The sequence below is a fragment of the Pseudochaenichthys georgianus genome, chromosome 9 (genome assembly GCF_902827115.2).
Source record: "Pseudochaenichthys georgianus chromosome 9, fPseGeo1.2, whole genome shotgun sequence".
NCBI classification, from domain to species: domain Eukaryota; kingdom Metazoa; phylum Chordata; class Actinopteri; order Perciformes; family Channichthyidae; genus Pseudochaenichthys; species Pseudochaenichthys georgianus.
Window position 1 is genome coordinate 33,556,734 of NC_047511.1, and position 121,896 is coordinate 33,678,629.

General features: G+C 40.4%; 11 protein-coding genes and 1 long non-coding RNA gene across 21 annotated transcripts in view; 5 read left to right on the forward strand and 7 right to left on the reverse strand.

Moving 5' to 3' along the window:
- ggt1a (gamma-glutamyltransferase 1a) overlaps positions 1-510 on the reverse strand; it is a 13,679-nt gene extending 13,169 nt beyond the window's left edge. Inside the window, exon 1 of the mRNA XM_071204397.1 lies at positions 1-510. This exon is cut by the window's left edge and continues 304 nt beyond it. The gene's annotated coding sequence lies outside the window, so the exon portion shown is untranslated.
- Positions 511-6,779: 6,269 nt separating this feature from the next.
- Positions 6,780-19,927, forward strand: lrrc75ba (leucine rich repeat containing 75Ba). The gene is made up of 4 exons (XM_034090403.1): positions 6,780-7,386; positions 10,057-10,185; positions 11,017-11,129; positions 17,683-19,927. The coding sequence occupies exons 1-4, from the start codon at positions 7,102-7,104 to the stop codon at positions 18,266-18,268; spliced, it is 1,113 nt and encodes a 370-aa protein (XP_033946294.1). The 5' UTR covers positions 6,780-7,101; the 3' UTR covers positions 18,269-19,927.
- Positions 19,928-21,687: 1,760 nt separating this feature from the next.
- On the reverse strand, positions 21,688-37,189 carry ggt5a (gamma-glutamyltransferase 5a). 2 transcript variants are annotated; one of them, XM_034091431.2, is made up of 12 exons: positions 36,951-37,189; positions 36,673-36,800; positions 35,569-35,664; positions 29,623-29,809; positions 29,371-29,531; positions 29,012-29,158; positions 28,667-28,800; positions 27,722-27,906; positions 25,043-25,134; positions 24,367-24,473; positions 24,085-24,195; positions 21,688-23,104 (listed from the first exon to the last, which is right to left on the reverse strand). In XM_034091431.2, the coding sequence occupies exons 1-12, from the start codon at positions 37,115-37,117 to the stop codon at positions 22,958-22,960; spliced, it is 1,662 nt and encodes a 553-aa protein (XP_033947322.1). In that variant the 5' UTR covers positions 37,118-37,189; the 3' UTR covers positions 21,688-22,957. The 2 variants fall into 2 exon arrangements, with proteins under 2 accessions (XP_033947322.1, XP_033947323.1); XM_034091432.2 differs by lacking the exon at positions 25,043-25,134 and having other exon boundaries at positions 23,018-23,104.
- A 23,826-nt stretch (positions 37,190-61,015) lies between these two features.
- On the forward strand, positions 61,016-66,973 carry asphd2 (aspartate beta-hydroxylase domain containing 2). 2 transcript variants are annotated; one of them, XM_034091211.1, is made up of 5 exons: positions 61,016-61,128; positions 61,261-61,337; positions 62,389-63,593; positions 64,405-64,518; positions 64,701-66,973. In XM_034091211.1, the coding sequence occupies exons 3-5, from the start codon at positions 62,729-62,731 to the stop codon at positions 64,829-64,831; spliced, it is 1,110 nt and encodes a 369-aa protein (XP_033947102.1). In that variant the 5' UTR covers positions 61,016-61,128; positions 61,261-61,337; positions 62,389-62,728; the 3' UTR covers positions 64,832-66,973. The 2 variants fall into 2 exon arrangements, with proteins under 2 accessions (XP_033947102.1, XP_033947101.1); XM_034091210.1 differs by having other exon boundaries at positions 61,016-61,337.
- Positions 66,974-69,667: 2,694 nt separating this feature from the next.
- Positions 69,668-77,697, forward strand: cabp1a (calcium binding protein 1a). Of its 3 annotated transcripts, XM_034091404.1 has the most exons (8): positions 69,668-70,539; positions 73,442-73,627; positions 75,056-75,086; positions 75,271-75,414; positions 75,502-75,611; positions 75,693-75,767; positions 75,876-75,948; positions 76,651-77,697. In XM_034091404.1, exons 1-8 carry the CDS (start codon positions 69,838-69,840, stop codon positions 76,674-76,676), a joined length of 1,347 nt encoding a protein of 448 aa, XP_033947295.1. In that variant the 5' UTR covers positions 69,668-69,837; the 3' UTR covers positions 76,677-77,697. The 3 variants fall into 3 exon arrangements, with proteins under 3 accessions (XP_033947295.1, XP_033947296.1, XP_033947297.1); XM_034091405.1 differs by lacking the exon at positions 73,442-73,627 and having other exon boundaries at positions 69,668-70,572; XM_034091406.1 differs by lacking the exon at positions 73,442-73,627.
- An 863-nt stretch (positions 77,698-78,560) lies between these two features.
- LOC117452998 (uncharacterized) lies at positions 78,561-81,380 on the reverse strand. 2 transcript variants are annotated; one of them, XR_004552812.1, is made up of 4 exons: positions 81,134-81,380; positions 80,985-81,056; positions 80,843-80,908; positions 78,561-78,812 (listed from the first exon to the last, which is right to left on the reverse strand). It is a non-coding gene; the product is annotated as an uncharacterized lncRNA (long non-coding RNA). The 2 variants fall into 2 exon arrangements; XR_004552813.1 differs by lacking the exon at positions 80,843-80,908.
- A 1,353-nt stretch (positions 81,381-82,733) lies between these two features.
- Positions 82,734-89,200, forward strand: mlec (malectin). Its single transcript, XM_034090724.2, has 6 exons — positions 82,734-82,948; positions 83,373-83,593; positions 84,085-84,263; positions 85,011-85,187; positions 88,277-88,334; positions 88,893-89,200. Exons 2-6 carry the CDS (start codon positions 83,392-83,394, stop codon positions 89,135-89,137), a joined length of 861 nt encoding a protein of 286 aa, XP_033946615.1. The 5' UTR covers positions 82,734-82,948; positions 83,373-83,391; the 3' UTR covers positions 89,138-89,200.
- Positions 89,201-92,982: 3,782 nt separating this feature from the next.
- Positions 92,983-95,833, reverse strand: LOC117452704 (uncharacterized). The gene is made up of 3 exons (XM_034091430.2): positions 94,919-95,833; positions 93,897-94,041; positions 92,983-93,514 (listed from the first exon to the last, which is right to left on the reverse strand). Exons 1-3 carry the CDS (start codon positions 95,328-95,330, stop codon positions 93,169-93,171), a joined length of 903 nt encoding a protein of 300 aa, XP_033947321.1. The 5' UTR covers positions 95,331-95,833; the 3' UTR covers positions 92,983-93,168.
- A 93-nt stretch (positions 95,834-95,926) lies between these two features.
- On the reverse strand, positions 95,927-103,953 carry hps4 (HPS4 biogenesis of lysosomal organelles complex 3 subunit 2). 2 transcript variants are annotated; one of them, XM_034091429.2, is made up of 13 exons: positions 103,714-103,953; positions 102,814-102,925; positions 101,794-101,884; positions 101,553-101,696; positions 101,353-101,460; positions 100,781-100,897; positions 100,308-100,402; positions 100,148-100,220; positions 99,676-99,794; positions 98,701-99,346; positions 97,985-98,111; positions 97,589-97,700; positions 95,927-96,802 (listed from the first exon to the last, which is right to left on the reverse strand). In XM_034091429.2, exons 2-13 carry the CDS (start codon positions 102,843-102,845, stop codon positions 96,631-96,633), a joined length of 1,836 nt encoding a protein of 611 aa, XP_033947320.1. In that variant the 5' UTR covers positions 102,846-102,925; positions 103,714-103,953; the 3' UTR covers positions 95,927-96,630. The 2 variants fall into 2 exon arrangements, with proteins under 2 accessions (XP_033947320.1, XP_033947319.1); XM_034091428.2 differs by lacking the exon at positions 103,714-103,953 and adding an exon at positions 103,031-103,178.
- Positions 103,954-104,770: 817 nt separating this feature from the next.
- LOC117452923 (uncharacterized) lies at positions 104,771-108,262 on the reverse strand. 2 transcript variants are annotated; one of them, XM_034091740.2, is made up of 8 exons: positions 108,074-108,124; positions 107,838-107,971; positions 107,561-107,732; positions 107,252-107,322; positions 106,576-106,749; positions 106,398-106,495; positions 105,765-105,836; positions 104,771-105,670 (listed from the first exon to the last, which is right to left on the reverse strand). In XM_034091740.2, exons 2-8 carry the CDS (start codon positions 107,851-107,853, stop codon positions 105,527-105,529), a joined length of 747 nt encoding a protein of 248 aa, XP_033947631.1. In that variant the 5' UTR covers positions 107,854-107,971; positions 108,074-108,124; the 3' UTR covers positions 104,771-105,526. The 2 variants fall into 2 exon arrangements, with proteins under 2 accessions (XP_033947631.1, XP_033947630.1); XM_034091739.2 differs by having other exon boundaries at positions 107,838-108,262.
- An 897-nt stretch (positions 108,263-109,159) lies between these two features.
- Positions 109,160-111,577, reverse strand: cox6a1 (cytochrome c oxidase subunit 6A1). Its single transcript, XM_034091052.1, has 3 exons — positions 111,443-111,577; positions 110,194-110,342; positions 109,160-109,459 (listed from the first exon to the last, which is right to left on the reverse strand). Exons 1-3 carry the CDS (start codon positions 111,537-111,539, stop codon positions 109,373-109,375), a joined length of 333 nt encoding a protein of 110 aa, XP_033946943.1. The 5' UTR covers positions 111,540-111,577; the 3' UTR covers positions 109,160-109,372.
- Positions 111,578-112,984: 1,407 nt separating this feature from the next.
- Positions 112,985-121,597, forward strand: asgrl1 (asialoglycoprotein receptor-like 1). Of its 3 annotated transcripts, XM_034091630.2 has the most exons (7): positions 112,985-113,061; positions 113,580-113,660; positions 118,736-118,822; positions 119,274-119,324; positions 119,388-119,527; positions 120,555-120,659; positions 121,508-121,597. In XM_034091630.2, the coding sequence occupies exons 2-7, from the start codon at positions 113,582-113,584 to the stop codon at positions 121,517-121,519; spliced, it is 474 nt and encodes a 157-aa protein (XP_033947521.1). In that variant the 5' UTR covers positions 112,985-113,061; positions 113,580-113,581; the 3' UTR covers positions 121,520-121,597. The 3 variants fall into 3 exon arrangements, with proteins under 3 accessions (XP_033947521.1, XP_033947520.1, XP_033947522.1); XM_034091629.2 differs by having other exon boundaries at positions 119,274-119,527; XM_034091631.2 differs by lacking the exon at positions 119,274-119,324.
- The last annotated feature ends 299 nt before the right edge of the window (positions 121,598-121,896 follow it).

Genomic DNA, 121,896 nt, shown 5'->3' on the forward strand with positions numbered 1-121,896 from the left:
GGACCACCACTTGTAGATTTATGACCCGGTACACAGCCCTCCTGTTCCTTGGAATCCTTGTAGCTGCTAACTAGCTGTGAGTTAGCATACCCTTTTCCATTATTTTGCAACACTGGTAAAGTGGTGTCATTCCCACAACATAGTCCATTCACTTCCACGTTAACTTCCAGCCGTTGCATTTTCATTTCCAGCACGGCCATCTTCTGTAGAAGTTTGTGGAAGTCATCTGTAGAGAACGGAGGCATTTTTCTACCAACTAGCTTAAGCTAAATAGCATGCAGTAGCCTACCAGGCTTTAGCTGTTGCTAGGCCACGCTACTGTAAGACTGGGGTCGCCGTAAAAATGTTGAAATATGGCTGAAAACCTCCGTCTATTTACGAAGAAGAACTGTCCCAGTGATAGGTTAATGTCCAGGAGCCGCTGCTCGAAGTTTTCAGAGAATAAGAATAGGAAAATCAGCATAAAAAGTAAGCAGAGGCAGGAGCAAGCAGAAAAGCGTCTGCACTGTAAGAAAGATAAGCAGAAGTAGGATTCAAACCAGTTTAAAGGTGGATTCAGTAGGATTCAAACCAGTGTAAAAGTGTTCCAGAAGGTCCCACCCGGTTTTCCAGTCTGTCTAGTAATGTGTTGTGGTCAACAGTGTCAAACGCAGTGCTAAGATTTAATAATACTATCACTGAGATTCTGCCACTGTCAGTGTTTAAGTGGATGTCATAGAAGACCTTAGGAAGAGCAGTCTCAGTGCTGTGGTGCGGTCTACGATTTGTGTATCCCGCATGTGATTTTCTCCAAAAATGTAATGGGTTCTTCTTTAGCCAATGCTACACCCTTTCACCATGATAAAAGACAATTAGGCCAGTACTGCTGACAACCAGTCAGGCAAACCAAATCAAAAAACATAAAGCCCAAAAAACAACAATCATATTTTTTTGTCAGAAAGGGAGAACCGGAGGTGGACTTACCTTCGCTGGAGACTATTGGTGAAAAAGAAGGGAGAAGAAAGAGTTGGCTAACTAAGTGTGTGTCAACGGTAATGACAGGGTGTTTACCATGACCAGCTTCACTCATTGGTGATGATGTGAACATGATGTGTCATCTGAGATCACGTGTCACAATACACAAGCATGTGCTTTATTTGCACATTTTTATGAAATGTATAGACAGAAAAACATGCAGATAGAAAGTTATAGAGGACCTGGAGAGAAAGTATGGAGGAAGATTGGGTATTGGAGGGTAAAGGCCATGAAAGCTTTCTTCAGTAACGTATACATGTACATGGGTACACAAGCAATGACGCGATAAGGTATTGTGTGTTTTAGGGTATAAGGGGTTACATTGATGATAATACAAAAAACAAACAGATGTCACCCTTTTTCAAATTAAAGATGCCTCCCTTTCCTCACTTTGAAGTGAAAATCTTGAGTTTTTCTTCCACTCGCCTATAACTTCCATTTCACTCTGATATCTATCTGGCAGGCTACGCCAAAATTAAGGTGAGAGTGATTCATTTACAGATGCCGGCAGCCTTCATTCCGACTCAGGGCTGTGTGTGATTGGCTCAGCCGGTGTTGCCATGCTCAGTGGCCGTGTCACAGTCTATTTGGCTTATTCTGCAGGCGTCCTCTGAGCGATTGAGATGCCTGAGCCTTCTCCCGGCAGCGCAGGTCCAAGCTAACTGGCAGAGACAGGAGCTTCTCAATAGCACATACCCTTCTGTGCTGCCTCAGCTAATCCATTGTGCACTCCTGTGGCCCACTCCTAAAAAGCACTGTCAAAGGAGCCTGTGGGCTGCTGCTGTGTACAAATCTAATCACTACTATCCTGTTCTGGATCTTCCAGGTTCAGAGCCGTCTCAAGGAGGAGAGTTTATCTAATGGACAGACCTGACTCATAGCGGAAGACAGCAATTATATATCTGTCTATTGCAGATCACAAAAGCCTTCCTTCAGCCTTTGAGCGCACGTCACTGCAAGAGGGTTGCTTTATGAAATTTCAGCTGCAGTTCATAGGTTTGTCCCTCAGCTAGAGGTTTAATTTTTACTTTGCTATGAGGGATGCAGTCCTACCCACCAGGCCTCCTTCACATTATTTTCTCACAATAAAGGAGAAGGATTGTACTCAGCAGCAAATCAAATCACATGCTGCTGTTGTTCCTCAGTGACAGGTGAAACGCAGCATTCAGAAACACATACAGTGGAGAGATGGCCAACGTTGGAAAAGGAGGTGATGTCATGTGTTGTTAATGGTAGGTGCACTTCTTTGATTATAGGGAGTCACAGACTGTGTATGAACTACAAGATGGAAATTCAGCATATTTTTCTTAGCAGTGAAGGACAGATTTATTTTTAGATACACGGTTGTGAAATGCATATCTTATATCCCAATGGTACCTCAAACTTGTTTGCATGTGAACCCTTCAAATTCAAGTTGTTTGCACATGATTGTTGAGATCAGATCATTATTTAGTGTGACATTGTTTTACACCCTAATTGCATCTGCTTTCCTTTTGATGTTCTGCATGATTTGAAAGGCCATGCACATTTTATTTTAGTTTCTGCTGTTGTCATTTTGGTTCCTTATATGTTGGTACTTCATAACCTGACACTTGCTTTTTGTTTCCTTATCCTGTAAATGAAGTATTCAAGGGCTAGGGACTCTCAAGAGATCTATCTTAAAAAGAAAGGTCAAAATTGTAATATTCTTACCTGAGTCTCTAGTTTAGTTCATCTCCAATAAGGGTGAATTATTAAGCTCCTATAATACAACTTAATAACATCTTTCATCAAATCATGTTTCCTCCTAAATGTCTACATTTGTTTTTAAACCCCAAACCTCTGGTTTGTAGCACAGGTTTTCTGATAAAAGGCTTTAAACTGAAGCCAAGATGTTTTATCCCACCAGAACTACAGGATTGTTTACAGCTTTTTGTACAGACTCAGTAATGCACTGAGTAGTGCATCTGTAAAAGCGGTGCACCCCCTTAAGCATCTCAAAAACGCCAGATACTTTACACTATCCAGTTATAGATCATAACAAATGTTTGAGATGAAGAAATATAATGATTTCAGAATGCATAAAGCAGGAAATACCATTATGTTTAGCATGTGTTGTTAAATTAGTTATTTTTTCACCATTGCTTGGAGAGTCAAAGCTTTGACAAACAAATTAGTAGCATGGGGCTGATATATTGGGTTGTACATTGAATTAAAGGCACCATGACAATCATTAGTAGAACCTCTACGAAAATAAGCCAGGGAGGATATAGGGCAACCAGGGATAATATTTATTAGACAGCATCAACCGCCCTGCTCCACTAAACAAGGGCACGCCTAGATCGGGTTTAAGTCAAATCAGGACAAAAGTCCTAAAGACAAGATGATGGGACCTTCAAATAAATGAAAAAAATCACCAAATCACAATCACAAACCTCATCCTAATAAGATTGGGTCCCATGAAGAAGAAACGCTGCAGGTGTACAGTAGGTGTGCTTTTACACATACTTTTTTATTCTGGTAAAGCATGAAGAGTAATGGGAGGTGCAAAGACAAGAGCCTGTAGGCCCCTGACCACAGTATTCTGTTGTTTTACAAGGGTCCTCTATCAATCACAAAGATCTTTTTGATACTGATTCATGTGAGATTAACATACATGAATGCTGCTCGGAGAAAAACTTTGATTTAGTAGAGTTCTGACAGGTGCATCTTACAGCTGGTGCAATGGCTGACAACATTGCCAGAAAAAGAAATAATTAATATGTGCACAAGGCCAATGGCAATGCACACTTGATCAACAAGAGTAAAAAGCTAATCGTTCCTATCAAACAACCTCCAGACTCAAACTCATTCTGACTCATCTCATTTTCATTTCTAATTATTTTGAGGACTTCTTGGCACTTCACGTCATGGTTTATCAGACTGTAAATTAAATGCATGATTACATTTTCACTAAAATGAATTTTTCATTTTAGATTTGTGTAGCAGAGGGGTTATTTCAAGACTGGGAGGAGCAGAGCCCGCCCGACCCATTAAGCGACATAAGCGGCCGCCCACAAAGGGCCCCCCCTTTTTTTTATCTCAGTACACCGTCGCCGTGCTTTACCTGAACCTCATCATGACACTAGAGAGGACGTCAGGATTGTAATTTCCCATGTTCAGTGAATGCAACAGAGGCAAGACACCAGACCAACCAGAGAGTTGAATGGAAATAAACATCTGTCTTATTGGATGACAGGTACCTAACCTGTGAGCTGTGACAATGTTTAAAATAAACTGTCAGTCGGACTCAGAGTTTTTGAAGATGGACATAAGAAAATGTTTTCTTAAAAAAGACGACAATTCTCAAGTGGTGGCTCACAAAACACCCCCAGAGCCACCACTCGAGCCAGGTAAACAAGGTATGTAAATGTCAGTAAACTTCCAAGTTATGCGAACATGTAAGCAAAGCATAAATTACAGCTATGTTGACGTTACTTTGAATCGCGGGGGTAAGCTATACTGTTAGCAAGTAGCTATAGCTAGCCAGATATATTAAATAAACACTTTGTCATACAATCTAAATGTAATGTTTTTTAGCGTACCTGGTGATTTCAAAGAAAGCTCTCTGGGAAATGTTGACTTACTGTTCGACATGAAGCTAGAAGCTACCGTTACAGTACACAGTTGATCCTGAGTCCTGTCAGTTAAAATGTGTCATAGTTAGCTTAGCTAAGCATCAACCTAGCACCAGTGGCGGCCGGCCCATAGGGGCGCTAGGGGCGCCGCCCCACTTCTTACCAGATACAAAATAAAAATAAATATTAAATTAAAAAATATATATTTTATATTTTAATTTTTAATGAACAAGGTAAATACCATACAATTAGTATCACACAAATGTATAATCTACAATACATTCTCGTTTAAAATTGTGTTACGATGTCTAAAGTTACTGATAAGTCACCTGTTTCCTGCCTGGCCTTGCCCATGGCATTAGTTTATCATTACGGGGCAGAGCCCCCGAGCGAAACAGCAGCAACCAGCAGGTTGCAAAAGTCTCAATAGTAAACTGTGCCGCCAAAACATAATTTCAGCCAATCAGCGTCGTCAAATATGTTGGTCACGTGGGCGCTCATGTTGGCGCCCATGTTGCTTACGTGCGTTGACGTGAGGAGTTGTTTTTTAGACTCGTGAGTAACCAAGGTGACGTAGTATTTGGATGAGAATGGTGTGCAGGTGGAGTCGCCGGAACCTCGGTCCGCCCAAGAGCTACTCTCCAATCCTTTTGAAAGGAGAAGTTTGGGAGATAAATTGATACTTAAAGACCTTGGACCGGACCAACCCGATTTGTAAGACAAAACGTATCAACAAGGCTTCTCACATGGCTAGCTGGATGCAAACAGGTAAATGCTATCTTTTGTTTCACATGCTTGCTCTTCAAACAGCCGGGGACAGATACGATCTGTTCAGAAACTAGACAAAAGTTAAACAAGTACAAACCACAGACTGTCTGTGTCATGGAGAATACAGTCGCTGCTTTATTTATGTCTGTAGGCCGTTGTTGTGACTTGTGAGTGTGGACGGTCGGAGCATATATAGCGTTAGCTTAGCCAAGCTCCATTCAGGGAACAAGCATTCTAAAAGGTTTTTCGCCTGCCGTCTGTCTGCAGACTTGTCAAAGCATTAATTCATGGTTTGTACTAACCGGTATCAGTATGGTGTTACGTCGGCATCATTTAGAAACGTGTATTACAATTTAATCACGGTAAAATATGTTCATGTTGTTGTAGCTGTCGCTCCCTTGCCAGCGCGTCTTGTTTGAATGATGCGAGTAAACACAGCTGACAGCTGCGGTGAAACTCGAGCGACTAGAGCGATGCGATAGGAGCGTTTAGAGCGAAGCGAATATTCGCATCGCGTCCGGTCTGAACGCAGCATTAAAGCGAGCTCCACGCTGCACTGGAAACGCGCCATTACATCACCAGAAGTCCTAATTTAAGGGGTAATTTCTCCCAAAAAAATTGTTTTACTCACTCTATCAATAGCCCCACCAAAAATATTTTCCACCAGCCGCCACTGCCTAGCACTGAAATGTATGGATGTTATGTGACAGTATTTCTGAGAAAAAGTCAGCTGAAATGGTGGCATAGTTGCCACTGCTTTACGTGTCGACAGCATGTTTGAACGTATTTGCAGCAGTAAATGTGACTGTTTGGCCACTGACGTTGCCATAACAATACCTGAATTTAAATGTGCAACCTCTTTTTGTGACAGAGTTTTGCATGCAATTATAATTCTTCTTCATGATATTCCTATTGACAGCTAGTTTCTATGTGAACATTATGAGATGGACAGCCAGAGAGAATACATGAAAAACAGTTATGAAATACTATATGACAAAACAATAATACAGTTTAAAAGGGGAGTGATTTGTAAAATATCCATATCCATAAAATATGTTACAGTTCTGTTTCATATGGGTGTTGAAAGATGTATCCATAGATCTCTTAATTTTGCTCTCAAAGTGCACCAGATTGATGGTTTTAACTTCAATATTTAAAAACAATTCTTCCCCGGGGGAGCATGCCGCCGGACCCCCCTAGAGGAGGTTAGGTCCACGGTGTTCACATGCTTATTTATACAATATGTGTGCTTATGCTAACATCATAAGACAAATGTTGGTTCCGTGTTGTGTGTAGTGAGTAACGCACTAGAGTTAGGGGGCCCACAAGCCAAAGCTCGCTTAGAGCCCCCAAAAGTCTAGGGCCGGCCCTGTGATTGGTCGGACGCTCCACGTTGCTGAAATCTAAACAGCAGTGTGAAGCAGGCACGGCCGGAGGATGAAGAAACCGGAGCATCCTCAGCATCTGAGCCAGGCGCACGGATAGCCCGCGGTGGAGGTAAAAAATAAAAAAATAAATAGTGTAGCGGTTGCATGGGAGAGAAGTGATCAATTAGACCGTCGAGGGATAGTGTGTGCACCGGATCCAGACAGCTACGCAGCACCAGACAACACGACGCTGTTTTCTACCATCCAAACACAGAGGCTGATCATGGGTTTGTCCTCTTTGTAATATCGTCTGAGCTGCGACACACACCGCCTTCATCTGTAGCGACAACAACACGATGGGTTCCAGACTGAGCAGGCAGAGCAGCCTGGACAATGAGAATTTCTCCAAAAAGAGAAGCAAGCTTCAGGAAAGCACCGGAGAGAGCGACAGGGTCAGCCGAGGCGGCGGCGGGGACTTTCTGTTTGCACTGATGCTGAAATCAGACAAACTGCCCGGGATGCTGCGGAGGACCAACCACAGCCCGTACATCAGGCGTGTGGCGTGGATCAAAGATATCCAGAAGCTGCTCCGTGACCGCAGGATAGAGCAGGCAACTGACGTGCTCAAATTACTGAGGAAGGTAAGTGGAAACTGCACGTAGCCCGGCCTGAGTGCAGGAAAGTCAGACCTGTTTACATTCTGCACTACTGCTTTCAGCCTGCTTTGATGCGCACACAGCCATACACCCTGAAAACATCCCAGAGCAACAGATGGAGAACAAGCTCTGCTTGTTTGTTTTGAATGCACTGTCGTGATTTCCTCTGAATCTTATAGTGCCACGCTTAACCCCCTCTGAACCCCTGACATCTGACCTAAAACCTCACCCCACCTCCAGGTGAGCCTACTGTACTGTACTTCTTCCACTTAATGGACAGAAGCATTTCTGTATAGAAAGTAGGCCACTGGCAGAGCATTGAACCAGTGACACGTTTGTTTTCAGACAGCTGTGACTCACCACACACTCTGTGTGTGGACGTGCTCCGTGTTGACATTTCATTTGACAGAACTACTAACTCTATAAAAGAGGAAATGGTCACACAGTGTCATTACATTATTCCAAATGTCATTTTCTTTGGATGCATGGTAATATATGGATATAGATTCTACACACACAAATGTAACCATCCCCCTCCTCTTCACAAGCTTCCCTACATATGTCCATATTTCATGGAATACGGACAGTCTCACCTCCCCACAGGCTGTTTCTCCGGCTCCCATTAGAGCGACCTGCCCCCTCCATCCCTCTCCACTCCTAATGTGTCTCTCTGTAATGGCCTGTGCTCAAGCATTAACAATGTGAGCCCTGGAGTCCTGTGTTTCAGGATACACAATATTATTCTTCCCCAAAAGTTTTATTAACTCTAAAGAAGGTCAGAGAAATGAAAATGTACACCGCTTTATTGAAGTCTGTGTTGTGCACACCTCTTTGGTGATGTGATAACCTGGAAACCACGGATGCTAACTATTTATTTTGCTTCTTAGCTGATGAAAACATATACACCCCAAATGCCAAAAACAACAAAGCTGTTTTTATTGTTCAAAAAGCTTTTGTTGCAGTAAATAAGATGCAGTCTTCACTTGGCCGTGACAATACTAACAAGCGGGCATTGTTGTTGTCATGACCAGGAATATGTTAAGTCAGTCCAGCTCCTGAATAAAGGATGTTACATCTCAATCAAAGGCCTGTTTTCAAAGGCTTTTCTCACCTGCTGTGGGATATCATTAAAAACAATATGTAGGTGCATGGAAGATGTAGCAGCAGCCTTGGAAATCTAATTTGTTTGCCTACCCTCAAGGCCCCCTCTTTCTTTTAGCTGTCAGCACATCCAGCGTTAATTACTGTGAAGCCATGACACAGGAGAGAGTGGAACGTCCTTAATCAAGGCGAGGAGATAACCTGGTCGGCCTATAGGCTTCATGACAGCCATGTCACAGGGGATATGTGCTCTAAATGAGCAACACTTTCATTATATAAGCCTTTATATATACTTGCAGCATTGCAGGCAGATATCTGAAAGATTTTCTTCTGTGAATTCAAAAGGAGTTTGTGGCAGATTTAATTGGTGAGGTATTGGTGAGCCCTGCTCTAGATGTGAAAAAGATCTGAGGTCTGCTGCAGATATGAGGATTCATGGCTTCACGCTGCGCTCGCACATTACAATTGATCGTGTCTAAACTCAGAGGGGAGATATTTTTAAACCTTGTTTTTCAGAAGGGCAAAAGCAGCTTGGGTTCCGTCTGTATTTACTGTTGCCCTTGTTAAGAGGGGAGCCAGTAATGTGAAGCTGCCAGCCTCCCACTCAAACTGTCTATTACAATCAATGCCCATTGTGTCAGAGAGAAAGGAAATGTGTGTGTGCAGGTGTGTGCAGGTGTGTGCACACAGTATGTGGCTTACTTCTCCTTACATTAAAGGTGCACGGCTGTACAAGAGCTCCGCATATAGATTCCCTCGTAAGACCTGGATGGTGGATGTGTTGATGAAGTGTGTTTTTACATTTCAGTACACACAGTTGTCTCACTGCATTTACAAGGTCATCTGAAATTTCTTTTTTATTCCAGCTTATATTTGTTATTCCATAGCCTTTTGGATTCGGCATAATTATGAGTAAGCTTACATGATAACTGTATTTTTTGACCTCTTTGCAGATATAATCACATTCACTCAACATCAAATGTGCCAATGCCATATTCCTATGAAGTAAAAAGGATTATAAACCAAGACAAATAAATGGGATGTCTTTAGAGAAATATATTTGTGTTAAAAAATAACATACGGTACTGAATTTAATGCATTTGAGATGTTTCTTCTTGATGGCTTTTATAAAAGGATATCCTCATCTCATAATAAGTCAGGCATATTTCTGGAGCTGACATCACAAATAACCAACATCTACAAGGTTTTCACGGAGTTGTGTGTTTCTGCAGACTGTACGTGCTGTGCCATGCCTGGAAACGTGTGGCTTAGTGCCAAGATGTTGACCCTCCAGATCTCACTTTCCTTCAGTAGATGAAAAATCTCCTCTCGTTTGTAATGAATATTTAAAACAAAACACTTCTTTTATCTTTCCATTTCCACTTCACATTGCCCTTGACACAGCTGTGCCCTGCTTCCAACACTAATGCATTTTTTTCCCTCAGGTCGAAAGTCACATGTTTAGATAGCTGATTGAAATTATAGCACAATGTTTTTGTTTATAATTCCATTTTGGTGTGATTGTGATACATCCCATCTTGTCTGCTTTGCTAGGATCTTGGTTTGGAAGGCACCTCGCTCAACGACATCTTATACAAAAATGCGGCCTTCCTCAACCTGGTGGACCCCATCTCACACGAGCTGCTGCTCAGCCTGGCTCGAGAGATGCAATGTCCTAAGAAGGTGAGCCCGCTTTACTCCGCCTTTCTTTGAACCATGCAGTGAATATAAACTGAGATCCAGTTTGATATTAGTATTCTGCAAAAGCATTCTCCTAAAAATAATCTAATGATGGTTTCCTTTTGTTAAGTAGTAAGTTCTCAAGATCAATGGAAATCCAATCTGAGGATGTCATCGACTCAAGTTTCAACAGACGGATGAAAGAAATCCTTCAGACATGTGCTTCTTATGAGCTGTAGAAATAGGAAAATCGGTTTTTAATATGAATCCTAGATTTGTATAGTGGTTACATTTTCTTCCAATGCAATTGCATGTAACTACTGTATGTCTTGAGATCTAAAACCTCATTCAAATGGATTTGCTACTTAATATTTGCTATATTTACATAAGGAAAAGGAATCAAATGAAATAGCTTTAACTGAATAAATATGCTGGGTTGTACGGAAGGAAGTCATAGCTCATCCGTGAATACTGGATTCTTTTTAAATGAAGCTCATGGCCCCCAGCAGCCAGAACATGGCTAATAAACTGAAATGTAAAGTGTTTTCCCCACCGATGCACACTGCATGATTAGATTTGTCTTGCTCCAGCTAAGCAGCCTAATTGTGTTTTGTTCAGGAGTAGCTCAAGGTATCACAAATGATAACAAATATCCTACACTGTTGATAAGGTTGGTAAATGTTATAAGATGTAGGAAACTTAAAGCCAAGATAATGTGAGATGATAATTTCTCTTGGAACACACAGGCAGAATATCTGTTATAGAAATCTGCTGCGTCACGACTTTTGGTCCTGCTTGTCATTATTAATATGATATCTCTGCTCTGTACTACAGGATGCAGACACCATAAAGTCTTCAGATAAGATTTGCAGACAGCTGATCTACCACCTGACCCCGCACTCAAAGTGGCTGAGGCAGACCATGTCCAGACGGAAATCCCAGGCCTGGTAAGCCCTTCTGTCCTGAAGTCCAGTCTGTAATAAATCTGCAGCTCCGCACCACAGAGAGCAGGGCTGTAGAGATTTCCATCTTTGTAGCTGACATTGAGCTACTGTAGGACGGCGCTGGCCACAGGCTGACCTGATGGAAACTCCGTAGTAACCACAGCTGTCAATCATCTTTTTTTTTAAGTGCAGAGGTTCGTGTTAGCGTTTTCTACTGCCTTGTCTCTCTCCAAAAGCGGCACAGCTACAAATCTGTCCATCTGCTCGCTGAAGAAAAGCAGGGATGTAATAATATTATAATACATCGTCTTGATGAAAGACTGAATTGCTTTTGATGTGCAAATGATGAATAGAGAATTGGCTTGTGTACAAATAGGATTTTTTTGTGTGCTCAGGTGTTTATTACTAATCCTCTTCATAAGCCCTCCAGTAATTCTTGCTCATGTAATTGCTTATTCAACAGCTGGCTAGACTCTGAAAATAATGAATTCATTTTCCGAGGGTGAAAATAACCCCAGCATTGAGACGGCGACAATGGGAACACAGTGAGATGAGACAGGTTCATTATGAGTCAGTCAGAGGTATCAACACGCAGTATCAGAGGAAAGGGAAAAGACGTATTCGAAGGATCAGACCCTTCACCGTGGAGCTGCACAGGCAGGGCTTTGTTGTGCTCGTGGACGTTTGATGCGCCCCAGAAAAGGAAATACACAAGATTTAACTGACAGTATCTCCGAAAAATTTGCAGAAACATTTGATCGTTAAATTCCTAGAAAAGGAGCTTCTTTTTTTTTTACTTGGTCATGGTGTTGTTCTCCTAAAGCTGCAGATAGAGAGAGAGACTGTCTGACACTGACTGAGACAGCAGAAGCAACATGAATCATTCAAACGAAAATCCACCCTTAAAACAGAATATTAATACAGTAGATGCTGTGAGCCCGACAGCTTCGCCTGCTGCAGTGTTCACACACAAATGCCTGTCAGATACAAAGACATGAGACAAGGGCAGGCTGACACTTTCTTTGGATAGACAACTCAATTTCTCAAGATACTTTTTTGTATTGTCTTTTATGGTAATTATTTAAATGCTGGCACAAATATGTTCTGCATACACAGTTTGCATGTTGATATTAAAAACATGTGTTGAGCTCACTTACTGTAGACTAATGACTTTGGGGGTTGTTATAGAAATACGCTTATTTGTTTATTGTCACATGTAAGATAGGATCAATCCCAATCTCATGGTTCTATGTGAATATGAAGGGAAAGCCTGCTGTGGGCTAGTCTATCTTACAAGGAATACAGGATAAATTAGCCTTGCTCTGTCCAAAGGTACCACAATCTAAAGCTCTTTAAATCGGAAATATTATATCTCCTGTAAAATATTTTCAATCAGTCAGAGCTAGCATTTTCCCTCTGTAACCATTTGATATGCTAAGCTAAGCTACATTTCTCCTGGCTTACATGAGAGTAGCATCCATCTTTTCATCTAACTTTCTGCATTAGATAAGTTAAGTGTATTTCCCAATATTATGATGTAGTCCCTCATCAAATAAGAATAAAAGTGTCCAAATTCAAAATAAAGGAACGTTATAGACATTGTTTAAGTGTGGATTTTACTTCTCTTTAACTTGCTTCTTTGTTCAGCTGCAGGCAAACTGCCCTCATCTGTGCAAAAATGCAGCAATCTCACCTCTGAGAGGTCTCTCTGTACCCAGTGGAAGCAGAGAGGGCTCAGTCCATTTTAATGCCACCGGATTGTTCATCCCTTCATTATCCAGCATTAGCCCTGCACACTGGTCTTTCCAATTGTTGTACACACATTTCTGACTGAAATGCCAGACTGAATTATTGTCTGAATCGCAATAATCCTTTTAATCCATCGAACTAGTTTATTTTGCTTTTGTTCGAAATGTTTCCCTTTTTCCCCCATTTAATAAGATCTTGACCGCCAGCTTGATAGAAGCAGTGACCTAAAAAATGCTGCAAAGGCGCTCCAACCTTACGGGTAATTTCATGTGAGCGTAAAACACTTTTGTGACCTTTTTCTTTCAATTTTCACACCGCAATCTTCCTGTTCCTTCAGCCTTGTTTGACCTCTCATTCACTCTGTTCCTTTGTTACCTTAATTCTCAGAAAGAACAGAAACTATCATTCTGCTGCCGCTGGCTTTTTAGTTTTCACATCACTTATCTTCATTGCCAGCATTATAACATTTCTGTTTTTACACCTGATCTCATATTCACCATGAAACATTACATTGTGCATTGTAGCATAGTACACCTGTTAAAGATTGCCGAGGGACCCATCAGTCATTTTTACTGAGTGATTCAGCTTCAGTATCCCAGGAAAATACACAATAAGATACAGAAAGGGCAAAGCAGCTCCTCAGCTTGGATTTTTGATCAAAACATCCATCAACTAAAATAATTAGGGGGTAGTATCTTTGTGCAGGATATGCTTTTATTGATATGGACTGTTAGCTGTGAGGCTGGATTCCCGCACCGTGAAGGACAATGCCATAGCGTGTGTCTGTGTGTGTCACTATTGCCTGCTCCTTTATCGTCTTGTGAATATAATGCATCAGAATTGAAAATATAAATGAAATGTCAGTGAGCAGATGTGATTCAGCTGCTCATCTTGTGTCTCTCTGTGCAGTTTCAGCCATCAAGGGGCCGGTATGAATTATAGAACAAAGCCAAACTGTAAATGACTCTGCAGAAAACAAAACGGAAGAGCAATTCAAAAATAGCCAGAGGGAGAGCGAGGAGAAAATGAACTCCTGTAAAATAATTCAAAGATAAAATAAAATGGTTTTTTTTAACAGATGCCTCTTGTTAACATGTACTGTTAAAAAGATTTTAAACATTATTTTCTCCTTTTTATAAATAGCAATTCAACTCATCTCAGTTATAGCATCAGCTAACCCTCCAGACATGAATATGAATGTTAATAAATATGAACAGCATTTCCATTTACGCAGACTGAATTTGAATGCTGCCTCATTATATTAAATTAATGACACACAGGATACTGATGAGCCACATGTGAAGACGAGGGACACACTGTGCTTCATCACTCTTTAAGTGGTCATTAACAGAAAGCCTCTTTATACAATGTCAATTTAATTGATTACTTAACAGATAATTAATTGTTATATATTAGACTTGATTGTGCATGTAAATTGACGAACCACCACTATTGACTAACATTAGAGTCATTTTTGGGCTAAGGCTAGCTTCAATTATTTATTTGTATTTTTTATAAGCTGGAAAAGGTTAGGTTTGTTCTAAAAACAAAGGAAATGCATCAATTAATTACTGTGGTGCTGCTGCTTTGGACATCTTCTAGGCCAGTGGTTCTCAAACTTTTTTCAATAATGTACCCCCTTTGAAAAATAAATGCAGCCAAGTACCCCCTGATCAGCGCAAAAAATATTGTTACGGAAAAAATACCTATATAAAGAGGTACAGTACAGCGCTGCACCATCAGTGTCTGATTTATTATAACAACAACATTGTAACTAAGAAACACTTAAATGCTACATTTCAAATGTTTACAATCCATCACTAAATTCATGGCAAACCAATTTTAACGACATTAGTTGCATTGAACTGATCTTTTTAATAAGTTGTACTTACAATTTAGTGAGAAACATGGGCTTGTGCTTCAATGAGGGAGGCAAACTGCAGTTATTACACTTCGCGTTTTGAAATATGTGTAACTCTGTTAATATAAAACCCACACTGCTCAAACTTCGTTACTTTTCCTAAAATTAGTATATTTATTTATTTTGGGTTGTGGGGAATGAAGATAAAAAGATATATGAGCATTTTATGAGCATGGGATTTTGACCCCTCATATAAACTATGCATAATGCTATACTTTGCGGCCACACTCCGTTGCCAAGCAACGCTTATTGTTTAGGTCCTTTGATAAGCAGGCAGTCATATCATTAACTAGAACTAGCTAGATCTGATAGATTTGGACATAAACGCGAGTGAAGTCTAACCGGACGCGAGAGAGAGATCAGAGAACAGATCAGCTGCTGCTGACGGAGAACACGCAGCTCTGCATGATCACAGCTCGTCCGCTTACACTAAGAGTTAGACCTAACACACTTAGCTAGTTTATCTACTCTGGAACAAGCTAAACTAGTTATACATATATTTATTCTTTACTGTCGGGTCACTTATTACAGGTTCAGCGAGCTGCACGAGCCTGACGAGCTGTCAGGAGAGGGAGAGGAAAAGAGAGCACCCCGTTTATTGTTCCCATTTTATTATCCAGAATTACTGTAAACTTTTGAAGAAAGTAGTTAATCTACTATCAGTAGTTTGTTTAAATGCATTAATTACGTTTTTTTTTCATTAACATAAAATAAATCTCACGTACCCCCTGCAGTACTCCAACGTACCCCTAGGGGTCCACGTACCCCCATTTGAGAACCACTGTTCTAGGCAACATGCGACAAAAGTGATTTGTTCCTAGTCGAGAAAAAGCACACCTCTGAATGATTGCTTTTTTAATCTCTTTTAATCGCTTACCTCCAAACAAGTTCTGTAATTTAAACTGAACCCTAGTGACAGTGTTCTCGAGGGCATGGAGACGACAGAAAGCTGTCTGCTGGAAGTTATCAGCAACACCTTTGTTTTCTGTCACATTAATCTGGACGAAGGATGAAAGAGGCTTCTGGAGAAGACGACTCAGACATCCATTTTTTCCTGAGCTCCAAAGGCTGAGTCTGTCTGACAAAGGAAGGAGTCGTGTGATCAAAACCTATTCACACCTGCAGAGGAGCCTCAACGGCCATTAGGACTTGTGTTACTCTGTAGAAAAGGAGGGATTTTCATATAAAGACGGCAGACAATAGAGAGTGGGAGGACTGGGGCTCACAAGACTTTGAAAAGATACGGCAGATAAATGTCTTGATCTCATTAAGTTTGTGCTCAACCGATGATTAGACTCCCTCATTGTCTGGCTTCATGAGTGGGTTTTATACTCGTTTTGTTTTTTTCCTGTTTTGCAATTACTAATGCTCCAAAGCCTCTTCTCATCAACCCATCAACTACTTCTCAAATGAAGCAGTAAATGCCGCTCAGGGCACATCCATTTTCAGTACCAAAAAACACTCTAAAACATGACAAGTGCCAGGCACCGAGATGAATGTCACAGTAAGTCACTGGGCGCCGTAGGGTGTTAGAATTCATTCTGACACTGAGTCAGTGTTACGGGCCTCTTCAGAAACAGCTCAAGTTAGACATATTGCATTCTCTCGGGGACAGGAGAGTGGCTAACTGGAAACAAAAGGGCAAAGAAGTGCGTAAATAATGCACACATCCTTTCAGCAGCAATGTGAAGAGATAACTACAGAAAGGTATCAATTGTGTTCACATTGAGCCTCAAATCCTGCTTATATTACACGATATCCTGAAGAGCTTTGTGGTTTCAAAGGTGTGTGATCTGAGAGCCAAAACAAACAGATGTCTTGCGCATATTACTCCCTACCTACATATAGAATAATGCTTCTTTTATTGTCATTTTCTTTATAAATAACCTCCATATACTACCAAGAAGGTTGGTTTAAGGACTTTCTGAAACCAACACCACCCCTTATTTTAATTGAAAATGTTTGAATGTATTGTTTAAAGTTCAGGCACTGTACTTGATGTTGATGGACCGACATGCCAGCGGAAAAAACAATACACTCAGCACATTTATTAATGCAACTTGGTCACGCAAAGTTATTTCAAGATGCATACTTGTCGTGTGTTGTTGTGTTTCATGTGTGTGTTGTCTCAAATGCAGATCCAAAGACACATTTCAATGATATGCAAATCTAGTGGACAATAAAGTCATCTGAAATAAAAGAAAACAGCCTTGTAGGAGAAACCTTTGCGCTTTAAAGGTTTTAGCAACAATTGCATCTGAAAAAAAACATATTTCAAGCAAGCAAGAGAAAAAGCGTTCAAACACTATATTAGGGAAATACTTCTTGCATCTGCACTTCAGATACAAACAAAACATATTTTCCCCCAAATTTCACCAAATGTTTTCTTCAGGTTTTTCTCACTAGCTTTGAAAAATGCATTATAGCAACCATGGCTTCTTTGCTGGAGAGAAAAGCATAATCCTAAGAACGCATTTCCAAAACGTTCCTTTCCAGTCTTATAAATAAACGGGCCAAGTATCTTCAATTCAAGTTGTATCTTTCTCTAAAACACATCATAGTTTATCTTTAAAGCAGCACTCTGTCCCTGTGCTGAAAGGAGCTCTGTGCTCCCGGCCGTCAGAGTTTTGAGCTCAAGCTGTTGGCTCATTCGGATGTTTTGGCTCTTCTGTTTACACAAGTAAATCCCCATGCTGGAGTCTCTATGTCAGCCTTCCGCTCCATGCCGGCCCTGTCACCCCTCCTTTATACAGCACAGGAAACACAACATCAAACCAGGGCCTTGTTCCCCAGTTACATCCTTTCACCCTCCAGTCAATTCTTAAACTAGTTTCTGTATTTCCATCTAAGTAATCCAACCATTTTTCTCTTATTTGTTACCAACAGTCTCAAGACAACCCTGCAGAAAAAGCTCTCCGGGGACTGCGTCGACCTGTCAGGCATCCCCCTGTCCACCCGCGACGTCCGCCAAGTCTTCTTCTACCTCCAAAACAACCGAGACAGCGTGGTGGCTGTGGACATCAGCTTCACCGACCTCCAGGACGACAACCTGAAGATTCTCCTGCCTCTGCTCGCCGTGCTGCCCAAACTCAGCACCCTGGCTCTGAACGGTAACCGCCTCACCCTGGTCATCCTCAAAGACCTCACAGAGATGCTCAAAGACCCCAAGATGTTCTCCAGCCTTGCCTGGATCGACCTCGGCAACAACGTGGATATTTTCACCATGCCGCAGCCGCTGCTGGTGGCGTTGCGTCGGCGCTGCAGCCTCAAGAGCAGCCTACCGACAATCTACGAGTACACAGAGGGGCAACCCTACTGCTACCACCTGGAGACCTCCATCGAGGAGCCCAGCCACTACGAGGAGGAGGAGGTGGAAGAGGAAGACGAGGATGACAAATTTGAGCTGGAGCAGTGGAGTTTAGGGGAAAAGCAGCTCTCCAAAGACTTCACCATCCACTACTGTGAGAGGTGATCGGGCTTTCCCACTACGAGGCTCTTTCAACGGGGGTCGAAATGCGTCCCACAGCACTCTGTTACCTCCTTTGCCCTATTGCCCTCACACCACGAGCCCTGTCACCCTTCGAGGCACGAGGGCGAAATGTGCCCACATTGTGAACTTCTCGTCCCGACACAGCTACCAAGCTATCCCTAACCATCTCTGAGTTAACGCACACAAGAAGAAAGTGACGACGGTGGACTTACTGTGTTGGTGGATGGTGCTCTTGGGAACGAGGTGCGGTTTCATTGGAGGGGGGCTGGAAAAGTTAATGAAGCGGTTCTCTCTCTCTCCCTCCCTCTCTCTCCCTCTCTCTTTCTCTCGTTCTCTCTCTGATAGTGAGGAGCCAATCCCAAGGAGATTTAGTTCAGTTGGTTGTATGGATGAGCAGCATCCCGGCGGTGGTTAAAAGTGGAGCTGGAGTTAGTTTGGAAACAGAGGGTCCCTGTGGGTTCTCTACCAGGACTGAGGCTATCTCTGGCAGGCAGAGCCTAGCTCCACATTGTGTGTTCTCTGTTAATCTCTCAACAAAAGCTATGACACAAGTTCAACAGACTATACAGCCGACGACCCGTCACGTGACGCCAGCAAAACTGCTATGTCAAGACTTTTCGCGTATTCCCCCCCTTTCCAAATGTCCACTTGTGAATACCCACGCAGCCCTTGTGTAGATGCAAATGAGGGCACAAAACATGATTCTCTTGTGTTTACACGGTCTATTTTTGTGCACTTTTGGTGAACAAAGCAATCTTAGAAGACAACAGGTAGGACTCAACAATGGATAGCTGTCACTGCTTGTTTTTATACTAGCCTAAATGCTGATATTGGTCTTACTGAGCTGATGTAGCTATCACCACAGTGTTTTCAGTGCGTTTATGACACCACAGACAAGTGTTTATGTGGGCCAGCTAGTTTGAGCAGTGCTGTTGGTCCTACTGCCGTTTGTCTCTTCAAATATGTAGTCATTTCCATTTATTGACACCGTACTTCAGTGGCTCTGCGTTTCTTATGAGACACAAGCATGACTGTTAAATATCGGTTATAGTCCATCTACAGTAGCACATAATGATGAAGTTAGACTGACTGAAAGCACTTTAAGGATACTTTTTTCTTTATATTTCTGTTTCTCCATAGCATAACCTCTGTGTACATTGTTTGTATGTACGAAGCTGAACGCAAAACCTCTTTTAAGAGTGAAATGATGACCAAATGGCTATTGATTGTTAGAATGATCATAGAAAAATCACCAGATATATAATAAATGTTTAAGTGTGTGTTATATGTGTGTGTGTAACAGTAAAATATCTGATTACTGCTGTAATTATTTGTGTTGTTGTTTTAGTGTTTCGTCTTTTGTCTGACTCTGTAATTATAATAATGACTCTTAATATGAAACTGACCTCCAGCTGTAAGCTTGCAGAGCAAACAAAAAAAGGGACGTGGCTGATGGGATTACACAATAAAACATGAAATAGATCAGTAAATGCAGAGAACTTTCAAATCGAATGTGAAATGTGAATGATGGAAAGCACTGTCCACCTTGTTTAGTATTTTATGTTCCCGTGTGTCAAACTTTCCTTGTAGCCTGTGTGTTCTTGTCTCATGCCAAACACTGACTGCCAATAAAAGAACCAATCCCAACTCAGAAGTCTGGATTTGTTTCATTTTGCAGATCTCCACAGTGTAAAAAGAGTGAATTGAAGTAACTGGGTCACAAGCAGAACCTGCAGCTACTGAAAGAAACTGAGGGTTTATTTTATGCAGATTAGTCTGCAAATAGATGAATAAAAGAAAAGGCTTAAAGCATGCTGACGTAGGAAGTGATTTAGTTGTTTGTGAGCCAGAAGGTCATATGTGTGCTGTCAGTACTAGAACGTAATTTAGTACATTTAAGTACACTTCAAGTACTATACTTTAGTAAATATTTGAGGTATTTGTAATAGAGAATGTTCACATTTTTATTTTATACTTCTACTGCACTTCATTGTGGAGGAAAAGGGTGTAGTGTAGCTCTAATTTGATAGCTTTAGTTACCAGATACTTTGCAGATTTGGAATATTAATAAAACATGCACATCAAATAATACATTATTATCTATAATTAAAGGTTAATATACCAGGCAGTATATATATATATATATATATATATATATTCAATAATAAACCCTATCCTTACCAATTTAAACACAAGGTGATGAACACATTAATGCATCACTTATAACAGAATCATGTAATACATGGTTCTGTAATATAGGCCATTCTGCAAAACGACTACTTTTAGTTTTGGTACATTTTGATCCTAATGCTTTTGCTAAAATACTTTTACTTGTTACAGAGTATATGTACTGCTAATCTTTAAGGGCCATTTCTGAATACTTTCTCCACCACTGTGTGCTGTCAACAAAAGGGCTGCCTCTGTTCCAGGGAAGGCAGTGCGGTCATCTACCCATAATGCTCTCCTGGCTACCTTTTGTTTCTGCTGTCAGTCATGGTAATGTGACATTTGCTACAGGTGGCTCCTATAAGGTCAGAGCACAGTGTGACTGTCACACCCCCTGAGGTCCAAATACCATGTGAGAGGGCACGAAGCACACCCTTAAAAATAACCCGGATCACATCTGACCTTCTCCTTCAGGGTTGATATGTTCCCGAGATGTTGAAGGAAATAAGAAAAACTGAAATATATTTATTTCCCTTTAATGTGTGAATTGAAGGCATTCGTGCCTTTGTACAGAGTGTCGGAGCTATATATTATTTATTAGTTTAACATTTTTTTCTTGTTGTTTTTGTGTATAGTAAATGTTCTATTATTTAGTGATGTTATTGTAGTTAGTTAAAGTACTTTTATGCTTTTATTTTGAAGGCATCTTTTGGCACTGGGTGATTAGGGCACCTGTTGTAATTGTATATATTGGAGACAGGTAGTGGTGAGAGCCAGAGCACTAGTAAGCATATCGTTTTCTACCAGGGTTATTCAAGCAAGAAAGAAAGAAAGAAAGCCATAGGAAAGGCTTAAGGAAAGTACACCTTTTCATTGTACCTTTCGGATATTGGATCATGGAAATAAAATGCACATAACTGACGATCTTGTCTGGACTTGGATCATTCCCTGAGTAAGATTCGCTATCTGGTGCCTCAGCAGCAATCATACTTTTAACTATGATTTCGGCCGCTACACAGAGGCTTTTTATATATTTATATATCTTCACAAACTTTCCCCCTGGAAATGGTTCTCTTGTTAGTCACTATTTGATCTGATTCAATCAATCAATCAATGATTATCTTGCTCCAGCTGCTGCATACTCAGGCACAACATAATGTATTAAAACCAGCACAGAGAAGTCAACCAGGTTTTTCAGAATACATTATGGCACGGAGCGGTGCATAGACAAATTTAAAAAGCAGTGACCTCAGGTTTAAAAGCCAGATGAGGGCCATTTTGGTGTTCTATTGGTTGTTTTGATTCACAAGTTATTTTCCTTTGATTTATTACCATATAAATGCAACACCAACAAATAAATATTTGTAGGCCTACATACTGTCAGAGAATATTTTAATGACATCTCTTTGTGTTTTGAGATTCTCAGTCTTTCTTACATTTCTCCTGCAAGTAATTTCTCAGGAAGACACAGGTCAAAAGGTCTTCTGCCTTTCCTGTGGGAGGAAGGGTTTACTGCTCGATGCAGTTACGGGACAAACAATCTTTGTTTGTCCATCTGTTATCGATTTAGAGTAAAAGCCCGCGCTTCTAAGCTCCGCCCCTTCTCAGAGACCAGGTCCGAGCGGTTCTTTCTTTGTGTGGGCAGAATTGATTTGGCAGCCTGCATTGACAGTGCGAGTTGCTTTGTTAATCCTCCGGCCGTATTAAACTCTCAATAAATCCCAGTGTTTGACATTCAGAACTCCTGCTCCTCCCGTGTCTCTCTGAGTCCTGACTTCCATTGCAACAGAAGTTTCCCTTACACATACCTTTTAATGTATACATTCTCTTTGCGACACCTTTATCAACAAGTTCATTCATTGCACCTCTTCAGCTATTATCGTGTCAAACTCAAGAATTGCGAGAGATTATATCACCCACACATAAAACGTTTTTAAGAAAAAAATCTAAAAGGTTTTAGCTTATTTGTGAAATTGCTCATCGAGGTATGGATAACTGATATCTTGCAGGAAATTGTCATCTAAATAATCAGCTTTCAGGAAGTTCCTCAGTGTTTTAAAACATAAAAGTTATAATAGAATATAAAGCATGGAGAAAAAAAGCTTTACTTCATTATCATACCTATAACTGTATTTCATTTGCTGTATATTCAATAAAATGTGGTCTGGAAAAGTATTTTGTATCTCTGACATGAATGTAATTTGCAAGATGTTTAAAAATGGAATGCAATTATGTTTACAGTAGAAAGACACAACTAATGACATAAGTGGGACGATGTGTACGAATAAGCGCATTCACAAGAGGTCACATTCAGTCACGGTTGTTTCTTCGATGACGGTCAAATCGATCATGTCACCGTTACAGTCAGTTATGTTCACACACCACGTTCATCTGCAGAGGCCTGGTATTCGGTGACATGTTCGATGATTTAACACCATCTGTGTTGCAGAAGGGCTCCGTGACCTTCAGGCCCTCCTGCCTAACCAATGTCAGCGGCTCCTGGTCTCAGTAGCCGGCGGCCTCGCCCATCTTCCTGGCGTCAGACACGGCGCAGATGCAGCCATCTTTCTTCTCCACAGCATTCACCACGTTGTAGAAAATCTTCCCATCGTTCTGTGTTTGTCCCAGAGCCTTCAGAGCCTCGATTACTTCCTGAAAGGGGAAAAGAAGAGGGGACTACAGTATGATGCAACCAAGTACTCAAGTGCTGTGCTCAAGGAAGCACTTTACTTTACTATTTCTATTTTATGGGCGGTGGTGGTGAAGTCCATAGGGACTTGGCAACTGGAAGGTCACCAGTTCAAGTCCCGGAAAGACCAAGTGCTACCGAGGTGTCCCTGAGCAAGGCACCGTTCCCTACACTGCTCCCCGGGCGCCGTACATAATGGCAGCCCACTGCTCCTAACACTAGGATGGGTCAAATGCAGAGAAACCGTTTAGTATAATAGTACCTGTACTACGTAATGACAATAAGTTGAATCATCATCATCATCATTTATGCTTTTAAAATTCCACTCAACTTTTTTTTAATATTATTCTTTTTACACAACAATATTTGTTTATTTTTATGATTCAGATAACTAGAATTATAAAATATAAATGTATAAATAAATTATGATGCATTTTTAAAGGTAATCAGCCGTTTATATAGCACAGTTATATCCATCTTTATTAGCTGCAATATTGAAATACACCGTTAATTTCCCCACTGTGGGAATAATAAAGGATTTCAGATTCTGATCTGATTAATGTATTATTAATTATAGTTCACTGATATTATATAAATGACACTGAAGTGGGCCATTCTGCAAAATGAAATGTCTACTTTTACTTTAAATACTTTAAGTACATTTGTATTGGGCCCCATTATTCTTTTGGGGGGTTTCCCTATCTGTTATATAGGTTTTGGTGCATGTAAATGGTCTGTAAAGGTAAACATCCCAAAGTTTCCTCCAGAGGGAGTGTGTCTCCCACACACTCCACCCCTACCTGAAACGCGTCCATTGGACTCCTTTGTTTACCTCCGTAACATGAAGACATCATTATGTAACACTTGATCTTCTATCGAGTAGGATTTTGAATGAATTGGATAACCAATCCAAAACTTAGTTAAAATGTATAGAATGTATTACCTGATCAAAGTGGGGTTCAAACTTTACTGAATTGAAAGGGTTGATAGAAAAAACCGGAGCAGCAATCGCCTCCTTTAGGCTCTTCCCAAACCAGAGGTAGTTCATGAGTGTCTGGAAGAAAAAGCAGAACAATACTTTGCAATCTGCCAGATGGGAAATTGATGAGCACAAAATGGATTACAAGCATTGGAAAGACACTCCCGAAGACAGCACTTGCTGTGACAACAGTGAGGGGCATTAGTGTGCAGCCATTTATCTTAATAGCACTTAGTGTGATTGTACCGAGGCCATCCCAGTGGTGATCATGCTCCCGCCCGTCGATCCAATCACCAGCGTCCTGGACGCAGACTTCAGCACAGTGGGGGCCATGGAGGATGGAGGCTGCTCCCCTGACAACACAACAAAAGCCTTGACTGACAGGACACACACCTTCAATTCAGACTCATCAATGTGAGAGGAACGAGAAGGAAATTATTATAAATGCAATCAGAGTCTTTGAATGATGTGGATCACGAGTGGGCATTGAGGGAGAATGGCATTTATTCAATCGTTTGGCTTTGTTCAGCAGCTGGCATCCGACAGGATTGAAACTTTTCTGTTGAACTGTAATTTTACTGGGTTGTAGTTTTGACATTATAGAAATTCCAATAATTTGGAACAGGGCTCAGACTTTAACGTTAACATTATCATGCTAAACACACTCACAATAACATTCTCATTGTTCACATGTATGATGTTTAACATTCATTATCCTAGCGTATTAGCATGCAAACCTTTGCTTTCTTAGCACTAAACTGTCTATTTTTCCCTAGTTCCATATTTTGTTAACCCAAACAAAAATGTATTGGGTGCAATCTTTTTCCTGTAAGACATGTCCTCACAGAGGCCAAAAGAAGTATGTTTTGCATTTAACAATCATTAACTGGAAACAGGAAATGTGTCATGCTTATCTGTTTACCAGGAAATATGTTATTTGTTTTTCCACAGAAGTCCAACAGCTCGTTGTTTAAAATGATTCCGGTTCTCGGAGAATAGACCTTGGAGCCAAATCTGTGGTGAAAGAAACATTGGGAACCTGTTAGACATAAGCTCTTCTAACAATTATGGAAGATCTCAGAGGCCAATGAGCGAAAAATATTAACTTTGGTCATCATTTTTCCAACTGTTTTAACTGAAAACAGGTGGGGGAGAAGTTTTGGAATGGGAAATTCTCTTTTTTTCCAAAATATTTGTAGGTGTTTTAATAGTAATTTCTGCCAAAAGAGGCTGAAGTGCACCATTACCCAGGACTAAAAGCATTCATGCCTTCTTACATGTGTTGATATGTCATCATTGGGTACCACTTTACAATAAGACTACCCTTATAAAGGGTTTACAAATAGTTTGTAATTCATTTATTAATTAGGTTGTGAACACTTTATAAATCATTAATAAGCTTTTATAAGAGATAAACAGGGCAACTGTGACCGGTTGCTTGCCAAATAGTGAGCCCACATTTATCTGTAGTGCTAAGCCTTATTATAAATGGTAGTAACTCATTAATACATGGGAATGTGTTGTGTGTAACCTGTTACGTGCCGTAGTGGGTGCTGGTGTGTGTGTGTGTGTGTGTGTGTGTGTGTGTGTGTGTGTGTGTGTGTGTGTGTGTGTGTGTGTGTGTGTGTGTGTGTGTGTGTGTGTGTGTGTGTGTGTGTGTGTGTGTGTGTGTGTGTGTGTGTGTGTGTGTGTGTGTGTGTGTGTGTGTGTGTGTGTGTGTGTGTGTGTGTGTGTGTGTGTGTGTCTTTCTCTCTCTCTCTATATATTGTCTTCAGGGTGTTAACTTCAGGTGCAGCCTCTCCCTCCAGGTGCAGCTTCTCCTCCAGGTGCTCCCAATCACCAATCAGGGCCTCCATAAAGGACAGTCAAGCTACCCTTCTCCTCTGGCTGCATGGTGTCTATGTCTCTGTGTAATTTGCTTTGCAAGTTGGCTGGTGAGCCCGTTTTCTACTTGTCCATCATTGGTAACTAAACCTCCCTTTGTGGCTTCAGAAGATCAGTTTCCGCTAATATAAGCCAGCATCCTTGGTATCTGTTGCTCACTGAGTTGATTCTCGCTAAGTAGCTAATACAAGGCGAGAGCGAGAGAGGGACGGGGGCTTCCCCTGGTATGCTCTCTCTCGGTAAGCTCTGTCCCTCAGAGCTGGGTTAATAGCTCTCGGTAAGGTTCTCTCAGACTTGGTAAATATCTCAAATGTCTTGGTTGAATGCTGAGTGAATTACTTTGTTGAATGAGTGGAATGAATTGAAGTGTGTTTGTGAGTATTAGTAACCGCCACCTGTGAGGATCTTCCTCCGAATACCTGCGGGAGATAGGTATGTGTTTGTGGATGTTAGCACCCGCTGTAAGGGAAACTTCTGCAGCAATGGAGAGTCAGGACTCAGAGAGACACGAGGAGAGTTGGAGCTTTGATGTCTGTGTCGGATAGGAGTGTGTTTGTGAGTATTAGTAACCGCCACCTGTGAGGATCTTCCACACAGGTGGAGGATCTTCCTCCGAATACCTGCTGGAGATAGGTATGAGTTTGTGTCGGAAAAAAGGTATGGAATTGATGTGAATTGATTTGGTGAATGAAAAGTTGAATGTGCTTTTTATTATCACCGGTCTTTTTATGAGGAAATGCCTCTAAATTCTATCGGGAGATTTTAAATATCACAACTGAATTGGGCAGTTGAAGTTACAAATGATGGTAATAAATGTAAAACTGTGAATAAAAGTTTCATATTAGAAAATGATCACTGCATGATAGTTTTAGTATGATTATAATGTTGTAAAGAGAGAAGGTAAAAACCCTGTATTAGTTTGGACCTATTTTTCTTCACATAAACTGATCCCACCTTTTGGACTGGGACAACTTAAAAGACATCTGCGCTCTCCTCTCCTGCTTCAAAGGTAAAATTGCACCCTGCCACACTCACACTTAGGTAGGGCCACACCTCATTTACTGATATCAAAATCCTTCGGGATCGCTTAAACAGATTCAAGAGAGTTGTCTGAATTGAAACAGCAGTTAATTGAACCTAGTTCTTCAGGAGTTAATAGAGGTGAGATATTGCTGACGTTGGTGGATCTGAGCCAAGCAGTAAACTTACATAGACTCAATAACTTCGGTTAGAGTAATTTCCTGGAATAAATTATCAGCCCTCACCGACTCTTACACACAATATGTGTACTTCATGAAATAAAACTCAACTGTAGTAACATAAACTTGAACTTTTTACTGATCAAAATCATCCTGGAACTTGTGTTTTTTCCCAGGCAAAACATTGTTATTTTACAAGTAACATTTAAAAGATTATTCTGGCATTTGTTTTGTCACTTAATCTAAAACACAGAAAATAAAATCATTTAAAATCAGGATTAGAAAATGTTTTACAACAATATTTTTTTCTCATTTGCTTCTCAGGACTTCCGTACAAATGAATGTTTCTCTAATTCTGCTTTTGGACTGCAATGACTGAAGTATTTTGAAAATAGAGATTTACTTTTAAATTCCTTTTACAATAATCTCCTAATTCTTTCTAATCCTCTGCTTTCAAACCAACAGTAATACTCAATGGTTGATTCTTGCTGTAAAGCAGAACGCCTTCAGATACTGACATGTGGTTGATGCTGCTGGTGACAGACACAGCGGATCCATCCTCCGCCAGCACCGACACATGGGTGGTGCCCATGCTTTCCAGATAGGGAGTGATGTTGTAATACTGGGCATCATGAGTCCCCTCGCTGCTGATCAGGCTCCGTATGTGCTTGGCGAAGCTGTCCTCTGTGAATTTCTTGGCTATCTGTAAAAAGTAGAGAGCATTCAAAACCTTGTACATGACAAAACACTAATTACAGAGCTATGGTTTTGATTGTATTTCAGGCTTCTATCTTCTTTGTAAGGAAAACAAGAAGTGTAATAGGAACTAAGTTTCAAAATGAATTGGACCCTGTTTTTAACCATGCCTCTGAAACTCTTTTTTGTATCAAACATTTTACCTTTTCTTTAGAATAAGTATGCCTATATTAAAATGAAGAAATGTTGATGTCAATAGTTGCAGTTTTATGGTGGGGTACACACATGTAGACTTTAGCTTAGCCTACAATTAAGTCTCTAAATGTGCCCGTTATTTCAAGTTGCTACAGATGGATAGACCAACTAACCAGAGATAGTTTGAATGTTTTTGATTTAACCTCGAGCAACCTTTTTATTTTTCTGACCAAGCAGGGGTCAACCTCTCCTGACTTTAACAGTCAAACTGCACTACATTTCAGACTTTTTACTCCACTACATATATCCGACACCTGTACAGTTTTTTACTACATAGACATAGAATCGACAAATAAAATGTCATGCATTAGTTATAAATGAAACCCTTTAACAATTAATAAATAACTTAAAACCATATCCACCAGCTATTCTATAAAACAATAACATTTGTATTTGAAGAACATTTACCAAACAATGCTTCTGAACTTTTACTAAAGCAAACAATCTAAATACTCTTTCCACCTCTGGGGATAAACCATGAGAGACTTCACTTTTTCTTTTAAATAACTTACTTCTTCTGAGCTGAACCCTGGATCACGGATGTGTTTCTTTAATCCATTGGCAAACTTAAAAGCTTCGATAATGTGATGATACGCCAGTGTTTTTTCTTCCTTTTGTTTCAGAGTTGCCGGACTCAAGTTGTATTCTATAAATAAAATACATTATTTAGGTTTCCCACACATAAAGTCTGGTATCTAGATCTTTTGGCATTAAACAATCTCATTCCTGCAATCATGTAGGTTAGACATGCAACAACCAATCAAGGCATTCATTTCTCTTCTCAGCACATGAACTAAGTTTGTATGTGATTTCAAAGTGGGGATGCATAGCAAGTCTGCAGTGTGTGTAGGAGGAACCTTTCATGATGTTCAGGATGAGGCTGAGGATAATGCCTCCTGCAGGGGGCGGGGGGAAGTACATCTGGTACTCTCCCAGAGTAATCGCCCACGCATCAGTCACTGTAGCTCTATATGACGCCAAGTCCTGCACCGTGAGTGTTCCTCCTGAGAAAAATACAGAAAGAAATGGTGGTACTCAGCAGAACTGACTGAAAATGCATCTTAGCTCCACATAATTAAGAATTGTAATGGATACAGCGACTAAAACTGGAGATTATGAGGGATCTCTGCAGTGGTTAACAGTCCCATTAATTTGTAAATGGATCACTGCGAGGGAAAATTGTTGAAAAATGATGATGAAATATGTTTGACAATACCTGCCTCCTGTATGTCACGGATTAAATCCTCTGCTGTTTTTCCGTTGTAGAAGGCGTCTGGTCCCTTGTTTGCAATCATCTCTAAAGTGTCGGCCAGTTTCTCACGCTTCATCATATCACCAGCCTTTAGCAATTTTCCGTCCTTATCTGAGAACAACTTTCTGGCAAATACCACGAGAGAAAGCATACATTTAAATACAAATGTTTTTGCAAATCATATTTATGGTTCATTTTCAGGGGGTGTTTTTGTACCTTAGTGGCTCTGTCTTGTTGGTATCGGCGTAGGGGATGTATCGAGCTTGGATCGCAGGAATAGGAAAACCTTCTCTGGCCAGTTTGATGGTTGGCTGGAAGAGAGAGGCCCATGGCAACTTCCCATAAAGCTTGTGTGCCTGCTCATATCCCCGAATTTCCCCTGGGACTCCGATCCATGCGCTACCTGTGTGGATGGAAAGATGGATAGACTGATTTAATCATGTTCTTTTTTTTTTTTTTATGGATGCATTTCCCTTTTTGATTGGCGGGTTAGTCAGATCACCTAAGGGTGTGGAGACCGGCTCTTCATTAACATTTGAGTACAATTTGTGCATTTACTCTCTCGTCCAGTGAGAGTGTGGGAACGCCCTTTCTCCAGGGCTTAAGAGCAGAGGGGAATTACACGCCCACTATTCTTAATCAACATTTCAGCAGATATTATCATCAAACTCTGGATTCCCTTTTGAGACTTTCTTGCTGTCTCAACTTTTCTGATAGAAAGTGATATTGCACAGGGAAACCTGCACTCTTTATTTTTTTTTATCAAAACCCCTTCATACACATGTCCTTATTATTGAAAAGACATTTGATTATTAATACAATTGAATTGGATTCAATTGTATATTATTAAAGAGACTTTTTTTCATTGTGAATGCACTTGTGAGATTTGTTTCTCAATATCCTTTATTATAAAAGGCTGGTAAATACTTCTGAGGCTTCTTCCCAATTGTAATATGCTGCCCCACTATTTACGACTAAGTTTATTTTTCCAATTTGTGCCATTAATGACTTCTACTTCAACACAATTTTCCTGGAAATATTCTACATTTTACTACGATACATTAATCTAAAAGAATGTTCACATTACAATTGTTTTTTTTAATGCATTTGAATGAAAAAGTAACTATGAATGTTACAGATTTATGTTTTGTATTAGATATAGATACATCATATGCCCATAAAGTGGACTCCCACCCTATAGATGTCAAGATCTGTCTGTGTTGTATTTTGTCTTGTCTTTTTCTGTCTTTTGTTTCATGTTTTATTTTGAAAGGTCTTCACCTCCTGTCTTGACTGTTTCTGTCTGTGTTGTGTTTTGTCTTGTCTAGATCCGTTTTTGGTTTTCTGTCTGTGTTGTGTCTTGTCTAGATCTGTCTTTGGTTTTCTGTCTGCGTTGTGTTTTGTCTTTAGATCTGTCTGTGGTTCCCTGTCATTAGTTTCCCTAGGCTGAAGTCGAATAGTCCATTTAGCTTAGGAACCTTCCTAAAGGAGTGAAATGACCCGGAAGTCCCTCAGTGGCAGCCATGATAAGTGCCGTTCGAATTCTCTAGAATGATGAGAATGAAAGGAAAGGAGGTTTCAAACTTCCTTTATAACCTCCTTTAGCTTAGGAACCACTGGACCTCCCTAACCGAAAGGAAAGGAGAAAATGCTGCCCCACAATGCATTGCAGCCGCAGCATTTGCCGTCACACAACAGTCGGCCGTTCACGGAAACAACCGATTATGACCGAGAAATGATATCATGAAAGTTACGGTGCTTATTAAGCATTTTAAAACGTAGGTGGTAAGTTGCCAAAGTGCTTTGTTTTGAACATTCATCAGTATTATAATCAAAAAGAGAAATATGAACGTTAGTTTTTACTGAAATGATCAAATAAAGTCAACATCTCTCAGTCTTTACTGAGCTGTGTGGAGTTTTTTTTTAAAAGATGTTTGAATGGTGATATACACAGTGATAGATGGTAAGGACTAACGTTTATAATAAATATATTTGTATTGATTTTAAGATCTTTTCATAGTTCACACAATCTTTGGGATCATTAGTATTAATGTGGACCGGAGGGAGAGGCGATGAGCATAAGTTTCACTTTCCTTTTTTATTTCAATTCCAACTTTGGTCCTGAAGAATATGTTTCTCTGTTGTCCACGTTCATGAAGCAAAGCAGCAGCGTCAGAGCATGGTGCAGAGTCTCCAGATGAGTTTACAGTAGTCCTTCGTTCTTATTAAACATCCATGTTGTAGTCCGCTATAGAAAACTGTGGTTTCCATGGTTTCCCCACAGCAGCAGACGCACACAATGACGTCTGCTGGCGCATCATAAACACGTCGGATAGTGAAAGTGCATTCGGATTCTCTAAAGTACCGCAGTCTCTTCTCCTAAGTCCTTTTGAATTCTCCTATCCACTATCCCTTAACCCCGTGACGTTTCACTCAGAGGTCAAGGAATAGATGATAGGGTTAGAATTTAGGAGCTGATTTTTGGACTATTCGACTGCAGCCCTGGTGTGTCTCATATGCCCGATTGTGTGCACCAGGGGGGTATACTACGAAGCAGGATTTTCGCTTAGCCGGCTAAATTCAGGGGAAACTCCGGCTTTCCGGTCCTACGAAGCTGGTTATCTTTTTAGCAGGCTAGATCTCCATGGTAATTTATGCTTAGCGGCTAACCTGGTCGGGACCAGGTTAGGTTGCAGGCTAAGAGCTCAACTCAGTGAAAGCACCGCCTGCTGACCAATCAGAGCTCAGTGTGCGGAGTTTAAAGCGATCAAGTCATATTACAGGAGAAAGGAAATACAGAAAAGCTGCCGTCGCAGGAAAGACGGCTGGCAAAAATCACCGACTGTGTGAACGTGAACATCAATAGAATATCACCTCCCATCTTCAGAGCAATCTGACTATTATCATATATTTCCTTATCTGAGTCAGCTGAGCCGTATCTGGCCGTGCAACACTCAGTGTCACATACTGTATGCAGAAGTATTATTTTAAGCAACACATAAGTTGACGAAACACTCGAGACAAATGTAATTAAAGTCAGATCGTGTTTTAGCAGTGATATCATAAACCTGTTAATGTATGCATTCAAACACTTTTTCTTTTGCCAGCTGTATGCACCTTGCAAGTTCAACTATGTGGCTTTTATCCTGGATAAAGTGTTTAAGTCATGGATGTTTAAAGTTTAACTTCTTCATTTTTGACTAGTATTAAAGTTCACTTTTCATTCAGGAAGTATGACGCTGCACTGTCAGTGCGCTTCTCCATGTTTGTGATTGGTCGAATGCTCCAAATACCACCCCTTTCATGTGAACGCGCACCTAACTAGATAGGACACGGCTGGCTTGAGCGATCCACTTGATAACCAGCGTCGTAGTACAGTTTAGCGAGAGCGCGTATGTTTTGGATTCGGCCAACCGGCTAACTCAAACATATCCAGGTTAGGTTGAACCAGCTTCGTAGTATAGGCCCCTGGTGTCCCTGTGTTTTCTCCTCCCTCCTCACCTGTGTCTTGTTTGTATAAAAATTAGTCTTGTGTGTATTTAAGTTCTGGTTTTTCTGTCTGTCTTGGTCGGTTGGTCTTGTGTTATGACCTGGGGCCTATACTGCGAACCTGGTTCAACCTAACCTGGATATGTTTGAGTTAGCCGGTTGGCTTAATCCAAAACATACGCGCTCTCGCTAAACTGTACTACGACGCTGGTTATCAAGTGGATCGCTCAAGCCAGCCGTGTCCTATCTAGTTAGGTGCACGTTCACATGAAATGGGTGGTATTTGGAGCATTCGACCAATCACAAACATGGAGAAGCGCACTGACAGCGCAGCGTCATACTTCCTGAATGAAAAGTGAACTTTAATACTAGTCAAAAATGAAGAAGTTAAACTTTAAACATCCATGACTTAAACACTTTATCCAGGATAAAAGCCACATAGCTGCACCTGCAAGGTGAATACAGCTGGTAAAAGAAAAAGTGTTTGAATGCGTACATTAACAGGTTTATGATATCACTGCCCCGTCTAAAACACGATCTGACTTCAATTACATTTGTCTCGAGTGTTTCGTCAACTTATGTGTTGCTTAAAATAATACTTCTGCATATAGTATGTGACACTGTGAGTGTTGCACGGCCAGATACGGCTCAGCTGACTCAGATAAGGAGAGATATGATACAGTATGAAGTGATATGCCGCGGACTGTACTTAATGTACTCTGATCCGGTTACTTATGTTGTGGCCGATATTTAAGTAAGCTTTCTTAACGCTAATGTTATAATAGTCAGATTGCTCTGAAGATGGGAGGTGATATTCTATTAATGTTCACGTTCACACAGTCGGTGATTTTTGCCGGCCGTCTTTCCTGCGACGGCAGTTTTTCTGTATTTCCTTTCTCCTGTAATATGACTTGATCGCTTTAAACTCCGCACACTGAGCTCTGATTGGTCAGCAGGCGGTGCTTTCACTGAGTTGAGCTCTTAGCCTGCAACCTAACCTGGTCCCGACCAGGTTAGCTGCTTAGCATATATTACCATGGAGATCTAGCTTGCTAAAAAGAGAACCAGTTTCGTAGGACCGGAAAGCCGGAGTTTCCCCTGAATTTAGCCGGCTAAGCGAAAATCCTGCTTCGCAGTATACCCCCCTGGTCTTCGGTGAGTGTTCTGTTCTGTCTTTGTTTATAGTATAGCCTTGAAATAAAGGAGATATTTTTGACACTTTAATCTGCATTTGGGTCCTGCTTCCTGCACACACCGTAACAATAGATTACAAAATAGCTGAGAACAGTTGCAGTAGTTCTTTATGTTGTTACTCTTTCCACAAAGACAGATTACCCCTCTAAACTTCTCACATGGTTCCATTTAATACGATGATTATAATATCCAATATCTTACTGAAAAGGTTATATTTATAGCATCTTTTGATGTCTTCTATTCTATATGTATCTTTCTTTAACTTTATTTTAGTACACATTTGAAACAAATAACTATATCTTACCTTTTATTGGTCAATAAAGTTGATTCTTATATTTACTGAACTCAATAATCTGATAACTTGTTCCTCCTCTTATAGGAATGGAACAAAAGCAATAAAATATTCATTTTAAATTACTAACAGAAATGTATTTGTGAACTCTTCCATAGTTTTATCTTTTGACATTTTACATTCATTTTTTTGCTTTGCTCTTCCCATTTGAATCGACTGAACACATTTTTTCTTTTTCTGTAATATTGTTTTCGGTATATCAGTTACATAAGTATTTCAGGTCTACTTAAATAGCCTCACAGGTTGCATGTTGCAACAAGATTAATAGCTAGTTTGAGACTCCTGTTCCACTTTGTGTGTGGTCCTGGCTGTTCAGATCCTATGAGGGGACTGCTGGCCCCCAGTGTGTATACAATCACAGTATACTGTTAGGGAAGCAAGCATGACTAAGAAGAAACTACGATCCATGTCCAAGAAAGGTCTGACAACACTTCAGTCCTAAACTTGACACACATATTTCACCTTCAAGTCCTTATGCGGTGAATGCTTTTCTCCAGATGTGAACCATTATACTGCAGAACATTCACAGAGTATAATAATTGTTATTCGTGCTTCCTGTAGCATGATAATGCAAAGCCTGGTAAACAAATACCTGGAACAACAGTTAGAGCGAGAAAAACAGGTAATGCTCCTAATGCAAGAACCAGGAATAGAAAATCACTAATGGAATGTAACAGGAAGTGGCAGATTTATAATTGAGTATTTAGATTTCCTGCTACTCTATACTTCTACTCTACTACATTTATCTGACAGCTTTAGTTACTATATTGTTTCAAAATCGGATTAAAAATACAAAATATAATCAACAAATTATGAATCATGTATTATTATTTTAAGGTAATCCACAATTCACAAACCACACTGCAGTGTATTAAGCTGCAATATAAAAGTGAAAAACAAATGAATGCATCATTTATTATAGTTAAAATATAACTAAAAATATATGCTATTAAATCTCATTTGGAAATGGGCTGTTGTGCACAATGAATGCTTACTTTAGGTTAATTACATTCTGATGGCAATACTTTTTTACTTAATGAATTTTCACTCGTAAATTCGTAATGGAGTATTTTTACAATGTTGTATTACTACTTTATCTGAGTACTTTGTCTAAGCCATAGCAGTACCTGTAATCATATGGATGGTCTTTGGACATGTCTCCAGCAGGTCAGCTTTAAACTTCCCCGGGACAGTCTCTCTGGAGTTGATGATTTTCACTTTGCCTTTAAAAAGAAAAGAAGAGTTATTATCAATACACTTTGTCCCCAGCGTAGGACACTCATTATTTTTGCTGTATGAATGGATGCAGGGGCGGCGGGTGCTGTAGGCTAGGGAAGGCTAAGCCTTCCCTAATATTTGTGTCACTGCATCCTGGTAGAATACAAATATAATGTATAATGTCTGTGTCTTTGACATTAGCGCTTGCCCTGTACTACGAAGCCAGTTCAACAGACCCTGGATATGTTTGAGTAACAAACTAACTTACAACAAACTAACAAACGAGATCTCGCTAAGCGGTCCTACGACGCAGGTTATCAACTCGGTGAATCAAGCCAGGGTTTCTATCATCAGCTGAGAGTGCGTTCACGTGAAAGGGGCGGGGTTAGCTACATTTGACCAATCACAAACAGGGACAAGTGTACCTACAGCGCAGCGTCATACTTCATTAATGAAAAGTAAACTAATATTAGACAAATATTAGCTTTAAACATCCATGATTTAAACATATAATCCAGGATACAAGCCACAGAGTTGCACTTGCAAGGTGAATACAGAACTGGTTAAACAATAACTAGGCCTACCGAGTGTTTGAAAGCGTATAGTTTTATGATATCACTGCCACATCTAAAACACGAGTGGATCTGACTTTAATTACATTTGACTCGAGTGTTTCGTCAACATAATGTGTTGCTTAAAATAATACTTCTGCATACATTATGTGACACTGTAAGTGTTGCACGGCCAGATACGGCTGGAGAAGCTGACTCAGATAAGGAAATACGATATATTATATGATCGATGATCTGATTGATGATGTACTATGAATGATAAGTGCGACACGTCGGCGTCTTCTCTGCATATGGCAGTTTAAACTGTATTTCCTTTATCCTGTAATATGACTTGAGAGATTTAAACTCCGCACACTGAGTTGATCTCTTTTCTAAAATAAGTTATTTAGCCTTCCCAAACCTGAGCCTCACGCGCCGCCTATGAATGGATGAGACTGTTACCAGAGCTGTCCATCACTGTGAATATGGACCCCCCTCCGATCCCCATGCTCTGCGGGTTGATGATGGAGGTGCACAGCAGCGCAGCAATGGCACCATCTACCGCTGAGCCCCCTCCCTGAAGGATGTCCCTGAAAGATGTCACGCATCACAAGTAAAGCCAAAGTATTTCCTTTTTGCTACATGCATTGTCCGTGTTACAGACAGTTTACGTGGTTATATGAATTATGCAGCTCTTCATAATAACTTTAGCCATAACAGAAGTGTAAAAGGCTACTCACCGTGCAATCTTTGAACATGTTGCCGAGTCTGCGGCCACTGCAGCGATGGAGAAAGTACCATCTGGACAATCGTGCCTAAAAAGTACAGCAATACACACAATAACAGCCACCACGCACAGCATCACCACTGCACAGCAAGTGTACACCATAGCTTTTGACCTCGCCATAACTGATGTGATTCAGGACCTCCGCGGGGAGCATTCAAGTCTAATTTCACCTTTACAGGTTAGCCTAACCCCTCAGATGTTACAACTGGTTTTTTCCATATTTGGAGCCTAGTTGGTCCATCAGAAAGGAGTGTTCACAGGGCCTGGCTCCACCCTCCACCCGCATGCAGACCGAGAGGAGGGGAGAGCACTGCTGAGTCATGCCCTGAGGAGGTTTCACCTCACACTCTGAACCTGTTATGGCCCTACTGTGGTAACTCAGATGGCAGGCTTTAGGGGTAATAGGCCTACTAATAGAAACTCAAAAGACAAAATAAAGCAAAGTGAAAACCAAAAGATAAACCCCAGACTTTATAATGAGTGGTTAGTGCCAAAGCTGCAAAATAGTGCATACTCAAATACCTGAATGCTTATTTTTAGCCACCTTGTAATTTTGAAGCTTTAGTAACTTGAGTTTATTTATTGTCTATCAATAATATCAATTTGTAAATAGATTACAATATATTATCATTTAATCCATCCATTTATAATGTCATTTAAATTACCTCCTTTGCCACATGTTATGAACTAACTAATGCATCAATATTTGAATAGGCTATAGTATTTTTTACTAGTAACCGGGTAGTTCTACACTGTATTAGTACTTTTACTCAAGTAAACATCTTAATACTTTTTAAAAAAAAAAATGCTTTTACATGATGTGATATATTCTCATAATTGAGTTTTTAAGTTGTTTCAATTGTTCTGATTGTTTTAATGAGGAGGCTGTGGCTCAGTGGAGTGAGTGCTGGACTTCGAATCAGGGGGTACCAAGTTCGAGTCCCACTGCAGTCAGCATGTCATTGTGTCCCTGGGTAAGACACTTCACCCCAAATTGCTCCTGTGGGGATTGTATGTAAGTCGCTTTGGATAAAAGCGTCTAACAAATGACATGTAATGTAATGTAATGATTCCTTCCCTTATCAGCAATGTACCAGATAACCCAGTGAGACAAGCTTTTGTAACACCTGCATCAACAGGTATATAACAGCTACTCAGTGGCGACTGGTGGGGCAGGTGGGGCACAGGCCCAACTAGTGTCAGCAGAAAGTATTAAAAATAATGATTACAAAATATATAAAATATATTTTACGATCATGTTTAATCATCTGATTCGTCTGTACATTGCTGTTTTAGTCTCTGTTCTTCAAATTAGTGTCTTCAGTGTGTGCCTATAGAGCTGTTTAGAGCCATGTGCAATAGTATGAAGCTGCGGCCTCGCAGCTTCATACTATGGACTAGGTTGGAATGACACCACACTGTTAAAAAGGATATTGGTTTTTAGTCAGATGGGCAAATGTTATCATGCTGAGTGAACCCACTGCCCATTACAACTCATTAAGACGAGTTACAAAAACTTCAACTTGAAAAATATTTGTAAACTCAGAATAATCCGTTGCATTAAATTGATAACATGAGTCAGCCTCGGCATTGTATGTAACACGCATGCGCCCGCAATATGACGTCACACGCAGTGTCCCAAAACTGAAATGAATTTGAAATCCGAGTTGGCTGCCATCTTTCTTCCTCGCTCAGAGCCCGGACTGGAGTTATCAAGTAAGTACATTCAAATGTAATCTAGTTCATCAGCAGACAATGCAGATTAATCCTCTAACGTTAGTCTCTGTCTCAGACTGACTGTCGCCACACCTTTTGATGCATATTTCAGTCCGACAGACAGACGGACAACTTCTCACTTCAAAAAAGAAGAAGAAATCTAGACCGCAAAAATAAGTAAACAAGCGAGTACCTGTTTTTCCTGGCCAAGGACAGGTTCATGAACACAACACGAGCGTAACGTGTCTTCACGTGGTATATGTCTCATCTGAAAGGAGAGCACCGGAACGCCGCTCCAGCCCTTAAAATATTGCAGTACCCATAAGTAGCCGTACACACCGCAGTGTTTGCGTGGCTGTGTCTTTAGTTGTAAGCACAGTGGCGATCTGTTGTTGTTAGCATCTGGTTAGCTAGCTATGCTAACGCATTTAAAGAGCTTTTCTACAACCAGGTGGAAGAGAGCTCTCTCCTGAGAGGCTCAAATAACCTCAGCTCAGTGAGGTTAAGGCACACCTTGATATGATCATTATAGTTATTAATGAGACTAAATGAAAAACAGGTATAACATACTATATGACAGCAACAAAAAAGTTGTTAAAAATAACAAGAATAGAGTTTAAAAGGGGAGTGATTTGTAAAATATCCTAAAAGGAAAATATGCTACAGTTCTGTTTCATATGGGTGTTGAGAGATGTATCCATAGATCTCTTAATGTTGCTCTCAAAGTGCACCACATTCAGGGGTGGACTGGCCATCTGGCATACCGGGCATTTTCCCGGTGGGCCGACGTGCCTTTTGGGCCGACACGTCATTTCTTTTTTTTTTCTGAAGTCCCGGCCCATAAGACAGGTATATTGGCCCTCTGTTTAAATGTTTTTAGTAATTGACACTGGGCCGGCCCAATCAAATCTTTAATCACCTCCCCCTTTGGGCCGCTCGGTGTGCATCATTAAATCACGCCCCCAGGAGGTGAGCCGGCCGTTGAAGCCAAACTTCCTTTTTTTTCGAGAAAAAAAAAAGTTCGAGTTAGAAATGGCGAAGGCGAAGGCCAAGCGAAAAGGGAGAGCAGAACAATTGCGGGCAAGAAAAAAGCAGGCCCTTCGTGCTGATGCTGCCGCTTGTGTCAAAATAACCGACATGTTTAGTACAGGTGCAGGTCCATCTTCTTCTAACCCGTGGCCGATATTGGTGGTGAGGAAGATGATGAGAGGGAGAGAGATCAGCGCGAGTGGGGAGAGCGAGGAGAACTGGCGGTAAGCAGAAGCTAAGAAAATTAGGAAAATATTATTATTAAGGTTATGATACTCTGTAGTTCTGGAACCCATTAATATCCCTTTGATGAAGCACTAATAAGACAAATATTATAAGAGAAACACACGTTAGCCTCCAAGCTAGTAAGCTGGCTTTTTTAGGTTTTCCCTGGCAAGTTAAAATATAGCTTAATGGGACTCTGATACGTTGTCTCATTGAAAGTTAACCAACATTCATGAACAATTACTGGCAGCTTGTTTTGTTTAGTGTATTTACTTATTTGGTTATAAGGGCAACAGTGGTCTTTTGGGACCTGAAGAAAATGTTTATAGTCAGCTTTTTGTGGCAGGTTTGATTGACAATATATAGAATGAATAATATAGAAATAGATAAAAAAATGGAGGCACACATGTAGTTTTGACCATTAACTGTGTGGTATTGTTATGTCAATGCCTATTTGTATGGACCTCTATCAGGGAATCTATTCATTCTGTATCATTGTGTTGAGCCAGGTAGCATCCCCAGAGGAGGAGAGTGAGGAGAGCAAAGAGCAGTAGGACATAGATTACTTTGCCCGCCCCGAGCCATCTATGTTACAGATGTTTTTACAACATACCAGAAATCCAGTTGTGCAGACGGTATTCACCTGTAAAGATGGCACCAGCAGAAAGTGGCGTCATATTGCAAGGGACGTCATATGTTGTTTTGTTTTGTATGTCTGGCATTTGGGAAGAGGACTGACACTGGCACATTTATAACTGGAATGTCAGATTGGAGGCACGCACACCAGCGTACAGAGGAGCACAAAAAGAGCATTACACATTCAACCTGTGCTGAAGCTTTTTTCTTACGGTGCTCTAAAGCAGACATCGAAAGCATGTTTGCTGGCAGTCAGATGTCTGCTCATAGGGAACAAGTCCGAAAGAGACGTCAGGTTTTGGAGCGTGTGGTGGATGTGGTGAAAGTGCAGGCAGGTGGAGAATGAGGGAGCATATATGCTAGCTGACAACACCGTGGACCACGGTAACTTTTTGGAGCTCATCCTTTTATTAGGAAAGTATGATGTCTGGTTAAAAGAGCATCTGGATGATTGCGTAGAGAAGAGCAAGAAATTGCACCAATCCAGTGGAACAAAAGGTAGAGGGTCTCTCATCCCCCTACTCTCCAAAACTACTGTTAACTCCATCATAGAAACTGTTCGTAGTCTAATCAAAGAAAGTATCTCCAGTGATGTCCAGAAGGCCGGAATGTCTTCTGTTCAGCTGGACACAACACAAGACATAACTTCTCAGGATCAGTGTTCAGTAATCTTAAAATATGTCAATGAGACTGTGCAAGAGAGGCTTGTGGCTTTAGTGAAGTGCCACGCATCCACCGGACAATACTTCAAGCATCTGAAACTGGACAAGGGCATGTGTGTATAGGTAATGCAACGGATGGAGCATCCAATATGAAAGGCCGGTACAAAGGATTTTCTGCACTGATGACCTCCCAGTCACCCACTCATGTCCATGTGTGGTGCTATGCTCATGTTCTTAATCTTGTCCTGGCTGAAACTACCCAAAATGTCATCGAATGTGGAACACTTTTCAACCTAATCAATGACATAGCAGTGTTTATCAGGGAGTCATATCAGAGCGTCAATCTGTGGGAGAAACAAGCCCAAGAAAAGATGCCGTTGACTCATCCTGTAGACTCATCTGGTCCTATCTCTATCGTGTTGTCATAGAAAGGGGAGGCAGGGCACTATAGGGTCCCCCCCCCTTAAATTAACTAGAAGTCATCATTTAAGGGGTTATTTTTAAAACTTTTCTTCTGGGGGGTGGGCATACCCCCCCAGACATTACATTACATTGCATTTAGCTGAGGATTTTATCCAAAGCGACTTACAATAAGTGCGTTCCACCAGGAAGACACAACCTTGAAGAAAACAGAATCATAAAGTACATCAGGTTTCATAGAGCCAAACATTTCAAGTGCTACTCAACTGGCTTTAGATAAGCCAGTCCTTTAGTATATAAGTGCTTTGTTAACAATTCTATCGCTCGAAGTGGAGTCGAAAGAGATGAATTTTCAGTCTGGAAGATGTGTAAGCTTTCTGCTGTCCTGATTTCAATGGGGAGCTCATTCCACCATTTTGGAGCCAGGATAGCAAACCCACGTGTTTTTGCTGATGGGAACTTGGTTTGGCCTACCTGCCTGTCAGCCTTCCATCTGTGCACAAACTTATCTTGTGCCCTCATTGGTCATGTGCGCGTTCGTGTGTGTTGGAGGAGTGGCTCTGTAAGGAAGTCTGAAGTTGGTGCATCATGGCATGTGGCTCATTAAAAAATAAGTACAGCTATTGTCTCCCTCTTGTATAACTGGTGCCCCACCTGCAGCAGGTAATGCAGGGTTGCCAACTCTCACGCATCTAGCGTATGACACACGCTTTCACTCTCAATCTCACGCTCTCACGCTGCCCAAACTATTCTCAAGCCAAAAACAAGATGAACCGGTGATCGTCTTTTGTTGGTTATTTACAATGTTGAGTTGACAGCTGCTCAAGTTGTTGATCCGCTCCCTCCCCGCCTCCACCACCATCAGACTAGTGCTCGGACTCAGACTAGATTAGTGCTCGGTCACTGTTCGCTTTGTGAGAGGGTTTGAAGGTCTAATTTCTAATGATTGATAGTTACACATACTTGTTGTATGTATTAGTTTAGTTTGCCCCTGGTACGTAAAAAGGATAATAATAATAGCGTTTTTTTTAATTATACTGAGTTATTCTTCTTGTCAATAACCGCTACTATTTGTTTGTTTTATGGATTTGGGCCGGCTGGGTCTAAATGCCAGGGCCGATTTGCTGTCCCAGTCCAGCCCTGACCACATTGATGCATTTAACTTCAATATTTAAACATTACACATATCCACAGTATTTAAGTAATGTTAATTTACAATAAATATTGTTGTTTTTGTACTTTCTTTATTTGATTGGCAGTCAGTTGTTGATTACATGCAGACGTTGATAAAGCTGCAGGTCACTTCAATATATATCACACTAATTCATGAAGCAACTTAGACATTTTGATGTTCCGGACCTTTGCATGGGGAGATTTTCTCTAACTGGACCTCGTTGCATTTTAGTTGAAGACCCCTGACATAGAGGATCAAGACCTGCATGATTTGTTTCAACAGAAAGTTGCATCTTTCTTACTGCGTATGCAAACGATTTTGCATGTGTCTAAGACAAAAACCCAGGAAATTATAAACGAGCTATGTAGTATTAGCTCAGCTGTGGAAGAGTGCACACCACAAATAATTGGAAGTGTACTGATCAACCACAATTGTGCAGTAAATAGTGCAGTCTCCACTGCTATAACAGAGATAGTTAAAAAAGCAAACCCCCTAAGTTTCCTGTCAAAGGGCGGACCTTTTGGCTCTGAATACAAAAGAGAAACTTTTTACAAGAATAATTTTAAAGTGATTGAGCCGATTGAATATGTTTTGGCGGTGGTGGCGAAGTCCATAGGGACTTGGCTTGGCAACTGGAAGGTCACCAGTTCAAGTCCCGGAAAGACCAAGTGCTACCGAGGTGTCCCTGAGCAAGGCACCGTTCCCTACACTGCTCCCCGGGCGCCGTACATAATGGCAGCCCACTGCTCCTAACACTAGGATGGGTCAAATGCAGAGAAACCGTTTCGTTACATAGTACCTGTACTACGTAATGACAATACAAATTGAATCTTTTAGATGCATCTTCCAGACGTACATTTGTTTCTATTCCAATTCTGAAAGTCTTGACAGAGCTATTAAATCGTAATAATGTTCTTCTATTTCATGTATTGCATGTTCAACATTTGTATATGGTTTGACATATATATGCTTGTGCAATACCAAATATTGCATCTGGGCAGCTTGTGAAATGTGAAAACGTAGGTCACTTTTAACTTGGACTAAAATGATGTAATGTCACTTCTTCATATAGATCGTCAAGGAATTTACCAGGCTGATGTCGATGGACCTCAATTCGCTCTATGAGGGTCTGGACAGCCACCTGCAGAAATTCCTTCAGTTGTTCAGGTCAAAGCGCTTTGAGGGGATCAAAGAAATTACATCCTTAATGGAGAGCCTCGACAAGGATGTAAGTACAGTTCTTTACTTTAAAGTACTTTGAGGCAATAGAGCTGCCTTTCCACATTCATTCATTGGTTCTCGTGTAAACTCAATGTAATTGTTACGACGGGATACAGGGGAAGGACCCAAAAGCAGGCGCCTGATGCAGTTCAATGATTTAATAAACAACATGGTGGTACAAAGGCTTAAGGGATAGTGAGGCAGGCAAGGGTCAGAGAAGGCAGGCCACACACGGACACGGACACACGGAATATGAAGGAATCTATTCAGTTAGCTGTGAACGTAGTGCAAATAACCAGAATGCCTTGTGGAGTGAGGGGGTCATATAATTATGATAGCAACGAGCAATATTAATTTATCATGTGTTTTGGCAGGCATCGAACCAAAGGAAGAGGGCAGCAGTGTTGCAGGGCCTACCATGGTACATGAGGGAGAATCCTTCAACTATCATGAAGATGTGTGAGGTAAGCGCTGAAATGTCGTTCAAGATGATACAAAAAACGAGTTCACAGGGTTACACTAGTCGTTTCAGGCGTCGTCTGTGTATGCACATATGCCAAAGCATCTCTAAAGCACTTTCGTTGTTGTTTTTTGTTTCTTTTTGCATGAAGCCAAACGGATCCTGAAGAGGACGTCATCAAGGGAATGGTGATTGGAGTCCTTTTAGTCGTTGAAGATGTGAAAGAACCTCTTCCAGCTTCCTACAACGATGTCGCCCTCGTGATCGAGGAAAGGATAGTCATACGTGACCTTGGTGATGTACCCAATGCTTTTGTGAACCTGATGGGATTGCAGTACATGTTGAACCTTGACTATCCAAAAGACTTGAAATACACCTTTTGAGGTGATTCAGCGCCTGTTCATGGGAATTGGGTTGGACTCGTGCACTCCCTGGGTCCACTCTCTGAAGAATATATTGCTCAGTTAGAGAGATGGCCTAGGAAGATGTCTCTGCATCCGTCCCAAATGATGCATTTTCATTTTTTGTCCACTGTTTCATTTGTCCACTGTTCCAAGAGGAAAACAAATGTATAGCCCCTCTGTGGGTCACACCAGTTTATTTGGTTTTCATTTTCTATTACTCTATTTTGAGGAAGTGTCAGAGAGACACTAGTGTGTATTTTATGTTGTACAGCAACCATGAACAGAGTGGATATTTAAGTACTGTTAGAATGTTTTAATGTTCTGACTGACAGTTAAGTTAAGAGAGATACAATTTTCTATGCATTTTACTGCAGCAACCCTGAACACTTACTCTGTTTAACAAGTCACTCAATTACAGTTGTATCTATAGTGTAATTTCAGTTTTTGAGCAGCCAGAGCAAAAACAATGGTGTGTTAGAGGGTGTTTTTTGTTTGGTCTGCATGTCCCAAGGAAGGTCTTTATGATATGTTGACATCCATTGACACTTATTTGAATTAAAAAAGCAACACTGAACAGTTAATGAGTGTGTGGGTTGGAGTTCTTCATTTCTTCAGGTATTGATATTGTAATAACAGTCCTGATTGAAATGTCTTTTCAGCTATTTTTTCATGTGTTAATATAGTTTAGACTAAGCTAGTTCTCATGTTGATGTATCGTATAACTTTGTAGCTATTAGTTTGCTTGTCCAGGGGGGTATACTGCGAAGCAGGATTTTCGCTTAGCCGGCTAAATTCAGGGAAAACTCCGGCTTTCCGGTCATCCGAAGCTGGTTCTCTTTTTAGCAGGCTAGATCTCCATGGTAATATATGCTAAGCAGCTAACCTGGTCGGGACCAGGTTAGGTTGCAGGCTAAGAGCTCAACTCAGTGAAAGCACCGCCTGCTGACCAATCAGAGCTCAGTGTGCGGAGTTTAAAGCGATCAAGTCATATTACAGGAGAAAGGAAATACAGAAAAACTGCCGTTGCAGGAAAGACGGCCGGCAAAAATCACCGACTGTGTGAACGTGAACATTAATAGAATATCACCTCCATCTTCAGAGCAATCTGACTATTATAACATTGGCGTTAAGAAAGCTTACTTAAATATCGGCCACAACATAAGTAACCGGATCAGAGTACATTAAGTACAGTCCGCGGCATATCACTTCATAATGTATCATATATCTCCTTATCTGAGTCAGCTGAGCCGTATCTGGCCGTGCAACACTCACGGTGTCACGTACTGGATGCAGAAGTATTATTTTAAGCAACACATTAAGTTGAGGAAACACTCGAGACAAATGTAATTAAAGTCAGATCGTGTTTTAGACGGGGCAGTGATATCATAAACCTGTTAATGTACGCATTCAAACACTTTTTCTTTTGCCAGCTGTATTCACCTTGCAGGTTCAGCTATGTGGCTTTCATCCTGGATAAAGTGTTTAAGTCATGGATGTTTAAAGTTTAACTTCTTCATTTTTGACTAGTATTAAAGTTCACTTTTCATTCAGGAAGTATGACGCTGTGCTGTCAGTACACTTCTCCATGTTTGTGATTGGTCGAATGCTCCAAATACCACCCCTTTCATGTGAACGCGCACCTAACTAGATAGGAAACGGCTGGCTTGAGCGATCCACTTGATAACCCGCGTCGTAGTACAGTTTAGCGAGAGCGCGTATGTTTTGGATTAGGCCAACCGGCTAACTCAAACATATCCAGGTTAGGTTGAACCAGGTTCGTAGTATAGGCCCCTGGTAAGTTAACTTGGTACTAGAAGTTGAACAAACACAGTTGTACATGTTGAGCTAACTTGATTAACACATTTTTAAGAACTCAATCAAATACGTTTAACCAACATCTTCTTAAGTTATCTTAACTAATATCTTCTAGTTCAAATAGCTTGACATACTACAAGTTGTATCAACTAATTTATTGAAGTGTAATAGACTTGACAGTAAATGTGGAATCAACTTGACACAACTTAACTCAGTCACAGCAACAAGATGACTTGACTTAGTCACGTTGAGTCAACAAATCATTTTTAACAGTGCACTTTACCAGTGTTGCAAAAGAATGGACAAAGGCATGCTAACTCAAAGCTAGTTAGCAGCTACAAGGATTCCAAGGAACAGGAGGGCTGTGTACCGGGTAATAAATCTACAAGTGGTAGTCCTCCCTCGAACTCTCTGGGTGCAAGGCTGAAGAGTAAATCATTTCCATGGGATTTGGGAGGACGAACAACAGGCAGAGCCCAGCGCTCTGAAATCTGTGATGCGACCAGCTGGCCTGCATTGTTATCACCCAGGAAGAGCACCGCTTCAACCCCTGTTCCTACTAGGAAACAGCCGTGGACAGCTGCTAAAGGGAGAACTACAAACAATCCTCCTAAACCACCGAGTGTGCCAATCCAGAACAGATACGCTCCGCTGACTGAGAACCGCAGATCTCTTTCTGATGACCTGGATAACCTGTCCTCTTCACACAGCAGGGTAAGGACCAATAGCTACTCCAAAAGTAAAAGGTTAGAGGGAAAGCTAACGACTGGGCCTGAAACTCTGATTGTGGGTGACTCTGCTGGAAGAGATGTAAAAGGTCTGTGTAGTAATAACAACACCAAAGTAGTAGTACTCTGTTTTCCCAAGGATATGGTCTCTGACTTGGCTGAGAAGATCCTGCATCTTGGGGCTGAACATCCGACTGTGAAGAATGTGGTACTGCATATTGGAACAAATGATGTTGTGAAACAACAATCAGAAGTGCTGAAAAAAGACTTTAAATGTCTGTTGGAAACTGTCAGCTCTCTAAATGCAGAGGTGTTCATCAGTGGCCCTCTACCGCCAGTCAGAAGAGGAGTGGAGAGATTCAGCAGATTGTTTGCACTGAACACGTGGCTTTCAACTGTCTGTATTGACCATTCTGTCAATTTTATTGACAACTTTAACTTTTTCTGGGACCGCAGACATCTTTTTAAGGCAAATGGAGTTTGTCTGAACAAGTCAGGAGTGAAATTGTTTATCTCTAACGTATTCAACTGCCTACGTCATCAATCTGTTCCCTCTGCCAAGGACAAGCAACAAGAGGAATCAAAACAAGAGAAAGACACAACACATTGCTCAGAAAACCTATCACTGCACCCGCCTGAGGAATGTCTTGATTATGGGAGATAAATGGAGGAGTCTCCCCCGCCCTTCACCCCCCCTATCACCTCTGAGGATACTCTTCCTTCACTCCACAGCTCTCTCTACTCTCCGCTCACCCTTTCACCCTCGCCCACCCTCCTGGAGATCGCTGAACACACGAAGGAGATACAGAGGGTTGGCACTGATTCCTTCCTGGAGTTCAAAGACCAAACTAAGGCGATACGCAGGGTTGGCAGCATGTCCTTTACCCCCGCTCCTCAACGACGCCCACCAAAATCACCTCAGAGATGCGCACCATCTCCCCCGTCTTCATCACCGTGCCTACGTCAACCACCTCCCCTCCCTTCAAGAAAGCATCTGCAGTCTCCGAAGCCTGATAAGGATGTGTGTGTACAAAACGCAACAAACTCTTACTGATATGTGCTGGGTCCAGGCTCAAGGGCGTATGGCACTCTCAACTCTTTCCAGGACATGCCAGGGCCCTGCCTGCCAGTAGCTTTGCCGATATCTGTGTTGATAGGTAATAGATTAAGAGCGGTGAATCATCTTGGAAACAGGAAGTGCTCAAACGTTTGTGAGTTTATCAAATTTAGCAGTGATTCCATGTCAGCCACAGCTTGTCACAAAAAATCGTACTGATAGTGTATCTAACAAACTTAAACTAGCTTTATTAAATGTCAGGTCTCTGGCAGGAAAAACATTTTTAATCAATTATTTTATCACTGAGCACAATCTTGATTTTATGTTTTTAACGGAAACTTGGATTGAACAAAATAACAGTGCAGCTGTTCTTATCGAATCAACCCCTCCCAACTTTAGTTTTATGAGTCAGGAAAGAATGCATAAGAAAGGGGGTGGAGTTGCTATTCTGTTCAATGATTCCCTTCAATGCAGGAAGACATCTTATGGGAACTTTGCTTCTTTTGAATATGTGGCCCTTCAGCTGAAATGCTCCTCTCGAGCTCTGTTCCTAAATATCTATAGACCACCCAAATACTGTGCAAGCTTTTTTGATGACTTTACTGAACTGCTGTCTATAGTGTGTATTGACTTTGACCGTCTAGTCATTGTTGGTGATTTTAACATCCATGTTGACAACCCCCAGGACAGAGGGGCTAAAGAACTGTTTTGTGTTCTTGATAACTATGGACTGACTCAGCATGTGACGGAGCCCACGCACAATAAGGGGCACACTCTGGACTTAATTATCTCAAAGGGTCTGAATATCTCTAAGATTGTGGTGACTGATGTTGCACTCTCTGATCATTCCTATTTTTTCTTTGAGAGCTCTATTTATGTTCACAAAAATGTTCAAAAAGAGGTAACCACAAAACGATATTTAACTGACAATACTAGGGAAATGTTTACTTAGAATTTTTCTTCCACACTTGCCCCTGCTAACTTCTCAGTAAATGAGCTAGTAGATCATTTTAATTAAAATTTTTAAAATGTTATAGATGCCATTGCTCCAACTAAGGTAAAGGAAGTGACTGGGAAGAAAATATCTCCATGGAGTAAGGCCATGACCGTGAGAGCAGAAAAAAGAGAGTGTCGAAAAGCTGAATGTATAGGCGAAAAACAAATCTCCAGGCTCACTTTGAAATCTATAAAGAGAGACTTGGCCTTTATAATTTGGAATTGAAAAACGCACGACAGTCTTTCTTCTCTGACATCATTACCAAAAACAAAAAAAACGCACGTGCCTTGTTTGCTCCCGTCGACGGACTAACCCCCCGGTGTCAGTAGCCTCTGAACTTCTATCCACCAAGGCGTGCAATGATTTTGCCTCCTTCTTCACTGACAAAATTCAGAGAATCAGACAAGTAGTCAGTGCCTCTGCATCAGGTACAGCAAATGTGTTGTCTCTGTGTCCACTTAAAATCAATTCAAACACCCTGACACAATTCCATCAGATTAATGATAAAAACCTAGAGGACATGATACAACTTCTGAAATCCTCCTCCTGCTGCCTTGATATTATTCCAATAGGATTTTTCAAAGATGTTTTGCCTTGCATGGCCTCAGATCTACTTCATATAGTAAACAAATCTCTTCACTCAGGTATTTTTCCACAGGCCCTGAAAACTGCAGTCATTAAACCGCTCTTAAAAAAGAATAATCTAGATGCTTCAGTAATGAACAATTACAGGCCCATATCAAACCTGCCATTTCTAGGTAAAATCATTGAAAAAGTTGTTTTTCAACAGTTGAGTAATTTCTTGCATTTAAATAGTTGTTTCGATGTGTTCCAGTCAGGCTTTCGTCCAAACCACAGCACTGAGACTGCTCTTGTAAAGGTCTTGAATGACATCCACTTAAACACAGACTGTGGCAGAACTTCAGTGTTAGTATTATTAGATCTCAGTGCTGCGTTTGACACTGTTGACCACAACATATTACTAGACCGACTAGAAAACTGGGTGGGACTTTCGGAAACAGTTCTAAATTGGTTTAAAGGACAGAAAAATCTTTGTTTCTATAGGTAAATACACATCTGGGTTGACAAATATGACATGTGAGGTACCTCAAGGCTCCATCTTGGGGCCTCTTCTCTTTAACATCTACATGCTACCACTGGCTCAGATAATGAAAAACAACAAAATAAGTTACCATAGCTATGCGGATGACACACACATTTACATAACAATTTCACCAGGAGACTATGCTCCAATTCAAACACCGAGTAAGTGCATTGAACAAATCAATGATTGGATGTGTCAGAACTTTATCCAATTAAACAAAGATAAAACTGAGGTAATGGTTTTTGGAGCCAAGGCAGAACGTATAAAAGTTAGTGCTGAGCTTCAGTCTGTAATGTTCAAAACAGCAGATAAAGCCAGAAATCTAGGTGTAGTCATGGACTCTGACCTGAGTTTCAACAGTCACATTAAAACAGTTACTAAATCAGCCTACTATCTGTGCATAAAAAGGCACATCTTTACCCGCTGGTGCTGCACTTCTCAGAGGCGGAGTATACGTCCTGCTGCCTCCTGATGCTGCCTGCAGCCATTTCATGAAGTGAAGGAGGTTTTCCTTCTATTGGCTAACAGCTGCGGGCAGCAGATACCCTGAGAGTCCCGGACATGAATTCATAGATCAAGGCAGACTGGTTTACTCTCCTGTTTTGCCAATCCGGTGCTTAAACAAATAGCTCTACACCCCTGGCCGACATGTCGTTAAAATGAAGTCAGAGTTTGAAATATATCTCAAATAATGTATGCACTGCCATTTCCCCATTTGCTGTCATTAACATAACAGTCTGCAATTAAACGGTTGTCTCCTGTACACTCCTCTTCCTACTTGGCGCACCGGTAACTTTCTCGTGCGCACAAGAGGCTGAGACCAGGCTGAGCCGCCGAATCCCTCGGAACATCATAAAAGCCATTTTCAACGGTTTTCTGGTGAAAGATTAACTAGGCTACTGGATGAAATAATATGACTGGTATAGGTGCGAACATTTAAAATATTATGATTATGAAATATTTTTATATATTTATAATTCTGCAAATATTACGATAAACTCACAGCTATTTCGCGGTCCGGCAGTAACAGGTTGGGAACCCCTGCTGTAGGTGGCAGTAATGCAACCAGCTGCTTTTATAAATCCTCGCAGAAGAAGTCATTCGTTCTTTCAAGATGGCCGAACAACACGTTGAAACAGCGGTAATAGTATTTTCCAGAGATGCATGTTTATATTTATTGTAATGTAATTTTTCTTACCACACAATTGTCTCGTTATCAAAGTACAACATCGACTGTCCAACCTCGTTAAGCATTAATAAAATAAATAATAGTTGTATCGTATGTGGTAAAAATGTTTGTGCTAACTTAAAGGTGGGGTAGGTAAGTTTCAGAAACCGGCTCGAGATACACTTTTTGTTATATTCCATGGAATGCTCTTAACATCCCGATACCAATGAATATCTTAAGTGCTTTGACAAAAAATCCATAAAAAAATTTCATCTGTAGAAGCCGTAATACTGTAAAAAGTACAACCAATCCGTTTAGCCGTTTAGGATGGCCAACCTGCCTGTCAGCCTTCCATCGGGGCACAAACTTATCTCGTGCCCTCATTGGTCATGTGCGCGTTCATGTGTGTTGGAGGGGCTCTATAAGGAAGTGGCAGATTTTCTCCGGTTGTGTATTTTCAAATTCTAGCGATCTCGAGCCGGTTTCTCAAACTTACCTACCCCACCTTTAACATGATGATGTGTATTGTAATGTTTCAAACATAATAAATACGTTAATTAATTAATTAATCTTACCACCAGACATGAACAAATGAATGATACACATCAGGACAGTAACTTCAACTTCAGTATATTAGGTGTACAGAAACCTCTACTCATGTTGTTAAATGATATACAGCAATATCTTCCATAAAACGTAGTTGATTGATTTGAATAATAATTACTACCACTGCACAAACAGTAAAAAATGATATGCCTACAATTTATGAGTTTAATGTATCCTATGTTATGATAAACTATCAAATTGACTCTGTATTCATTATGATCTGTCAATAGTTCAATTAATTTGTCTTCTCTGTGGGTTGTATACTCTTAAATTAATTATAATTATTATTTTTCAAAGTTCGTTTATGATTCATTCAAAGCATTAAAATAAATGAGAAACAGAGCGTCATATACCTTTAAGAAATACGTGGGGGGTGGGGATCATAACCCTTTAGGAAACGCCCCCTATAGGATCCACCCCCTTTACGATCCGACTCCTTAGAGCAGGGGTGTCAAACTCAAGGCCCGGGGGCCAAATCCGGCCCGCGACTTCATTTCATGTGGCCCCGCAAGAGCTTGCAAAGAATATAACATGTTTATTATATTGTTACATGCCGATTTACAGAAACACATTGCCCATAAACTACATGTCCCACAATGCATCTCAAATTAGATTTTTTTCTCGGAATTTGACTTTTTATTTTTTTGATTTTACATTTTTTTGAAAATGTCACTTTTGAATTTGTTTTTCCAGAATTTGGCTTTTCTTTTCAAATCATATTGTGACATTCTCACTGAAGAGACTTGCAATTGTTTGCCCTATAGACTTCTGCTTTCAGACGTAGTTAATTATGAAGTTATTACCCTATCCGATAATAATCCAATGCAGAGGCAATAATGTAATATAATACATTATTTTATATATATTAAATATTTTATATATTTATTCTTATGTAGTCTTATATATAAAACTGGCCCTTTGAGTGCAACCATGATGCTAATGCGGCCCGAGTTGAAATTTAGTTTGACACCCCTGACTTAGAGGCTTCTCAATACTCAAATTTCCCCTCCTCGACTCCCCTCTTCGATACTTAGACCCGCCGACAGGAGATGCGAGCGGAGGACCGAGGAGGGGAACCGAGGAGAGAGGAGGGGAAGCAGCAGACGTTTAAAGAAATGAGAACTCCTCTCCTCTGAGCGGTCATATTAAAGCGACGTCCGTTCATTATTACGTGACAACAGCTGCATCAGCTGGCGAGTGTTTTGTTATAGCGCTGTATTTTATAATCTCTGTTAGATCAGCTGAACATTGTTCCCCCACATATTTACTTTGAATTCATTGAGAGTGCGGTATAATGAGACAATAACAGGCTACAGATGCGGACACACACACACAAATATATTTATATAAATATATACAATTTAAAGTATGAGAGCACTCTCATAATAACGTAACACAATCAGAGACTGGATATATCCCCCCCCCCCCCCCCCCCCCCTCCTCTCTCTAGTCGCTGAAATGGGGAATTGAAATTACGGGCCAAAAGTTGTATTTACAAGTATTAAAAGTAAGGACACCAAACCAACTGAGACCCGTCTGTCCGCTGCATCTACGCACTGTAGCCTACAACACACACCTACACACTGTACCACACACACACACCTACAGCTCCTAAAGCATAATCAGGCTACAGCCGTTGTGTATTTTATTATGTGAAGCACTAAATGGTCTTGGAAAAATATCGACTCTTTGTTTGTAGATATCTACTAAACTAAAGCAAATAAAGAGAGTAGGCCTGTTATACTGAGTGATATACATTCTACACACTGCTCTGCTTTCTGCACGGATCTCACAGCTGTTCTCTCTGGAAACATCGCGACGCGATGAAAGCAGTTTCTAAAATAATATCAAGGGGATGCATGCAGAGCTGTCATTGGCTGAGATAAGTCCGGCCGTACGTCACGCCTCCACCATTCCCGGAAATGCATCCGCGGAGGAGCCGTGGAGGAACCATCAGTGTATCCTCGGTTAGAGCTCCTCCAGAGAGCCTCCTCGACGCTCGATCCTCGGTCCTCGGTGTGCATTTAGAGAAATTAGATGTCCTTCAAAATGGCGCGCTGAAATTCATTTCCGGGTCACTACCGGAGGACCGAGGAGTCAAGGGCTGCAGTCGAATAGTCCAAAGATCAGCTCCTAAGTTCTAACCCTATAGTCTATTCCTTGACCTCTGAGTGAAACGTCACAGGGTTAAGGGATAGTGGACAGGAGAATTCAAAAGGACTTAGGAGAAGAGACTGCGGTACTTTAGAGAATCCGAATGCACTTTCACTATCCGACGTGTTTATGATGCGCCAACGGACGTCATGAATGTGCGTCTGCTGCTGTGGGGGAACTATGGAAACTACAGTTTTCTATACAGCGGACTACAACATGGATGTTTAATAAGAACGAGGGACTACTGTGAACTCATCTAGAGACTCTGCACCGTGCTCTGATGCTGTTGCTTTGCTTTATGAACGTGGACAACAGAGAAACATATTCTTCAGGACCAAAGTTGGAATTGAAATAAAAAGGAAAGTGAAACTTATGCTCGTCTCCCTCTCCCTCCGGTCCACATTAATACCAATGATCCCAATACGTATGATTGTATGAACTAAAGATCTTAAAATCAATACAAATGTATTTATTATAAATGTTAGTCCTTAACATCTATCACTGTGTATATCACCATTCAAACATCTTTTAAAAGTTGAACAAACTCCACACAGCTCATTAAAGACTGTGAGATGTTGACTTTATTTAATAATTTCAGTGAAAACTAACGTTCATATTTCTCTCTTTGATTATAATACTGATGAACGTTCAAAACAAAGTACTTTGGCAACTTACCACCTATGTTTTAAAATGCTTAATAAGCACCGTAACTTTCATGATATAATTTCTCGGTCATAATCGGTTGTTTCCGTGAACGGCCGACTGTTGAGTGACGGCAAATGCTGCGGCTGCAAGGCATTGTGGGGCAGCATTTTCGCTTCTCCTGTCGGTTAGGGAGGTCCAGTGGTTCCTAAGTTAAAGGAGGTTATAAAGGAAGTTTGAAACCTCCTTTCCTATCATTCTCATCATTCTAGAGAATTCGAACGGCACTTATCATGGCTGCCACTGAGGGACTTCCGGGTCATTTCACTCCTTTAGGAAGGTTCCTAAGCTAAATGGACTATTCGATTTCAGCCGAGGGCTGCAGTCGAATAGTTTAAAAATCAGCTCCTAAGTTCTAACCCTATCGTCTATTCCTTGACCTCTGTGTGAAACGTCACGGGGTTAAGGGATAGTGGATAGGAGAATTCAAAAGGACTTAGGAGAAGAGACTGCGGTACTTTAGAGAATCCGAATGCACTTTCACTATCCGACGTGTTTATGATGCGCCAGCGGACGTCATTTTGTGCGTCTGCTGCTGTGGGGAAACTATGGAAACTACAGTTTTCTATACAGCGGACTACAACATGGATGTTTAATAAGAACGAGGGACTACTGTAAACTCATCTAGAGACTCTGCACCGTGCTCTAATGCTGCTGTTTTGCTTTATGAACGTAGACAACAGAGAAACATATTCTTCATGACCAAAGTTGGAATTGAAATAAAAAAGGAAAGTGAAACTTATGCTCGTCACCCTCTCCCTCCGGTCCACATTAATACTAATGATCCCAAAGATTGTGAACTATGAAAATATCTTAAAATCAATACAAATGTATTTATTATAAACGTTAGTCCTTAACATCTATCACTGTGTCACCATTCAAACATCTTTTAAAAGTTGAACAAACTCCACACAGCTCAGTAAAGACTGTGAAATGTTGACTTTATTTGATAATTTCAGTAAAAACTAACGTTCATATTTCTCTTTTTGATTATAATACTGATGAACGTTCAAAACAAAGCACTTTGACAACTTACCACCTACGTTTTAAAATGCTTAATAAGCACCGTAACTTTCATGATATCATTTCTCGGTCATAATCGGTTGTTTCCGTGAACGGCCGACTGTTGTGTGACGGCAAATGCTGCGGCTGCAAGGCATTGTGGGGCAGCATTTTCGCTTCTCCTGTCGGTTAGGGAGGTCCAGTGGTTCCTAAGCTAAAGGAGGTTATAAAGGAAGTTTGAAACCTCCTTTCCTATCATTCTCATCATTCTAGAGAATTCGAACGGCACTTATCATGGCTGCCACTGAGGGACTTCCGGGTCATTTCACTCCTTTAGGAAGGTTCCTAAGCTAAATGGACTATTCGACTTCAGCCGAGGAGTCGAGGAGGGGACATTTGAGTATTGAGAAGCCTCTCTTGCTGTGGTCTGTGGTCCGCAGTTTCTGGACCCTTCTTCTCTTTTGTAATGGCGGATCGCAAACAGCTTTTAGTTGCATACCGCCACCTACTGTACATGAGTGTGTATCACCATGTCATTCCATCTCTAATACACAAAATAAACGAAAACTAAAATAAGAAACCATTAAATAAATAAAACAAAACAAAACAATCATCCATAATTTATTCTAACTTAGATTATTTTACCTATCCCAGTTTCTCTCAGAAAGGTAAACAGTGCCTTTCTGGTAGCTCTCACTCCTTCTCCTTCTGTTCCCAGAATACCAACCACACTCCCTCTCTGCCTCTATCACTTTATCCTTTAGTTTTTCTCTTTCAGCTTTATAGGTGACATAATTTAATAAAACATGTTCCACATTTCCCTTATCTCCACAGTTCCCACACTTGTCACTGTTACTTTCCCCCATGACATACAGAGTAGCCTACCATTCAATGCTGTGTAATTTAGTCTGAGTCTAGCTACCATGATTTCCTCCCTTCTGTTTCTTTCTTAATACATATTGATTGTCTTTTGAACTATATGATACTATTTGCCTTTCTGGTCTTTCTCCCACCTTTTCTGCCAGATATCCACCCCTTTCTTCTTAATTACTGCTTTTCCTTCTCCTTAGTTGAACTGGTAATGTTATTTCCTTTTGTAATGCACTTTTTGCTAATTTATCAGCACACTCGTTCCCTTTCACCCCCTCATGCAGGCACCCAGCAGAACTGAAGATCTCAACCCAGTCTCATGGCATTTCGTGTTCACCAACACGATTTTTAATCTATTGATTCGTGTTCACCAACACGATTTTCCCCTTTTTTTTCGTGTTGCACAGCACGATTTTAAAAGCAATGTATTTCTACTGGTAATAGGCTTGTTTGAGACACATTGCGGCTCGCCTCGAAAGTAGACGAGAGTAGCCGATCGCAGCCGGGGGAGGTGTCAAAATGCTCGTCTTAAGTCGGACAGCTCGGACTCGGAGTCGGCTTGACTGGCTGGGTTTGCAATGGCGGAAATTGCGTTGGCGTTTTTCGTTGCAGATGAAGTGGATGCAATAGAAATCCCACATGTATTGTATGGAGAATGACATGATCTAAAGGGACTGTGATTGAGAGAAAATTAAATATTTGTTTACAATAAACATGAATATGTCATTTGTTTCATTTGCATTAAAAGACAATACCATTTTTGATTTAAATGATAGATTACCTTGTGCATTTGTTGCAGCCCTTGCTTGCTGCATAAATGCAGCTGCTAAACTGTTATCTGAAAAATAATTTACATAATTTAAAATCATATCCAGATTGTTGGAATGCAATTTAGTTGTTTACTCACCATTTTGTAGTCTTTGGGAAATGTCTTGTGAGACTCTTACAGTGATGTCTCCCTGTCCATCACGCAGTGTAAGCACCACACATTCCATTTTACCCACTGTAGACAAAGGTTATCTCCATTGCTTTATATAGGTTTGTTAATTCAGTCATGGTGATGAACCACACCAGTGACTGGGTTCCATCATTAGAAATGCTCCTCCCTCTTAATGTTTGCAAAACTGATAGGTGGACAGGCTACAAATGATCAGTCCCTTCAGATCCGCACACATGAAGCTTCATGAGCATGCATTGAACAGACCTGCTGCTGTGTTAATTCTTTAGCTGCCACTTTAAGCTTTATGATGTGTACAACATGGATGTCATTTGATTTAATCTTGCAATTTTAAATGATGTATTCAATGAATAAGGTTAAACCAAATCATTACATTACAATAGATTTTATTTTAATGATTTGGTTTAACTTATAGAGAAACTTTATTGTTATTGCACATATTACAGGTACTGAGAGAACGAAATGCAGTTTAGCTTCTAACCAGGTGCAACAAGCAGTGAAGTGGAAAGTAATGTACACAATCTACAGAATAACATATAGAATGAATTGAATGATGAATAAACAGTGGGGTATGAATACACTAGATATCAGCCTGTGAGCAGTATGAACAGTGTGTATGAATATGCTAAGATATATAAAGTATGAAAACGGTAAGCAGTATAGTATAACATATATAGATATTAATTTCATGATGATAAACATTGTGGAACAATGATGAAAAATGGGAATGGATGTGGCGAAGTAAAACTGACACAAAACAACAACAAACTTTTGCCAGCCAATTGGAGAGTTTCATCAGCAGCACGTGGTATAAACCACCAATGAGCGCTCAGCTCGAGATACCAGCGAGCCGTTTCCCATCAAGCATTTCGCTTCCGCAGCTCGTGGAGAGCAAGTGCGCCAACTCGCCTCGCTCTCAAGGCTGCGGGCGTCTTTGTCCCGCGAGATTTCAAAGTCTCATGTGGGCGAGCCTCCAGAGCAAGTCGGACAAAATGACTAACCATCATGCAACGCACTAGCAAGACGTTGATCGCAACTGCGCAGGTCTGCGCAGGTCTTGCTTGTCTCAAACAAGCCTAATGTGTTTCGTGCCTGCAGCACGTGTTGCTCCAAAGAAACTCCCACTTCAGACTTTAACATTGAAAACCAATGGGAAGAGTGCATCCGTAATTTTCACTTTACAGTTGGATTATTTTTGTTAAAGATGTTCATGTTGTCGTATAATGTATCAAACATGTTCACTGTCAAAGTACTGATCTATGATTACTGTGAGCAAAACCCAGTCACGTTGCAATGCATCTTGGGAAATGCTGTCTGCAGTTCAATCAAACAGTAGTCGATGGGCGAGCCATGAGGCATACGGAAGAGGGAGGCTCTCAATTAAGTCAAATCAAGAGAGATTACCAGAGCAAAACCGGAAATAAGGCAATTTTGCCTTCAAAGTAAATTAGGAAGACATAATCACTAGTCTTTTAGCAGGGCTGCCAATATTGAAGATTCTTATTGTCATTTTTTGTTTTCATGTGTTTTCTTAATTATTCAATCAATCATTCTGTCTTTTAACTACAAGTTGTTGCACCATTGCCTCAGCAAAGGCCTCGGAAGGGCAGAAATGTTGAGGGTCTGTTGGGTATGTCTAAACAGAAAAAAGCTACCTGTCCACCCAGCAACTCATATGAATGCATCTGAAATGTGTATAATATTGTCATTTAATAGCATAATTCAACTTGTATTGAATTGTATTAATGTTTGTTTTAGTTGTATGTATGTTTCTGTGTAATGTACATTGGGTGCAACAGAGTTAAATTCCAAATGGAAGTGATCTCAGTATGCAGTTACTGCTGAAGCTTGCACAGGAAAATATTGGCACATTTGTAAAATAAGGAGACCAGCTGGTGTTGCATTTGCAGATCTTTATTGGATGGTTTAATCAGCAGGTAATCTTCTTTTTCAACCAAATGAGTGTACTTTAGATGCGGGGAGGCAGGTGTGAGTAAACAGAACTGTCTTAAATGCAGTTTTACAGCATTGTTGTAAAGGTACATATATCTATATAACAGCAACACATACTACACTTACCTTTGCTCTCTTGTTTCCAACTCTGCAGGTCCGCAGTTAAAAGGAGTCCCAAGGGAAAGAACACCTTTTTATCTTATGGGAGGGTTCACAGAATAGAGTTAAGTAGGGGATGTTACATTTAAATTAGATTTGTTTGGTAGCTTTGAAATATTGGTTTTTCATGTACTAATTTCAAATAATCAATTAATTACATAATAAGACTGTTTGACTTGTGATTTAGTCTTCTACTTGAACAGATCTGACTAGGCACCCCTGTTGTTGGTAGCACTAAGGGTGGGGCCAACATACTCTTTGTGCCATTGTTTGGTGGTCGTGCTGGCATGGTGGCACACATGTATATTATATTTGTAAATAAATGCTGTATCGCTTGACTCCTTACTTAAGATCTGGACCGCTTCATAGGTCAGTCAACACGACTAATACCTGTGAAGCTGACTCATTTATTATAATTATTTAAATATTAATAAAACGATGTATGTTTTAAACTGTTAATAATTTAACAGAAGCTCATGTCTAATGTAAACCATGTCATTTGAAAAGGCACCACTTTTCTGCATGTATTCCATTAAGTGTTAAGCCCCCTTCAAATGCATGGTTTTATAAAACACCGTTAAGGTTTCACACTTCAAAAACTAACATACCAATTTATTCAAACGTGGGTCAACTCTATATTTTGTTCATTCTTATTTAAGAGAAACACTATAGACATTATATAAACCAAAGAGACTAATGGTTCCTGGGCATAGAAGGTACAAATTGAATTATACGTTGAGTTTTATTTTGAAAGGCTTGACCGGAAATAACGCTGCGTGTTCCTCTGGGCGCTTGAGGCTGGGTGGCTTCCCCTGGTGGAGCTTCAGTATTTACAACAACATTTGTCTGAAGCCTTCGCGACGCTGCTGTCCATCACAGACAGACAGACAGACAGGGAGTCAACCCGTCGGTGAGACAGCTTTTGTATTCTTCCTCTGCTACACGATGGCTGTCGCGTCCAGTTCGGACTTCTTTTCTTCCTTTTGGAGACATATTTCCCACAATGTTGGCGAGTGAAATCCGTCTACCTTGTGTACTGCAGTGGTGCGCAGCTTCGCCTGGAGAAACACCTGTACGCCTCTTCTCTCCACTGGCCCCACAGCCATGAATGTTGAATAGGTATGGATACATGAAACCTGTGCACGAATCAAAGAAAAAAAAAACATCTCTAGAGTCTAGACAATGTGGTTAGGTTACTGTGTTGAGCTTGTTTTCCATAGCGTATTGATCGATAGAGCCCATCAATGTGTTGGTCATCACTTTGTGTGGCATCTTGGCCCTGGTGGTGAGATTGCATGGATACAGTGGATAAACTAGGCAGGGTGTGGGTGGGTGTGTGTGTGTGTGTGTGTGTGTGTGTGTGTGTGTGTGTGTGTGTGTGTTTTAGATGATTTCATGGTTGGGTTGGATTGTCAGTCTACCCTAAAAGCATCGGGGGATGTGGGGGCGTCTTGGTGCTGTCTGACAGGATGTAGGGGAGGATCTATTGGAGCAGGATTACCCGACCATTTTTGGAGAGAGAGCATCGTGGAGTTCTGATCACAGTTGACGCATTGCACTCCTCGCGTTTGGCTGCTGGTCCATTATTATTATATAATCATGTAATTCAGTCCTAAAAAAAAAAGAATTAAAGCCACATAGGTTTAAACAGAGCCCCCTCCCTTTTTACCTCCGATGATCCATTTATACTGCTCCTGCTGAGCAACCTATGAATGCCAATTATACTGTACATGTGGGTGGGTTTTAAGTTTACATAATTCACTGTGTAGTGTGGGCTTCTGTATGCGTGGTGCACACAAATGTTAAATGGAGATTTCTGTGTTAAATGCAGCAATGTGCCAATGACTCATGGTTTTTATACAGGAGTGTGTGAATTCCAAATTGTGCCCAAAGTGTGTGTGTGTGTGTGTTTGTGTGAACGGGGTGCAGTCATTTGGAAGTCCACAGTGTGTGGGTGAGTTTCAGCAGGTGTGCTGCATACAGGATGCCCAAATTCTGAGGAGGAAGACACAAAGCAAATTGTTACGATCCCTCATTCTGCATGCCAACTCATTAACAGTTAATAGGATACATCATATAAATTGCAGCGTCTCCCCAATGCCACTTACAATATCCTCCTCTCTCTCTCTCATCATCCCTCTGTCTCTGCCTCTGTCTTTTTGTTTTTCAGGCAACAGATTACCCCTAAGGCGCGGCGTCTGTCTGCATTTATCTAAGAGAAAGAAGCAGAGAGGGAGCAGCACAAATACCGCACAGCCAGACATCATGCAAGGTGAATCCTTCCCTCGCTCTAGAGTGCTGAAATGTTAGGACTGAAGAGCAAGAGTGTCAGATCGAATCAGCTGACTGTTTACCGTAGGGGGGGTAATAAGAGCTGCTTGACACTATACTCACTAACGCCCTGTGTGTGGTTTAATGCCCCTTTCAATCACAATCAAGAAAAGACGTGTTAACTGATCTTGCATCAGCACTTTTTCCAGCCAACGTCAGATTCAGCAATCCGAGCCGAGATGGAGTGGTCACTGGAGAACGTGAGAGAGATGGTGGCTGGAGGCATGCAGTCCATAAGGGAGTGTGAGATCTGTGCTTTTGCCATAGCCATGTGTGTGCTGCTGCTGTTTATGTGGTACTGTTACAGGGTGGGCCGCGAGCACGGCTCCAGCCCCCTGCGTGGGAGGTATCTGTCTGGGCCCAGTCGGATCGGAGGAGTGGTGGGGGGCTTCATGAGTTCAGACTGCCGAAACAGGGGCAAAGGGAAGCAGGGGTCGATGCTGGAGGAGCAGAACGGCTTCGCTTTCTGCCAGTCGTCAGACTGCTTCCGATGCACCAGCGCTGGAGAGAGTCTGAACCAGAAGCTCTATCACAGCCTGCAGGACTACGCCAAACGCTACACCTGGTCAGGAATGGGCAGGGTGCACAAAGGAGTCCGTGATCAAGGCCGATACCTAAACAGCCGACCCACCATCCAGCGGCCAGAGGTGTTCTTCCTCCCAGACCTCCCCTCAGCCCCGTTCTTTTCCAGAGAAGTGCAGAGACATGACGTGGAGCTGCTGGAGCAGAGCTTCCCCGCCCTCATGGCCGAGTTTGAGAGCATCTACCACCAGCCCCCGGCCCGCAGCGGCTCCTCCCTGCCACCAGGGTGGAAATCCAACAACACCCCACGTGGGCAGTGGTGGACCTACTACCTGGTCAACCAAGGCACCCCTCTGGTTCTCAACGTGAGGAGGTGTCCGCGGGCCTGGAGGGTGCTGGGCCAGCTGCGCACCTTCATCGCCAACAACGTGTTCGGAAACGCCTGCTTCTCCGTGCTGACTCCTGGAGCGCTGATCACCGAGCATTACGGTCCAACAAACGTCCGACTGCGCTGCCACCTGGGTGAGAAAGAGAGCGGTTTACTCGTTCAACCATGTGCTGTGAGGGGGTCTTTAACTACAGAGGAGGGGTGACCCAGCTGTTACTGTTAAGGCTGAACATGTGGATCCTCTTGGGTCATAATGGCTGAAATGTAGTGGCTAATGTGATTGTTTTTATAATTTCGATTGCACCTGAGATTTGATTCTATTTACAAATGCACCCTGTGAGATGGCTATGAATATTGATGCTTATTCTTAAAGAAAGAGACTTAGTATGATGATTTAAAACCGTAATAATACGGGACGCTCTTAGCAAAGAACATTTTTCCTGGGATAAGTCACCTGGGAGATACCAAATTAGGTGTTGAAGGAACAGTTCTCAAATTGTTTAAATTCAATTTTTGCATTTAAAGTTAATGCTATACTGTTATCTTAACCTTCAACAGTTATTTAATTTTTGCTTGTCCGACAACAGAACCACAATTTAAATGAAAGTTTTCTACCCCAATCAGATTTTCCTCGAGCACATCAATAAAGCTAAACTACTAGCCTCTTCAGATCTAGATTTCAGGTATAACTAGATTGAGACTTACATTGCTCTTATATTGTAATGTTTGAAAATATCAAAACATGAATGTGTGTAAATTAATAATAGGAATTTTTCATATTCATTCCAATTATGAATTATCTGCCTGCAAAATACAAATGGGTGTTACATTTTATTTATATGATTGTAAAAAAAGTCTTAAATCTAACTAATTGAAACATTGAGAAACTCAGTTTGCTGTTGCATAATGACACATGGATTGACCTTTATTTCCCTCCTCTGGCAGGTCTCAGAGTGCCCCCCTCCTGCGAGCTGGTGGTTGGTGGAGAGCCGCAGTGCTGGTCTGAGGGCAGCTGTCTGCTATTCGATGACTCCTTCCTCCACAGGGCCTTCCACGAGGGTAAGAAGGGATTTTAACATAATATTTTATTGGATCCTGTCCATTTTTATTTCCTTCTTCATAAAGGATTGCCCTAAAAACGGTATTACCAGCAAAGTGAATTGAGAGCCTTTTTAATATGAGTTTCACGGGGTTTTATATCAAAGATCATCACAAAATTATTGTTTTTCCTGTGTGTGCAGGCGGTGCAGAGGACGGCCCCCGGGTGGTCTTCATGGTGGACCTCTGGCACCCTAATGTGGCCGCTGCTGAGAGACAAGCCTTGGACTACATTTTTACTCCAGGTCGCTTAGAGGACAAAGAAGGGAAATAGGTGTGAGTGAGAAACCGTGTCTGACCGAGAGACAGATGGCGTTTTAGGGAGGTGTCTGTAGGATTGGGGAGCATCTCTTTTTCTGCCTCCAGACCAGCTCTCACATCCACTGTGTACATATTCTCCGTCTCCTATCTCATAACTCTCTTAGCAGAAGACCAAACATTGGGCCTCTTTTATCATTCATGTTTTTGCCTGTATAATATAAGGCAGTCACAATTGAAAGTAGCTTTTTTGCTAAACTTAGCAGGAGCACGATTGTTCATGGAGCCATCTAAATAACATGGCAGGGACCTTTTGAATCTTTGAATGTTAATGCATTTGCAAATAGATGAATGCTGTGACTGAACAGTTAATAAAATCTGTTCTGGACCCACTTTACCCATATAGGATTATTTTTAAATCTCAAATTAGTTTAATTTCTGCTTGAAACTGTTCAACAGTAACGAGCAAAGTACATCACAGATTTGATAAATGGCTTAAAGCAAGCCAAACAATAACCGTCACCATCTTACACTTCTGCTTTACAGTATGTATGGAGCCATAAGGCCACATGTTCTGAAGTAATTGAGTTAGCATTTATGGGTCCGGAGTTATCCCAACTTGTTGGTGGTATTACTTTGCACTTAACATTGATTGCTTTACACTTACTGTTACACCTATATCTTTGCAAGGGCTAAACATTTGATCGTTAGACTTTTTATATTACTCAACACATCCGGTCACACTTAAGATGCATTGTTTTTTTCACACAAAAACGGTTGTCAGTGAGGTTACACATTTTTCATTACTGTTACATACTTTTTAACTGTTTTCATGATGAGAGGGTAATTCTCTTCGTGGTAAAATAGTGACATTTTCAGTGATAGTAGTGCCTATGTACATCAACTAAAGTAAGTGAAGCTAAAGCAAAGCCATCATTGCTACAATGCTGGATGACTTAAAGCCTCCTGTTCAAACTATTGTCATAAACACGTTAAGCCATATAACAGGGAGGTGTAGCTTTCCTAAAACTGATTAATGGTAAAATAAGCAAATGCAGTGTCATTCTGTAAATGTCCGTTTAATCACTTACAGGATGCACAATTGGGGCTCTAAATCAAATGTGTATGCTTAAACGAAAGAAATGCAGAACCTGCTATTTCATTCAGATTTGGTTACCTAAAGAAAGTTATAATTTTTGTAATCATCTATTCTATTCATATGTGCTTTGATAGATATTTGATAACTGAGGTCCAATGTTGATGTCATGAATGTTTACAGACGCAGCTAATGTCTTTGTCCTGACTTCTGCCGATGTGGTAGTTTATGGTTTATTGTGCTCCCCTTTGAAAAAATCAATCCTGCTTACAAAAGAGTCGGTTAGAAAAGCACATTTTTAGGTCAAATTGTGTGAGTCGGCCTGTGCTGGATAAGAAGCGTTTTTGGTAAATTTACTAAACTCTTGTAATTTGGTTGTATTTGATATCAGGTTTGTATTTCTGTAAATAGGGTTGAGGTAAAAAAAAACAAAAAACCGAGCGGTCTGAGATGATTTGAGATGATTGTCTTCAATGCTATAACTATTGTGTTGTCTTTATTTACAGCTACAGCGAATGCATTTCATTCTCCGTTCTCAAAAAGCCAGCCATGAGTCATTTTGATTACATTTGTAGATTCTGTAAAATGTTTATGAAGTACTATCTCTGTTGTTCTGTGAAGTATTTTTTTTAAAACCACTTCTGTACATTTGCAGGAGTTTTGCGCCATAATTAAAGCCACAATCCTTAATTCTTCAACAGCACTTCATGAATATATGTGCACTAAAGGTAGAGAAAATTAATTTTCAGCTTTACAGGTCCATAGCAATTCAAGATACCCATCTATTAAAATGTAATGTTTACAAAAAGATTTACACGCTGTTTACACGATGCCGACACTCACATTGAGCTGTCCATAATTAGGTTTAAAATCAACAGTGCTGTTTATCCTAAGAGTATGAAAAAGGTCATTCCCAAAGCATTTGCTTTACATATATAGTGTATGATGGGGCAGCCATTTTGTTTACATTAGAATTAAGGATTTGTCCTCAACACGTTCTTGTGTGGATTTTGAACAGTATTTCTGTACATTTAATAAATGGTTGAGTCTCTTATTTAATCAGCTGTTGTCACATGTGTCACTTTTACACAGACTTCTTTTGATCAGAGAAGTCACATGGCTTGAACTCGAGACACATTTGATGACTTGAGACCCTACTTGACTAAACCGAAAAAGACTTGAAACTCGACCAGTGCCATCAATGACTGGTAACTTCACTTGGAAGTGAGCCTTTTGACTTAAAGTACTTAAAACCTTCACCTCACTCAAACCCAAAAACTCAATTGTTTGTACTATATGTATGCTACGAGTCGATTAACTTACTTTCATTTCCTAAATCTCCCTTCTCCTCCCCAGCAAGTCGACACTTCATTCCTTAGATCCACATTGACATCATCCAATCGAGGTGCAGTAGAGAAAAACTAACGCTACGTTACTGAGCTCCAATTGGAAAAAGTGTATACCAAAATTATTTCTTTTGAGTACAAAAACGACATGCTGGTAACCAAAAAAACCATTACGAATTAATTTAAACTTCCTCAAGTATAGGACTCAGGACTGGACTTAGCTCCTATTGGTGTTGACATAAGAGTTAAAAGTCTTGATTAGTGACTTGACCTAAGAAGTAATTGCAAAAACTTGAGCCTTTCTTGGGACTTGCAGAACAATGACTCGGTCCCACCTCTGCATGTTCTGCTGAATCGACCATTTCATTAATTAAAATAACTGCTGCAACACTAAATAGGAAATACTGATTACAACACACTGCAGGACCAATGTTGGAGATTATTGCCTTCTACAGAATTGGCACTCTGGTAGTGATAAGACACGTAATGGAAAAACCATGGGACAAATAGATCGTTAAGGCCTTATTTCACTCAGATGCCGTTTTAAATAGGTGGCATAGGGAGGCGTAGGAATGCAATGATGTTGTCGCTGCTCTGATTCCACAGCAATTATTTCTTGTCAGACTCCCTCTGGAGAATTTGAAGCCAGAAGCATTCAAATGCTGTGGCAATATTACATGATGTGAAGGAGAGACACCACAACATGGGAAAACATTTTAACAAATGGATATCACCATAAAAAACTCTCCAGTGGACTACAACTTTTTCTGAAAAAATATTTTTAAATATACATATGACACATTATGTTTTTGAGTAACTAAATACATTCACATGTAAGAGTCAAAGGTTACCTATTAGGCAAATCACTCAGATAGTATGAACATAATTTTGCACATGCATACATGTTGCAAGACAGAACAGGGTAATGAAAAAACAATAAAAAGATGTACGGTTCAGTTTTTTAAAAGTTGACATGCAAATTAGGCAATATCTAATGCTAACTGTCCTGTGCAGACACAAATAGACACAGTGCAACAAAACAAACTAATTTGATATTTTCTTTTCACTAGTCTGAAAGAACACATCTTAAGGCAGCAAAATAACCCAACCTCTCCAAATGATTTGTTTGTTCTAGTGTCTCTCTTTACATAAATATAGTGCCTTCATCACTCATACATTTTGGTTTCACGGGTTCATAAAGAATACATGGTTTATTAGGCCTTACACCTGTTTGTACTGAAAAGGATGCTGAATACAAGTCTGCATCCCTCACTGGGAAAATCTTTGCCTCTGCTGATCTCATTTGAGTTTAAAGATGTTCAAGTGTTGCACCATCTGTAGGCCTGTAACGTCGGTGGATAGAGGCACATGCTGATGTGAGGTTGATGCCAATAATAGAAAGCCCTTACTGCTCGTATATATAAAGTGCATGTTTTATGGGAACATAATTGTTTTTGTTTCAGTGTCACAGCTCTTTAATTATTAAAGAAGGTAATAGTAGTTATTGTTACAAATGCTCAGGATATTAAACACAGCAGCAGTGTGAAGCTCGTTTGAGAGAGAGTAGGACTGTAGCATTGTGCGAGGGGATAACAATATGAAGCGCATACAAGTATAGTATGCTCAAGGGTTATCCTTTGAGCAGTATGCTCTGACACTACTACATTTTCTCATAAACTTCTGTGTAATCTGATTTATTTTTGCAACCGGAGGCGTCGCCCCCTCCTGGCCATAAGAAAGCATAAAGCTTTAAGGCACAGGCCAGGTTGCCACTTGACTTTTTCACAATCTTGAGGCCCTGTCATACAGGATTCCCTGTTTCAACAATAGTATGCCCAAATAATGCATAACTTTGAACGCATTTGTGTTAAAGCAAAGGATCACAGACTAACTTACATGCATGAGTCATTTCAGTGTATAACTAATTGGTATGTAGGGGGTATGGGGAACCATGCCTCATTTTTGCATGAGGCCCCAGAGCAGGTTAATCTGCCTCTCGATAGACACGATACGGTTTAAATTAAATGTTGTCCACTGGGAGAGCAAAGCCAACAAAACACACTTTATGTTTAAAAGCTTCACTCACATTGTGCTGCATATCCTTAGCAATATATCATGAATGGCTACATATGAATTCATTATAAGTGGGAATTGTAGTATTTCTAAGGATGTTGTCTCCACACCCAGAATTATATATCTTATATTTTGCATAATGTGAACCACCCCTATTGCAACAATAGCCTACGTGTGCTTTGGAATGTATATCTGGTTGGTCTGCCTTTGTCATGGGAAAGTTAGCTCACCTCTGATAGGTGTATATCTCACTATACATCCACACCCACGTCATTGCCAGGATGCCAGGGACCAGCATTCACATCAATGAAAGGGTGACGCGCTGCAGCGACGTGTGTGCCCCTCTGTGTGCGCGCGCTGCCGCACAGCAATCAGGTGGTGAGATGTATCCTAACTTCACGCGGGCAGGCTCTGGCTGCTGTGCTATTATGGGTCGACAATGGAGAGGAATCGGTGCATGATATCGACGATCAACCCACAGAGACAGACTAGAGCAGATCTGCAGCAATGAGCGCCTCCTTTCCAAAATCGGAATCCACCACCTCCTTACTGAAGTCCTCCTCTGCGGCGAGGAAACCGACACACCTCCCTGAACGCGCGACAGAGAGCCGGAGAGGTCACCATCAGCAGCATCAGCACCAGCATCACCACCGTCCCGCCGCGCTCCACAGCAGCAGCAGCAGCAGCAGCAAAGCCGAGGAGTCTTTCCTGTCGGCCGAGTGCGAAATCAGTGCCCGGAGACCCCTGTGCCACCCCTCCCTCATCGGCAGCCCGGACAGTGGTAACGATGCAGCCACTCGGGGAAAGTGTAAGTCCCACAGCCACCACAGCCAACTTCCCGACTCTCCGGAGCAAAACGGTGTGAAGGAGCACTGCAGGTCATCCAAGCCCACACACCGGCACCACCACCGCAGGAAGCAGCACCGGGACGACCTTCCACCGGCTGCAGCCGCACCGCCTGAAGCTGAGCATCCCCGACGCTCTCACACGCACATACGCACGCTCCCCAGGGTGCCCTCTCTGTCGGACAGCAACGATGACCGGGCTCCCCTCTGTGAGCCGAGGGACCATAAAGGGGTCAGCGTGGCTATTAGCGGGGCTCAGGTCAGCAGTCGGTCCCCGTCTTCCTGCTCCCTGGTGGCGCTCTCCAGCAGGTCCTCCCGCCACTCCCGGAGATCAAGTGCTGCTTCTTCTGCATCCGATATAAATGTACGCACTATCCTCAATTCACTGTTTGGACAGGTAAGACCATCAAATGTATGCAAATGACTGGATCAGTATTTATAGCTTTTTTGTATGAATTCTATTAACTCTATTATCGCAAATGTCTTTTGTACGTTTGTGAAGTGCAAGGATGCATTGAGGCCCAAAAAGACTCTGTCACATCCTAAACCAAAAACCCAATGTATGGTTAACTTAGTTAATTCACCACCATTTGAATGAATTAACAAATATGTCTCAGGCATATCTAAAAATAAAACGCATTAAAGTCTTGCCGTGCAGAAATAGTGCTTTGTTACAAGCATTTCTAGAAAAGTGCACAGAAATAAAGTGGTGTGGCCTCAGGCTACACTGACGTCCTGTTTACAATCAGTATACGTTAATGTGCTCTGTGATGCAGTCTGCAAACACTGTCATTACCGGACAGACTGGGCAAGGAAAAGCTTCTTCTACACATCCATTTCTTATGTAACTGGTAAATACAGCACCACCTACTGTACAGATCCTCTCAATCAGACAGAAAATGTGTTGTTTATTTGGACTTCTTTCCCAGTCACTTGCTTAGAAGTGACTGGGAAAGAAGTCAGAGCTTAGTTCTTGCCATGTCGAGGGTGTTTGTATTTTAATCTGATCTCAAATCAGGAAGTGATTTAAATTAGGACGCACTCAGCCATGAAATTGACTCAGCATGGCAACACAGAGATCATCCTTTGTGGCTTCGAGAGAAACACCTTCTAGTACTTATAAAAAACGATTCTACAAATAACCTGTGAGTCAGTCCGCGGGCAGCTCTGTGAAAACATTAGCGTGACCTCAAAAAGGTTATTTGATGAGACGATGAGCTAGATGGAGTTCAATAACAGGCATGGTGGTTGGAGAGATGCATGCACTATCTTTGGCATGTTGTATGAAACGATGCAATTAAAAGTAAAGTGTTTTCTTTCTTTTTTTCGACAAGCCTTAATGGAAATGAACAGATTGTCAGCAGGGATGAGAATTGTCTGAGGCCATTCATGAAGAGAAACACCCTCACTAGTGTTCTGTGTAGAGAAAATGATAACCACATTCTCTGTGTTCTGATTTGCTGTAAATATATACATGTAGCTGTACATTACAGATGGACTCTTCACACATTCGCAGTCTTAATGTGTTTTTCTTTGGTTCCACGTTGCTGCTTTAGGTCAAGGTGAACTTAGCTATGCCTGCAGAGGTCAGAGGATGATGTGTGGGGGTGTAAGAGAAGAAAGACAAAAGCGCATGCAGAAATAGTGCAACATATGAATTGAAATGCAACCTCAAGGCTGCAAACTGGCGTATTATAGTCAATTACTTGAAAGTGCAGGTGAAGAGCCTGGAAACACGTCCTTACAGGGTCTTCTTGTAAACCTGCATGGTACTGATTTTTACAGAAAAAACAAACATCTCTCAATTTGTTAGTGCGACCATGAAACAAATGTCACTTGCTTGTAATACTATATTCTCCTGCAGGAAAGCAGACACCCTTTACCCCATTTCTCTTGTTTATTCTCATGTCAAGTGCCTGTGAATCCGTGCTGAATTGTCTGTGTTTGGTCGGTGTGACAGCTGGGTGAAATATCTTAAAGACAGTGGATCACCTTCTTTTCCTTTAATAGGCATAATTCTGTTTCCCTTCTTGGCCCCACTTCCCTCTCATTTAGTTTCTCACCCACACTCTTACTTCTCTCTCGCTCTCTCACTGTATCATTGGCTGCTCTTACTATTGCTAAAGTCACTCTCTCCACATAGTACAGTGCAGTTCACAGTTTTTTCAACGAGCTGTAAGTTAGCACCCAAGTCTTCATGGGTCTTGCGCTTGTTTGCACTTCTTCCAAAATCCAAACGGCAAACTTAACGGAGAAAAGGTCCTCATGGTCCTTTTTAGCGCCTCTTTTCTCCTCTGGAATGGGAAACTGCTTAGACTGGCCTCTGAGAACGGTAAGATTGATTTTGTGTAGTGTGATGCCCTTTAACAATTTGACTTTCTCAATTTGTTTGGTTGCTTTAGAAATTGAAACTTGTGAAGTAAACTGGACAGTAGTGCAGTGTTTTTACTATTTCTTCACAGCTGTTGCATTTGCTCTTTCTGCTCAAAAGTCAGATATCATTTTGCAAAAACCCTGGAAGATATTTGTACGTTTGTGTTTTTAAATGATATCCTTATAGAGTGTGATATCTTGACAAAAACAAGCATGTGTCCTGATTATAGCAGACTTAGTTTAAGAGTTAGACGTTTATAATATCCTCACTGTTTAATGTTGGTGTTTGAAATAAAATGTAATTATGAACCGAAAGTTAATCTGCACTGGTGGTATAGTAGTTGGCTTTAGAGTGCATTGTGATAAAACAAGATAGATTAGTGGCTTTAGACTTTGGCAGAACTTTGATGTGCAACACGAACTATTTTACAAAAAACAAGTACTGTATATCCCACGGGACAAAATGTGTCCTGATGTCTTCAAAGCATAATAAGTTATGTGATTACAACATCTGCAGCCTGTTCCCTGGGGCTTTAGCTTGTCTTTCCTCTGCTTCTGAGTATGTTTACTGTTCTTGTGACAGTGTATACCTGTGAAGTGCCAGTCCCTACAACGTGGCGAGTAAACAGTTATGAATGATGAGGGGAAAGTTGGCAGCATGCTGTTTTAAGGATGCGTTTAACCTTTCTGCCATGTTTTCATATTACGACAGTTTATTTCATACACATGCACGTCCCACTTAGAAGTACTTCTGTTTTAACAATTAATCCATTGCCGCTATATTCAAGAATAGAGAGAGTCTAGATTGACTTTCACATGTCCTATATCTTTATTGCATTGTGGTGTGAAGCTGCTCAGATCTCTAACACTGTCTCTGCACCCCTCTGGAAAAGATGCTCCAGGATGCTGAGAGGAGGTTCAGAGGGGTGCTGTCCTGTGAGGATATGGGCCAGGCAGTGTTTCTGGGGCCTTATCAGGAGTCCATTGTTTCCATGACACAAAACTGCGTCCTGGTGAGCAACATACGGTTGCAAACCTTTGTCTTCCTGAGTAAAGGAGTGGCCACGTGCAGGCAGCCTGTACGTAAGTCTTGACAAACCTTTTTTAATTTGTCTGTTTGTACATCAGCATTATATCTAACTTGGATCCTATCATTACCACACTCATGCCACAACAACTATTAATTCCAGGGTGTAAACCCTTTCAATTCCTTTCTATCTTAATTTCTACTTTTTCCACTACTGCTGCTGCTGATTGGTATCTAGTCATATTTCAGAAGGGAAAACAAGGGTTTGGAAAATGACTGAGCCTGAAAGCTGACGACTGTCTAAAGGAGTGTTAAGGGGTTTGTGCATAAATGTAAGGCCTTGTTTACTTTCTTGCCAAGAGTTAGATAAGAAGATTGATCTCACTCTCATGTCTGACAGTTTAATTAAATTGAAGCCAGCTGCAGGTTAGCTTAGCACCAAAGCTCGAACAACAAGGCATATGTGTTGTTTTACAGGGGAGTTACAGTACATCATCATTTCTGACGTGCACATCCAAAATGATATGGCGTGTTTACTATTTAATTTTTTTAAAGGCTGATCTGCACATTTTGTTACCGTCCGACAAAGTTATGCTGTTTTCCTTGTTTCTACAGTATTTGTATGCTAAGCTAAGTTAACCAGCTGCTGGCCAGAGCTTCTTGGTCTTCTTGGAGATATGAACGTGGTGGTATCAATACCCTTTCAACTCTCAGCATAAGCAAATAGTTACAACCCAATCTGCATTTCATTTATCTTTTTGTCCACACTTTAATAAGATTTCTGATCACTCAGTCTAGTGATACTGCACGAAAAGACCGAGCTGGCTTAATATTTCATGTTTCATGAAAACTGTAATACAATGGAAGCCCCATTAGTTAAGTGATGAGGCCTGGAGCATGTCGATGTAAGAGATGAGGGTTGATTAACTGACAGTGATGGAGTGACAAATTAAAGCGTTGATGGAGCACACATGTTGGATCGGCTGCCCAAGTATCCATTTGCTCATGTACCTTCGATGTTTTCTGTAACAGTGTTTCCGGTCAGACAATTCTTTGGAACCTGACGTCAACACTCAGTGTTGTGTTTAGACTTATTTTGCTCCTGCTGTTAACCCCTGAGGGCTCTGGGATATGTCTGCTTCTCTCTCTGCCCTTTAAAGGTTGCGTTCATCGTAAGCAAGCGCTTGAACAAAAAAAAGAAACAGTCACATTCTTCTGTGAATAGGGATCAAACTATTCATGTTTATCATCAAGATGTGAGCTCAGACTACTGTTAACACCTTTTACCGTAAGGCGTCCGAAGAAGAGGGTTGTTATGGAGAAGCTCGCTGATTTAGGTTCGGGTGTTACTCAAGTAACAGCATTGCCGACGGTATATTTGGATGCAGCTCATAGACCAGTTTTGTTTGTTATGATGTGTGATAATGATGAATGCTTTTGGTTTTGTACTGACCAATTATTAAATGTCATTTCTCAATAGGACAGAGAGCTGAGACCGGAGGAAATGGATGGCAAGTTTACCTTTTTTAATTTGTATTTCTTTAACAAAATGTATTTTAAGAGGATTAAATACCACATGTTTTTCAAAGTTATTTTCAAAACCAACTCTGAAGTGAAATAAATAAGTACACAACGTATTTAAAATGACTGCACTACAACTCAAACGCTAATAATATTTCTGTTGTTGTTCTACAGAGTTGCGGGATGCTTTCAAGGAGTTTGACAAGAATAAGGATGGTTTTATCAGCTGTAAAGACCTTGGAAACTGTATGAGAACCATGGGATACATGCCGACTGAAATGGAGCTCATTGAGCTGAGTCAACAGATAAACATGAACTGTAAGTCTGAATTGTGTATTATTATGTAAAGCATATCATTGTGTATTGTGGTTCTGAAACTGTGCCAAATACTTTTCTCTTTTTAAGTGGGAGGTCATGTGGATTTTGAGGATTTTGTAGAGTTGATGGGCCCAAAACTCCTCGCCGAAACTGCAGACATGATTGGAATAAAAGAGTTAAAAGAAGCTTTTAGAGAGGTAAGAGTCTTAATTGATGTCATGTTGGGATGTCTTTTTTTACTATTTTCCATTTCTAATGTTGTTTCTTTTTGTTCTCAGTTTGACACCAATGGAGATGGAGCCATAAGCACATCTGAGCTCCGAGATGCAATGAGGAAGTTGTTAGGCCAACAAGTAAGGTTTAGATGCGAGAGAGAAAAAAGACCTCTACAGTATATCATTACTGCATGAATACCCATTGTTTGAGGTGCTGTGCTAAATGCTGCCAACATTTTTTCCCAGGTGGGACTAAAAGAGGTGGAAGATATCCTGAGGGATGTTGACCTTAATGGTGATGGGCTGGTTGACTTTGAAGGTAAATCCACTTTAACAAACTATTAATTTATATTTACATTTAACCCCAAAATACAAATACACATTTTCCCCTCCTACTGTACCTGCAGTGCTTTTAATTACTCTGTATTTTTTTGGTGAGCTGTTGAGTGTTGAAGATATTGATTTGTTTGTGGTGCCCAACACAAAACTCAACAGCAATGTATTTTTACAGAAATCATGATGCTGTTATTCAGGATAATCCGCAGACCTTTTGGGACCATGTAGGAACTTAATAGACAATCCAGGAAGTCTTGCTAAATATTAAGTGGTGCAGACAACCTCCAAACCGTCTTCGGGGCAAGTGATCAGTGTCTCACTGAGTCTATACATGTTGGTAGTTAGATAATAGAATAATACATTTATTTTACCTTAGGATAGTGTGCCTTTTTTCCCACTGTTGTATACACCACTTAAGATTAGGCAACCTTTCCTGGATCATGTTTTTGGACCTGCACTTGCCTTTATAAAGAGCACATGGAAGAAAGCAGTGTGTGCATCCACTCATGCAGAGGCACATGCTTTTTGGCTCATAGTTAGGTTACTCTGCAACTTACAAAACAATCTATATTCAAAAGTGACAACAGTTAATAAGGTAATTTAAGGAAGAATCGTCCCTTCAGGGTATGCTGCAGAGTTCACTGCAACCGTTCATTTTTATAATTGTACTCTTCTCTCCTCACAGAGTTTGTACGAATGATGTCTCGCTAAAATCAGAATATGATCGGTGCTGAATGTGAAGCTCCGTCCTTGTCTATAATTGACCAAGTACACCAGAGGACATGCTATGATCTCTGAGCCATCCTAATCTGAATGACACTGGAATTAAAACTCCTTGAATGTTAAGGAGTGAGGAGTCGCCTCACACTTTCAATCAATAAGTGTTCTTCCTGAAAAGTCTCAAGTTCAACTGAGGCCGAATTTGCTGTAGCCTAGATGATGAATGTCCGACTTGTGTTTTTGCACTTTAATTCTCACTAAATAAGTTCCTGTGGATATATTGCTGGTGTCTTGTCTCGTCTTCCGTGGTCAAAAAAAGTATTTCAAAATGTCGCCTTCAATGTACAATAGTCTGAATGTAAGAGGGGATTCCTGTAGAGAGGATGTCAAAAATATGTGCATTGTTCAACAGTATGTTTTCACACAGTATTTGTTTTATTATAAATTGTAAGTGGAATGTCCTTTGTGACATCGGTGCTCCAACAGGAACCCATGTGGCAATATAACACCTGTGTTGTAACTGTGATCATCTGTGATTTTTCACTGTGCCTGTATAGTCATAAAGTCATCACTGTCTGAAAACTACAGAAGCAGATCTCTAATACAAAACCATAAATTACATTTAATATTGTATTTGCTTCAACCTTAGATCAATGGCAGTTAAAACTATTTTCAAAGTTACAGCACTCTGGTTTGCAGCATCCTTTGTCTTTCAATGCTCAGAGGTTTAACATTACTTTGAACCTGGCTTAGGGGGCAAGTAAAAATCCATATTGCCCCGGTCTGCGAGCATACAGTTGGAATGACATGTGAATTGTATTTAGAGTGGATGTGATTATGTTGTTTCTGCTGTAATGTATGTCGATGTATTTGTGGAAATGTTCCACACCTTTGTGTTGTTAGTCATTTTTATGCATGCCAAAGAGATACATTTATTAAATTCAGTATGCACATTTGCATTTTTGTCTAACAAAGTAAGCAAAATATTTTGCCAAGTTAACTGTAAAAATAAATAAAAGGTGTTTACATTTAAGAGGCTTTTTTCTGTGGTGATGTAATCTCTACTATTTTATTAAGGCTATGTCAAATGTCAGTAATGCACTGCCACTGCATGTCTTGGAGACAAACCTCCTTACAACATCTATTATTCATATAGGTGTCGAAGACTGCTGGTTGGAAAAGCTTTACCTGCAGAACCACTGTGCAAGCCATTAGATCAGAATAACTGTGCTGTGTCTCTGTGTGACCTTTGACTCGTTTGTTTTATACCATAAACATATAACATAAGTAACTCATATTGCTAAAAACATATTCATTAGGTTATATTTGTATGCATTCATTTGGCAGTATTGATGATAAAAACCTTAAAACACCCACATGTACAGATGAATAATTAGTAGGCCTAGTAGCCTATGTAGGACAAAAAAAAGAGGAGATTGTTGCAGGCACAGCAACACCCACGATACAACTGCACTAGGCTTCCCCTGGGCCACTTGTTTTAAGCAGAACAAGTGTTGCAAGCAGAAAAACGCTGCCAGGAACTAATATTTGCACATTATGCTAAAGTAGGCCAATGTTACTTTGTAGAAAATGTCCTGACTTTGAAGATTCTGTAATGCAAATGTATTGCAACATTTTAATCAAATGTATATATATCCACTAAAGGAACTAATTGAACTGTAGCCTACAAGATTGTACATATTTGTGCAAATGTTTACCAAGATAAAACCAAAAGCTCACGGAAACACCCGTCATGTGTGTTTGCTGACAACGCCACCTGGGGGAGTTTCGCCCTCAGGAAATTACTAAAACTAAAGTTATCCAATTTAATAAAAGGCAATCAGGTTCGTTTGAACACCACAGGCAGAAACAGTGTAAAGGATATTCCCACAAAAGGTTATTTTATTTATACATAATTACATTTCAAATAATAAACAATATAATTTTCTAAAAGTTCTCCAGGGAGGAGGGAGAAGGACAGTGTTGGGGCTTACCAAGGCGGCTATTAACAAAACGGGGAGGAAGGGGTCAAATCAAAATCACCCGTGACACTGCACACCAAACAAAACGGCCACGTGAAGAACACCACCACCAGGGATTGGGTTTGCCGCCTCCAGCCCACAGCACCTGTCCGACACAAGAGAAACAGTTAATAATCAGCAAGATTATAAAACTCGGTTGGAGAAAGATAAACAAAAAGGAAAAAAAACTTAAATAAACCAAATCTAAATAAACGTAAAGGACAAAAATGAGTAAACGAATTAAACCAAACGTTAACAAAAGAAAATAAAATCATACAATTAACAAAATACTATAAATGTACTCAAAACATTAGATGCACAAAACAAACAGATAATCAAAATGAATCAACTAAAACAATAAGTGTCCTTGCTATTCCGTGATCTCAAAACGGCCATGGTGACAGTCCAACACGGAGTAGTCAGGGGCGGTCAATTTTATGACACCACAGCTCGGTGCGAAAGCTCGCCGAGTCAAAACAGCGGGGGGGGGTTACGGCGCCCCAACATTTACAGCCAGGCACTGCCACAGAGCCCACCAGGAAGGGAGAATGTTTACAGCCCCCTGGAAAGAGGTTTAAAATCAGTGGCGTAGCTGTGGGTGGGCCTGGGCCTGGGCCCACCCACATGCACGTCTGGCCCACCCACAGCCAATCAGCGCTTCATAGCGCAGAGCCGGGAAGTCCAGAAGAAGTGCCACAAACTGCAGTTCATCTAGTGGCCGACAGGGGATGGATGCAAAAAGGAGCAATTCCCATAGCGCCCCCCCCCCCCCATGTTAAAATGCCCAACTTTACAGCAGAAATAAACATGTTTCTAGCCTGGATCCAATAAAACTTATTCTGGATATAGTTAGATTCCACCTTCATGACAATGGAATAGGGAGTGCATTTTTTTTTTACCGTGAGTTTTTATAGTAACTTTTGCCATGAGTGAATGAAAGTATTATTTCTTCTTGAGGTCTGCAGTTTAGCGTGTACACATTTGCTGAATATGAAAACACTCAGTGTGTACCCACTGTGCGACTGTCAAGGATAAACAACCTGTGGCCCCCGATATATGTCGTATATATTATTGCTACACAAACATTACATTGCAGTTTAAGTGTCGCCAACTCCGTTTCTAACATGCAAAAAGACAGCAAAATGAGTCTGATTATTTTTAGTATTTTAGATCTTTCCAATCCAGTCGAGAGATCTCTCTCCCCCGTCTGTGTGCGAGGCAGTTTACACACACGCAGCTGCTACATGCAGCAACACACACACACACACGGACACACGGAGGAGATGGCGGAGAGAACGCGCTCCGAGGTGTGGTTAAACTATAGCCGTGTCGATGTGGACAATACTCGTTACCAAAAGTGGAATAAGAGTTTAGCATGTAAGGGCGGTAACACGAGCTATTTGTCAAAACATCTTGGAAAAGTGCTCCACATTCAGATGGAGAAATGCACCGGGTTCGACTGTCTTTCTAGTAGCTCTGTAGCCCCCCCCCCCATCCACGAGTAACGATTCCACGTCAGGTATGTTATGTATGCTAGCAGCAACACATAGAGTTAACTACATTATACAAACATGGGTTAATGATTAGAGGTAACCAAGTTATTTATTTTGTTACATTTTCAGCTATTCTGTCATCAGATTATTTAATACGATTTGTTAAAACATTGTTGTTTCTTTTGATGTGAAATATTTTGTATTTAATTTAAATAAAAAGCAATGTTAGTTTTGTTCACAATTTGTTTAGTTAACCTTATTTTTTTCTCCAAAAGAACTGATACAAGTACTGTTAAAAGGACTGGATCGATAAGCGCCATCGATAAAAGTAGTAGTACCATTAAAACCTTAACGATACCCATCCCTATGTGGATGTCAGTTTTACACACATTCTGAGTCCACCGTGCCTATGTTTTTTGTTTTCACTGCTAATTTGTGCTTATGTTCTATTAGTGCATTAAAAATGTCATTAATGAATTTTCAGTTCAGACCCAACGCTTAATATGTCTCCCCCTGGCCCACCTACATTTCTCCAGGCCTACCCACACAATAATTCCTGGCTACGCCACTGTCTAAAATGACTGAAGTGTGAATACTTACGTTTATTAAATGAAAAGTTATCTATGGGGGAACTCATACATACCAGCCTGTGTGGCCAGTCGCAGCCACAGAGCCCACAAGGAAGGGAGAGAGAGACTCAACAATCCCACTGTGACATGAATGACAGTCAATACACCAGAGGAACCAAGCTGAAGGTGAGAAAACGGCAGACAACGGCAACTCACCAATAGTTGCAACACTGCAAGACCAGGGAGCCTCCGGCGGAGCAAATCCTCCTCAAAAGCACCGGACGTCAGCTGCGCTAAAACAGAGTAGTGTCAAGCCGGGTGTTGCTTGTCGCCATGAATAAATGACAGAATGCAAGATGCTTTACCTGTCTGGTAGAGAGTGTGATGCGCGAGCTGCCACACCAAACAATTTACGCTGCCACGCCAGGCTGCAGCCTGCAGCGGAGGGGATGGAGCAGATTTGTCACCTCCACTTAAATAGCAGGTGCGCTGCGCCAAGCAGCGTCACAGGGAGAAGACATCCGGTCACACATGCATCGAGGTATTGCTGTTGCCATAGCAACTTTCTTCATTCATTACTGTCTGGTCATATCTGGAGTGGACCGTGTGCGCTCTGCGTTGGACTCTTGTGATTGGACAAGGGCCGGACCATACCATACCGGAAGAAGGGGGGCGTGAATATTTCTTAAAGAACCCGTGTTCTTATTATACATCCATGGTATTATTGTGGTACTATATTTACAACAAATACCTATTTATGCTTTTCAGTCCCTCAAATAATATTGTAGGAAATAGATCCTTGAATATATTTGACCTTTGGTTGCCAGTGAGAGAAGAACTGGTAACCGACTAGGAATAGTCAAATTTAGGTTGATTATTTAATTTCGGTACAAAGGCAAGGACTTTGCTACAACGTAAGACGACTATGAATAATTGAATTACAAATGTAAAAGACACTGTAAAATACCTTTCTTATTATTTATTTATTTTTTGTATATGGTGGTGGTTTCATTACGTTCAGTAATTGTTTGGTCCTGGCATTATTTCTTCTTCTTTTTTAATTGTATTCAACATGTTTTATTATTAATCTAATTTAGATTTTTCGTTGTATATAGCGTTTAGTCTCTTATTATTTGCTTGAAGGGATTGTGCACGCAATTGATGACGATGCTGCCTGAGAGGCTAAACTCAGGGCTATAAACTCATCAAATCATGGCTTGCCTTGAAAAAAAGACACAGGGGGTTTCAGTCTTTACGCTTCTGTCGATCAATGTTACTATATGTAAATATATTTGTATACCACCGTTCACGTTACATCAAATGCATTTCTCTATTAAAGCCTTTAAGTCGTCATTTGTATAATTCACTAAGACGTAATTGGGCTGTGATATGATTATGTTTTAATGGTTCAGGAAATCTTAGCAGGAGGATGTGATTGGACAGAGTCCGTGTCACTCATCGGTCATGGGAAAGCTCAGTTTAGGTAGCACTGCTCCGCCTCCTGTACACTTGCAGCATAGATGCATAAAGAGAAGTGGATACAGCGTTGGAGGCGGGACTCCGTTCAATCCTATGAGAGTTTCTCAGTGGCGCCTGAAGCCCATATGGCCTGCATCTCGAGAGCAAAAGTACCCGTATGTCGGCCCATAGAGCATGCGCAGTTTAGCTTTCCCTTAAACCCCGTCTCCGATCTCCAGCTCTCCAGTCAAATTAATGGGCAGGATAAATAACAATTTGTTTGGCTTTAAACGCAAAATGTAATGATTCAAATGAGGTCAATATAATTTTTCCTACCGGGTCATTTATTAAGCTAAGGAAAAATCATATACTGATTTAAAGACGTCTATTTTCCAATGTAAGTCAATGGGATACAGTTATTTGGACGTCACTGACTGACACGGAAGTTGTAGTTCCGCCATTTGGCCACTACGAAAACCTGCTTTAAAAGTCCGGCGCACTTCCTGGGGGCTTGACTTGCAGTTGATGCTACAGAGCAAATGCTGGTCGGATGCACACATTGAATGAAAGTCAGTGTAGCAGGCTGTTGCCACCAGCAACTGAGAATATCTGCACACCGTAAAGTTACCTTACAGTGTCCAGGCTCCTGGTGAGACTGTAACAGAAGAGATAATTTCACACATTGGCACAGGAGAGGATCAAGGCATTTGTGGAAGGGGAAGGTGAGAGATATTTGATGAACTGGGGTTTCACATAAGTATTTCTGGTTAGACAGGTAGGGTAGCTAGCTAGCCTAACCGACTCACGGTTATCGCTGCGAATTCATAATGTTCTTGTAGTTTAACCAATTAAAATCAGAGCTGGTAAATAATGATTTTGTTAACAATAAGATCAGATACTTGTTTGTATATTCAGCGTTATTTTATAGGTTTCTTTGTGCGTGTGTGCTACAGCCGGTATTGGTACTGTTAACGTTAGCATGCTGGCTAACTCAGATATCATGTTGCATGTCATCAAGACAAGCTTGCTAGCTCTTTACGCTAGCTAACCTTATGTGGTTAATGTTAAATATGTGGAAGGATTACTTCCTTGATGAGTCTATGCTGCAAGCAAGCGGATACCGACACTGTCTTTCTCCGTGTCCAGGACCGGGCTGTGAGGGGCAATGCAGCGGGTCACGGCGCAGCTCGTCGCCGGGCTGGTTGCAGCGGTGCTGTCGCTACTGGCGGAGCCGTGCGGGGCGGACGGCGGGGGCCTCAGCCTGGCCGACCGGGTGATCTGGGCTGTGAATTCCGGGGGTGAATCGCATGTAGACGTGCACGGTATTCACTTCAAGAAGGACCCCTTGGAAGGGAAACTTGGCAAAGGTGAGTTGGTGTTAACTGCTAATATAGGTATGCTTGTCTTGCTGTGCTTCACCTGTAAAGGTGTTAATCAGAATGACATTGTGAAGGTAAAATATGTTCCTCCGAAACAGAAATGTCTAATAGAAACCTCTGCATGGTCTGGCTTCCGCAAGTAACCACAAACTAACGAGGAGTCAGCATAAAGGAGTACGCTCCGCCCCTCTCAGCATGGAGAGGAAGCAGGTGATGATATGATATTGACTGCAGAGAGTCATTCCTAGCTCCAGTTATTAAGCTGAAATCCTATAAATGCAAGTTTAAGGGAACACAGTGTGGTAACTTGCCATTTGAGACAGAAGGGCACTTTCATTGAGTGCATGAAAAGGTCAGGGCTTGCACAATGTGGTGCTATGCTTGACTTAAAACATGATCCGTTTTCCAGTTATACAGATATTAATGTGGCTTCGTGATCAAAGTGCACTATAACACTGATGCAATTCTTCTTTTTGTAGCATCTGATTATGGGTTGCGACTGCCAATACTGCGCTCCAGTCCAGAGGACCAGATTCTGTATCAGACCGAGCGCTACAATGAGGACACTTTTGGATATGAGATCCCCATTCGTGACGAAGGAGACTATATACTAGTAATGAAGTATGCTGAAGTTTACTTTGCCCAGTCACAGCAAAAGGTATGGGAATAAATGAATCGGTGTGTTTTGTGTTTAATACATTTGTCATTTTCATCTGCACAGTTTGAATGGAAAAGGTATGCATTGAACAAGGCCTGTTATTATTTTCAGTTGTATACATTTCAATATAAAATGCAACGATAAATTAACAGATTAACAAGTGCCAAAGATTTAGACGATCAATTAGTCCTTAAAGTATTTTTTCTGTAGATGGATAATAATGCAGTTTATGTAAGTATTTATAAACATTTAAGATTCAATTGTGAAATATCAGGTGAATTTCAAGGCTGAGAGTTTTGTCACACCCCTGTACTCAAAGGATTAGGTGTAATTTGTCCAACCTTCACAGGAGTGAGGGAGATATCAATCATGTATTGAAAAGAAGCCACATTAGGCATAAGTGAAATTACATGGGTGGTCGGATCAAATGGGGCCATTGAATTGATAATAAAAACAATAACACTTGAGGTAGGAAAAGTTAAGGTGTTCCTATCCACATTAATATTGGCTCTATTGTATAGTAGTCTCTGTAAGGCATGGCAGCGAGCCTGCATGCAATACTAGGACCCTGTATTTATTATTCACACCTGTCAAAATGTTTGCCGAGGTAAAGCCCTGTTTATTTTAACATTACTTTGAAGGTGAAAAACCTGGAATACTAGTTGAGCTACAGTTTCAGTTGACTCTGTTGATGGCCAAAAGATTAAGCTGTGTGTTTCCTTCCTGACTTGGGAACATGTTTTCTAGGTGTTTGACGTCCGTCTAAACGGCCATGTGGTGGTGAAGGACCTAGACATCTTCGAGCGTGTGGGCCACAGTACGGCTCACGATGAGATAGTACCCTTCTCTATTAGACGTGGTAAACTGAGCGTACAAGGAGAGGTCTCCACTTTCAACGGCAAGCTCACTGCAGAGTTCGTAAAGGTGAGCTGTTTTTATTTGGATTGGATGAGACATTTCTTGACTCCAGTGAAAGTCACAAGGGAGTGTCAGTTTGTTTATTTTATAACGACTCTTGTGAATAGCAGTATGATAACCCCAGTTGTGAGTCGCTTTACAAGTTCAAACTGGCCTGGCAGGTTGAACAGAAACGGGTCATTTGGAAGTGTATTCAATTTCCACTAATCTATGATAAACCTAAATGGTTGATTTACTGGTTTTGTCAGCCTTTTTCCAACAAAGTAAGATAGTACTTTAAAATGCAGTATTTCAAGTCCAAATGAACACACTTGTTTGGTGTGGCATAAATATAATGTCATCTAGTCCATTTCTTTCAGTTGATGAACAGAACTAAATATATAAATCACATTTATATTTAAAAATATATGGCATTCTCAAGAGTTTTAATAATGAATATAATATTATAAATAAGAGTTTATTCAAGCCAACACCCAACATGTTTAAAGGGCGGTGGGGGCCAATGTGTTCAATTATTAATTTATATTCTCAACATGATCGGCAGCTTTGCTTGATGAAAGGTCAGAAAGAACAGATAATGTGATTTTATATTGAAATTACTTCAATCAAAGACAATCTAGTAATAAAAAGAACTCCAGTTATAATAAGAACATATCTAGGGACAAGATTTAAAGCAATAGTTGGACAATTTAGGGAATACAATTATTTCTAAAAGATAGATGACATGATTGAAACATCTTTCCTGTCTGTTAAATATGTAGCTACCTCCAGCAGCAGGTTAGCTCATCGTGACATAGTGTAAACAGCTAACTGAGCTCTTTCCATAGATAACAATATCCGCTACCAGCAACTCTCAAACACACAAATTACAAACATCGTATCTTGTTTGTTTAATCTGTATAAAAACCAGCGTGTGTTTGCAACAACAGCTTGTAGTTTTTCAGTATGTTGGACAAACGAGATAGTGAAGTTAATAAGTTATAATTTGGAGAATTTCCCCCAACTGCCCTTTTTTAATGTGATGGCATTCATTTCAGATGTGTTAGATAAAACCATCCTCATAACCTGTATGGCTAAGGGACTGCAGCCCGACATGTAAAATCAACGGAACATTTACATAATGAGCTCCATGTCTGAAAGGGCTGCTGACAGCCGGTTTGAGTGTGTGTGGGCCATGCAAATGACTTAAAACAGCCTCACATCTGGCTGCTTTATCATATCTGTTAACCGGTCAGGTAGTGCAACGATAACTATTCTCTCTAGCACTCATCAATCTTTGTGCCACTATTTATACCAGTTTCATTATTCAGCTATTTACATAGACAAGATTGCTGTTTACTTTGATTTAGGAAAGCTTTAGTACATCGAGCACTAAACACCTGACGTTTTCAGATACATTTCATATTCAAGCAGGTTAAAACAGAAGAGAAACATATGCACACATAGATATTAAGAAGCATGAGCTGTTGGTAAGTTGTGCAATTTTTGAGAAATAAAAAATAAGTCTTAATGGTGGGGTAGGTCATTTTGGAGAAACCGGCTTGAGTGCGCTAGAATTTGAAAATACACAACCGGAACAAATCTGCCACTTCCTTACAGAGCCCCTCCTCCAACACACACGAACGCGCACATGACCAATGAGGGCACGAGATAAGTTTGTGCACAGATGGAAGGCTGACAGGCAGGTAGGCCATCCAGTTATTTTAGCCGGGCCGGCTAAAATGATTGGTCGTGCTTTTTACAGTACTACAGCTTCCACAGATGACATTTTGTTATGGATTTTTTGTCAAAGCACTTAAGATATTCATTGCTATCGGGATGTTAAGAGCATTCCATGGAATATAACAAAAAGTGTATCTCGAGCCGGTTTCTCAAACTTACCTACCCCACCTTTAATTATCCAATGATAACAATTACATGAATAAGGAACTAGTTAGTCCTCATGGCAGCATTTCAATATATTTAGTTTTAATTGACAAATCCAGATAGAGCTGAATTGAGGATTGTGGTCTTATCTATAAATAAGTGAAATGCCCTCTTATCTATTGCTATCTTTGTAAAGAGGTTAGTAATTATGTTTTCTTGTCACATTTTACTCGGTGGTAATATATCCAGCAGCTCCTGCCCTGGGACTTCAGGAGTGATTGAGTTTATGATTTGGTTCCTCCCATCACGTGATGCATATTACGCTTCCCCTTTTGTCCTCCTAGCCATCAATTCATCTCCATGTCATACTGTACGCCTGGGCTGTTTGCATAACTTTGTATTGACCGGATATCTATGTCAAGGGGAGGGAAGTATTTTTGAGTGGATGATCTTTATGTCGGCATAAGTTTGATTTGTCCTGCTGTATAAATTGACAAAAACACCCAAGAAGATTAGATTCAATATACTTTATCAATTGCCCACAGAAGGAAACATGTTATCTATGTGTATTGCCACAGAAAGAATTTCATTTGGAATGATCTTGTCAGCCTTTATTTGACACATAGTTGCACCTGTAATTCGAATATAGGAGTACATTACCTTTGTCCTTTTCTTTTTTGTATTCTGTTTCTTGGCAACCTGCTGCAGGCCACAGAAATGCGTATATTATTAGATTTCCCTTCAAGCTTTGGGTTCTGCAAATGAAAGTTTCTGTCTCTGGGTTAGTAGAACATCTAAATGTGCAGGGTGGCATACTTAAAAAAATGCTTTTCTGCAGTGACCTCATTTTCCCTATTTTATTTGTTGCCATTGCTCTCTGTGCATTTTGTCCAGGACACGCTGTCCGCTCTTCCTGCAAAAGGACATTATTCCAACAATAAATAGACAACATCACTCAAGCACAGGCGTTTTTGTTTTGCATTGTTCACTGCATTGTCTCCACCAAATGTTGATTCTTATTTCACAGTGTGAGAAATTCAGAAGAAAAGGCAAGAAAGGAAGCCTTTTTATAGATTGTGTCAAAGTGGACACATTACATAGATAAGGGTGCTCAGGCCTTTACTTTGTTGTTTCTTGAAAGCGAAAAACCTTATGCATCATTGTTAGAAACAAGCTGTGTGGTATTCAATTACTTTTCATTTTCTTACATCTGTTATTCTGTGTTTCAGGGTTATTATGACAACCCCAAGGTCTGCGCTCTCTATGTAATGAAGGGGACATCAGACGGTGAGTAATGAGACAAACATATTCTTCAGAAATGTGCATTTAAGTACATTACAATGTCTTGTCCAACCAGATGTATTCATTTTAGTACAGACGTTGAGGACTTAATGCTGCATTTCCACTGCTTGGTAAGATGCAGCTCTATTCATAGGTTGTCCATTAGCAAGAGATGTGGATCAGACTGGTACTGTTTGATGAAGGTTAAAAGCAAGCTGAGGATGAGTTAAAACACTGCAGACCTGGTCAGAGAGAATTACTACCAGTTCGGGATATCCTACACATTTCCCACTATTCTAAAATGGCCTCAGTCCCCATATTTAAACCCATTGCAGATTAATCTCGCAAAACAATGTACAATTGACAAGCGCTTCTGTCCGTCTGTTTGGTTGCTAATAAAATAATCCAGAAAGTTTTGCATAGAAAATGATGTCAGTTAATGCCAACACTAAGGATGTCCTCTCTGCAGTGTAAGACAAAAGAGAAATGGACCTAATACCAAAAGTGGCGCTGATAAATATCTGTTATTTTGGACTTCCCTCACCCTTTTTATTTTCTGGACAGATGTGCCCAAACTTCAGCCACACCCTGGCTTGGAGAAGCCTGAGGAGGAGGAGGAAGAAGAGGAGGAAAGTGAGCCAGGCGAGGAAGGTGGGAAGAAAAAGATTCCTGGAGGTTCCAAGCCCAGGGTCCAGTCCGGCCCCCGAACACCAAACCCATACGCCGCAGACAACAGCAGCCTCATGTTCCCCATCCTGGTGGCGTTCGGGGTCTTCATCCCCACACTGTTCTGCCTCTGTCGGCTGTGAGCTACAACTATCGGTGGAGGGGGCGTCAAACAGACAAGACGGCAAGAGACTATGGAGGGGGAGAAGGAGGGTGGGGGTTTGGGGGGGGTCATCTGCAGAACAGGTAAAGGCATACACACAGGGAGAGAGCTTGGAGAAAATCTGGACGACGGAAAACAATAAGAGACAATAACTTTTCGGGACGCCGTGGAGCAATGGCTGCTGTCCAATTCTACCGGAAGAAAAGGAGTTGTTGGAAGTGTGTGCTGTGCGCTTCTTCGTGAATGTGTTTCGCATCCACTTCTGCTGACACTTTTGAACAATGTTAATCATTTCCACTCAGAGATCGTGCAGGATTTACAGATGCCAGTCTACACGGTTTGAAACCACATTTCAGCAGCTAAGAGATGCTCAGGAGGGATTTGTCTGGGCCCGTTTTATAAGCTAAAAAGCATCGTTTTTGTACTGGGTGTAGCAAGGAAGCACACTGTTTAACACGCATCTGGTCACACATCAAATTGGAAATGGTGCTGCTTAGAGATTGGTTAAATAGAATAGGTAAGAGGTAACACAGTTGGCATTTGAGAGGCTCCCATTTTTCTCAATGTTTACGTCTTTCCACTCAGATCTAGTTGGTCCTTTGTTGACGTGCCATCATCTACTTGCCATAAGTTGTTTAAGTAAGAATTAGGCGTTGAGCCAGCTCTGCAGTGGGTGGAAGTATTTGCTGTCTAAATCAGCCTGCCTTTTTGCATACATTTAGGTTGGGTTACACAAATCTGTTGGTGACGTGTGGTGAAGCTTGACTTACTTTGCATCGTTCCACCAAATACATATCTAGTGTTCTCAAAAGTTATCATAATTAAGTCCCGTTTACTGTCAATAATTCATTTTTAACGTTAAAACATTAGAAAGTCGGAACGTGGAATAAAAAAATGTCAGTAAGAGACCAGAGTCAAAGTTTATGCTGTAAAACGCTGTAGCTCAAGTGAGCGGGGGTCTTCAGATCTCTGTATTTACTGTGAGCTTCGCCTTTTCTCTGAAGTCATTTAGTTTGCATGCCTGCCTTTTTTTGTTTCACCAAAGAATGTATTTTTTATTTTCTTAGAAAAAACAAAAACTGTGGCCTGTTTTTAATTTAAATAGCTTTCATTATACCATTTTGTGAAGCCTCTTGGGTAAATGGGTTAACAGGTATATTAGGACAAATATTACCCCTTAATAACAACATTGAACTGATTTGGAGAAATTGTGTTTTGCCACAGTTTACATCAGTGGCTAACTGGAGGGCTGGTTGTATCTCTCTTTGTCATACATTTTGGGTTTTTGATTTCAAACCGAATGCTGTGTTGACTTTGGCCATGGACTTCTTCAGTCCTCCGTGTTTTTTTAAACGTAGAGAACAGGCAGCTCCATGTTAATATAATAAACTCTGTGCTAGTCAATGCACTTGTTTCATATTGCCCAAAAGTTGCTCTGTGTGGAACCACCAGTTCATCCACCTGTGAAAAGTCAAACACATTTTTTTATTTCTCGTTTAAAGTGTCTCCAAGATTCTGTTAATTCAGTGTCAACTTTTGCGTGCAATTAAGCTTCTGGTCCTTTACTTGATTGAACTGGGGACACATCTTTATCTTCAACCCTTTTTTAAATGGCCACATTATCAGTCCACTTCGTCTGTGTTTTCTCAGCTTTTGAAAAATGATATCCTTGTTTTGCTTTCCATGGAGACTGAAAAGCAGCTTTGTTCTCCATTTTTAGTGGAGTAGTGTTGTGAACCCTCCTATTTATGTATCTAGTTACCTCCCTTAAGTGCTTAGCTCTACTTCAAGGACAATTTTGTAACTTTACCTGTTTCACTAATGCGTCTTAAATGTCCCCTGACACCCCCTTGCTAGTATTGCTGTTGCCATATGCAGTACTTAAACGGTTAATAATTCAGGTGTTGTGGACCCCTCCCCACTCCTCGATTCTCCTTCTCATTTTGATTGATGGTGAGCCAGAAGTTGGCGTCAAAACATTTTTGGTTTGTTGTTGGCAATTTGGGATTTTTGTTTTTCTTTCCTTTTTCTTTTTAAGTTGTAAACTTAACTCATATTTAAGACATAGAATCACCTTTTTTTTTCTTCTGAAAGATGCAAACATTTCATTTAGTTCAGCACCAAAGTCACCGTGTTCTGTTCCTCTACAAGTCTACACAGTTGCGTGTGTATATAAAGTACAAAAATCACACATTTGATCGTGTGACAACCATTTTGTTCTCATCACTTTTGTGTTGTTGCTGAGGTGTTAGGTTTTTTCTCTTTTCTAGGAAGACTTTGTGGCCTTTCTTCTGGGGAGAACGGTTGTTGGTACAGTTTAAAGAAGATTTAACGGGCAGCCAGATTAACTGACTGTCAGACAAATAAATGAGATTGTCTGAAAATATGGGCTCTTCCATTCTATTATATATAATTTAAATCAGAGTAGGGCTGATCTGGAGATATTTTATAATATGCTTGGATCTGTATGTTTGAATTTTTTCCTCAGGATCTGTTTTGTTTTGAGTTTTTAAAACTTGATATTTTATTGGTGTGACATTTTGCACTGCCTCATGTATTTTAAAATCATGTCATTTTTGTGTGTGTATGTCTTTGTTGCCTTGAATTATTGAATACATTGTGCTTTACCATCATTTGCCTTGCGGTTGCTCTTTTGTTGGCTTGCATCAAGTTAGCCTCTTTTTGTTTCCCTCTTCTGTTAAAACACACTTTACTGGGATAGATTTTCATTCCACACAAACAACAGAAGTCTCAGAATAATAATTATAACTAGTTAACTTTTATAGGAGCAAAGCCAGGCAGAAAAAAAGTTTAGGTAAAACTGAAAAGTATCTCCAACACATTCTTTTTAGTTCCTCATCAACCATTTTCGAACCTGTTCTTGTTAAAACACCTCCATATTGAATGAACAGAGTGGAATGATGCTCTGTTTTATTCACATGAGAACCAAAGAATAGCCGCCATTACATCAAAGCTCTCTGTCCTTATCTGACGCTAAAGGTTCTTCATTTCCATTCAACCTATTGTTTCTCTCTCATTGGTAAAGCAGTCCCTGGCCATGACTCCCAACTCCTTGGGAGTCACTCCTTTCAACTCCTTTAAAAAAAAAGAAAGAAGTAATTAATGTTAATTTGTTTGAGATGAACATATCAAGCCTGTTGCTATTTCTCCTTTTTTTTTTTCTTCCTCATTTTAAAAAGCAACTGAACATGTGAAATGATTTTAAACAGACAAATTTGAACAGCAAAACATCTGCCAACGTGTCCATCGTCCAGGCAGCAGACCACACACACACACAATGAGGTCTGACAGCCACGTTCACACTGAGTGTGTGAGACAGTGAGTGTGCGCTTAACAATGGGTTCTACTGTATAGATATACATGTGTCGGATGAATAAACGCCCCTCTGGGGGGGCTGTAGGCAGCAGCAGGTGGACTGAGTAATGTATCCGAGACCCCTGATCTTACTCTGATGTGGCATATATCTGCAAAATGGGAAATGCTGATAAATGCCGTCTCTTTTTAATAAATGTGCTATTTTATCAAAACGTGGTGCTGCTGTTTTTCCACTCAACATACCTTACTTTGGGTATTTAACAAACTTTGAGCTTAGATCTAAAAGTAACAATATTTCCTGACACATGTAGTGGTCACAGCATGCACAGTCTGTTTGTCCAGGTGTTGTTTTTCCACCACCTGTGAAAACCTCTTGAAATAGACCTTCATATCTAACATGTGTTGGGACCAGAATATCCACAAGGGGAACACAGCTGAACAAAGTAGACTGTTCCATGCCCACAAACAGACACCTTTGGAACAACAAGCCATTGTTAGATTGAGCTTTAATAACAAAAGTATGACTCAGTTACAGTGTATCATATCCACTATTTACATATATATTTAGCAAGAAATAACATTAATAAATTAACATATTTGACATTGAAGTGCATAATGTCCTTGTGAGCTTTGACTCTGCATGTCTCTTAGTCCGAAAATAGAGTTTTTTTTACTTCATCTGTAGTACAGAGCCATGAAAGGTGTGTGTGAGGGGTGAACACCGCCCGTCCCACAGGACACCCCCGACCCAGCCTGACTGCAGCCCAGAATGAGGCTCCGCTCCAGGGCAGGCCGTGTGCTGCCGGCCCCCTCCCCCCACACATCACCAGCCGTGTCCTGCTGTGCACCAGAAGTGGGCTTTTCTCCTGGTGCATACCCCCTGGAAGAGAACACCACCCGCCGCATGTTCACCAGGCTTGGACCCCCTCCAGCACCACCTGCCGCCTCCTGAAGACTCTGGAAGAGGAAGAGCAGATCCACCCTCAGGTCCACCGTGTTCCCCCGAGACCACAAACTGTACCTGAAGGAGGCGAGAGACAACAAAGTTACAACCAGGCCTGACTTCCAGAGACAAACAGTCAGTGACTTTTAAAAAGAGAAGAGGAATATGTGAAAAGCAATTTATAGGTAAAAGATAAAGACCGTGGTGAGATGGTGAAAGAGGGCTGTGTATGACTATACAGTACAATCAAGTTTCCATTCAACATGTATATTATTTTAGGAAAACTATGATAGTATAAATAGCAGACCACTATGCTATATTAGGAATATCTTAAGAGGGCATACAAATGATCCACTCTTCTTTGCATGTAGGTTTGTTTTGAGTCTACGCAGTGTTTGGAAATCGTCATAGTATCACAAAACACTTTCTATATTTTCTTACACCTCTGGATCATGTTTACCTTGTATTAAGGCCTCGCTTTGCCAATGATGGAAGCACAGGATGGATGTCCAGGTGTTGTGGGTTGGATAGTTGGAGGTGAAGCTCGGCTCTGATGACCGATAACGATAAAATCTCCCTGGTGAAGAAAAACTCCACATTTGTGCCTGAGGAGGAGGAGGAGGAGGAGGAGGAGGAGGAGGAGGAGGAGGAGGAGGAGGAGGAGGAGGAGGAGGAGGAGTCAGTCACAGAGAAGTTTATGAGCATTTCATGTCACAGAGCAGCACAAGCTCCATTTTTTATAAATCTCAGGGATCAGAGTGAGATTTACACCACAGAGGTGATGTTTTCACTCCTAATACCATGTTAATCTGTCAGCAGGATGTCTCGACACCTCTCTGAGAGGACATTAAGCCAGCTAAGACTCATTTGTATGCAGATAACATCGTCTTCTATACAGATGCATTCATGGAGCCATTCATGTCCTTCGAGCTGCTTTTCAAGCACATCCGCTTTCACTTCTGCAATGGTGACATTCCCACACAGTGTCACTCTCTGAACACAACATATGAATTATATGCCAGTTTGATGTTGCAACTTGTCCCCTGCAGACCCCCTCAATGCTGCATGTTAACACAAGGTGTAGAGAGAATTGATTGAATTTGAAGACAAATGTCAATACTTTTATTGTGCAAAGATATTGAGAATATCTTCAGCCCAAATCTGATGAGCATGTGTCACTACTCAACAAATAGAATCAACAAGTAAAGTTCTTGCAGTTGAAGAACGTTTCACCACTGGTTGCCTTTATGGCCCTCTTGATGGTGAGTGTCTACAGGCCTATAGTTTAATCCTGAATGCACCATTTCCCACCATATTTGTAATAATTAATTGTCTAACAATTTGTGGAAGTAAAACACATGAAAACCAACCTGATCTCTACTTTTTCTTATCGAGCTCTGCAGCAAAGTAGGACCAACACATTTCAGTTCTAACGTAGGCTTTGACAAGACATGCGTTTGAGCTGGATCTACTTTGTCTTACCTCCTCTCAGGCGACCTTGAATTCCTTTTACGCTCCTGCAGTCCCGTCCTTCTTGACAGCAGTGGTACACCGATCGCACAAAGCTGAAAAGGGATTTTCCTGGGAAAACCAGGCCATGGGATGCTCCAGGGGTTAAGGGCAGAGCACGGAGCTGCAACAGTGTGGCATTATCCTCGGGAGCTGGCTGTGTGTTTTCCAGCCAAGGGGCTGCCCGCTCCGCGCACCGTTCCCGGTACGTCTCAGCCACCCCGCGCCTCCACCGCCTCAACACGTCCGCGCGTAAAGTTGTTCCGGATTCATCTGCAGTTGTTTGAAATCCCAGCGTGTCTACTGGGCGGCTAAATACTCCAAAGAAATGTGTCACCCCCGATAGAAGAAATAGAGAAATCCAAATGCATCGCGAGGAGGCCATGGCGATTTCTAAATCCGGCCCTTTGGATCTTCACTGATGGATAGCAGGCAGCTTTTCTGTTGTGCCAACTCTTCCTCTCTCTGCTTGCTATATACCCCACTGACAATGGGGACATCTTTCCACTTAGAATTTGAATCCTTGCCCTCCTCACAGACCCTGCCCCTCTTTTTGTTCGAGCCCTTAACCACCCATTTGCCCCCCACTGCTTTCTTTCAATGCGCCTGCATAATGAGGCGCCCCTGAGAGCGCCGACCCCAACCATTCAAATTCGGCTACTTAGCTAATTACTCTAATGACTCCATATCTGGAACATCAACAACGATCTTATTTACAACACATACAGCGCAGAATGATTTGGAAAAAACGTGACTAATAACATTTTATGAGCATGTGTTTGGCTTTTTTAAATAGCCGTGCGCACGTCCTTCTGCGGGCGAGTTGTTACCATTTTGAAAAAAAGGCATTAAGCCTGAAGTGGGAAACAATGGGGGCCGGACTGAAGGGTCACATGCAGGCCGCTGATGGCCCTAATCGCACCGTGTAGCCCCTGTGGTTTCAAACAAGCATTTACAAAAGTAGCTCACAGACTCAACACGGAGAGGATCATGTATTCATTTAATTTCCATTAATAATGCACTACAGTATATCACAGGGGTTGTCTTCTAGGCAAACTTAAGAAAACAGACATATCTGTACAGACACAGTAAATATAATAGCTCAATAGTTAAATAACACGTTTTTAATGGTACCAAGATTTGATTTTGAAATAAATAGATATTTTATACAAACTTTTTGTAGATCATTTAATAAATTGTGCACTAAAACAACACCGTTTTGCAGTGTGTGTGCAGCAAGGAATGATGCATGATTAAATTGAATTAAGATGTCTAAATTTCATACTGATTAAATAAATAAAGTTTAGAGAAACTATACGGTGCATTGATGATTTTACTTAATAAAGCAATTGTCCACTTCTAGAAAGGTAACATTTAAGACATACAGAAATAATATTTGGCACAGAAACACATGAACAACTGAAACTATGAATAAAACCTCATTGTAAACACGTATTTCTCTACATTACCTCTACCAAACACCCTCTCTGTGATTAATAGCTACACAAATAAAAAAATTCTGCTATGAATGTAAAAGTTGCATACATCTATCATTATACAATCTTCTGTGGGAACAATTGAACCACAGCAGCAAGCAAGCAGAGTAAACTTTAACTGAAATATTCTCCCTGCTTCTTCAGGTTACTCACAGGGCAGCTCTCCACATGTTGACAGACCACAGCTCCTCAGAGCAGGTTAACCCCGTGTTTCAGCAGTCTGTGGCGGGCCTTGCCGGGCAGAGAGAAAGCACTGTCCTGGTGGTTAGGGATGCCGGAGTTCCTCAGCGATCCCCCGTGCTGCTGGAAGTAAGTTTCCTGAGCCACGCTGCGGGTCCCATACACAGCAGCTCCTGCACTCCTGCGGTGAGAATGTCACATTTACATTTCAAGCATGTAGGATGAGGACATGCAACACAAAAGAGCAAAGTGACATAATAAAGACGTTAAACAAAGAACTTTTGGAGTGTGATGTAAAATACTTTTACAGGGGAAAACTTTTCATTCATCACTGTAACACTGCCGAGTACCCTATCTACCATTTGTTCCGTTCTGTTTCGTACTCAAACAGAAACACATTTCAATTTGGATCGTGTTAATGTACTTTAAAATAGAGGGTCAAAATATTTAAATTGTATTTGAACTAGAGCTGCAATGATGATGATCCAAAAATTGCAGAAATATTGTTTTAAGCCCCTCAAATATGGAGATTTTCTACTTTTCTCTGTTATTTATAATTTGAAAAGATGGAATGGATATCTTTCCATATCTTTCTGTTCTTTTATAGAGTCATCCATTAAATTAGAGAATAAGTGGGAGCTGTAATTTGGACTTGATTTGGCAGCAAATATATTAAGTGTCTGATTCATTAAATATATATGTATCAGAATCATATTGCAGTTTCTATTGGCCCACACATGATTGGTAGTAACGGACACTCTATTCGTTTTGCATATCTGTAGACTTTTTTTAAAGATACAGCATAATTGCTTTGATATAAACTGACCTAGTGGAAGATCATGTAGGGATTGTTGTAATGTGATGAAAGACGCGATGAACTGACAGATCCAACCCCCCCACCCCCGACTTCTACTTAAGGTAGAAGTCCCCCCCTCCCACCAAACCATCACATCAGTGCCGTACTGACCTGATAATAGCCTCCTGCAGAGTTTCAGTGTTACAGAAATGCGAGTGAAGGAGTGATGTGGCCCTCACAAAGGGCCGCTCCGGGGCTCCCCCCGGTCGACCAGACAGGTTGGCTGCAGACACACACACAACAACACACTCAGTACCACGGTGGCACATTAACCTGGACAGGCTGCACAAAGGAATTGCAGTCTGACTAATTAGCCGCTAGATCATGCAAAGACAAATATAAACTACCAAACCCCCCTTTAGTCCCCAGGTAGAGATGGGGCAGAAGATACTTACTGTAGAAGAAAAGACAACATACTCTGATTGCAAATAATCAGCAGAGTGAATACAAAACTATACAAAGAAGAGGAAAGAGAGGAAATAGGTCAAAGTATTATAAGAGCCTTACATGTCAGTGTGCTCTGAATGCAGTCAAAATGGGCAAAGATGTAGGGTCCTGGAGCGCCCGGGACCCCAGGGGAGACACTCCTCAAATGAGCCTCCAGTCCATTGAGTGACGCCAGGCTGCTGTGATACTGGATACAAGCCAGAAAGGAGGAGTCGGTTGTTAGCTTCACTAAGCTCACAAGCTGAAAGGTCACCTATTATGCAAAATCCTCTTTTTCATGACTTTTATACATCAACATGTCTCTGAACGTTTCAGGAACAAACAACCCCTCTATTTTTGTCCTGATCCATTTATATAAAAACCTGTCTGAAAATGTGCTGATCAGACTTTGGCCACTTTGTGATGTCAAAATGTTTTTTTGGCTTGTGTAACTATTAGCCAATAACCAACCACGGTAACACCCCCCCCCCCCCCCCCCTTATCACCTGAATCTCCTCCTAGAGCACCATTATGCTTTTTTTAACCAAATATCTCTCAGAGGGGCGTGGGGAGTGGCTCCTTATTTTCATCTAAAGTAACAGACACTTTTGAAACAGGGCTAAAACAGAGGGGATTATGGGATGCTACAATGGGTGATCTGTTTGGTATTTCGGGCCAAACACTTCAGAGACATGTTTTGTATATAACTGAGAACTATAATATATTGATGGAAAACAGTATAATAGGAGACCTTTAAAGTAATTAATATGAGAGTTGCTTTTTGTTTTTTTTCTTACCACTTCCTCCATAGAAGCTTTGTCGCTTAAGAAGTGCGGCTCCACCAGCAGAGCCAGCACCAGGCCTTTGACCCTGTGCAGGTACAGCGTCATGGGGATCAGTGGACTCTCCCCTGGGTGCTCGAAAGCATCGGAGCGAGGAGGATCTGGCGTCTCTACCTCGTGGCCCTGAACTCTCCCACAGCCACGTCCGCTGACCTCTTCAGAAACCTTGTTGTCATGTGACTCCTCAGCTACTCTGAAGTTAAACTCTTCCCCACAAGCTCCATCGACTCCACCTCCATTGAGATGGGAGTTTTCTCCAAACGCTGAGCTGTCTCCACCGTTCTCTATCTGACTGCCTCCCTCTCCGTTGCTGTGAAAGCTGTGATAGTACGACTCTTCCAGCGACTCCTCCACAGGGGAGTGTTTGCCGTTTGAGAGAGGAGGCTCGGGAGACTGCGGAGGGGGTGGATTGGGGGTGCTCTGTGATGGATCTGAGCTATACACAGAGCTTTCTGACAAGTGAGGGCTGAGGAGCTTCTGGGGAGACTGGGAGGATCCTGGATCAGACGGCTCTGACTCTGTGGAGGAGGGAGTGTCGGATAACGTTCTTGACAGGCGGGTCTTCTTTAAGGGGGTGTTTTTGTGTGGAGTAGAGTGGGAACTGGTGGGTAGAAAACAGTTTGAGACACTCAGAATTTGTAAGGGTGTTTTCACAGTACATTTGGATAGTCCAAATGAGTTAATTTTGGTTTGTCTTTGTGTGGGTAACAAATTAAAGTAGACAGAATTACACACGTACAAAGGAACAGAGACAAAAAGCAACACACAGAAGCCTTCATCATCGGTCAGATGTTAAGCGTTGGAAAACTAATTTGGGTGCAAGTGTCCAAATTCACAGAGATCCCAGACAGCCCAGAGCTCGATTAAAAGAGGATTAAATGAAGACACATACTTTATGTTATTCAAACTGAATCTCAGAGCAGACACTACCTGAAATCTTTGTCGACGGGGGTGGACTGCAGGTACTGAAGTTCAGACGGGGTCAGGAACACAGCGGTGGAGCTGACAGCGCTGCCAAATGAGCTGCTCTGTCCATTGGGTCTCTGTGGCTGAAACCAAATCAAAACACAGACTTGAGACTTTTTCTAAAAGAAATAGTTTGCAACATTTAGGTAAATACAATATTTGGCCTTCCTGTCAAGAGTTATATAACAAGATCAATACCACTATAATGATTCACAGAATGTCTGTGTAGCTGGAGCCATCAGCATGTTAGCATGTTAGTCCCAAATTGCAAAACATACCATTAAATGTCTCGGAAAATGTGATTTACTAAAGCGGGCCTGAAGTTGGCCCTATACATTTTTTTTTTTTTTTTAAATAAATGGCCACTTGTTAGGGGATTATTTTTCTATTTCAAGTGTTTTAAAGCCTTGATGAGAAAAGCTTAAGACTGTCCTACCTTTGTGTATGTCCCACTCTCATGAACCATCACCTTCATTGTGAGTTGGGGAGACATCTGTGTGCTTACAACTCTGTGGAGAAAAGTCCGATTTCAGGAACAAAAGATGACATATAAACAATTCGACTGACAGCTGGAAACAGTGGAAATGTCAGCTCACCTTCCTCTGAAAAGAATACAGCCTGCTAACACCAGAGGGCAGCGCTGACAGGCCTGAAGAATGAGGGCAGCTTTGAGCAGCAGAAGGGGGTCAACCTGGGGATAAGAATTAAAAATGTAAGCATGCATGTCTTGCAAAAGCACAAAAATTGAAAGGTGACAAATATATTGTTTATAAGATAATAACTTTAACACTTAGTGAAAGTGTTACTTACAAAAGCATATTTTTACATTGTTTCAACCTTTCAATTTCGCCAAGAGCTCAGAATATCCCGGATTTACTGCCATTTGGTTGTTAGCTTGTGCACATCTGTAAATGTGTTCTCTATCTACAATGAATGTGCAAAAACGTTGCTAAGACACATTGAAGACACCACAGGACATTGTGACATACACATCCTGTTTGAGGTTAGCTTTATGCAGGAGGAGCTTATGATACACTACTGCAGGTTACATTTAGAATGGTGTGCGTACATTAGTTGAGTCGATGGTCGTCAAGCAGCTGAATATGTGCTGAAGCTCTGAGGATCCTGACTGCAGGTGGGACAGATACTGAGCCCAGCGAGACGCCAGGGTCTCCTGACTGTTCAGCTGCAGCGCAAAACAGAGTTTCAATTACAAAAAGCATCTTTGAATATACACACATTTAAAAATTATTCTAACTAAAATGAAAATGCAAATAAATAAATTAAAAGTACCTGCTAGTTAAGAATGAATAATAACCTTGTTTCCTGAGTTATGTAACTTTTCGACAATTTTAACTGATGCTCCATTGTGCAAAGAATTCTGTCTTTTCATGTATGTATATTTAGCTTCTTATATTTTATATTATTTTGACTTAATATCTCCACTTGTATTTCTTATCTATTGTAAGCATATAGCACAAATGTATTTCTATAAGAATAAAATCCTTATTTGTGTTGGTCTACAACTAGATGCAAGTCTTTCTTTAAAAAACAAACAAAACATCTCTGTGCCACAAACCTGGCTAAACAACTAAACAAGACTTCTATAATATAAGACTACTAGCCAACTGAAAAGTGCACCTGGTAGCTGTGTCTGACGGAGCCGTTGTAGAAACAGAAAAGGTTTATGAGCTGATCCAGGAGCTCACAGACACTGACGGTGGGGACTTCCACTGAGCAGCCCAGAGCCTGCAAAACACACCAAAAATGTGCTTAAAATTAAAATCAAAGACTCAAAAGTGAGAAACATCTTGAAAATGTCCAGGATTGTGCTGACTCACCCAAAGTAAATCATCTTCCATGCGGATGGCAAACCTGTTGCGGTGCAGGTTCAGTATCCGCACAGGAGAGGACGAGAGTTCAGAGACACAGCGACCCGCGCCCGCCAGCTGACCACAGAGCAGCTCCTGCCGATCTACAGGGGTCTGACAGAAACACACACAGGAATCAACCCCCAAAACAGGGACTTCAAAAACAAACATCATACTCAACAGTACAACCACAAATTAAAAAAGGACAAACCTCTTCAGGGTAGAAGTAGCAGATTCCCTCTCTTGTTTGGTCGCTCTCTCCTCTGACTTTGGATCCATCATAGAGGAAGAAATAATTACACCTGCGGAAAAAATACAGAAATAAAAGAGATCTTCAGTGAATGACCAGAGAGCAAACGGTGTGTCCAAGGTTTCCCTGGACACACTGTTTACTAGAGAATAAATGAATGAAATCCCTTTAATTGATAAGGTTATTAAAAGGCAGCTTTAGTGATGCTCATGCTTCAAATATTATGGCTAATGATTTTATATTATTATTGCTCAGTTTGTTTTATTGCTAGTTGCATGGTAGGAGGAGAATGTGCTAGAACTGATTGTCTATTTTATTAAAATAATAAATGGGAGGAATTGTTGTTTTTAACTGAACAAATAAACCATTAAGTTGAACACAAATGCACTTAAAAGATCAGGATATGGGTTGGATGTAACTATCTACAGACACAGAGGGGACAGTTAAAGGACCATTCTGCAGATTATGGTCAATAGAGCATAAAAAGTCTCATCAGAATCAAAGTTATAAATACATTTCATTCTCATCCCCCAGGTGGGGTAATTTGATGTTGTAATATTATCTCTAATTTAGAATAAAATAAAACAAAATATTGTACATAAACATGGAGAGGTTAAAGCAAAAATGTGAACACTGTAAAATTGTTTAATACCAAATATGAAAAACAGGATTTTAACAGTGGTGGAAAAAATACTACTCTTTACTTGGGTAAAAGTAGAATTACTATGGTCTTGAAATACTCCACTAAAGTCTTATTTAAGTCTTGATTAGGCCTACATTTCTCATCTAGAATACAAATCTAAAATAGCCTACATTTTATGGAGTAAAAATGTACATGAATAACCTCTGAATTCTAGTGGGGTATAAGTACAAAGTAGCAACATATTTAAATACTCAAGTAAAGTACAAGTCCTTTAAAATGGTAAAGTACTTGAGTAAATGTACTTCGTTACTTTCCACCACTGCGTATTGCACAGTTACCTTCTTGAGTATGGCAGCACGAGCTCAGCCATCACCTACACGAAGCCCAGAGAAAGATAAATATTCCTCAGTCATCGGTCATCTTGTATCCATGTATTTCCAACCCGACAGCCTGAAGATGAAAACGGAAAAAATAAGTGAAGTCTTCAGCTGCGAGTCCGAGAGAGATGTTTACTAATCCTCCAAAGTTACTAAAAACATCTGTTACAAGTCGTACAGGCGCCGGAGGAAAATGTGCACAATGGGATGGTGGATAAATGTTTTTCTTCCACTGTTTATGTTGTATTCGCCACGAAAATTAGCCACTTTGACAGAGTGGTGATGCCAATTGAGGAATGCGGGTCAGTCACGTAGTGGAAGTCATGTGAAAGTATGGCGAGCTTCAAGGGACAAACAAGTGCGCCATTTAGAATCGACAGAACATTCAACGAGCCGTACATTGTGGTACAAGAAATACAATTTACTTTTTAACTTGATTTTAATATTCTGTATCGGCAGCATTTACACAAGTTAAAATATGTGTTCTTTTAAGTATATATCATTATTTATGAATTACATTATGTCGACTCGTAGCTAATGTGTATTTACTTTTAGGCATATTAATTGTAAAACGTGTATTAGCCCTTTTTATGATGAGATTATGCTTTATATGTCAAATCTTGATCTTCTAGCCAGACGATCCTTGGCCCTCATTACCAAACAATATCTTTCAGTCAAATGTAGGCTAACTGAAGTAGGTGCAATTGTATTCATAACATGTTTGAACTTTTCTTAAATATGCTTACAATTCGAGTCTCATAAAAGGGGCTTTGCCTTGAGCGTAATACGACCTGCATATTTTAAATATACATGAACCAGTAATCCTGCTTCATATGGTCAGGAGAATACATTGATCTTTACCATGGGCCGAGCTCTAGATATATTAATCCTGTTTTCAGAGCTCGATAGAGGATGTCTTCAGATGTTGAGCGTGCACGCGCAATTACTGCATTTAAGTCAAAATTGAGTGAGCTGCTCTCGAGAGAAATCTGCAGATATGTAGCAATTAAATCGGGTCGGTTTGTACGACTTTTAAATTGTTGCAGGGTAAATGCGGAAATGCTGTTCTTAAAGTGTCGCTAAGCACTCCGCCATCTTGAAAATTGCGCAAACATCCGTGAAGTCTCGGAGAGAACGTGCACAGGATTTCAAGAGGAAGTAAAATAAAACAGTACTACCGGGCAACCTTTCAGCCTCTTGTTTTTGTAGCTGGCCCACTCTTTAACTACAGACTTATAACAAAACTGCAAAAACAGTTAACTTAACTATGTAACATTAAAGACAAGCAACAGACTTATCCGACCAAAATAACATTAATACGTGCAAGGCTGCCCAACATTCAACATTGTCTCCCTAACCATTTCCTGGATAGCGAAAATAAATGGTTACTTATAGATTAGAGTCCCACGATTTAATGAGGTTACACTGAAGCTCTCTAATGTTGACCAGTCAAATACATCATTAAATCTCACTAGAAATGTGTATGAAAGGTAATGAACATTTTGTATTGAGTGAATGTAATGTTTTGTTACTGTTAAATGTGTGTTCCCTTGTTTCTTGTCCCCAATATTTCTCTTTGTTGATGTTGCAAATGGAGTTGCTGCGATGCAAAAAAAAAGTAAGAAGACTTGATTAGACAATAAATCATAAAGCAAACATCAAATAATAAAATTGGCAGTGTTCAGTAGTGATGGTGATGAAGCCTTATGAAGCTTTGAAGCTTTCCAGCCAATTGGTTCGCAAAAGGGTTCATGGGCTTCATTTGAACACAAACCCCCCTGTTGGTCAAAGTGTGTAAAACAGGCAGATTGGACATCTCAACAGTGTGCTCAATCTCATACCGAGTTCCTGTTGAGTAAAGCCTTAGAATAACTCTAAACAACGGACATAAAATCATATTTTCATGTTAACAATATTGTATTTATTCCAGTTTAATGATTGTGATTGAAAAGCCTAAGGAGGCTGGTAAACATTGCAAAGAGGGATTTGTATTCCTTAATAATATTCATAAACTTAACCATGTTGTAGCCTGAGAAAGGCTAAACCATATCAAAGAATACATTTGTTAACTACATTATCTCATTTAGCTGTAGCTTTTATAAACAACAAAAAATACGTATTGTTCAGTCGTTGAACCGGGGACTGCGGTCATGAGTCAACTGCTTTCCAGCTGAGCCACAGCACACACACTACAGCTCCCTGAAAACACTGCAATATATGTATTCCTGTATTGATGTTTTTATTCCTACATTTATTTATGCTTGTATCTATTTATACTTATGACACTTTCCGACCTATATAAGTGAGGGTCTGAACTCTTTTAATTCCATCGTGTCACCGGGCCCGGGTACAGGAGGGGTAATATGGTTCTTATTATACATCCATGGGTATTATGAGCGTTGTGGTTCAACCGATCTGAATCGCTTCGTGAAGCAGTCACGTGGTATCGACAGGCAGCGAGGCTTCGTTTGTCATCGATGACGTCACTGGCCCAAAACGATACAAGCCTCGATACATGCTTCACAAAAAGTTTCGGGGATTACTCGACACAAGCTCCGAATACGTAACATCACTAGTGTTCAGTGCATTCAGACAAAGGCAATTTATTACAATTCTCCAACCTGAAATATTGTTTTTACATATAATAATAGTAAAGAGAAAAAAAAGACGATGGTCACATAATCTGCTTATCAAGTAATAACATTTCTTTCTCTATTTTCCTCATCTTCAGTGCTCTGTATGCCATCTGATGGTCCCGGTTCTCCATCTCCTTCTTTAGGTAGTTGCAGTAAAGTGCCCGTATGTCTTCTGTATGCCTCTGAAAGCAAAATGAAACAACACATGAGCTCATATTGGTTTTGGTTTTCTCTAACTGTTATCGTACCAAAGCCCAGTATTGACACTTAACTCACAGCTTCTCTTCTGCCACCGGTTGTAGCACACGCTGAATTAGCCTTCTCCTGGAAGCTGCTATTATGCAAAACCTATAAGAAAAACAAACATTAAATCAATTACTCAAGTCCTGTAGTTGTACTAAACTTGAGCCTAATCTTGTCGTGCCACCTTCTTCTTTTCCTCCGCTATATTTAAGACGTAGCTACATTTTGTACTGTTTGCTCCACTACCTTTGTTTGAAAGCCTTAACAAATTAAGATATTTGCAATTGAAGAGTATGTTAAAGAAAGCACATTGTTGCACAAAAACATTTCATGGTTGCAAGATCTCAAATGTGGGCTGTGGGAAGTTATCCATAGTAAGATTAATCCTTATTAACAGTTCTGTAAAACATGGTTAAACATGCTTCACCTCAGCAAACAGTAAAATCCTGCTTTTATACTAACGTATAAGTAATGATACTCTTAAGGGGACCGTTTTTTATGCTTTAATTTTCTTTAAGCACATTAAATTGATTTTACTTAAGCTTTATCCTCAGTAACATCTTTCTACAGTGTGTAGATCTTTAACTTGTGGTATAAGTGGTTTTACTCAAAGTAGGTATCTAAACAGTTCTTTCACTAATGTGACACATGTTAAGAAGTACTTACCCCTTCAAACTGAGAGTCACTGACGTCAGTCTCGTCACTGCTCACACTCTCTGGTTCTGTCTTAGTTATCGGCAGGAGGAGGACGGGATGGCCTGAGACTGCAGGGGTGGGGCACAATATCGAGTTAGATAATAGAAAATACTTCACCAAGTTTTATTCAGACATTAAATACACCTACCACTGATAAAAGAGCTTTCAGACCCCGTCAGTGGCTCAATAAAGGCACCCCCAGGAAGGACCTCCACTCTCAGCCGGCCGTCTTTGTGCTGCAGCACGTCCTCCTCTGCAGAGGTCATCGACGGGGTCCCTGGTTCCCCCTGGTTCCTCAGCACCTCCACCTGTCTTCTTTTTGCTTCACAAGAACATTTTGAGAGGCAAAACTGTTGGTGGAAGAAGCACTAAGACATTTACCTCCGATAAATTACTAGCGCTGTAGATATTCCTACTACAGGTACAAAATACTACATTTAAAGTCATACTCATGTCAATATTATCAGCAACATTTCCTTAAAATACTAGTATAAAATTTCCTCTGAGTGTTTTACTATAATATAAGATACTTCTGGGTTATTTGAGCTTTCTTGGACTTGCAATTGCATATAAATAAACATTTTATTTATTTATACTGTTACATACATGTATTTATTTATTCTTATTATCCTGTGTTTCTCTGTAATTGTCATTCACACTTATATTAATACTGCATTAATGTGTATGTTGGATTTTACTGTAGATGTTTAGGGGTGTGCAAATGTGAACTTCTTTAGACACTATTGGTTAGTTAAATCTGCAGCAGAAATAAATCATATTCCATAAGGCAAACTATTGTAAATGAAGACTTGCAATAAAGTTACCTGTTTGCACGATATTCTTATGTTTGACTTTCACTTGCTGCCACGTTCTTTTGAAGCCACTGTCCGAAACCCTAAGAAGTCATGAAAAATAATAATAAGATTATATATTAATGGAAAGGTGAAGTATGAGTAATATTTCAAATTAAACTAATTCATTCAATTAATTTCAAATGATTTTAACTCATGTTAAGTAGGCTAAAATTACAAAAAAAAAGAGAAGAGAATGAAAATATAAAGTGTATCAATCATTAAAATTAAAAACGACATTCTACATTTAATTATTAACCCATTTAGATAATTATATCTTACGTGTTTATTTTATCAGCTATTCTCTGCCAGGATTCCTCTCTCTGTTTGGAGGCGGTGGTGGTGTTAGATTTGGCTGTCAGTATTTCTCTCTCTTCTTCATACAACTTCAAGATTAGTTCCTGCTCTTTGGAGCTGAAGAAATGTGCCCTCTCGTTTCTTCTCATCTGTAAATCTGAAAAATAAAAACACATACACAAAGGAAGTGTGAAGATGCATTTATGAGAATAAAAAGAGTATTATTTATATATAGTTTGTGATGCTATGAGATGATCCTCACCTCTTTCTGTATTCATCTTGATTCGATTTTCGATTGCTCTCGCCTATGAGGCTGAGCGGGTACGCGCAGTTATCCGAGATGTTTCAATGCTCGATTTAGTAATCAAAACGTAACCGTGTTTTAACCCTACGGTGCTTAAAAGGAACAAATCCGATGTTATTAGAGGCGACGGTTCGTCATGGGACTCTTCACATTATTAAATAAGTGTCTAAGTGAAGGAAATGAAGAAACATTACCCGAGTTATGAAGCTGGATATCTGCGAGCTTTGTTAACCCAGGATTTTCTAATTCGGTTTAACGCGCGTTCACGTGAAAGAGGTGGAGTCTGTAAGAAAGAGCCAGTAACGTGAAACAGGGACATTTCGTTTAAATGCAATAAATGTATTATATACAAAAAACTCAAGGGGAATTCAAGGACTGCAGATGGAATGTAGCGTTTAGCTATAATCTGGCATATAGCATCCCTTCTCTTTATGAGATTAATATATTTATATGCATGGTTCAATAAAGATATAGGTCTAAGGTCATTACATTGTCGGTTGTGAAAATAATATATGGTTTAAATGTATTGGTTTTCCTTTATGATGTACAACGTAGTGAAATAATTATAAATAATGCCCAGAGTGGCACAATCCACAAATGTTATTCGACTGCTTTTGGGTTAGCTGAATTGCACATTTGTACAAGAGCTGATATGATTAATTGTGTAATTATGTAAATTAATTAAAACCAATCTAAAAGGGTGAGGATTATGGCACATCACTGTACTGCATTTACTTTTGAATAATGACGTGAAATCAGGTTTGGATCGACCTAGGATCTGTGGGGTCATTAAACAGTACAGAAATAAAAAAAGGTGTTTGGAAAGGGGAAAGTGATACGATAAAAAACAATGGCTTCATTAAAACTGAAGTAGTTGACCGGATTCCACACATTTTTTATACCTTTTAAATTATTGCTGTAGAAAAATAATGTGTTTTTAAAAAAATGAACAATTAGTTAATTAATGGGACAGAAAAGTATTCAGCTATTTTGATAGCTGAATAATCAATATGGGGAATTTCTCATCAAAAGATGCAGCATTAGCCTCTCAAATATAGAGATTTACTGATGCGCGTTACTATCATGTTAAAGTACATTTATTAGTTTTTTGTGCTGAAGAAACAAGAAATGTATCATCTTGGTCTTTGAGAAACTGGGATGGACATTATTCAGCATTTTCTGTCACGATATAGACCAAACCATGAATCTACAATGTACAAAATAATCGTTAGTTGCTGCCCTTAACACAACATCAACAAAAACAAGACATAAGACAGGAATTGAGATAATAGTTACTTTAATAATGTTCATTCAGTATCAGGCTGACATTTTGCTTAATGGTCCAGAGTCAAATTAAATGTTGGTTCAGGTGCCCCATGTTGAGAGCACAGCGGAAAACACAACAGAAGAAGAGTAAACTGAGAGTGGAAGTGTGGTCCAGTAACGCTGAGGGAGGTCTGGTCCCCGGAGAGTCAGGAGGTCTGGAGGAGGGTTTACTCATCGCCCTCATAGCCGCCAGGAAGGGGGTTCATCTCACGGTTGTGGAAAAGGGATTTGGAGCCATCTCCCCAGGGGAAACGCTGCAAGAAAACAAATTGAGATAATAAGTACAAAATATTGATGAACGTGGTATCATATCCATCTGATGTATAGTGTATATAGCATATTTCTAATGTATTATCTGCACTACTTCATTATCTCTTACCCCATGCCGTTCTATATATCCAACCATTTATTTCCAGAGGCAGAAGAAGTAACCTGATTTGTATTAGTAAACGTAGCACTATTAAAATGTAAAAATAATCTGTTACAAGTAAAATTCCTGCTTTTAAAATCTTACTTAAGTAAAGCTACAAAAGTATTGGCATCAAAATAGACTTTAAGAACCAAATGTAAAAGAACTTCAAGCACAATGGGTCATTCCAATTTAGTACATTTCTTATTATAATTATTGATGCGTTAATGAGTTCATCGCAGCAAAAGATTGAGCTAATTTAAATTTTTGAATGACTTTAATACATATTTTACATTAGCTAATAATCTGACTATCAAATGAATAATGGAGAGAAAGAACGATATTGGCGTGCGTCTAAAACTACTAGTGGAGTAGAAGTATAAAGCGACATAATATGAAAGACTAGAGTTAATGTACTTGTACTGTAATGTACCACTGTTTTATTTCTATACGTGAAAAATACACTTCACTGCTTTTATCTAGTTTGATTCTAAACTACATATTGTTGTAATTTTACCCTGAGCAATGACAAATATACTAGACTCCAAAATCATTTTTTTAAAAGTAAGAGAGACAGACCTTGGTGCGAATCCGAAGGTGGGAATAAGGGATGAACTCTGGCCTTTCATAATGCGCCGCATGGTGCTGCATTTTCAGGTACATGTTCAACATGCACACAGCAACACCCGGGAGTGCGACAAAATAAGTGAGGCGCTTCCATAACTTGGCTGGAAGACAAAAAGACAATAATAATTAGTTTGATAAAATATAGCAATTAGAAGTGCAACCATACTGAGATTGTTAAGAAATGAATGTGCTTTAGAAACAAGAAAAATTGAGGTTCAGTCAATTGTACACCCAACAAGTGTGACATTATGAAATGTTAAGATAACTTATTGTTGGACAGGAAACCCCTAATGTGTGCTGTTTACCATAACTAAAATGTTGAAAGGTTAAATGTATGGACATTTCTAATCAAATAAATGATCATTATTCAAATATGTACAATTTATCCGTTTTAAAAATGTAAGCAGTTTTTTCGAGAGTATTGTTGTGCAACAAATATAGACTGTATAAGCTTAAAATTCATTTTTGATAAGTTGATATACAAAGTTATATTCATTTAAGTGTTGTTTGATGATCATGTATGTCAGGGGCAACATCTCAGCATGTTATGTTAAAGACACCTGTTAACTTAGGTGACTAGTCTCTTACTAGCTGGGTATTATACACATGATACTTTTATCAGTACCATTTATTTAAAAGTGTTTTAGTCTTCACACTAATAACAAAAAGAATATAAAAACATAATATTAATATGTAAAAGTCATTATTGAACTTGTATTTCCATCAGGTCATTTCTTTTTTTACTTGTCCCACTCTAGCTCAAATCCTCTGCACAAACTATTTTACCTTGACAATTCTTCAATCCCTTTCAATGGTTGATAACTGTTTTGTATAACTTAATACAAGTTGGGGGATAAAGATAACCTTAGATAGGTATGTATCTCCAATGACCTGACATCACTGTTGTTGCTCTTTAGCTTCAGGCCGTAGCTTTACATAATCACTTCTCCACTTGTTAGCCTCGTAATTAGAGCAAAGTAAATAAACATTAAATGAATGAGTTTTGAGGATATAAAAGGAGGTGGCAGGCTGCAATGACCACGTCTTCAGGTTGAAAATCTCATGTTTTGGGCATTTCCGCTCAAGGATGTTGTGCTAATGCTAAAAGGACAACGTTAGCTCAGCAAGGTCACTGTTAGTTGGCGTTAAAATACATGACAATATATAAAACCAGATAACTAAAATGAGGAGCTTCACTCACATGCATCATGGCCTTGTTCAGCGGTAGCAGAAAGTTGACGCCGGCTCTGGGTCAGAGAAGACTTGAGCAAAGCCTGAGACAAGCGTCCGAGAGCCATTTTCCTTTCAATGAGAAGCAGAGAGACCGGAAGGACTTTGTAATGAGTGGTCACGTGGAGGCTGACAGCGCTGCTGGGTGACCACGTGGTGAGACTGGGAACTACAGAGACTCCGGATAAAAACTCCAAACTCCAGGTAACTGTTATTGTTCCTGTAGCAGTGAAGTTCTCAGATCATTTAATCATATACTTGTTTATTTTAGTAAAAGTACCAAAATATTGTTGTAAAAAGACTTCATTATTAGTAAAAAACCTGAATTCAAAATGTTACTTTAGTAAGAGTAGATACAAAAGTATTATCAGCTAAATGTACTGAAAGAATAAAAAGTGAAAGTAATCATTGTGCAGAGAAATTGCCTATAGCCTATGTGTGACATTTCTAGATAGTATTGTTGCATCGCATAGCATTTTACTGTTGAACACATTTCTGATTTACTTAATTTATTGATTAATTTTGTATTATTAATTTTGTTAAAAGTATCTAAAGCTGCTAAATAAATGTAATGGATTAAAAAATATATATATCTTCCTCTGGAATTTAGTGGAGTAGAAGTATAAAGTAGCATTAAACGGAAAGAATCAAGTACAGTTCAATTATTATTAAATAGTATACTTGTACTTTGAACTGTCTGAAATGAATTGTTGCAGGAGCCTGGGATTTAGGATTTTCATTTGCCAAAACAACGCTGTATTTATTATGCATATGAAAATAAAAACTTTGTGTCTTTGTATCAAGTGTAGCCTAAATCCGGAAGATTATTTGGGGTCAGGAACAAGGCAACAAAATGAGAAGAGGAAGATGGGTTTTATCTTGCAATTAGAGATTAAAGTGGAATAATGGTAAATTACAATATTCAGTAATGCCTATTTCGCAAATGGTTATTCTTGATCATTTTCCTTTATTCATGATGTTTCAACCTCATTATCTTTACGTTATTCTAAACATTTTATTGTTTACTGTATTGTTAACATTTCAACTTAATCTTGGTAAGGATATTTGACTTTATTTTACACATTTTGACTTTATTTCATAGTTTACTTTATTGTTGATTCCCCCATATGCTTGGCCTTAATACGCATATTTATGAATGTAAATATAAGTAGAAATGTAATAGTTACTGTAAATAAAATAAATGTGTCACTTCACCAGAGGTACAAGGACAGATGTGAGGTAAACACATCTGAATAGAGAGGGAACCTTACAAATAATTCGTACACAATCTTTAACGAAACCTTGCATTATGTTTCTCGTACTTTAAACAAATGAAGCATGAAAATGTTGAAAAAATACATTGTCAATGATTCAAACATACAATGATACCAAGAGAGAAATTAATGTGTGCAGTGTAACAAAGTTGTTCTATCACCTATTTTCTCTTTCCCCCCTCCAAAAAAAACTGTGTGCATTTTGGGTAAAAGACTCATACAGTATTATATGGAACAGAGCAAACTCTTACTTCCTGTGTTTGATTTCATGGTCAGAGTCCAACAGTGAGATCCAGAGAGATTCTGTCTGATGGAGGTAAGCCATGAATCTTTACTTTGTTGTTTGTTTGTTTGTTTGTTTGTTTGTTTGTTTGTTTGTTTGTTCTTGAAATTACTTGCAATCATTCCTTTCAAAATTCATACAAATCCATGACTGTATTATGTGCATTAATGTACCAAGAACACAAAGAATGAAATACTTAATAGTACAGATATCGATAAAGACAATACTTTTATATCATACATTACAATAACATACAAATAAATGTATCTGTATGTATTTGAGCACTTTTATTATACAGTATAAAGTCGAGAATTTTCTTTTATTTATTGAGCCGTTGTTAACACGTGGCTTGAAAACAAACATGAAGTTTTAGGTGACCTCTTATTTTCGGAAAGTTTCAAACGACTACAAACTGAACATTTGCATTAACACTAACACATCAATAAACTTTGATTTGAACTTTGAAATGACAGCAACATAGGTAGAAATATTAGTTTTGTATTCACTTCATAAGAAGTATTTTTAATAAAGTATTTTCTGAGTTATTTAAGTAATGGAGTCTCAGTATCACCAGTTTGGATCGTCTGGTAACAGCCCTGTCCATGGAGAGACACAAATGACTGCACAAACAGGTAAAATGTGTAAATGTTTTATTTTATTTGTATGAAATAAAGTCACATTCAACTATTAAAACAAATGTGTTGGTAGGCATGAAGAGGATCCTGATGTGGGTCCTCTACTCATTCACACCAACGGTGTTGCAGGGCCGGTTCGGAGCTGGAGCTTGAAAAGCACCGGGTTTTCCTGTTCACACCGCAGAAGAGCAGCCTCTTAGCTCCGGAATCCGGTTCATTTCGAGCACCAACAATTCTCCGGCCAGAGCAAAAGCACCACATACGTCACGCTTACGTAGAGGCGGGGGCAGGGGCGGGATCAACTCCTGAACAACAACAAAAAGCCGGCGTTTTATCCAGTTTGTACACAACAATGGAGAAACGTAACAAGCAGCAATGGTCCACTGAAGAGACCAGCTACCTACAGGGGCCCTTTCTCATTTCATCAAATCCCCCTCCTCGACTCCTCTGTCCTCCGGTAGTGACCCGGAAATGAATTTTAGCGCGCCATGTTGAAGGACATCCCATTTCTCTAAATGCACGTCGAGGACTGAGCATCGAGCATCGAGGAGGCTCTCTGGAGGAGCTCTAACCGAGGATACACTGATGGGTCCTCCATGGTCCTCCACGGCTCCTTCGCGGATGCATTTCCGGGAACAGAGATGTTTCAAAGAGTCGTGACGCACGGCCGGACTTATCTCAGCCAATGACAGCTCTGCATGCATCCCCTGGATATTATTTTAGAAACTGCTTTCATCGCGACGCGATGTTTACAGAGAGAACAGCTGTGAGGTCCTTGCAGAAAGCAGAGCAGTGTGTATAATATATATCGCTCAGTATAACAGGCCTACTCTCTTTATTTGCTTTAGTTTAGTAGTAGATATCTACAAACAAAGAGTCGATATTTTTCTAAAACCATTCAGTGCTTCACAATAAAATACACAACGGCTGTAGCCTGTTTTAGGAGCTGTATGTGCGTGTGTGTGTGGTACAGTGTGTAGGTGTGTGTGGTACAGTGTGTGCGTAGATGCAGCGGACAGACAGGTCTGTTGGTTTGGTGTCCTCTGCTTACTTTTAATACTTGTAAATACAACTTTTGGCCCGTAATTTATTTTCCTCATTGTAGCGACCAGAGAGAGGGGGGGGGGGGATATATCCAGTCTCTGATAGTGTTACGAGTTATGAGAGTGCTCTGTTTGATTCTGAAATTGTATTTATTTATATAAATATATACACATATATATGTGTGTGTGTGCGTGTCCGTATCTGTAGCCTGTTATTGTCTCATTATACCGCACTGTGAATGAATCAAAGTAAATATATAAGTCGTCATGAACACATCTGTCCATCAGACAGAGGCTGCTGTGCCTTCTGTCATCATTAATGGACGTCTCTTTAAAATGACCTCTCAGAGGAGAGGAGTTCTCATTTCTCTAACCGCCTGCTGCTTCCCCTCCTCTCTCCTCGGTTCCCCTCCTCGGCTCCTCCGCTCGCATCTCCTGTGGGCGGGACTAAGTATCGAGGATAGGAGTCGAGGAGGGGAGTCGAGGAGGGGAGTTCGAGAAATGAGAAAGGGCCTGGGAATCTGGTCTTCCGAAGAGGTACAGAGGAAGCTGGAGCACAATGGGCCATTGTTGTTGTTGTCGGTGTCAGCTGTGAGGGGTTTCCGCGCGGTTTGGCTTTATGACGCAGCACGCAAACGGTTACGTCATGACGCAAACGATGACACAATGACGCAGCACCAGTCGGACTCTGGGCAGTGTGAAAAGAGCCAATAGAGTCTGGCTGCAGACCGCAGCAAGGAGGCGGATCGTATAGGGGCGGATCCTATAGGGGCGTTCAGAGCTATTTAATAGAAGAGTTACGACATCGGAAGTCCAAAAACGGTTATCGTCACGTGGTTCATGTAGACGAGGGATCGTTCCCCGGAAGTTCATGGCGGGCAATGTGAATGCATTGATAACAGGAGATAGAACTACGATTTTTGGTAATTGTTAGTGAATACAGTTTTTGATTCGCAATATTTATACAACAAATCGATATGTGTATGTATTTACATCAATATGCTTTCAAAAATAAAATCGAATTTGCTAATATTAAGTGATAATATTAGGATTAGTGTGAACAACTAGTTTACATGTTACTAACAGTGCCTTGGTTAAAGAGCCTGTTGCTGTTTATTTATAGCTTTGAATTCTTTCAAATCAATATTATCATCTTAAACTTGTATGGTAGTCAGGAGGATCACTTGCTAATGTTTATTGATACATTTAGAGGGAGGGGATCTAAAGTAATGCTTTAAAATTCAGATTGGATTCATTTCTACAATTTTATTAAATTCATGGTAGTTTCAGTAATCCCCTGGTAATTGAGGACACAAGTTATCTAAATGACTAATGTCGTCTTTATGGCTTTCAGAAAGGACAGGAGACCGACAGGATATGATGATGATGATGTTAAATGTGTTGCTTTAGGAACATCCATTGCAAATACATGGAATTCAATAAACATAGAAGAGCATATCATGCAGTTTGTCGGTGCCTTTTCCTCCGTGTTGTCCTGGTTTGCTGTGCTGCCTCCTAGTCGCCACCATGGTTTGCTGTGCTGCCTGGGGATGCTCAAATCGCTCAGAGAAAGGAGTACGAATGTACGGCTTCCCCACTGACACAGAGCGGAGGAAAAAATGGCTGGCTCAAGTCAGCAGGATTAATTTCACGACCAACAGCAACAAAATATGTGATTTATATACAAACACTGCATTTGCACTTTTTCACAAAACGAAAACCACACCATTGGGAGAGCTTAATGTTTTGTTTAATACAAAAAAACAGGGAAAGGCTTGAAAAACACTGAGAGTTGAGACTCAGGGTGCAGGGTGAGGGTCTCAGTGCAGGTATTCAGGCTCCATTGAACCCCCCTCTGGTTCTTGTGCTGAGAGAGGGAGCAACAGACAGGAGAAAGGGTTATACACACCTATATAGCACACCTATTGCCTTGGGGAGATAACGTGTTTACTTATATAAAACAGTAGTATTAAACGTACCTTGTGTTTTCACTCTCACTTAAGTCCCTCTCCCTTTGCCATCAATCCGGAATCAGCTGGGCTGCAACATTATACATAATCACAAGGACACAATATGGCTCTGCTAAAAACACTCACTCTTACACGCACCAAAGTTATATTTATCTAATATTTAACTCCCTCCACCCCCGCATACAATCCCGTTTAGAAGCCCCTCTTCTCTAATTCAACATGTTGGACGAAATGACAGAGAGAACGGAATTTACAATTAAAAGGCTGTTCAACGTGTGTTGCTAACTTGCTTCGGTATGCTACCTTAATCTGTTATCTGTAAACGTTCCCTAAATCTACTAATTTAGGGATAATCCACTGACATCCTTTAATACACATGTTCATTTGAATCAGATGTACTGATAATATCCGCAATATACATCTTTAAACTTCTTCTTACCTTTAAAAGTCCGTCACGAACGGTGTATTATGCTGCAACTCCACAGCTCTGATAGCCTTGGCGCTAACTTCCGGGGAACGATTGAGAGGCTCCACGATCCGCCATTGCTGTAAAAAAGTGGTCCATTGGAGTGAACGGAGATGTCGTAACTCTTCTATTAAATGGCTCTGGGGGCGTTGAACGACGGGAGCCGGCTCTCGCCCGCGAACGAGCCGTTTTTTGTTTTGTTTTTGCGGAGGGATCTAGATCGGCATGAAGGCACATTATGCAATGTGCAATGTGGACATTATCCCGCTTATTACACATGGCCACATTCTCAACAAAGTAACGACATGACTCCCAATAATAATTGAAATGCTTTTATGGATTTAGAAAAAGATTTTATTGATTTAAAAAATAGTTTTATGTATTGATTTAAATTGACATGCATCCGCTAAGAAAAGTAGTCCGTTGTTACTGTTTGAACTAACGTAACAACGGCAGGAACTGCTTCTATAGTGTTTTTGAGGAGCTTTTTGATTACAGATTTGAAAACATCGTTGCTTGCTTTAAAAGTAGCACAATTCATTATGTCAAACCTTGAAAGATATCCCTGCCCTAATGCCAAAAGTAACTGGCAACTGAATATGTGTCGCCGTAGCTATGATGTCTATGTCTGGACCGCTGCGTAAAAAGGAGGGTTTCTGCCCCATTACTTCTCTTCTTACTTCTATAAGAATAAAACACGGAGGACGGAGATCTCTTTTTGTCCCCCTCTTCTCCCCGCTGCAGCCTAGCAGCTGATCTCAAAGCACGCTTCCCTCTCCTACAGGGAAAAAAACTATATTTATATACTTTATATAGGTTGATACAGTAGCCCCTTTTTTTAAATAGTTTTTATAGGTGTTGCTATCTGTTTTGTGTAGCGTGGTTCTACAAGCAAGTCAATGCATTAATTGGGTGGTATCAGAGAGTTACACGGGTCTGTAAATGCAATGAAAACAATTGGCCACAGCAAATAATTTATATTAAACATGTAATTTTTACTTTTGAATACTTCAGTACAAAGGATGTCTTGAATAATTTAAGTGATATATGTGTACACATATACATCATTAGTCAAAACAGCGCTACATTTGATTTAATTAAAAGGTATACTATGTGGTAAACTGAAGAGCCCTTTGGGAGCCGAAAGAGCCGGCTCTTCTTGGTGAGCCGAGCCAAATGATCCGGCTCACCAAGAAGAGCCGGAATTCCCATCACTAGAACGAATGACTTCTTCTGTGAGGATTTATAAAAGCAGCTGGAATCCCTTAAGTTGCTATTGGATAAAAAAAGTTAGGAAACGCCCCTATACAATCCGCCCCTATACGATCCGCCTCCTTGCTGCGGTCTGCAGCCAGACCCATCTCAAAAGAGCTGGAGCTAAACCGAAGAACCGGTTCTGAACCTGAAAAGCTCTAGCACGGAGCTTGAACCGGAGTTGCGTTGGTGTGAATGAGGCATATGGAGTGCTGGTGCTGCTGCTGCTGATCCTGCTGATGGTCACTGGGATCAAATGTAACCTCCAGCTGATTCATTATTCATGAAGCTAATTCACTCTCATCTTATCATGTAACTATTTCTGTTTGTGTCTCAAAGTCTCCCAGCTAAACAAGGAAGTCACTGATGTCAAACTCAACCTCAAGAGGATCATCAATGGAGGAGCACCTTTATCACCCAATTCTGGTTAGAGGACGTTTTTCATTTCTGGATCAAATCAATTACAATAATAATGTAATGGTGATGAGTGGCAGTTACTGAGAAAAATATAAATAAATTACAGTTACAAATCAAAATGTTTGTCATTACAAATGGGTGTGGTAAACAGCTTAAATGCAGAATATAATGTCATGTTTGTCATGTAGTCCAACTTTAGTTCAAGTTCTATTGAGCACATTTTATTAACTGCTTTGTTTGAGTTTGTTTTTAGGACCTGTAATCTTAATTGCCCCGTTTAATTGATCATATTAAATAAATTACATTACTTTCATTAAGTAATTTAAATCACTTATTACTTTACTTAATAACACAATTTGATATCAATCTGTAACCTATTACATTTAGAGAGTGACATATAATGATGATGTAAAATGTCTGCCCTTGACTTAACTTTGTATTTTTCGGTTTCCAAACAAAGATGAAGCAACTGAGCAGGAGGCCTCATTGCCGACACTTGTCCCAGTTCGAGGTAAACACTGCCTCAAATCAGATTTCAGTGGTTTTGAAATAAGACTAATCTTCATGAAACCAGGAGCCTGCAGGGAGGGATGGGTTTCTTACGAGAGGATCTGCTACAAGATATCCACCAACTCACTGACCTGGAGCAAAGCGGAGGACCAGTGTCGAGCACAGGAGGGACACCTGGTGGTTCTGAATACTGCGGAGGAACTGGTGAGGTTTATTTATTTCAAGTGGAGCTGTCTTTTCTTTTGCTGACGTATTCCTTCACTGAATGGTGGAAGAAGTACTCCGATTATTTTAATAAATGAAAGTATAAATACAATGATTTAAAAATACTCCATTACAAGTAAAACGCGTGGATGCAAAATGTTTCTTAAAGGGGCCCTGTTATGCTCAATTTCAGGTTCATATGTTTACATTCCATTACATGTTACTTGTTAGACGCTTTTATCCAAAGCGACTTACATACTCAATACTGTGGACAATCCCCACAGGAGCAATTTGGGGTGAAGTGTCTTGCCCAGGGACACAACGACATGTGACTGCAGTGGGGTTTGAACCTGTGCTCCCCTGATCCGAACACCAACGCACTAGTCCACTACACACGCCTCCATATTTGTATTTGGTGCCTCTACTGTGACATGTTTACTTTAATTATCAAAATGTCTTTATTTTGCTCTCATACTGCCTGTGCTGCAGCACCTATTTTCACCCTCTGTCTAAAATCAGAGCCAAGTCTGCTCTGATTGGTTAGCTGGCCGGCTCTGTTGTGATTGGTCAACCGCTTAGAGCTGTCCCGCCCCTAAGCCTGTTGGAGTGTGTGTGAGACAAACTCCCTCTGGAGGGAACTTTGGGATTTCAGTCTTTGCAGACCATTTATTTGCACCAAAACCAAAAACTATATAACACACTACAGAGAAGGGAAAACCCTAAAAAGCATAAAAGTACTGCATCAGATCAGATAAGCATATGTTTACTTTTAAATATGTTTAAAGTGCAAGTGTTAAATATTTGTAGTGAAGTACAATACCTACCTCAAAAATGTAGTGGCGTAAAAGTATATTTAGAATAAATTGGAAAGTATTTTAGAAAAGAAAGTATTACTTGAGTGATTGTACTTTGTTATGTTCAACCTGGGACTGTTTGAATGTGCAAATACAGGCTCTGATAAGGAGCACACAAAAACAGCAAAGGCCTCAATTAAGCTTTTGGTGTTCTCTATTTTTTGTTTTTATAGGACTACATTTCAAAAGTTGTTGAAATCAGATACAATTATTGGATTGGACTTGTGGAGCGAGAGAACGAGGGACACTGGAGTTGGGTGGATGGAACGGACATCAACGTAAGAGAAACGTGTAGCAACAATAAAACCCAAAGTAAAAATGACCAAATTATGCCCAACTTGATTTGACCGGGTCCACTTTTGCTGAATGACAGGAAGCCTGGGGCAGTACATACACAAACAAAGATATTTATCAGAAATAATGAGTACTTTTGTCAGGAACACAACAAATGTTGCTTTGAATATCTTTATTTTCAAATAAAAGGTCACCTATTATGCACAATCCACTTTTGCATGTCTTTTCTACATCAACATGTGTCCTCTCTTTGAAAAGAGATTCTGAAAGTTTCAGGAAGAGATTCTCTCTCTTTTGTCCTGATCCATTTATATAAAAACCTGTCTGAAAATGAGCTGATCAGATTTTGGCCACTTTATGATGTCATAAAGATGTTCTGGCTTGTGTAACCATTAGCCAATCACCAACCAGGTAACCCCCCCACCACCCTATCACCTGAATCCCCTCCTAGAGCACCATTGTGTTCTTTTTAACCAAATATCTCTCAGAGGGGCGTGGGGAGGGGCTCCTTATTTTCATCTGAAGTAACAGACAGAGAATCAGCACTTTTGTAACAGGGCTGAAACAGAGGGGATTCTGGGTAATGCTACAATGATCTGTTTGGTGTTTGGAGCCAAACACTTCAGAGACATGTTTTGTATATATCTGAGACCTATAATATATTGATGAAAAACAGTATAATGGGGACCTTTAAGGCAATCACATCAATGTATTTTCAATGTGAATCAGAAAATGTTCTGCATGCCCCTTGGCACCCGGCTGTGGGTTCACTGAACTACACTTAATGCAGAACATTGTATTTGTTTCTCCTCCTTCCTCTGTTTGTGCTCAGTTTCTGGGATAAAGGTCAGCCTGATGACTGGGACTTCAGAGAGAACGGAGTGGACTGTGGGCAGATTCACGCTTCTGTGAGACGCAAACGCAAGATGTGGAACGACGCAGACTGCAGCCTGACATATCAATATATCTGTGAGAGCAGAGTGTGAGAGGTTCCTCCTTTCAAAGGAGAACGTTTGAAACATGGGGGGGAGTTGCAAGAGGGAGTAGGTTGTGGTTGTAATTTGTTTGATCCCATCAATTTGTGTCTTTCCATGTATTTTATTTTTTTGTAATTGACCACGATGGAAATTAATGTTTTTAGTAATGATGTAAACGACATCCTCTATATAATTTATATCTCAATGCCTAATAAAAATCAAATGAAAAACGACTGATGGAAAG

Coding starts and splice junctions, on each gene's coding strand:
- lrrc75ba (XM_034090403.1), top strand. CDS start 7,102: ATGGGTTCCAGACTGAGCAGGCAGAGCAGCCTGGACAATGAGAATTTC. Junction 7,387..10,056: donor TGCTCAAATTACTGAGGAAG/GTAAGTGGAAAC, acceptor CTGCTTTGCTAG/GATCTTGGTTTGGAAGGCAC. Junction 10,186..11,016: donor AGATGCAATGTCCTAAGAAG/GTGAGCCCGCTT, acceptor TCTGTACTACAG/GATGCAGACACCATAAAGTC.
- ggt5a (XM_034091431.2), bottom strand. CDS start 37,117: ATGGCGAGGTCAAAAGCTATGGTGTACACTTGCTGTGCAGTGGTGATG. Junction 35,665..36,672: donor CACAGTGATGGACAGCTCTG/GTAACAGTCTCA, acceptor TTCTTTTTAAAG/GCAAAGTGAAAATCATCAAC. Junction 28,801..29,011: donor CATCCTGAACATCATGAAAG/GTTCCTCCTACA, acceptor TTTTATTTATAG/AATACAACTTGAGTCCGGCA.
- asphd2 (XM_034091210.1), top strand. CDS start 62,729: ATGGAGTGGTCACTGGAGAACGTGAGAGAGATGGTGGCTGGAGGCATG. Junction 63,594..64,404: donor CCGACTGCGCTGCCACCTGG/GTGAGAAAGAGA, acceptor CTCCTCTGGCAG/GTCTCAGAGTGCCCCCCTCC. Junction 64,519..64,700: donor CCACAGGGCCTTCCACGAGG/GTAAGAAGGGAT, acceptor CTGTGTGTGCAG/GCGGTGCAGAGGACGGCCCC.
- cabp1a (XM_034091404.1), top strand. CDS start 69,838: ATGAGCGCCTCCTTTCCAAAATCGGAATCCACCACCTCCTTACTGAAG. Junction 73,628..75,055: donor TGGCCACGTGCAGGCAGCCT/GTACGTAAGTCT, acceptor ATTTCTCAATAG/GACAGAGAGCTGAGACCGGA. Junction 75,415..75,501: donor TCAACAGATAAACATGAACT/GTAAGTCTGAAT, acceptor TCTCTTTTTAAG/TGGGAGGTCATGTGGATTTT.
- mlec (XM_034090724.2), top strand. CDS start 83,392: ATGCAGCGGGTCACGGCGCAGCTCGTCGCCGGGCTGGTTGCAGCGGTG. Junction 83,594..84,084: donor GGAAGGGAAACTTGGCAAAG/GTGAGTTGGTGT, acceptor TTCTTTTTGTAG/CATCTGATTATGGGTTGCGA. Junction 85,188..88,276: donor TCACTGCAGAGTTCGTAAAG/GTGAGCTGTTTT, acceptor TCTGTGTTTCAG/GGTTATTATGACAACCCCAA.
- LOC117452704 (XM_034091430.2), bottom strand. CDS start 95,330: ATGGCCTCCTCGCGATGCATTTGGATTTCTCTATTTCTTCTATCGGGG. Junction 94,042..94,918: donor TCAAGGTCGCCTGAGAGGAG/GTAAGACAAAGT, acceptor CCTCCTCCTCAG/GCACAAATGTGGAGTTTTTC. Junction 93,515..93,896: donor AAGCGAGGCCTTAATACAAG/GTAAACATGATC, acceptor CGCCTCCTTCAG/GTACAGTTTGTGGTCTCGGG.
- hps4 (XM_034091429.2), bottom strand. CDS start 102,845: ATGGCTGAGCTCGTGCTGCCATACTCAAGAAG. Junction 100,898..101,352: donor CCGTCAGACACAGCTACCAG/GTGCACTTTTCA, acceptor TTTGCGCTGCAG/CTGAACAGTCAGGAGACCCT. Junction 96,803..97,588: donor CTGCAGGAGGCTATTATCAG/GTCAGTACGGCA, acceptor TTCTCACCGCAG/GAGTGCAGGAGCTGCTGTGT.
- LOC117452923 (XM_034091739.2), bottom strand. Junction 107,323..107,560: donor ATAGCTGATAAAATAAACAC/GTAAGATATAAT, acceptor ATGACTTCTTAG/GGTTTCGGACAGTGGCTTCA. Junction 105,837..106,397: donor GTGACTCTCAGTTTGAAGGG/GTAAGTACTTCT, acceptor TTTTTCTTATAG/GTTTTGCATAATAGCAGCTT.
- cox6a1 (XM_034091052.1), bottom strand. CDS start 111,539: ATGGCTCTCGGACGCTTGTCTCAGGCTTTGCTCAAGTCTTCTCTGACC. Junction 110,343..111,442: donor TGAACAAGGCCATGATGCAT/GTGAGTGAAGCT, acceptor TTTGTCTTCCAG/CCAAGTTATGGAAGCGCCTC. Junction 109,460..110,193: donor ACCTTCGGATTCGCACCAAG/GTCTGTCTCTCT, acceptor GTTTTCTTGCAG/CGTTTCCCCTGGGGAGATGG.
- asgrl1 (XM_034091629.2), top strand. CDS start 113,582: ATGGAGTCTCAGTATCACCAGTTTGGATCGTCTGGTAACAGCCCTGTC. Junction 113,661..118,735: donor ACAAATGACTGCACAAACAG/GTAAAATGTGTA, acceptor TGTGTCTCAAAG/TCTCCCAGCTAAACAAGGAA. Junction 119,528..120,554: donor TGAATACTGCGGAGGAACTG/GTGAGGTTTATT, acceptor TTGTTTTTATAG/GACTACATTTCAAAAGTTGT.